This window comes from Ceratotherium simum, chromosome 5 (assembly GCF_057802395.1).
Source record: "Ceratotherium simum simum isolate JZ-2026a chromosome 5, ASM5780239v1, whole genome shotgun sequence".
NCBI lineage: Eukaryota > Metazoa > Chordata > Mammalia > Perissodactyla > Rhinocerotidae > Ceratotherium > Ceratotherium simum.
In genome coordinates this window covers 92218007-92361505 of record NC_141904.1, presented here as the reverse complement: position 1 = coordinate 92361505, position 143499 = coordinate 92218007, and positions in this window count along the sequence as shown.

The following is a 143499-nucleotide window of genomic DNA, read 5'->3' as shown; positions in this document are numbered from 1 at the left end:
CACTGAATTTATAGACTTCTTGGGGGGAGAACTGATCTCTTTGTGTCCAAGAATCTAGTATGTTTCTCTCCTTATTTAAATTTTCCTTTATGTAAAGTTTGATGGTTTCTTTCATATGGGTTGTGTTACATTTATTACTAACGATTTTCTGGTTCTTGTTTCTTGTGTGAATTGGATAGATTTTTCCCCCCAATATTTTCTAATTGGTCATGGCTATTGAGTTGGACTTATGTTGTGTCTGGCCATTTGCTGACCTCTCCTATCCGTTGTCATGGTTTCTCTAGGTGGGCCACTGTATCATCTGCAAACAATGACAGTTTATTATTTTTTTTCCAGAGACGCTTCTTTCTTGTTCTTATTGCAGGGTGTCTTAGGACCCAGCTTCGGGAATCCAAGAACATTCCTTCTGTTGGTCCCGACAAGCCACTGGGGCCAGCCCAGACCCAAGGTGTGGGGGACAAGACCTGGGAGAGCCTGTTGGTGCTGCATCCCTGGGACCACGGGAGGAGTTGGTGGAATAGTCGGCATGGAAGCGGGCATCCTTGCTTTGTTCCCAACTCTGATGAGAGTGCTCTCGAGTTCCGCTATTAAGTATCAAGTTTGCTAAAACGTTCTAATAGACAATGTTTATTAAATTACAGAATTTCCTTTCTGTATCTAGCTTACTAACGGCTTTACAAGCCAGAAATGAATGTCAGATTTTATCAAATGTTTCTTTGGGAGTATTCATGTAATTGGTCATATGTGTTTTCTGTTTTAATCTGTTAATATAGTGGATAATATTACATTCATAATGTTGAGCTGTCCTTCAGCTCCTGGATCACATCCTATTTGATCATGATCTGTTAATCTTTTGATTATAATATAGCTATAATTTATTAATATTTTATTTAGGTTTTGGAAAATTTTTCTATGTGATATGGGTTTACATATTTCCATTTTGTTAATATCTTTGCCTAGTTCTCCTAGAAGGAGGTGGAAACTTTTCCCTCTTCCTCTGTATTCTCAAACCTATATACATAATTGGAAAAATTTTTTAAACTTTCTTTCTCGAGTTAAAAGGTAAATCAAAACAAATAAAAAATTACATAAAAATGAACAATGAGAGAGTGATATATTAAAATTTGTGGGCTGTTGCTAAGTCAAAGCATATGTTTATTTAAAAACAAAAATGCATTTACAGTACTTGGAAACAAAAATGGCTGAAAATAACTAAAAGTTAGTTGAGAGTTCTCCAAGACACACTTTAAAGTAGAAGTAATGTTTTTAAATGACTATCTTTTTTTTTTTAAGATTTTCCCTGAGCTAACATCTATTGCCAATCTTCCCTCCAGCCTTTTTTTTCCCTCCCCAAAGCCTCAGTACATACTTGTACATTCAGTTGTAAGTCATTCTAGTTCTTGTACGTGAGCTGCTGCCACAGCGTGGCTACTGACAGACAAGTGGTGTGGCTCTACACCCAGGAACAGAATCCGGGCTGCCGAAGTGGAGTGCACCAAACTTTAACCACCAGGCCATCAGGGCTGGATCAGAAATAATTTTTTTAAACTCTAGGGATGAACATATATATATGTTTTTCTAATTTAAAAAACAGGACTGAAAAATACACTCCAAACTATTCATGGAGGTTAGCTCTAAGTAGGAGAATGAAGTTAGAGAGAATGACAATAATTACAGAGGAAAACTTTTTTTTAATGTTTGATTCTATAAACTTCTGTATTGATTAAATCTTTTATGCGAAGAATATGTTTTTGTATTGCTTTTGCTTTTTAAGATCAATTTTTTAAAAATTAAAAAGATCACGCTAGCCACATTTTCCGAATACAATGCAGATAAAACTGGAAATTAACAAGAGAATAACATCATCAAATCTATCCGCTTGGAAAACAAATCTAAATAATGTGAATTAAACCATAAATCAAAGCTGAATTAGCGACTATTTAGAAATGAACAGTAATAAAAGCACTACATATAAAAACCCACGGGACACCGCCCACGACGTGTGTTAGAGGAGAATGAATAGCTTTAAATGCAGTCATTAGAAAAGAGGAAAGATTGAAAAGATAAGGGAACTAAGCACTTACCTCACTAAACTAGGCAATGAACATCAAAATAAATCTAGAGAAAGCAGACAGAAGAAATTAATGAAGAAAAGGAGCAGAAATTAATGAAATAGAATAAAACAGTAGTAGACTTTAAGCTATAAAATGAAAAATAATTCTTTGAAAAAAATTGAGAAACTAGACAAAACTAGAAAGTCTGATAAAAAAACATATCAATAATCATAAAAATGAAGAAGGGCCATTACAGGTACACAACCTTGTTAAATTACAGGAAAATACAAATTTTTTTGCCAATAAATTTGACAATCTAAAGTAAAATGAACAACTTTTAGGAAAAAACATATATATACGAAGTGGCAAATGCTGCAACTTGGCTCCACCCCAATCCCTTCCAACGTGCCTCTCTCCACTCCAGAAGGGGCAAAGCTAAAAACTACATTTCCCATATGCCTTTGCAGCCTGAGTTGAGCATGTGACCTGGACCTAGCCAAGCAGATGTACCAAAGCAGGACTCCAGAGGTCAAAGTGTGATGGGGGGCAGGCTCCTGCAGTAATAAAACAAAACTGATCGGAGAAGAGGCAAGGGAAAAAAAAAAGAGAAGACCCATCCAAAAACAGAAGTGAAATGGTAATCTAATGCCAAAAGAAGGAGGAGGAGGAGGAGGAGAGGAAGAAGACACCAGATCCAGACAGTTTCATGGGAAAGTTCTACCAAACCTCTAAAGAACAGATAACTTCTGCGTTGGAAATCCTGATTTGTATGTTCAGTCTCCCAATTTTTATGTCGTTAATGAATTCAAGTTTACAAATGCCTCGCTGTCCAACGTGGTGTAGACTGAACAAAACAGGCTTCCGGACTGGATTTTGCTTGTGAGGGCCTGCAGTTTGCCCCTCCAGTGTGGTCCAGACCCTCATGGTAAAGAGGGAGAAAATGAGACTCAGAAGATGGGAATGGTTCACTCCTTTATTCACTGAGCACCCCCGCATGCCTGTGCTGTTCTAGGCATGGGGATGCAGCAGTGGGCAAAACAGACCCCTGCAGTCACAGAGAACTGGGAGAAGCTCTCTTGGCAGAGGGAATGGCCAGTGCAAAGGCCCTGAGGCAGAAGTGTGCCTGTCATGTTCCAGGAACAGCCAGGAGACCAAGGTGGCTGGAGTGAAGTGCCCAGGGGAGAGTTGGGGGAGATGAGTCAGAGAGCAGTGAGGTCAGAACAAAGCAGGTGTGGAAGGCCACTGAAGACTCCAGCTTTTCTTTGAAGTGCGCTGTCCAGGTGAGAGGCTTGGGCCATGGTAGTGGGAGAGGGAGTTTCACCCCAGTGTTTGGGCAGGGGGAGCGGGGCGGGGCTGCTCCACACAGCTCTCAACAACCACAGGGCCCAGGGCAGAAGGGGACAGTGTGTTGGGGAGGGGGAGAGGACGGGGAGGTGGCAGAACTGGGACCATTCCTGGCCCTGATCATGCCTCTAACTGCATTTCTAAGCACATTTTTCTTAATTCTCTTGCCCGGAAGTGCAATTTTGCTGCTATTGAAATACAGTGTGCCTTCTCTTTCCTCCATTTCTCTGCTTTAATTGTGTACCCCTGGCTCTGTGCCTCCGCGCTGGCCGGCTGGGAGATTCATAATTTCAGGCTGACACCATAGTAACCACTTAGTTTGATTCAAGATTCCAGTGTCATCCCTGGCTGCGCTTGAATAGGACAGGGGAGCGGCGGAGGGGGGGGCCATCTGCAGACGGCTCCTTATAGCAACAGCAATTATTTCTTCGTTTCCAAGGAAAATGTAAACAGAAGGTCAGCTGTGGCCAGGCCTCTTCATTTTCTTCCCTTTGTGGGGACAGGTTGATTTGGGGAAATTGGGTTTGTTTGTTATTTCTCTTCACGGCTTGCCAACCCCCCCCCGCCCCCCCGCCCCGGTGACAGAGGTAGTGGCAGCTGCCACGACAGAGATGGGCCGGGCACTGCTGGGGTAATGTGTGGCGATGGGAGACAGGTTCTTGTAGCAGCTGCAAATGCAGCCAGAGCCTGCCTAGCATCCCGAACAGCCGGGCCCATGCTGTCACCCCAGCCTGTGCCCAGCAGGGACCAATGCCAGCTCACATTCAGGGAGTGGCCTTGAGCTGGTCTCGCCTCCCCAGCTGCGCAGCAGAGGCCTGGAGCTGCCGCTTGAGCACCCCACATTCCAGCCCCTCCAGCCCCTGAGGTCTGCAGGTGAGACGCCCAAGTCCCCTGCCTTAAGCTCTACACCGAGCCAGCCACGTCCCCCAGCCCTCCCATCATGATGCTCTGCCCCTATGAGTGGCTCCCTGCCTCAGTTGCCCTGTCTGTTCCTCCAGACCTCCTGTGGGCTCTGACCTCCTTGCCTGGACCACGCTCCCCGGAGCCAGCCTCCGACTGAGTCCATCCTGTGAGCCCCTCCCAACCCCAACACCACCAAGGCTCTGATTCCGTCACCTGCCTGGACCTCGGTTTCCTCCTCTGTGCAGTGGAGACAGTAAAAGCGCCCTCCTCCCAGGGGTGTTGAGAAGGTTCCGAGGTGCTTGTGGCACTCAGAAAGGGCATCTCTCGACACAGCAGCAGCCTCTTCCTTCTGGAGCTCAAGTGGGTCGGCCTGCGTCCCCAGTGTGCCGTACTGAAGGTGGCAGGAGTGGTCACCACCCTGCACCTCCTCTCTCAGCATCCACTCCCTGAGCCCAGCTGTGGAAGCATGCAGCCCGGGTCCCAAGAAGAAGTCCGAGACAGCACTGCCAGCCACTTCGCTGCTGCAAGCGAGTCAGGGACGGGGCGGTGGCGGGGCCCCCGCGCCTCGACTCAGCCGCTCCACAGCCTGGGGTCTGGCTCTCTTGACATCCCCTTTCCAGGCATCAATACCTGCGTCACTGATGCCTCTTTTGGTTTCGAGTGGCAGAGGCAGGGAAGGCCAGGGGAAGTCCTTCAGGCACAGCCGGATCCAGGGCTCAGGGGATAACATCAGCTCTGCTCCTGTGAGTCTGGCTTTATCTCCCTCTAGCTGTTAGCTTCCTTCTGCGACTCTCTAAGGAGGGGGGCTGTGGCTGTTGGCTGTTCCAGATTTACTCCCTGCCAGTTTAGCAGAAAGAGAGCTTCTCTGCCTCCGCATTCATAGGTTAATCCCAGCGAGTGCTCTGAGTGGCCGTGGGTCCTGGACTCCCCAGCTGGCTCCCCCACGACTAGTCACTGTTTCCAGGGGGTAGTGATCTATGGTTGGCCCGTCCCAGGTGGCACACCTCCACCAGGGGCTGGGAGGTGCGTGCGCGCACGTATGCATGTGTGTGCATCTGTGTGTGCGTGCAAGTGTGTGCATGTGTGTGCAAGTGTGTGAGCACACCTGGACAGCTCCCCCAGTGCTGCAGGCAGAGGTAGAATTTTCCCCCAGGCCGGGAAGTGTTGTTACCAGAGGAAGGAGCGCAGACGTGTGCTGTCCGTGCTTCCACAGGGGCTGTTGTTGCTGGAGCCCTGTAGGCCGCTCCCTGCACCGGGCACCACCGCAAACTCCCTGAAACAAAGAGCCAGTGTGTCACTTGCTTGTCCCAAGTCTACCCGCGACTTCCCAGCTAGCCTGGCCCAGGAAGCTCCCCGGACAGGCCAGTGTTCCCCCGACACGCAGGCCGTCCCCATCCTCTCCTGGAGCTGCCTCTCCCTCCTCCTCTCCCATCCCGCCTTCTTTCCCTGTGCTTGCCTTCTTTCCAGCTTCAGCCAGTATTTGCTGAGCGCCTGCTGTGTGCGGGCACCCTGCCAGAGGCCTGGGCACACATCCAGAGCCCAGACCCGTCCCTGCGTTCTCGGCACTTCCGGCCTGGGGTGGGCGAGAGGCATGAATTGAATGAGCACACAATCACAGGATTACAAACTCTGGGAACTTCTAGGAAGAGGAAGGGCATTGGGAGAGCATCCATCGGGCCCCTGGTGTGGCCTGCGGTCAGGGAAGCTCCCAGGAGGAAGCACACTGAACTGAGGGCTCAAGAAGGAGTAAGAGGTGGCTCTGCAGGGATGGTAGGGATGGAGGACCATTCCAGGCAGTGGGAACAGTGTGGGCAGAGGTCCTGAGTTTGGGGGGCACACAGCCTGTGTGCCGGGAGACAGAAGGGGCGGCGGGGCCGAGGGTGGTGAGGCCGGACCAGGCCTCTGGTCAGCTACTCCTCCTTCAGGAGGCAGCCGAGGTTTTGCCTCCTCCAGCAAGCTCTCCATAACTCTGCATTTATGTGCAGAATTATGTCCCAGCATTTATGTGCTGAATTGCGTTTAGTTGTACACTCATCCATTTTGTTCTCTAGGCTTTGAGCTCTTCAAGGGAGGGGGCGGTCTGTTTTTTTTTTTTTTTAAGATTTTATTTATTTTATTTTTCCCCCCAAAGCCCCAGTGGATAGTTGTATGTCGTAGCTGCACATCCTTCTAGTTGCTGTATGCGGGACTTGGCCTCAGGATGAACGGAGAAGTGGTGCCTCGATGCGCACCCGGGATCCGAACCCGGGCCACCAGCATCGCAGCGCGCGCACTTAACCACCAAGCCACAGGGCCGGCCCGGGGGCGGTCTGTTTTTATCTCTGAGCCGCCAGCACCTGGTGTGAGTCCTAACTCATAGCAGGGGCTCAGGAAATGTTTGAGGGCATCTGGAGAGGTTTCGTTCAAATGGCAGCAGAGTCCTAGAGCTCAGCCAAAAAGACATGAATGCTGGCAATAGCCCTTCTGGTCCAAGGGTGTTTACATCCTCATCACTTCTAGAGGGTCAGGTCACGGGGGGCCCAGAGTTTTGTGTCTGGGCTGGGGAACTGAGAGCTGTGGTTTCATTGAAATGCTCAGGAAGATGCAACTCAAAACTGCTGTGCATCATTTGCCTCCAAACCCGATCTATTGTGTTGAGCTGATGAAGAATAACTAGGAAGCCATGACTTCCGTGTTTAGGTGTGGACACGTGGGAGCTCTGTTTCCGAATGCTGAAGGGGGGTGCTGTGGCTCCTCTGAGGAAAAGAGCCAGGTCCATTACCTCTGGATTCTATTAAATATTGACGTCCTCATTGGAGAACACTGGAAAACACTCAAAAGTAGAAAGGACGAGGAGGAAGGAGGGAGAGAGGGAGAGAGAGAGAGAGAGAGAGAGGGAGAGAGGGAGGGAGAAGGCGAGAGAGGGAGGGAGAAGGCGAGAGAGGGAGAGAGGGAGAGAGGGGGAGAGAAGGTGAGAGAGAGGGAGAGGGGAGAGAGGGAGAGGGGGAGAGAGGGAGAGGGGAGAGAGGGAGAGGGGGAGAGAGGGAGAGGGGGAGAGAGGGAGAGGGGAGAGAGGGAGAGAGGGAGAGGGGAGAGGGGAGAGGGAGAGAGGGGAGAGGGGAGAGAGAGGGGAGAGAGGGGCGAGAGAGGGGGAGAGAGGGGGAGAGGGGGAGAGAGGGAGAGAGGGAGAGGGAGAGAGGGGGAGAGAGGGAGAGAGGGAGAGAGGGGGAGAGAGGGGGAGAGAGGGGGAGAGGGAGAGAGGGAGAGAGAGAGGGAGAGGGAGAGAGGGCGAGAGGGCGAGAGAGAGGGGGAGAGAGGAGGAGAGAGGTCAGTTCTTATCTCTGCTGCTCATGGAGTTGAGCACCCTCTGGAATGGCTGCAGCATCGACTTTCCATTCCAGCTCCCTCACTGCCCGCTCCGGGCTTGGGGAGACCACCCCCTCTGAGCAGGTTTCCTCTCCGTGCAGGGGGTGCAGGGGTAGGCACGTGGACGGCGTGAGCGGGGAGCCTGGCTCAGGAAGGGTTGAGGCACCTTAGCTGTTGGTATTCAGCACTCTCCATGTTGCTAGAAACACTTTTTAACCACGTTTAAAAAAAACTTTCTGTTATGGAGATTTTGAGACCCCAGAATGAACCACATTCTACTGCTGCATTGAGGCCAGTGGAGCGGTTGTACCTTCAAGTAAGCTGGGCGCCTTCCAGCTCCCCGAACCCTCACTTCCTGGGGTGCCCAGCGAGCAGCAGCAGCAGTCCCGGGGTCTCAGACTGAGCTGCCAGCTCTCTGGGCCTCCTGCTCCCACCTCTGGAGGAGAAAGCAGGGCTCACCACAGACGGAGGGGTGGGGGAGGGGATGGTTGTGGCAGGATGCACTCAGCCCGTTTCCTAGGAAACCCAGCCTCAGAGGGAGGGAAGGCTGCTTGCTGCTCCTGGGACTCTCAGGGCACAGGAGGAGGCCTGCAGCTGGCCCCGAGCTGCTGCCTGCCTGCTGTGGTTCCAGCCCCCATACCTCCCTCTGGGTCTCCCTCTTACCACATGGTTAAGTGCATGAGTGTAGGATAGAAGGAGCCACGGGCTCCATGATTTCTAAATGCAGCGTGGGTTCTGCCTACCTGTGTTTCACGCCCAGTCCTGAGCCTGTCTGGGCACTGCCCCGCCATCTTCCTCCCTCCAGGCCAGCCCCTCACTCCAGCGGATTGGTTGGCCCTTGTTCCTAGTGGCTTGTCAGACCCAGCCCCCATCAACTCTTGCTACAGTTCTGCCCCAGCTAGGGCTCTTGCAGGTTCTGTGTCTGCTCAGGGCACCTTCCTTCCTCTCTGGGACACCCCCTGGGAGGTGAAGGGAAACCTTGTGCTGTGGTCAGCAATGGGGGGTCACATTCAATCGTGCTCATACTCTCCTACTTCACTTAGCCTGCTCCCCTTCCAGGAGCCCCTGGCACACAGGACCCTTCTCTGTCCGCTCCTTGGAAGAACAATATCGTAGGTACTATTTCCACGCTCCTGCTACCTGCCAGGTGCACCTCGTACATCATCTCTGACTTTCACAGCAACCCGGGGAGGAGGGCACGATGCCTCTGAAACTGAGGCTCAGAGAGACCAAGACTTTGCAGCTGGCAGAGCTGTGCCACATGTCAAGGTGCTTGCTTTTTGGACCAGACCAAACGGACACCGAGGTCAGTCCTCAAGAAGCAGGGCGCAGTGGGGCTGGGGCTTGTGCAGAGTCCAGCAGCAAAGCCCTTCCGCTTCCTAACCTTCAACTCGCTCTGTTCCCCGGAGACCACTAGGAGCGCCCGAGTCAGCTCTGGGAGAGAAATAAACCCCAGGTTGTCAGCCGCAATTACAGAAAGCTGCTGCCTTGCGCTCGTTGCTGTTTTTGGTGATCTCTGTGACCAGCTTCTGCAGAGAAGGCATTTTAAGTCTCTGTTTGAAGAAATTGTCATGACTTGTATAAATGTGCATTAACGAGCTATGTCCTGGCCAAGATACGGACTTTTCCTTAATGTTTAGCTGATTTGCAGGAAGCACCTATAAATTGGGAGCAGAGGGATCTATGGGGGCCTGGGTTCGGTTCACGCACAGCTGCTCCTGTTTCGGGTGGGAGGGAGGGGGAGTCTTGCCGTTCTGCACTGCCCTGGGCGCAGTCAAAGCCCGCCCTCGCTCCCAGTTCTCCGGTGCCTCTCCTAGGGGCACACCAGAGCGTGGGCAACGAGGGCTTGGCCAGAGCCAGGCTGCCTGGGTGTGGATTCCAGCTCTGCCACTTATGAGCTATGTGGCTGTGCACAAGCCACTTACCAGTTCTGTGACTCAGCTTCCTCATCTGTGAAATGGGAAAATAACAGTACCCACTTTAGAAATGGGACTGTTATGAAGATCAAGGAGTTAATATATGCAAAGGGTTTAGAACCGTGCCTGACACTATGAAAGGGTTTATAAAACAAAATCAATAAGCAGGTAGAGATGTGCCTGGCAGGCAGGACGCTCCAAGTGTGGGCCTTACCCACAGCCTCCTGCAGAGCTCTCCTGGGCTTTCTGATTAAGACAGCTGAGTCTTGTACCACAGAGTAGCCACCTGTCCTGGCACAGCTGACGGCACACCCGGGCTGAGTGTGAGCCCAGGGCCCCTGAGGTGAGGCGGCCACCTGGGCAGGTAACCCTGTTGGATGGATGGTGACTCACATAGGCAGAGGGGCAAGGAGCCCCACTCCCCCCGCCCCTGCCCCAGCCCCAGCCCCAGTGTGGGTGGGGGAGTGCTATCAGATTCTCAGGACGTTATAGCTTTTAAGCTGGCTATCATCCTCTCTCCCTGTCCCAGCCCTGGGGATTCTGGCATTTTCCCCGGGGAGTACTTTCCAGGATCCGCGCAAGAGGCCTGGAGTGCGTAGTTGGAGAAAAGCCCCTCAAGTTCTGATACATTTCCTCCCCTGTGGAGAGCTACTGACATGGAAACACTTGACGTTACAGAAAAAGCATTCGCAAAGACTTTTGATGCAAACATGGCCTGAAGTCTTAGTCCTGACAAGAGCCTCAAGCTCTGGAGGAAGGATGGGGGGGCGCGTGGGAGTTGGGGGGGCAGCCCTAGCAGGTGCCTACTTCCCAGGTCTGGCTTGGCAGCTCTGGCCACACCTGTTCCGGCAAAGGCGGGTGGACGCACGGCTTGTCACTCTCTCATCTCCTGGGCTCGGCTCAGCAGCAGGACTCGGGCGCCATCCCCCTGCTGCCCCTCAGCCCCAGGGTGTGATGCATGGCACCGCCGGTGGGCGCTGCTCTAGGTGTCTCCAGCGGCCCTGTTCTTGGTCTAGCTCCTCTCCCTTTAGCTTTCTGCCAGTTCCCCTTAGCTGCCGACTGAGCAGAACCTGAATCCCAGATGTTCTGTTCTGCCTGTCACCCAGCTAGTCTTAGGAGAATGCAGGAGAGGTCAGAAGGGCCTTGAATGCCGGGAGCATAGCCAGGAGGGCAGTGCGAGGCTAGATTTTGGGAAACGCCCTCCAGGCCAGTGTGGGGAGAGGTGTGAAGGTGGAGCCTGGAGGAGGGAGGCTGGGCTCATCTTGGCACAGGATGGTAACCCTCTTCTACAGTAGCTGCTACGTGTACCTGGGGAGGCTGGGGGGTTGATGGAGATCATCAGGGCTTTAAGTTTCCCCTCCAGGGGAGATACTTAACATATTTATAACTGGTGCAGCAGGGACCTAGAAGGGTTGTGGGCCTTTCCCTGCCAGGCATTAACCCGCTGGTGCCTCCTGGAGAGGCCAGGGTCCCGGGCTTCGGGGGCAGCGGGGTACCCGAGGGGTGCAGGGCAGCGGTCATTTGCCAACCAGCCGTGAAGCATTTCAGTAGTTTTAGCAACCGGTAGAGCCCTGCTGCTGTGCACTGCTGAGGACCAGCTCTGTCCCCCGGGCCCACACCGGGGGAGGCCCTGCAGGCAGGGAGCCCGGTGAGAGGATGTTCACACAATCAGTGAGAGATGGTGAGGCCTGAAAGAGGCGAGGCAGTGGGGCTGGAGAGCAGGGTCTGGGCCGAGAGCGATTTTGGGGCTGGTTACACCCGGCTTGGGAAGGACGTGGGTGAGTGTTTGTAGCGGGGGCAGATCATCAACCTGGGCTCCTGGGCCGTTCACTGAGGAGGGCGCAGAACTTCAGTTTCTGTGGCGCTACCCTCCTGCCAGCTGGTTGGGGCACAGCCCATCCGCACTGTACCATCTGGGTACCTTGCTTTCATCTAGAGAGAGGAGGGGTGGGGGCCCTGGGCAGGCAGCCCTCTTAGTCCTTCTCTTTATTCTTTATCCGTTCTCCCAACCCTAGCCCTGCTCCTGCAGGCCCTGGTGCTTCCCCCACCCCCACCTCACCCCAGCGCAGGGATCAGCCTCGACAGCGTTAGCTCCGCCCGAGTGCAGGGAATTTATCCGCTTGGCTGGGCCTGCTCCCAGCTCTGGAGGACCATGGCGCCTTCAATTACTCCAGGTGCAAACTCATCTCATCCAGATTCACAGGATGGCTGCGGAGGGCTGTGCTCCGGCTTTATTGCAAAATGCATTATTTTCCCTCCTCTCTCAAAAATATTTATCTATGCTAATTTAGCACGGGAGCCAGCTAAGTTCTGCATGGGGAATTGCCCTATTAATTCTGCCACCTGGAAATACTGTGCCCAGTTGCAGAGGCCTTTCCACTGCCTCTGGCTGGCGGGTGAGGCCGGGCAGCCTGCTTCCTCAGATTGGACCCCTAGGCTGGGATGGGAACAGGCTGCTTGGCTGGCATTTTGAGAGGTGCTGGGGGCCTGTGTCTCCCACATGGCTCCTTTACAGACTGAAGAAAAATAACCCTTTGCATTTGGGAGGCAAGGTGGGGAGGGCCCAGGCTTTCAACTTGACAGACATGGGTTCCATTCCGATGCAGGCGACACCATTTACCCTCTCAGTGACCTTGGGCAAATGCTGCAACCTCTCTGAGCCTCAGTTTCCGCATCTACAAAGTGAGACCGATGACCTTGCCGGGAGGCTTGAGGGGGAACCTCTCAGAGCCGCAGGCATGAAGCAGGTGCATCACAGAGGGGGCATTGATACTGCCAGTGGGCACAGCCACGCTGTCTGGAGACTGCCTTCACCGTTTGCCCACGAGTTAGGTGTCCTGTTTCCCATCTTACAGATGAGCAAACTGCAAATCTGATGCCCCAGGTGGACCTCTCAGTCCCCTGAGCAGACCCCTGAGGTGCAGCCCTGCTCCCACCCCAGTGATCAGTGATTGCTGCTGTGGGGGCAGTGAACCGCCCCCCGCCCCCCAGGGTCATGCTGGGCTCCCCCTGCCTCTCACCCTCTCCCACATCCAGCCAACCCCCAGGTCTGTGACCTGCAGCCACCAGGATCTTTCTTTTCACACCATCTCCTGCTTGGGAGCCCAGAGCCCACCAGAGTTTCATTTTTGCTGCCCTCCAGCCCATTTTCCACCCAGCTGTGATCCTCTCAAAATAAAACTGGATCGTGTCTTCCCGCATGCAAAGCCTTTCTGCGGCCTGCATGGCACTTCGGCCAAAAGCCGGCCCCTGGGGCTGCGTCTCGGGCACTCGCGCTCTGCACACTCAGTTCCTCAGTCGCCGCGAGGCCTTTTTCCTGACGCCTGGCCTTTGCCCCTCTCTTCTCTCTACTTGGAGCGCTTATCTTCAGCTCTTCGTGTGCTTGGACTCCCTCATTCGGGTCTGGGCTCCCAGGCCACCTCCTCTGAGAGCCCCCCCGGGCTGTCCGGTCTTTCGCGCACTGCTTTCCTCCTGCAGTGCGCCCCCGCCCCCACCCACCCCGGGCGTTTCTGTTTCCCAATTCATTTATTCCTGCCTCCTCCCATGTAGCAGCCGGCCCAAGACCGGACAGCGGCTTCTGCCCCTCCTTTCTTCCTAACGAGACCCCGGTTGGGTTGAAGTACCCACCCCCTGCGTGCTCCCAGGCCTGGGGAGCACTGACGGGTCCACATCGGTCACCATGGCCCCACCCTCTTGCACTGATTGCTTTAGAAACCGCAGGAGGCCCACGTCCAGCCAAGGAGACATGAGGCTGCTTCTGGGAAAGGTTGTACTGTTCTGATTTTTCCTTTCTTTCTTTTATCAAAGTATAACTTACACACAGTAAAATCACCCTTTTTAGTGGAAGTTTGGTGAGTTTTGGCCAACGCACACGGCCATGGAACCGCGACTAGAGAACCGTGCGTCACCCCCAAGCTTCCCTGCGCTCTCTGGGGTCAGGACCCCCTCCTGCTCCCGGCAACCACTGAGTTGACTTCTGGCCCAACAGTTTTGTGCCTTTTCTGAAAGCCATTTTACATTCCATTTATGCGGAATTACAGAGTGTGCAGCTTTGTGAGTCTGGCTTCTTTCACTTGCTGTTTCAGACGCAGCCGTGTCGCCGTGTCCGTCAGCAGCTCCTTCTTTGTCCCTGCCGAGGGGCGCACCGTCGTATGGGTGCACAGAGAGCGTTTGCTCATTTCCCACTGGGAGGACACTGGGCTGTCTCCAGTGTTTGGTGACTAGCAATGAAGCTTCCACAGACATTCCTGTGGAGTTCGTGTGGACATTTGTCAGCGAACGTAGGTCAGCGCGAGAGGGGAGCCTGCGGCGTCCTGTGGTCGAAGCAGGCCTGACTTTATAAAAAGTTGCAGCTTCCTCCGCGGGGCCGCCTGATGCTGCATGCCCAGCAATGTGTGCAGTCTGGCTGCTCCACATCCTCAAGAACACTTGTGTTGTTGTGAGTTTTTTTGTTTTTTTTAGCTTTTCTAATAGGTGTGTAGTGTAATCTTATTGTGGTTTTAATTTACATTTCCTTAATCACAAATGATCCTGAACATCTTTTCAGCTGTTATTTGCCGTCTGCATATCTTGTTTGTTGAAATGTCTGTTCAAATCTTGTGCCCATTTTAAAATTGGGGTTTTTTCTTATTATTGAGTTTTACGTATTCTTCATACATTCTAGACATAGGCTCTTTATCAGAGACACGATTTGCACATACTTTCTTTCAGTCTCTGCTCTCTCTTAAAGGTGTCTTTCCAAGAGCAGAAGTTCTTAATTTTGATCAAATCCAGTCCATCAGTTTTATCTTTTATGAAATGCATTGTGATTTTGGTATTGAATCTAAGGACTCTTTGCTCAAAAAAGAGGTCACAAAGATTTCTCGTATGTTTTTTCAGAAGTTCTGTTGTTTTAGGTTTGCGTTTAGGTGGACGTTCCATTTCGAGTTAATTTTTCACATGGTTCAAGATATGGATTGAAGATGTTGCCACTGTTCTTTCCTGGTTTTGCGTGTGATATGTAATTGTTCCAGCCCCGTTGGCTGAAAAGACTATTCTTTCTCCACTGAACTGCCTTTGCACCCTTGTCAAAAAGCAATTGGCCATAAGTGTGTGGGTCTATTTCTAGACTCTCTTCCGATCCGTTGATCTGTGTGTCCCTCCTGTCTCCAATACCGCACTTCTCGATGACGGCAGCTTTATAATAAGTCTTGAAATCAAGTAGCGCGTGTTCTCTAAATTTGTTCTTTTTAAAAATTATTTTAACTATTCTAGTTTCTTTGCCTTCCTGTATCAATTTTAGAATCAGGTTGCTGATTTCTAGAGAAATCCCACTGGAATTTTAATTGGAATGGCGTTGTATGCATAGATCACTTAAGAGAGAACTAGCATTTTAACAGTCCTGAATCCTCCAGTCCAGGAATATGGTATATCTTTCACTTTTTTTAGGTCTTTGATTTCTTTCATCAGTGTTTTTAGTTTTCAGCATGCAGAGTTTGAACATAGTTTGTAAGATTTATACCTAAGTATTTCATAATTTTTGATGCTGTTGTAAATGGTACTTTTTGATATCAATTTTGAAGTGTTCATTTCTAGTGTATAAAAATATAATGGATAGTTGTATATTGGCCTTGTGGCCTATAGTGTTGTTAAGCTCACTCATTAGTTCTAGTAATTCCCTTTTAGATTCTTTAGTATTTTCTACATAGATAATTATATCATCTGTAACTTTTCAATCTGTATGACTTTCATTTCTGTTTCTTGCTTTATTGCATTGGCTAGGACCTCTGGGACAATGTTGAATAGAAGCAGTGAGAGTGGATGTCCTTGTCTTAGTCATGATCTTAGGGGAAAGCATTCTGTCCTTCACCATTATGTATGATGTTAGCTGGAGGTTTTTTGTGGATGTCCTTTCTCAGGTTGAGGAAGTTTTTAATCATGCATGGATGTTTTCCTGTTCTTAAAAGGAGTCAGAAGGAAGACACTCCCTTTCTCTTCTGAACAATTTTTGTATCTGTTTATGATGCCTAGAACTGTGGCAGCCGTTTTGTGACTATGAGTAGAGCTAGTTTGAGGAGCAAAGCCAACCTATTGATGACAGAAGAGTGGAGAGATGGAGAGCATTTGGGTCCTTTCCATCACTGGCCCACTGAATTAACCAGTTCTGGATGCCCCCCCCCCACACGAAATTCTTTTTATGTAGGGAAATAGGAAATTAAATAGTTTTGTTGTGTAAGCCTTTGAGTGTGGGGGCTTTGTTCCTTGCAGCCAAGAGCCGCTACACTAGTAGGTACCAACGTTCGAAGGGAGGGCCTTTTTCTTCTCACTGCTAATGCCCCCGCCCAGAAGAGTACCTGGGATCTATCGGGCACTTGTGGGATGTGTGCTGCACGAAGGAGTGGAGGCCAGGGCCTGGGCCTTCTCCTTCCGAGAATCGTTTTTGCTTCAGTCTGGTGGGAAAGCCCGGGGAGAGAGCAAAGAGCACTTCGGAATATGGCCTGTGAACAGAGGCCTTGTGCCCTGAGGGCGAAGCAGACATCAGAGACTGGCGTAAGGGGGGAGCGGGTCTAGAATCAGGTCTCCGTCTGGAAGTGCGGAAGTGGGAAGAGAGGGGAGAGAAACGCACTGACCTGGGAGACGGGCGCCGCTCTGGGAGAGCCTCACTCAGAGGCCCAGGACCTGCCAGGGAAGGAGTGATATCTTTTCCCTTCTCAGAGCAGCACCTTGTTCTTTAGTCATGAGCTTATTTCAGAAGATGAGCTATGCAGATTGCAACAGGGAAAGAGAACACACAGCGCTCGCACGATTCCTGTGCGAAGTCGCTCTCAGCCTAGAATTATGCTCACTTGCAGTTTAATGTTTCAGTTACAGAACACCTCAGATGAGGTAATGGCGTTATGACTGGCTGTCACCTTGCCTGTCGTCTCGTCACTCCTGGCCCCAGGGAGGTAATAAATGTGGTCAGAACACCCCTCCCACGCCAGCGTGCAGTAGTTGCTGGCGGAGCCCACAGTGTGTGCTGGCATGGAAGTGGGCAGCCCCTCCTCTGTCAACACCCTCTGCCCCTACCCCCCAGGAGAGCAAGTAAGTCATGCCACCTTGGAATGTTCTGGACTACCCAGATTTATACGTTTGGTTATACAGGGTAGGGGTTAAAGGTGGGAACTCAAAGCAGAGTGTTTGGATTCAAATTCTCTCTGCCACGTACTGGCTGTGGAAAAATCATACGGCAAACCACTTAGCCTCTCTGTGCCTGTGTCCTCACCTGTGAGAAAGGGGAGTACTGTTCGTCCCTACCTTGGATGCCCATGTGGGGATCACCCTGCTGCACAGGACCCGGCACAGACCAACAATCAATGGGTATTAGCCACTGTTCTCCCTGGTGGAGGTGACAGGGGCCCAAGGACACTCACAGGGGAGGAGAGGGGGTGACTCCAGACAGGGGCCGGGAATGAGTCCCTCAGAGGGGCCAGAATCCAGGAAGCTCCAGCGTCTCAGCCGGGAGCCAGGGAAAGCTGTGGGAGGACAACCCCTTGGGGACTCTCGAGGGCTGATGGGGCTTCAGACAAATGTGGGTGGAGGGGCAGGGGTGTCCCAGACCATTGGCGATACCACACGTGGGCATTAACGTGTGAATCTCAAGGTGACACAGAGATTTCGGGGGGGAACAGGTAAGGTCTGTGCCCAGAGGTGACACGATGTCAGGGAGATTTATGAAATTAGGGGATTTGAAAGGCTGTAAAGGGGAGTCGGGCAGGACCACAGTGACCAGCTCCAGGCCTGGCCTCGATGTCGGCTGCGGGGGAATGGCCCTATGGGGACGGAGGCCAGCTGGGCTTATTCTGAGGGTGGGTACCTTCGCTAGCCCTGGGACGCTCTGCTGGGCGTCCCGCAGAGGGGGATGGAGGAGGTTAGGAATGCTACTGTCCAGGCCATAATGGAAAAGGACAGGAAAGGGAAAGGTGACAACTCTTCCAGCAGAGTTTTGGCCCTGTGTGTGGGCCAGAGAAGCAGGTTAAAGGCCTCACTGTGCAGCTGGGCCTGCCCATGAGGAGGGAGGGACAAGAGAGGAGATGGGACCCCAGGGCCTCGACCGGGGCTGAGGAGAGAGCTCACGGCGGAGAGTGGTGGTCCCCGCTCTCGAGAAGTTCTTGGGACACCCACGGGGGGAGGGTGATTCTCCAGCCAGGACGAATGGGTGGGGTGGGCTGTGGAGGAGGAGATCCAGAACCCACAGGCCCACGGCCGTCCTGACTGTGGGCCGGGACAGCAGCCCCACAGCCCAGAACAAGATGCCTTGGGGTCCTCCGGGGCTGTTGGCAAGTGGAGAGGTGCAGGACTGGGGCCAGGGCAGACCTGGGCCGGGCCAGGCCCGCCAGTGTCTGTCACGCTGGAGGGGCTCCTGCTCGCGAGGAGTAGAGCCCAGCTGGGCCGCACTGCAGGGCCACTTATCAAGAGCTCTCCTCCCCGAGCTCGTTAGTCCAGTTGCTGACAGGGACACCTCATGCGTGACAACTCAGCTACCGTCACAGCTATCCTGCGAGGTTATGAAGTAGACGTTGTTTTTATTGTATTTTTTAAATAACATGTTTGTTTTGGAATAGCTTTAGATTAGGGAAGGGCTGCAAAGGCAGTGCGGAGAGTTCCATGTCCCCCCTAGTGTCCCCACTGTCAGCGTGTGCCGTCAGTGTGGTGCATTTGTCACAGCGAGTGAACCGGGGCTGACACATTGTTATTAACTACGGTCCTCGGTTGATCCACATCTCCTCAGTTTCCACCTAATGTCCTTTTTCCATCCCAGGACCCCATTCAGGCCCCACGTGACAGGTAGTTGTCCCGTCTCCTCAGGCTCCTCTGGGTTGGGACGGTCTCCCAGACTGTCCCTGTGTCTGACGACCTTGACAGTTTTGAGGAGCGCTGGTCAGGTATATTGTAGGATGTCCCTCAGTTGAGGTTTGTTTGATGAGACTGGGGTTGTGGGTTTTGGGAGGAAGACCACAGAGGTGAAGTACCTTTCTCGTCCCGTCACACCCTATCACGGTGCAGCTGTCAACACGACTTATCACTGCTGGTGCAGCTGAGGGTGTGTTGTCAGCTCCCTTGTGTACAGCGTTACTCTTTCCCCCCTTTCCACCCTGCGCTCTGGAAGGCAGGTCAGTGTGTTTTTACCCTATTTCACAGAGGGGAGCCTGCAGCACAGGGGTGTGGAGCTTCTCGCCGGTGGTGGAGCTGGCGTTCAAATCAGTTTCCTTGAGTCTTTCTGAAAACTACCAACAGCACCGCCTTGTAAGGACACCCGAGAGTTAGGCAGAAGGGCTCTGAGGGGAGAAGGGGCCCCAGGAAGCCCTCGTTTCTCTGAGAAAGGAGTGCACACGGGCAGATTTTACCCACGAGAGGGATGCTCCCCAGGTGACTTCCTCGTGGATTCAGGCAATGCGGGTCCTTTTCGCCTACTTTGCATCACTTTTTCCTACTTTGGTAACAGTTCCTGATTTCCCTTTGGGGAGGAGTCGGCCGTGGGGGGACCTCAATCAACCTCCTGCTCCTCTGTCTCCAGTGGGGACTCAAGATTCCAGCCGGCCAGCTGTAGCCTCTGCTGAGTATTTAGGAGCACCATGTGCTGGGTGCGCCAGTCTCCTGCTCTGCTTTGCGCTGAGGGATGCATTCCAGGAGGAGAGGCAGAGCCTCCCTCTGGCTGTGGGGTCTCCTGCAGTGGCCCTGCCTCCACCTGGAGGCTCCTGCCAGGTGCTTTGGCTGGGGCTCTAGTTTGCTGGGCAGCCCCAGCCCCTCCTCTTGTCGTCACCTCTCTAGTCGCAGGAGTGGGGGCAGCTTCCACTGGGCTCAGCTCTGGGTTGTGTGGCTTCTCATGCTCCACCAGCTGCATAACCAATCCCCTGTATTAAATGCCGTCTATTTGAAAGACCCAGAGTAGTTGCTGTTTTCCAGACTGATGCGCGTGGAAGTGGGGTGGAGCGGAAGCTTCCAGGGACACACGCTGAAGACTGCCTGCCACTTCTTATGGCCTTAGTGTCCACTCTCCCGTGGCTCCAGGCCTTTCTGAGGATGTAGGCAATGGATCTACCCTAGAGATCCTCCTCATATTTCCTTCTAGTTGTGATTTCTGTTTCTGTTGCTTACAGCCAAAGGACTGTAACTTATATGAGGAGAGAATTTTTCCAGTTGGATCATGGTCTCTGAATAACCAGCAAAGAATGATGGTTTCCTGGTGAAAATAAAACCGTGAAGCTATTTTCTCTCTTGTCTGTCTTCTCTCTCCTGGCCTTTCCCAGAGTCACAGCATCACTTGTTCTGGAAACACTGCAGATAATACTGGATTGGTTCCAAAGATCACAGGTATGGGGCTGGAGCAGGGAACCTGTGAGCTGTCTGCATCTTTGGGAAAGTGGACACAGAGGTTGGAGGCTGGACTTCCTCACCTCCGAGGGGAACAGCTCTGTGAAGGTTTTGGATGAGGCTGGCTTGGGCAGTGTGCTCATCTTTGATCCAGACACCATGGCAGTGTGACAGGGTGGGGCCAGCTGCAGAGGAAGGGCAGTGCATGAGATGGTCCCAGGGAGCCAGCTGCTCTGTGTCTAGGCAGCAGTAGGGAGAAAGGCCCTTGGGACCATATTTGGCCAGGGCTGTGAGAGTTCTAACGATAAGGTGGTCTTGATTTCCATTTGCCACTGTTTCCCACATGTACATTTTCTCAGGGACGTAATTCCTTCCTCGAACATGAGAGCTGCTCAGTGTGGCATGGGGCGACCTGGGAGGTAGGGAGCCCTGTCACTATAGTTGGTCAGCCATCTTAGGCTTGCATGGCTGGCTCCCTCACTGGTGGCAAGCTGGCCTCCAAGACCTCTTTGAGGTCTCTCTGCAATCTCAGGTCCTCCACTTCTTTGGCAGTCTCCCTTCTTTTGCCGTACTGCCCAGGCAGCAAGTTCGTCAGGGAAGTGCCATTGTCATCTTGAGGGGACAAGATGAGCAGAGTTTCCAAGGCCCCCTCTAGACTTTGCTGCCTTCTCAGAGCTCTCTCTGGATCTCACTCCTGTGCCAGCCACCACCTTTTCCTGAGGACGGCCAGAACCTTGCTGAGCTTCCCCAGGAGTCTGGCTGGATCGCCCCGGGTGAGTAAGGCCGTAGAGGTGTGTGGTCCCTGCTTATGGCCCCACCTCTGTGCTCAGGCAGCCTGGGCTGAGAACGATGAGGACGACGGCATGAGGGCTTGGGCGTGAGGGCTGAGTGCCCTGTGCTGCCCGAGCACCCACCAGCCCTTTACCCACCTTTACCCAGACAACGGCCCACAAAGGCAGCCGCCAAGAGCGTCACCGTCGTCTTTCACGTGGAAGGATGTCAGATGGGGTGTGGGCTGTGGCTGCCTCACGATGACACTGCAGGGCAGAGACACGCCTTCTACCCCTTGCCCCTCCCCCGATAGAGATGGTTGGGTCCTTATTTCTTCAAGGAGGGGAGGTGTCTATAATGTATCAGTCAGGATCCTTCCGCCGGAACAGAAACTCCCTAGGTCTTCTGAACAGAGGGAACTTAATACAGGGACCTGGTTACGGAAGTGATGGAATTGCGAAGACGCCACACAGCGGCTGGCGAATCAAGCAAGCCAGAGATTAGCTACTGCCATCCCAAAGAGAGAAGACAGTTGTTGCCACAGCCCTGAAGCCAGGGCACCTGGTGGGATCTGGAGCCATAGTGGGGGCTGCCTAGTGGCAGTGCGGACCACGGGTGAAGATGACCACCCAGCCATCTCCATCGGGGGAGGGGCAAGGAGTAGAAGGCATGTCTCCGCCTCGCAGTGTCATCTTGAGGTAGCCACAGCCCACACCCAATCTGATATCCTTCCACATGATGGCTATGGAGGAAACACATCATTGCCAGAGATGCTGCCCACAGCCGACTGAGAGCAGGAGAAACATGCTGGCTGTTCTCCTCCCGTCCCCAGCCTTCATCAGTGCCTCCCATTGGATGAACCCACCAGGAAGCCAAGGGCAAGGGAGCCTGGGAAATGTAGACCCTGTGATGCCTAGTGGGGCAAGGGGGAGGGAAGGGGTCTGAGAGCAAGAAGGCAAACCTCAGACAGAGTATCCAACATCCTCATGGCCAGGCACAGTCCAGGTTCAGCCTGGGGTCAGAGTGCAGTGATTTTCCACACCTAATTGAGGCCATGCCCTGGCTCTGTTAGCTTTGAGTTACACTGCAGACAGAGATGAACAGGAAGAAGACTAGGGGTTTGCAAGGCCTAAGGGTTGGGAGAGAAAGCCCACAATGGGACTGAGAGGACACTACCCCTTTGCACGCTCACCTGGCTCCCTCATCCCTTCGCTGTGTGGCTCTGATGGTCATGGAGGTGGTCCAGCGTCTCTGTGAGCCTCAGTTGTTCCCCTCTCTTCAACGGGAATAGTATACCCTCGTGGACACATTATTGTGGGGACCAAATGAGACAAGACCCTGTGTGAAATGTCCTAGCACTGCCCTTCTCTTCCTTGGCCACTGGATACTCAAAGTGGTGACAGATCGTCTCTGTGGCTGTGGGCTCTGAGGAGCAGCGAGGACGTCTGGGCTCCACCTGGCCCGGGCTGCCAGCTGCAAGGCCTGTCCTGCTCTGGGGGAGGCCGAGGGGAAGGAGGTGAGCCAGGGAGGGGAGGAGACGACAGAGGCAAGAGCAAGATGAGGGAGCTGCGGGTGCTGGAGGGCGGCAGCCGGGCGGACTGACTTCTGGGAAGTTGGCTTTCCTTTGTCCCCCTCCCCCGGTCTGGGAATGTCCTGAGGCCACCTTTCACAGGCATTGAAATGGTCTGTAAAGAGGGCTGGAGACACCTGTCCCCAGAAATGAAGGGGCAGTACCACTGAGACAGGTTGTCTGAACAGCAGGAGGGGTGGGGGTTGCCAGGCAGGGTGGGAGGGAAGAGGAACTGGTGGAGTTGGGGTAAGAGTGTGACCCCACTCTCAGGCAAGCTTGGAGAGAGACTGGGGGAGAGTCACATTGAGTCTGTCCCCACCTTTTCCGGACGGGCAGGCTAGAGAGGCAAAGTGACTTTCCCAGGGGTCCTTGGGTCACTGGGGGCCAGCATCCAGAAGCACGGTGGCAGAGGATTGCTGCAAACTGCTCACCAGCCCTGCTGGGAAACAGAGCCACAAACTAGTCCCCAGCGCGGCTGCCTTTGCAAAGCCCGCAGCACCCACAGTGTCCTAGAGACCCCGGGCTGAGGCAGGGCTCATTAACCCAGTGCCCAGCTGCTGGACCCTGAGGCCCCACCCCTGCCCCACTGACCCACCGCTCCTGCAGAATCTCCGTCGCCATGGCAACCCGGGCCCTCTGCACCTGTCACACCCATGATGGGAGCACATAGGTCCCCGGCAGACCCCTCTCCCATCCCAGGCGCGGTTTTCAGATCCTTTCTCCAGCTGGGTTCTGGTGGGGGCGGCGGAGGACACTCCCTCATTCCTGCCTGGCTCCCTCCTCTTCGTCATCGGGACAGTCGCAGCCCATTTCCACCTGATCCCTTTGGCGGCGGGCCCCTGTGGGCGCCCTCCGACCCACCACCTGAGTGAGCTCACTAGTCACTGTCCTCCCTTGGGACTGGTCTGCCTCCTGCCTTTTGAAAGCGATTCTCTTGCAACTGTAGTCACCCCTTGGTCAGCGGAAGTTCCAGCCTGGGCCTCCCGGGGACCAGCCTCCTGCCCCCGCGGCATGCTGGACAGCTCCCAGGGTGCTCCCAGGCTCCAGACGCACCCGGCTTATGCACATGCTCCCTTTCCCTCCAGGAGCTGTTCTCCCCGCAGCCCCCCCACGGTGGACGCAGGGCCCTGCTCCAGTTGCTCAGGCCAGTTGCTTCAGTTGCAGTTCGTGGCCATCCTCCCCGCCCCACTGGACGACTGCTACAGCCCCCAGCCTCCCCCACCCCAGCTGCTCTTATCTAAGCAGCTGAGCGGCCCTGTACAGCGTAAGCAAAGCAGGCCTCTCCCTTCCTCAGAACCTCCCTGTGGCACCCACCTCACTCAGAATGGAGCCCACGGTCCTCACAGTCCTGTGCCCTGCGCGCCCCACCCCTCAGGCTGGTCCCCAAACCTGCATGGTTCGCTTGCTCCAATGTCGCCTTCTCAATTAGGTCCAATTGTAAGCCCCTGGGGTGCCCCCTCCGCCCTCCCCTGCTCTATTTATTCCAAAGCGCTCATTTATGAAGGCTGTTGTTTACCATCCATCCCCCCTACATGTGAGCTTCTCGAGGCTGGGGCTCTTGGCTGGTCAAGGCTCGGTAAGGCTGTGCTCAGTGGCTGAAGGTATGGAGGAATTCACCCAGGCATCCACTCGGTTGGGGCCTGGGGGAGCCAGCCAATATTCTTGGTCTAGGCCCGACAACCCAGTGTTCCCATTGACTTGAAAGTAGATGCCAACATTTAAGAAAATCAAGGTCTCTGACATAGAAACCTAGGTTTCTGAATTCTCTTGAAAAATGGGGTGATCTGGCCATGCTGTGCCCATGTCTCCACCTACAGGAGCTGGCTGGAGCAGGGCAGGGGCTGCCCCCTTAGGTGGGCCGCAGCCTGGGCAGTGCCGTTGCTCATGCCCGCCCCTTCACTCACCTCTTTAAGGGCTCGGCCCTCTGGGGTGCTGGATCTGACTCTCTGATTGCCCCAGTCATCTTTCTCACAGCTGGTGGGCCCCAGCTGCTCGGCGCCGGGCCCCAGGCTGGGCACAGGGGCCAGAGCGATGGGTCAGGCTTCGTCTCACTCTGGGCGGGAGAGAAATGAATGTGGTTCGGAAGTGGCTCCCATAACCTAGCAGGGCTGGTGGTCACGGAGGTGCCCTGGAGGAGGCCTGCCAGGGAGTGGGAGCTGGCCCATGGCAGAGGAGACTGTGCGGGGGAACCCGGGGCTCGTTGAGGAAGCTGCTGGCGATGGAGTGTGGTCAGAGGACCAGAGGGCGCTGGAAGCAGAGGGCAGGGGCCGGCCAGGCTAAGAGGATGAGAGGTCAGATGCCATGGGCTGTGAGGGCTGGCGTAGATGCTCAGCTGGATTCTGCCTCATGGGGAGCCATCAAAGGGAGGTGCGGCGCCCGGCTCCCCCTGCGCCCCAGCTGCAAGTGTGCAGTCAGCAGATGGCCTCCAGCTCAGCTGCAGAGAGGCCTCACCTGCGGCCACCCCCTTCCTGAGGGATGTGGGGGATAAGGGCCCCCCGTTCCCACCCCCTGGGGACACTGTGATGGGTAGCACTGGCTCCCAACACTCTGGGCTGGCCGACGTCCTCAGTTTCCCGCTGCAGTTCCTCTTCTCCCGGTGTTCAGTCCTGCTCCCTTCCCCTCTTGTCACAGCGTTGATCTCTGATAAGCCTCTTTTACCCTAAACTCATCTGACAGGTGGGGTGAGGCAGGCTGGACATGTCACCGAACCAGGTTCGTTTTGCCCGCCGCCCAGAAAGCCAATCACCAAGATGACAAGATTGCAGAGAGAGAGGGTTTAATCACAGGGCAACCACGTGAGGAGGCGGGAGAATGAGTCGCAAATCCACTTCCCCGAAAACAGGGACTCAGGGATATTTATCTGGAAGGGCGCAAGCTAGTCTATGTGGAGATAGACAATTGGAGGTGAGGAGAGGTGAGGTGATTGATGATCTGCGCAGGCGTAGTCAGACTTCATGCCTCTTCACAGGATGCATGTTCACAAAATGGCGGTGTTGGCATGACCAGAGGGTGGAGTTTTAAGCTTCTTGACATCAAAAGGTCACTTATCGGACATCTGCGTGCACCCAGGTGATGAGTGTGTGGTCTCACTGGCCTGAAGTGGACAAGGGGTTCTAATTCCTGAAAAACAGCTCAAACATCCATTACCATGGCGACCCAGGCTTCAAGGAGATGTTATCTATAGGAATCTAATGGGAGTCAGATAGCATATTGCCTACACAGCACAGTTAACAATGGGCAGGTAAAGAGCTAAAAGCTATAGCCAGTAATTGCAAAAAGGAAAAAAACTTTAGTGTTGAGTCTCTAGCTACTTAACCATCTATGGCCAACTTTTTGCTGGTTTCAGACACAGTGGAAGCCGGGAGACGAGCCAGGAGGCTCCCGCACCAGCTCCATCAGAGAGGAGGCCTGAGCCTGGCGGAGACCGTGGCATGGAGGCCGGAGATTTTTAGCAACGACAGGACAGCACAGTGGTTCAGCCCGCTGGTGGTGAGGTTGAACAGTCTTGGGTTCGAATCCTGCCTCCACACTTCCTGGTGACCCCGGGCAGGGTCCTCTGAGCTGCAGTGGTTGTGTCTTTAGACCGAGAGTGACAGTAATGCTGCCCCCAGGGCTGTGGTGAGGACGCAGTGACACAGTGCGCTTACAAAGCTCATCTCAGGCCTTGGGAGGAAGGACACACCTTTTATTTAAAGGCGGCGCTGCCGGGTTTGGGTTTGGTATCAACCCTAGAGCCAAGGGCTAAGATGCAGGTCTGGCCGGTGTGAGCCCCACCCCAGGGCGAGCCCTCGGGTTCAGAGAATTCCCACCGCAAGTGAAAAGCCCTCCTGTGGTCTTCTCCCACACGGTGGACGGGGCTCTGGAGGGTCGAGAGCTGTTGGGGATGCACATTACCGTGTGTCCTGGCTCCCTGCCTCCGCCGACGGGCATCACCGTGCCCAGGCTCGCTCGGCTTTGGGAAACTGCCTTCCCTGCAGCAGCAGGGTTTTGGGGTAGCTGTGGGCTCCATCGGACATGTGGCCAGGCACCAGGATGGCTGTGCCGGTTGTGAAACTGTTGAATTTCTTCCACACAGGGGAGAAAGAGCCATTGCCGTGAGCTCTTGGGCGTTCCCCGATCCCAGACCACCCCCCCACTCTCCCGCAGCTAGCCGAGGCCTGGCCCAGGGCCCTCTGATGGGCTGGCACTCCTGCCCCCTGGGCACTACCTCCCGTGTGGGGCTGCTCACCCACAGGTGACCTGCGGTACCGTCAGTGCAGCTGACTCCAAGAGGAGCGAGCCATGTTCCCACCCGTCCCTTCTGGGAATGTCCTGCCACTCTGTGCTGCCAGCCTGCCACCAGGAAGGGCCTGGCGGGGGCCCCTCGGCAAGCCCAGCTCTTCTGACGGATGAGGAGTGGCGCAGCGCAAGTCGGCGACTCTTCAGAACTCTGCAACAACTGAGGATGGGGAGGAGGTCCCGGAGGAAAACCAGGCTGCTGTTCTCAGGACAAGTGTCCCCGCCCACATTTACCAGGCGCTCACCTGGCGCTGGGCACTGGTCTGAGCACTGTCTGTGCTTGGCTCATCGAAGCTGCCCACTCACCGTAGGAGGTGGGGCCGGTCATTTTACTCACTTGCATCTTCCAGGGGAGTTGTGTGCTTCGCCCGGGACACACAGCTAGTGAGTGTGGAGTCAGGATCAAACCCAGGCGGCCTGTTTCCAGACACCATGCTCTTAGGAACATGTGACCTGCACGGCTGTGAGGGAGAGTGCCGGCCTGGCCGGCAAGGCCAGGGCTCCGGTACCCAGGGCAGGGCAGCCCTCCCCTCCTCCTCTAGGGACTGGTAACCAGACGTGGATGGCCCCACAGCCCCTCCGGCCTGGCCCCTGCCGCGTGGGAGCTGCCCGCTGTGCTTCCCAGCCCCTCCGGGCCTACCCAAGGCTTCCTGGGCCTCCCTTCCCTTCCCTGCACCTCCATCACCGCCTCTCGGGGATCCCGACAGTAGATGAAGTGACAAGTCTTTGTGCTTAATTAAGACACATTGTCCCACCAATTGGGAAGTGGGAAATGACTGGGCTGTTTTACAAATAGAAACAATTCTTGCTCGTTATCCCTTAATTGAGGCAACAAAGGGCTCTGGAAAACATCCATCAGACACACATTCATGTATATCATCAGCGAGGACTGGGTTTGGGGCCGCACAAAAGCAGCGGCGAACGTTCCCATCAGGAGTCAGACAGACAAAGGGAAACAAGGGCCCAGAAACACAAACACTGCAGAATTAGCTCAGTTGGTGTGGCGGGAACAAGTTTCCTGGCTTCTGGCCAGCTCTTCTCTTCACCTCTGTTTACCCCTTCCACTTCTCTGCTACCAGGTGGGGAGGAAACTCCCAGACCCTCTGTAAATATGGCTGTGGTCCCCAGAGTGGGGAAGGGGTGGGCTGACAGAGAATCTTGGGGGGCTGAAAGTTGTAATCTGAATTCCAAATGTGGCCTGCCTGTAACTGTCACCTCCCTCTATCTGGTCACTATGCCTCTTGTGATGCAACTTAACCCTGTAACTGCCACCTCCTTCTATCTGGTCACTATGCCTCTTGTGATGTGACCTAAGATGCGAAGGCAGCTCTGTCTCAGTGTTGGTTTTATGGTCAGCTTGTGGCTGGGTAAAGCCCCTGAACAGTTTTATATGATATTTTTTTCAGGCCAAGTCTTCCTCATCCTATATTTACACAACGGAGTTTGGGGGCCCAAGTTAGGAGTCTGCATTCATGCCCGTTGGTCCCAGTCTGTCTGTCCTGTCACTCTGTGGAGCTGAGTGCAAGGGGCCTGCTGAGACCACCACCCCAGCTGCTCCTGGAGGCGAGCCTGCTGGCCTCTCGCCTCCGTCGGGGGTGGAGAGAAAGGGAGACTTGGGCGCTGAAGACAGGAAGAGCTTTTCCTCCCTTTATTTTTATTTTCCTCACTGGTCAGGAAATGACTGGTCATTGTACAAACCTTGGAAATCACCAAAAAGTACAAACCCCAGCAGTAAATGAAGTGGTCCCACTCGACCCTGAGGCAGTCTCTGTGAACGATGTTGTCTGTCCCCTTTGTCTTCCGGGCACCCTTTCCCGTGCGGTCGGAAACATGCTGCATATGACCTCAGCGTTGTCACCTGTCTTTTCTTCCCAACACTTTTTCATGTGATGAAAAGCTCTTTCTCACATCTTTTTAGTGACTGCACACTCGTCCCTCACATGGACGTGCCACAGTTTACAGTCGTGTTTGTCGCTGCACACTGGGATTGTCTCCAGTCCCTCATTGCCACGAAGGATCTGCCGTGGGCATCTCTGTGCACAGAGCTCTCATATTTCAGACTGCTTCCTTAAGACAGACCCTAAAAGTGGAATTGCAGGGTCAAAAGTTCTGACTATGCTCAGGCCATTGCTGCGTACCGCCAAATTGCTTTCCAGAAAGGCGCACCAGCTCATCGTCTCACCAGCCGTGATACGGATTCTGTCCCACTGTTGTGTATGTACTTTGGGGAAAAAAAGTTTTTGTTTAGGAATTGGCAAAGTGTGTGTGTATGCATGTGCATGCATGTGTGTGTGCATGTATATTGTTGCCTGTGTGCGTGCACACGCGTGTGCGTGTGTATATGTGCATGTGCGGAAGCACACACGTGCCTATGTGTGTGTGAATGTGCCTGTGCGTGTGCACCTGCATGTGTGCACGTGGTGAAAGGAGCACTTGCCCCATATTCCGCACATTTCCCAGCTTTAGGAAGGGGGCAATCCCCCTGTGCCCTGTCCCCCCTGCGGGTGTGCACTCACAGCTCCGCCCAGGCTGGGTACTCAGGGTCCACCTGCGTCCCCGCCCCCAGCCCTCTGCACCCCTCAGCCATCTGGTTAACCTTGGCTCGCTTCCCCGGCCCTCCCCGCCGGGCGGCCCAGCCCCCCTCCTCCGGAATCTCTCTGTGCCCACCCCGAGGGCTGGGGCTCCTCTGCTGCACAACACCTCCCTCACCGGCTCAAATCCTGGCTCTCCCCGTGCCCCAACCTGTGTGACCTGGGTACGATATCTTACCTCCCTGTGCCTCAGCCTCCTCGTCTGTAAATGGGGGTAAAAACTGTGCTCATAGGGCTGTCTCATGAATTCATGAATTCATAGGGCCTTACATGGATTTGCTGTCTGTACAACACCCAGCTCTGAGCCTGGCACGCAGGAAGTGCCACGTTGTGTGGAAACCGTCTGCCTACATCGAGTAAACTTCCATCGATTTGATTAGAGGCTTGGGCCCCGCTGGGGAGCCTGTGGTCTCATCCGTCTCTTGGCTTTCCCCCACTGCTGTCTGCATTTCCAGCGGTGGAGCCACACCTTTCCACAGTGACTCAGCCCCCGATGTGCGGATGGAACGCCAGCCAGCTGCCTGTGACCTCCTGCCCTCTGAGCCAGGGTGGCCGCTTAGGCTGGCCCCAGGCTGCAGGCCGGCTGTGGGAGCCGAGGGGGAGAAGGGCTGGCAGGAGCACCCACCGCTGGATCTTCCCGTGAGGCTGCTGCCCGCCTCCTCCAGGCAGAGAGGAAACAGCCCAGCAGAGGCTCCTCTGTGGGCCTCCTGGCTAGGGCGCCGGCACTGTCTGCCCTCGCCGAGAGGCGCCCGGCAGTGGGGGCTGGGTGTGTCCAGGGGAACCAGGTCTCAGGGGACCGGGTGCTGAAGGGCAAGCAACCCCCAAACCTTTCAACTGCTCCAGCCCAAGGCCGCCCTCTCCCAACCCACGGTCGTCGTGTCTCCCGGAGGATCAGCCTCTCCCCGTCAAGGTCGCGGCCCCCTTCACTGTCTAGGCAGAAAGGACTTTGCACAGATGACTGAGTGACCGTGAACCTGCGGGCCAGGCAGGAGGCGCGGCTCTGCCGACCTCCAGGAGTGACCCTCAGCAGGGCCGTGCTCACCGCGGGAGGGACCCTGCAGAGGGAGGGGTCCGGACGCCACATCTGGAGGGTGGCTCTCAGAACCCGCTGGCTGCCACCAGAGCCCAGGCCCCCGAGGCCCCCCCGCAGCCTCCCCACCCCCGCAGAGCCCGGCCACAGCAGTGGGAGACGAGGGACACAGGAGAGGTCCTGCGTTTGCTGGGAGCAAGGGCACGGCGACACCGGGCTTCCTGCTGCAGCACAAGAGGAGCCCCGGGGCCGCCGCCTCCTCTGCGTCCGGAATCACACACGAGGGCGGGGCTACAGCAGAGCCACACGCAGAGCCCGAGCTGCGAGGGAGGGCGGCTGGGGAGGGCCGTGCGCACGCCCCCGATTCCAAGGACGCCTTTCCCCACCCACGCCACCCACCGAGGGCCGACTCCCACTGCGGCCTTGCTGTCGAGGGGCATCGCTGTGGCCGTCCCACCTTAGCTCAGTCTGTTGTGTGTGCAAATTCGCATTTGCTCACAGGGTGGGTGCGGCAGGGTGAGGCCCTGGGCAGGGTCCACACCAAGGCACGGTCTCCCTTGGTGAAGTCAGGAGAACATCTCTTTTTCTCAAGTAAAGCATTTTCCCCACAACCAGGTCCTTGGGACTCGACTCTTCAAGCAGCAATGCTTTTAAAAATATTTCTTCCAAATAAAGACAGTGCCATCCCCAAGAGAAACTCTGGTGATGAAAAGATTTTCCATCTCATTACAGGTGTAATTGCTCTTCTCGCCTTTTGTTTGCAAGTAATAAAAACTCACACAGGCTGATTTAAGCAAGGAAAGAAATTTATTGGCTCATAAAGCTAAAAAGTCCAATGTAGACTTCAGGCGTGGCTGGATCCAGGTGCTCCAATGACGTCATCAGCTCTCTCTCTTTTCTCTGTTTCTCTGCTTTCCTCTGCATTGCTCAGAAAAATATTTGTCATAGTTCAGGTTGCCATAACAAAAATACCATAGACTGGGTGACTTAAACGAGAAACATTGATTTCTCACAGTTCTGGAGGCTGGGAAGTTCAAGATCAAGGTGCTGGCTGATCTGGTGGCTGGTGAGGGCCCTCTTCTCACTGTGTGCTCAGGTGGCAGAGAGCAGGGGGAGGAGCAAGTCCTCGTGTCTCTTCTTAGAACAGCTAATCCCATCGTGCCGGCTCCACTCTCATAACCTAGTTACTCCCCGAAGGCCCATCTCCTAATGTCATTCATTCCACTGGGGGTTAGGATCTCCACATATGAATCTAGGGGACACAAACGGTCAGTCTGTGACAACTCCCCAGAGCAGCGGCAAATGGCCGCAATCAGCGCGTTTCCATCTCACTGGGGTGGTAGTGCCGCCAGAAGGGGGGCCTCCTTCCCAGGAGTTCTGAGCAGAGTCTCAGCGCTGACCCGTCTGGCCCGGCCTAGGGCAGTGCCCGATCACTCACTGACCAGCGCCCCCTCTGAAGGTACCCGCTCCGCAGTGGGCCCCATCGGAGCCACCCGCACCGAGGGTGACAGAGGATGCTGCTGCCACAGCGGCCACCCCACGTCGTCTCCCTGGCAACCCCCCATCCTGCTCCCTGCACCGAGGGGCCCGGGGGCGTCCTCAGGGATCTGCTCCTCCTCGACGTGCCAGGGGTGAGGGCACCTGCCGCACGGGCGGCTGTGGGCACCCAGTAGCCGTGGGGTGCGGCCCCCAGAGGGCCTTCATAGGCCTGGGTCCCAGCCCATGCCCTACTTTGGCCCCTCCTCAGTGTCGCCTCTCTGTTCTCCCCACAACAGCTACAGGGATGCGCAGTCACCACCTCGCAGCAGGAGCCTGGGGGCGGCCACACAGAGGCGTCACCTGCCGTGGCCTTGCACACACGTGGCTCCCTCTAACTATCTTTGGTTGTTGCCTGAATCAGTCACGGCAGCAAAGTGCTGGAAGTTACTGAAGACCTCCCCTTGCTTCCAGGTGGGAGCCTGGAAAAGAGCTTTCCTCACACCTTCAGCTTCTTCCTCTCCGCCCTTCACACTGCAGTCAGAATGCTCTTTCTAAAATGTGGCCGTGGCCTCATTCCAGGCTCAAAACTCTTTGGGTCTCCCCATTTCCGTGGTGCACCACAGGCAGCTCCTAGGCCTGAACTTCTGTTCTGAGCGCACTCCTGGGACACCAGCCACTTGCTGGAAATATAGCAAGTCAGGCCCTTCCTGCCTCCGGGCCTTTGCACGCCCTGCACCTTCACCAGGAAGCCCCTGGTAGAAGGCTGCTCCTCCTTTAAGGCCCAGCAGAGCCTGCCCTGTCTTCCCTCCCCCTTGGCCGCCCCTCGCCTGTTCTTGCTCAGCATTTGCTCCTGTTTCATTCTGGAATCACATTCTCCTTGTCTGTCTGTCCCTCTCTCTTGATGGTGGTATTCTGCTTACTGCTGCCAATGACAAAACACTCCCAAAATTAGTGGCTTAAGACAACAACAATCATTTTGTCTCTGGGGAATCCGGGCAGTTCTGGTTCAATGTTGAGGTCAGAGGGGGTCCAGGAGCAGCGCCTGGGGGGAGGCGGGGCCGCTGGGGGCCGGCTGGTCTCTGGGGGTGGTCTCCCCGCCTCTCCCTGTGTCTGCGCCTGGGTTGCTTGGGCTTCCTCTCGGCGTGGTGGCCTCGGGGCCTGGGTGCCGATCTGGTGGCTCAGGGCGCCCAGGGAGCGGACAGGGGCTGCAGCGCCCTGTATGATCTCGCCTTGGAAGCCCGTAACCTCACTTCTGCCGCATCTGTTGGTTAAAACAGCTGCAAAAACCCAAATCGCGGTCACTCGCAGGGAGAGCGCTCGGGACGGGGTCCTGCAGGGCGCGTCTGCGCAGGCGGAGGGCGGACGGCCGTCCCGGGGCCCCAGCAGCCCCGGCGCACGGTCAGGCAGCCAGGGGCAGGGATTCTCTTCTCCGCAGGAAATCACCACCTCGTAGCGTCTCAGGGTCAAAGGTGGAACCCTCCGGGGTCCCTGGCGTCCTCGGGGCTGGCCCTCCGCGGGTCTCCGCAGCGTCTCCCCGGCGTTGCCGGTGCGGCCCCAGGAGGCCCGAGCGCGGGCCGCGGGCGGTGGGAGCGCGCACGGCTCTCGGCCACCGCTCTGGAGCCGGGAGGGCAGCTCACGACTGAACCCAAGTCTGCATTTCTGCGCTTGCAAAACGAGGTGATGATCCTGCCTCTGAGAGCCGCGCCGATCTTGGAGGTCATCGGCGAGGAAGCGCTTGGCTGGGGAGAAAGTGCAGTGACGCGGGAGGAGTTCGTCCCTAGCACCCTCCCACTCCCCCCCGGATTTAATGAGCGCTGGCTGCTCCCCGGGGTCCTTGATTACTCGTCCCGGCCCCACAGCCCCAGCGCCAGCAGAGTAGACGCGGCCGCACGGGAAGTAGGCCGAGGGCCGCTTCGGCTGCACACGCCCGAAGGGGAGGATTTCTGCTGGTGAAACTGCCGACTGGGCGACTTGGGAGCAGCTGCGTCCCCGCTGCTCAGGGAGACCAGCCTCTGCACCTCAGCAGAATCAGGCAGCCAGAGGGTGCCCTGGCCCAATCCACTCACCCCGAGCTCCCAGGGGGGCCTGCTGCCCGCCAGCCCCTGGCCCAGGTGGGAGGACGCAGGTAGCCAGCTCCCTCCAGGTAGCCATGCAGGTAACCTCCAGATACCCTCCAGTACCCTCCAGGTACCCCCAAGTACTCTTCAGGTACTCATCCAGACACCATCCAGGGGCTGCCCCAGCACCCTGGCCCTTGTTCCTGAGGACAGAGGCCCCTCCACCTGCCGACCCCCACTTCCTGCTGCTTTGGGCCTTGGCACTCACGGGTCCCTCTCCCCGGAGCTCTCTCCTGGTGTCACAGCATGGTTGTGTCCTCTGCAGCCTCTGCCTCTCAACTTAACCCTCTTCACCCGGAGAGGCCCTCGCCTGCCCGTCCTGGCTGCCCCTCCACGCCTTGCCTGTTGCTTGGCCCCCAGCACTCTGATCCTGCCCCACAGCCCTCCGTGTGGGGGCGTGCCCTTCACCTGCTGCTGTGGGCCTTGTAGAGGTGTGGGGGTGGCCAGTCGGGAGCCCCCACAGAGCACGCAGGGGGCTCCTCAGGAGGCCCGGCCCAGGCTGCAGCAGGGAGGGAGGACAGGAGCAGACAGAGGGGGACGCCGCCCTGCTGGGCCCCCAGAGCTGTCCCGAGTTAGGGAGGTGGCCAGGCCTCAATGCACCTGCGTGGGCCCGGGGAGGGTGGGCCTGGGGTAGTGTCTGCATCTGGGGGTGACACTGAGGCGTCTGCAGACACCCCTGGCACCTGGAGCAGCACGTCCCTCCAGGAGGGGATCTGGGCACATCTCTCTGGTCACCACGGAAGGTAAGCCCTTGACCTCCCAGGAGGACACGTGCTTGTCACATGGTGGGAGCTGAGCGACTATCTGGTAAATAAACTACTGAGTAAGATCCAGTCCCTTTGAAGCACCAAGTTCTGAAACCTGTTTGTGGCCTGTGTCCGAGTCCCTGCTCTTCAGGAAGTGACCACTACCTCGTTGAGCCCGAGCCTGTGCCAGGAGCCACGTGCACCCTCTCGCTGCCCTCCTCACGGCCTTGCAGCGAGCCCATTGCTCCGTGATACAGACGAAGGGGTGAAATCAGGGGCCTGGGCGTGGTACTCCCGCCCTGCTGCCGGCTGCTGCTCCCCCGGGGCTGGGCCCACCTCCCCCTCACCGAGCTTGGGTTTGGACCCTGCTCGAGGTCTAGACCTCTCTGTCTGGCACCGGTGAACTGGGGGCTGGCATTCCTCCCTTTGCTCTGGCCTGCACTCAGGTGGCACACCTCTGGGGGGCCCTGTGTCCCCAGGACCCTTGGCCCTGTGCCTGTGTCAGATGCTGCATCTTTTGTATGTGCATCTTCAGTGACTGTACAAACCCCAGGAGCCACCACACCCGCCTGGGCCCCTGTCAGTCACTCGGAGAGATAATCACCGCAGCGGCGTCATCCGTTTATTGGGCGTGTGCCAGCTACACTTCCCGTGCGCCGCTGCACTCAGTCCCCACACCAGCCAGAGCCCGTCTTTACCAGTCACCCTGGAGCCACGACGCTGCCTGGTCCCTCATGCACAGCAGCAAACAGGGCCTGGGTGCTTCAGACCCCAGAATCTCCATCCTCAAAGCTCCCCCAGATTCTAGTCCCACACCCCTACATGGCCGTCCTGGAGCCACTGCTGTGACCAGTACTGGACCTCGAGCCATACAGGGTCCGTAGGCTGGGGTGTCACAGCCTTGTGCGGGGTGTCGAGCCTCAAGGAAAGCCTCCGGAGGGATGGAGTCTGAGCCGCCTCTCTAGGATAACTCTCCCGACAAGAGGGGAGGGAAAGGGGGGCTACGTGGAAGGTGCGGAGATGTGGGAGCTGCGGGTCAGGATGCCCTGGTGGGGGCGAGTCTCAGGGGGGGCAGCCAGGCTGCTGACAGGGCGCCTTCAATACGTGGGCCTGTGGAGCCAGGAGGGATGGGGGCAATGACCACCCGGGCCGGTCCTCCTTCCGAGCCTCCTGAATCCTAGTGGGTCTGAGGACATCACTCAAGTTGGCCTGGTCCCCTACCCCCGCCACAGCTCCTCCATGTTCTCTGTCCTGACACTCTGGCCTTCTCTCAGGTCCTCCTGGCCACAGCTGGGCCTTTGCACTTGTGTGTCCTCTGTCCGGAATGTCCTTCCTCCACTGCCCACACCCTACTCTCGTGTTTTGCCCAGTGAACTGCATCTCCTCCTTTGGGTTTGAGCTTCAGCCGCCCCTGCTCAGGGCAGCCTTCTCTACCCCAACTGCCACCCCTGCGCCGCACTCTCCCCACCCGCCTCTGGGGGATGGACGCATCCCTGTGTGCTCACTGCCACGCTCGAGAGGTCCTGGCACACAGCAGGTGCTCATGAATGGTTGTCACAGGAGTGAATGAGTGAGTGAGTGAATCACCGTTTGTGTAATGATTTGATTGGTACCTGAGTCCCAGGCCAGACTGTGAGGTCGTGAGAGCTGGACCTGGGCTGTTTTGCTCATCATTAAGTCCCCAGTACAGGTGTCTGGACTCTAGTACTCTCTCAGTAAACACGTGCTGAGACCATATTGTGATGGGTTGACAATTATTCTTGGGTCATCCTGATTCCTCTTTGACCTGTAGCTCTTCCCCTATTAGAACTCAATCATAAGGCATCTGTCCTGCATGGAGAGAAGTTACTGCAGGTGAACAGGAGTTAGATCCTTGGCTATTTCATTTCAGGAGCCAATGCTTTTAATTTGTAGGAGCCTGGTATGCCACCTGTCAAAAGCCCTAAGGGTTCTGAAGCTTCTCGATAGATTTGAAAGAGGCATGATGAGCCAGTAACAGAGGAAATGGTTTTCCTGGGCTGGAGAAGGCAGAGAGAGGGTGTATCAGTTAACTTTTGCTGCATAACAAACCACCCCAAAACTCAGTGGCATACAACTTATTATTTCCCATTGATCCGTGGGTTGGCTGGATGGTTCTTCTGGTCTTTGCTGGCCCAGCTGGGATTCGGTCATCTACAATAGCCTCACCCGCGCGTCTGGGCCTCTGCTGAGAAGCCTGGGAGGGCCGGGGTCTCTCGTCCAGCCAGCCGGCTTCCTCCCACAGTGGGCTCGTGACAGCGAGCCGGGCAAGTGCTTTCCAGCCTCTCCGTGCATCATGTTTGCTAGTGTTCCCTCGGCCAAAGCAGGTCACACCATGCCCAGTATCAAGGGCAGAGAGAGGGACTACTTGCTCCCGATGAGAGGGACACAAAATCACATTGCAGGGGATGAGCACCCTGGGATGAAAGGCATTTTGTGACCAATTCTTTTTGCCATTTTCCACAGGAGGGGGAGAAGAAATTGATGAGGTGTTCCTGTGTCCTTGAGAAGGACTCTATGTCCTGCCACCATCTTTTGGGCTGAGGTGGGGGAGCAGGAATGATAGAAGTCACAGAAGGCTTGGGGGGATCTGGAGAGATGGCCATCCCTGCAGACTACCCCAGAAGACAGCATGATTCCAGGGTGGCAGAGAAGGGGGTGTCCAGGAAGAGGTCCCATGCCCATGGGAGCAAGGATATGGTGAGGGGCCTGGACCATGGGGTGCTGAGGAGGACGCACAGCCATCTGGACCAAAGCGTGGAGACAGCCTGGTAGACCCCCGCGTGGGCAAATGAGGATGCAGGACCAGACACTTCCCATGCCCCCAGGGCCTTGGCACTCGAGGGGCAGGAATCCTGAGCAGACGGGGCCCAGCTCTGTGGCTGAATGACTGAACACTCAGTACGAAGGACTCGACAGCCTGCGGCAGTGCTTGGTCCCGGGCATCTTCTCTTTTTTTATTGATATGCTGCTGGCTGTTTAAACAATTAAATAGTCCTGGAGCTCTAGTTCCATAGTGCAGAGGAGTAATTCAGAGATGTTTCCTCTCAGAGACAAAGTTAGCTTCTTCGTCTCCACGGGAATCTTTTCCCAATTTGAGGGAAGCCCTGCTATATTAGGGTCCAGCCTCACAAGCACTGTCAGAACACTTTTATGGATATGGAATTCACATACTGTGAAATTCGCCTTTTTATAGTATATAATCAGTGGTTTGTTGCAACCACCACCAATATCCAGTCGCAGAAAATTTGGTTGCCCCCAAACCCTGCACCTATCAGCAGTCATTTCCCATGCCTCCTCTCTCCCAGCCCCTGGAAGCCACCAATCTGTTTTCCACCTCCGGGTTGGATTCACTGTTCTGGACATTTCGTATGAATGGAATTCATTTCATACAATTTGCAGGCCCCTGGGACAGGCTTCCTTCACCAAACATACTGTTTTCCAGCTTCATCCACATAGGAGTGTGTATCGTGTATCGGCACTTCATTCTTTTTTGGGGCTCAGTGATATTCCGCAGTGTGGATGTGCCACATTGGATCTACCCATTCATCAGTGGGTGGACATTTGTGTCATTTCCACTGTTTCCACTTGTGTCTTTACAAGCTTTTTTTTTTTTCTGTGAGGAAGATCAGCACTGTGCTAACATCTGCCAATCCTCCTCTTTTTTTGCTGAGGAAGACTGGCCCTGAGCTAACATTCATGCCCCTCTTCCTCCACTTTATATAGGATGCTGCCACAGCATGGCTTGCCAAGCGGTGCGTCAGTGCACACCCAGGATCCGAACTGGCGAACCTTGGGCCGCCACAGTGGAGCGCGGGCACTTCACTGCTTGCACCACCGGGCTGGCCCCTTTACAAGCTTTTTAATGAATCCTTGCCTAGGCATTTTTTTTTCCTAATGCTTCACATTGAAACGCTACAATGTATATATATTCTATATATATAGATACTTACGTATGTAGATATGTGCTCTCTTTATAGGTACCTAGAATATATATCTATATAGAATATCTATAGGTCTATATACCTATATAGAGAATATCTGTGTATTGTTATCTATCTATCTAATCTGTTATTTTTTATTTGCCTTTTCCACAAGCTCCTCAGGTCCCATGAGTGCACACTTAGTGAGGAACCATTGCTACAGGATCCACCCAGGATTTGCCACCAGGGGTGGTACTCAAAGGACCAGAGGAGGGGGTGCTGAGCAGCCAACTAGCCTTCTTCTCCAACAGTGCTCGCCCCCTTGGTCTCATAAGTTCTGCGGGTCTGGGTCATGGTGGCCCACGTGCAGCACGTGCCAGCCGCCGCTGTGAAGAGGAGGGAGAGGACAGTGAGGGGAGAGGTTCATCTGGGGGCACCTCCACCCCTTCGGTGGGGCCTTCAGGGCGGCACTGTATTGGCACTTCCAGCATACCTGAGGCACAGGAATGCTGATGCCCATTGTGTGGACAGGGAAATGGAGACCATGGCGGGTCCAGAGCTAGCAAGAGGCCGAGCTGAGATGCACCTCCTGCAAAGCCCCACAGCCTCGTAGGCAGGTTATAAAATGGACCCTCGCCTTGAAGGAGGATCGGCTAATTAACATCCCTCTTCTCTTCTCTACCTCCCCTCAATAAGGAAGAAAACTTCTAGTTAGTCTTCAGACAAAGACAACTTAACTGCAGGCTAATAAAGAGCATTTAGCTTACAAAGCAAAACTGCTCAGGGTCCGCTTGCTGGGGCTCCAATCTGCTTTCCCACTTCACCCCTCCTCTGTGGTCTGGACAGGCCGTGGGGCTGCGTGTGCAGGGGGCTGGGAGTGGGGTCAAATCACTGGCCTCACGATGACTTACGAGCGAGACCTGTATGTCACTTGGACCAGACAGATGAGAGCAGATGTGTGCACACCATCACACCACCACCAGCACCACCACCACCAGCACCACCACCACCAGCACCACCACCAGCACCACCACCAGCACCATCACCCCCACCATCACCACCACCATCACCACCATCATCACCACGACCACCACCATCATCACCACCACCACCATCACCACCACCATCACCACCACCATCACCACCACCACCATCATCACCACCACCACCATCACCACCACCACCATCACCACCATCACCACCACCACCATCACCACCACCACCACCACCACCTTCATCAACATCATCATAATTCCACAGGTATCCTGCACTGTGGAGTGTACCTGAATCTCTCTGACAAGTCCAGAAAACAGACATTATAATCCCCATTCACAGATGAGTAAGCTGAGCCTTAGATGTAAGTCACCTCTTTGTTAGAGCATGGGTGTTGAAGGTAGGGGTGTCTCACTGGTCTTCACGCGTCCCATGCCCAGCACAGGCCTGCACCTGGGAGGGGTTGCACCAACCTCCTTAGTGCATGCGTGAAAGAACGAATCAAAGAATGAATGCATGAAAGTTCATCGAGGGCCCGGGACTAGGACTCGGGCCCTAGACTCCCAGGCCAGTGCTCAAGAGAGCAGACAGAATGGTCTCAGCTAGAGCCAGCTCAGCACTTAACAAGACCAAGGAGTCCTGTTCCTGGGGAGTCAGGCAGGTGGACCACAAGACCGAGCATCTTAGGTCATGAAAAGTGCAGTGAGAGCGGATTGCCCCTCGTCAGAGCCAGGGAGGGAGGGGGTGTGTTGAGGACACTCTGCCCCCAGCCCCACTCCCCTGCCCAGACTAGGCTAGGGAGGACAGTCCTGAGGAAGGACCGGCCACAAGACAAAACCCTCCCCTGAGGCTCGTCTGAATGTTAGGCTCTTGGGCTTTGTCAAAGGTCATTTGAAAACTGGTCATATGGAAAACGTCTTCATGCTTTCTATAACACAGCATTAAAGGCACTATTCCTTCTGTGTTCCACATGAGAAATGGCTTTTAATTTGCTGACAGGAAAAATAATATCACTGCCAACGAGATTTTATGCCATCTTCTTTTCAGTTAGCAAGGACTGTGTTGCTTAATAAAGAATCGAATGAATAAGTGTATCCATTCACCAAATGTTGACTGAAGAGCAGCCTGGGTTGGGTTGGGCCCAGCGCTGAGAATACGGGGATGGGCCACTCACGGCCTCTGACCTCCAGCAGTTACAGCCTCATTTCGCTCTTCACTCTGGCCGCTAGGCTGCAACTCTCTAACCCTCATGATTGAAGTATTTGCCCCTCTTCCTTTTGTCACTCCTTATTGTCTGCTTCTATTTTAGTCTTATCCCATACATATCCTTTGTTATCAGCTGTTGTAACATATTTCTAATATGGGGATAAAAAAGGAAAAGCTACAGATGGCAGTTTAGCATGTGTCCCCCCCACCTCCTCCTGCTCTGAATCCCTAGAACTGACAGAAGAGATCTCCCTCTTTCTCTCTCATGAATCTAGAACAGCTCTAGAAAATGAGAACAAAGTGTCATAAGTGAAGCAGAGATTTTGAGAGGTTCCTGAGAATCGGAGTGCAGAGGGGGTTGGATTGATGGAGAACCCCAAACCTGTGTTGCCCAAGGTGGAAGGGGCCCTGGGGTCTCCTACACTCAGGGTGACTGACACAGGAGTGGGGCTGAGGGCGTGGTGAGGGGCCTGGCTGCAGAACTCGGCTCTGAGTAATCGGGTCCGGAAGGAGGGTCGCCTCGGGCGGCAGCAGTGCAGCGGCCTTCTGAGAGCGCTCAGATGACGGGGAGGGGGGCGGTGCCAGAGGAACGGAGGACAAGCCATTCGGGAGCCCAGCAGGCCACCCTGCCCCGCACGCCGATGGCCACGGTCGGCAGAAGCAGCATATACCAGCCGAGCACATCGGGTATCTCGTATCCAAATATGAGCATCCGTCCAAGAATCTCCAAAGCCGGGGAAACTCACCACAGCAGGGAGCACAGCTTCCGCAGCCGGAGAACAAACACCCAGGAGACGCGCTGAATGGGGCCAAGAGGGCAGAGCTTAAGACGGTGGGATTCCTGTCTTCAGAGGCTAAGCACGGCATCACACGATCTGGGAGACACCGTCATGGAGATTAAAGCTCAGCAGATGGGCCGACTGGCGAGTGGATGCCTGTGAAGGTAACACCATGAACAGGCGGAGGGAACCGGAGCATACTCCCACGGCGGGCCTGCAGAGGTGGCGGGGAGGAAGGACAAGCTGCTGGACCTTCCCCTTGCTAGGTGCTTAGTGAGCACGCTGGGCACGCCGTGTGGAGGGGTTCAATTCCTGACGGGCGCAGCTGGTTGGACTGCGGAGTCACGTCTGAGCATGCTGGAGGATGGCGTATCGCTCAGAGACCCGGGCTTTGCGGCGACAGGCCACACCGGCATGTGACCCTGGGTTGCCTCCCTCTGGGAGAGGACGTATTCTGGGTTTATGGGATGGAAGCGTCGTTGGAGCAAGGAAGAGCTGGGCGTTTCAGTGTGGCGAGGAGCACGTGCTTCCCTTCTGAGCGGCCAGCGCTGGGCTGCAGGGGCTGCTGCAGCTCCGTGTCCCGTCCTCTCAGGAGGCCTGCCGCCTCTCTTGACGGGTGATTACAGCACCTCTGCTCTTGGGAACTCTTCCCCCGTTCCACATGGTCCCCAGGAACCTGCCAATCCAGGTCCACCCCTCCCCGCACCTGCCACACAGCCACCGGGATGGTCACATGATCCAGGCTGGCCTGCTCGTGACAACCTGTGGCTTGGTGGTGCTCAACCGCCCAGCCATTGGACTGCAGTCCAGAGTGGACTGCCCACAACCCTCTCTGGAAACAATATGTGAAGATGACAAGAGAGAAGCACTTTTTCTGCTGGGACTGAATGCCTGGGGCTGCCAATGGGCATTTTTTCCCATGCTTATAAAATTCCCTTCTGGAGAATGGACCAGACAGAGACAGGCAGAGATACAGATGGAGAGAAAAATAAAAAGGTGTTTTGGTATCATTGGAGGCCCTGGAGCTAGCAGTGCAGAAGACAGAACCATCCACAGGGTGTCTAGTTAATGAGAAAAAAACCCCAAAACCACAACAGCTCCTTTGCTTTAAGCCATTTTGAGTTGGGTGATTCTTGTGACTGGTGTCATCCTGACTATATGGGATCTTTGGAAATCATGTTATATTTTTACATTAATATCATATCTGAATATCTTTCTGAATTCTTCTCTTGAATTTTCTAGGTAGATATTTATATCAGCTGCCAAGGCTGGTAGTTTTATCTTTTTCTTTCCAATATTTATACCTCATGTCTTTTTCCATGCCTTGTCTATAATCCCCAGGACGATGTTGAATAATAATGTTGTTAGTGGGCATCTTTGATTTGTTTCTGTTGTTCATTTACTCATTATTTATTCAACATAAGCTGTGTGGCAGAAATCGCTCTGAGCCCCGGAAATGCAGATGTGACCAAGAGGACAAAGTCCATCAGAAGGTCCCGAAGAGACAGATGGAGCAGTGAGAGTGTGTATCAAAGAAACGGGACTCAGCTCTATCCTAGAAAACAAGAACTTCCCAAATAAAACACCCTTTGTCTTTCATCATGAAATATGATCTTTGCTATTTGGTTTCTGATAAATATACTATCAAAGAAAAAGCAAGTTTCCTTTTATACTTCATTTATTGAAAGCTTTTTTTAAAAAAAATCAGGAATGGATGTTGAATATTATTAAGTTCCTTTTTAGTACCCATGCACATAACCAAAGCTTCTCTCTTTTAGCCTATGAATGTTGTGAACACCACCATTAGGTCTACGAACATTGAACTAGCCTTGTAGTCCTTTATTCTTGCATTGCATTGGCACATTATTCTCTTGCTGGCCTACTGGATTCATTCTGCTAGTATTTTATTCAGGGTTTTTACATCTTTTTATAAGTAAAAATTAGTTTCATGTGTATGTTTTGTCAAGCGTTACCGAATGAGGTTAGAAAAGTCCCCTTGCTGTGCACACTCTGAAATAGGTTAGGTGACACAGGTGTGGGCCAGTTCCCTCCCAAAGTCTCTGGAGCAGGTGTGTGCGTTCCCCTGCTTCACTCCCATCCCTGCGCTTCTGGCGCAACTGAAGTGGCTCCGTTTTCAGACAGTCTCTCTCACCCACATGGGCTGCCTCTGCTCTGCTTCTGGTTGCTTCTGACTTACGACACATTCTCTTTTCAGTGCACCAGGCAGATGGGTATGTGACAAAATTGGCTGAAGATTTGAGAAGATTGAGGAGGGATATGTCACAACATCGCCCAGCAAATAACCCAAAAGGAAACAAGCAATATCCCCTGTCCTCAAGACTCCTTGGGCCTCCCCTCAAAGGGCCTCCACGATGTGGCTCACACTCTCCCTCCCCCCAGACTGGCTGCAATCCAGGACTGCCCCCCTCAGGGGCCCCCAACTTCTTTCTTCCACATTAGGCAGGCAGATTTAGCTCCCTCTCTTCTCAGCACAGATCCACTTTTGCATACTCAGAGACCCATCGTGTGTTATGCTAGACAGGAGCCACCTGCTCCAGACCCTCATCCTTTACAAATTTTTCCATCAAAGGGAGGGCACAAAATAAAATATTTATTTCCTCGCCATTTTGGATTGTGCCACATAACTTGGAAAGCAGAAGTGGCTGCAGTCACTTTTGATTGTAAATGACTCTTCCCTTCTCTCTAGGAGACACTGTACCCATCAGGGTTTATCAGCTTCTCCAACTCCTGGACTAGTTCACCCCATGGGTGAAGTCGGAGGCTGGGAGGTGGTGAGAGACCAACACAGGGTGGTCTTCCTGTGGTTTCCTGCTTGTCTGGGCTTCCCCATTTCACGTCCACCTGTTCTAACTTACTGTGCGTCAGTGAGTCTCTTGTTGTTGGTTCTCACAGATAACACTGCTGTGAACATACACTTCTTACATACTTCTTTTGGGGAACATATGGATGCCTTTCAATCTGGTATGTACCCGGGAAAGGAGTTACTTGGCCATAGGAAGGGGATGTGTTCAGTTTTAACAGAAACTGCAAATCTATCTTCCAAAGTGGTCGTACCAGTCCACCTCCCCAGCAGTAGCGTAAGAGTGTTCCAGTATTTTCCACACACGGTATGTTTCTGTCAATTTCACTATAGCCACTCTGAAAGGTGTATGGTGGTAACTCATTGGAGTTTTAGTTTGCATTTCTCTGATGACTAATGCAGACTAATGGTGCTGAATTGCCCTGAGCATGACATTAACCTCCTGATTCTTCACCTGTGAAAGGGCACTCGTGGTGTGGGACCAGGGCGGCAGGTACCGAACGGGACCGGGCGATCTGTGACGGGCCCAGTCTGAGGGGCAGGGAATGGTTCATGATTGAAAATCCCTCCGTGTTGCTCTCTCTGCTTGAAAACCCTCCCGGGATTTCCCAGGGCTCCCAGATCCCTCACTTGGCCCACAGGCTCCACATGGCCTGCCCCCCGCCTGCCAACCCCGTGTCCTTTCTGTGCTCCAGCCTCAGGGGGCTCCTCTTGGTTCCTGAGCTGCTGTCCTTCTCCCCACTTGAGAGCTTCTCCCCTTTTGCTCTCCTCGGCCAACTCCTACCCATCTTTTGGGTGGAAGAGATTTCCTCAAAGAGGCCTTTTCTCCACTTACATGAGGCCCCCATTATCATTTCTCAGAGCACCACAGTATCAGAACCACAGTAGCTGAGCAAGATAAAGGTTTCTTTCTCTCTTTTGTAAACAAAGTCTAGAAGCAGGCAGTTCTGGCCTTCTGTGGTGGCTCCACAATCCTCAGGAACTTAGGCTTCTTCTATCTTGCTCCATGGATCTCAACATGTGGCATAGCCCTCATAGACCAAGAAGGCTGCTCCAGATCCAGTCATCACACTCCCACTCCAATGAGAAGGGGGGAGGCAGAGCAAGGAAAGGCTCACCTCTCCAACCACAAGACACTTCTGAGGAAGTCACACACTTCACTCTGCCCACATTCCCATTGACAAGAAGCTGTGGCCACACATAGCTGCAGACAGGGCTGGGAAATGTATCCAGCTGAAAAGGAAGGGTAACATATATTGCGGATCAAAAACAATGTGTGCCAAGGTCCTGTTCCTTTCCTGCACAGTCTGTAGTCACGTGCACATTTAGTGGTGATTGATGAACGCATACCTTCTCCCCCAAGAGGAAGGCTTCGGGAGAGCAGGGAGCCCCCTGCCTTGCTCACCTTCGGACCCCCGTGTCTAGCACGGTGTCTGGCAGAGTCAGTAGCGCACAGGAAAGATCTGTTGAACAGGTGAAGAACACTCACCACAGACTCCCTCCTTTTGCTCTCCTTTGTTGAAGCCTTTGTGATGGAAAGCGCCTTCTCCACATTCTGCATCTATTACCGTCTGCTGAGGCCTCTGGGGCTTTCTCTCCAGGGCTTCATGGATCCCGGTGCTGGGGATCCAGCACGGAGGCCCAGCCCCTCAGTCCTCACCACCGTACAGGGTTTTGTACAGAGTTTGGTGTGCAGGTGCCGGCGTCGGGGAGGGCAGGCCCGGATCGGAGCTGACAGATTGCGCGTGGAGGCGCGGGCCGGCGCGGAGCAGCGGCAGCCTAATTGGCAGTGCTGTGCATCAGCGGCTCAAGTGCGGTTCGGCCGGCGAATCACCTGGGAACTTGTTAAAAATACAAAGCTTCTGAGTCAGTAGGTTTTGGGTGGTATACTTAGTTGCAAGTGACGGAAAGTCGGCTAGCTTGGGCAAAAGGGGAATTGGCTGTGAGGGCGCGGGGGCTTCTCGGGTAGCTGCGGGAAGGCTGGCAGCGGCGCTGCGGCGGACCCCGAGCTCTCGGGGCTGCGGCGCCCCCTCTCCCCGCCGTGGGGGCCGGGAGCAGCGCCCACGCCGGCGCCCCGGTCTGGCCCCGCGGGGAGCGACTCGCTGTCCACGGTTCCAGCACGACCGTCCCGGGGCGGGGCCGGGCTCCCTGGCTGGGGCGGGGCGGGGCGGGGCGCGCAGGGCCCGCCGAGGACCAGGCGGTTCCGGGGGGCGCTGCTGGGGCCGGCTGGCACCTCCCACACAGAAGCTCCGGGAGCCCGAGCAAACCCCTCCCAACCGTCTCAAGGGCGGCCCTGGCTGCTCCCGTGGGAGAAGCCCCTGCTTGTTGGGGTCTCAGTGTTAGTGGGCTGGGGGGGCGCCAGCAGTCCAGAGGGAGGAGACCTGTGGAAACCTGTGATGGCGGTTCCTGCGAGTCCTGGCTGTGAGTCACCAAGAACAGAGGTCAAGACATCTTCCTCAGATTCAGCAGCACGGGGACCAGGGGCTGCGGGGTTCTTGAAGGCCAGCAATGGGGGGGACCAGGGCTCTGGCGGGGGCACCCGGCAGCTGCTCAGGTCTGGCAGAACACCAGCATCGCCCCTGCCTAGTGCTTCCCTGTGGGGTCTGCCGGACGCTTATTAGAATCCCCTGGGATGCTTCTTAAAAGGCACATTTTGGGCCCACGCAGACCCTCCAAATCAGACTCTCCAGGGCTGGGCCCCAGGAGGCTGCACTTGAATCAAATTCCTCAGGGTAACCACCCCTTACAAGGTGAGAGCCATGGTCTTTGACCCTCCCCTTCACGGAGCCCACACACGGTCCTGAACCCCAGTCTCTGGGGGGGGGGCTACCCTTGTCTGCTGCTCCAAGGAACTGGCACTAGGGACAGCCCTGGGGTGCTTTATTTGGTCCCGCGGAGCACTCCACTGATGGAATTGGTGGCCAGTTTGTAAAACTCAAAGGTTTGGGATTAAAAAATCCATATTTTCAGTTCCTTTTGAAGACTTGGCTGAGTTTGGATGCTGGTGGTGGATGCCGTGGTAGATGGACCCCTGAGCTCCCCGGTCGCGCCTCCACTGCAGTCCCACCTCGCTCCTCATGCTCCCTGCTGCTGGCCACAGCCGGCATCTGAGTGTGTGAACCCGAGCCGGGCCTCCAGCTGTGTCTCTGCCAGGAAGCTGTGACTTATCATCACCGTTGTCGTCGCCATCGCCCTTCTAATCAGAGCTCACTGCACACACACTCTCAACGCCGCACACGCCATCACTCTGGGCTACTTACCTGTCCCATAGTTGAGGAAACTGAGGCTAAGCAACTTGCCCACGGTGGCCTGGCTGGTGGCAGAGCCGGTGTTTGGATCTAGATTGTCTGTCGTGCTCCCTTCGAGGGGGACCCCAGCTTGCTCTTGCACTCTGCCCCCTGACTTCTGACCTCAGCATCTTTACTCTCTAGTCCCTTCTCCTGGCCTTCTAGCTGACAGCCCGCCTGTGGTCGAATCACACCAGACGTTGAGAGCCAAGGGGTCTCGGGCTTGGGACAGGTGAGATGCAGGGGCTGAGCAGAGATGAGGGATTAGGTGCGGGGTCAGGGGCAGACCTGCCGGCTGATGCCCCCTCCCTCCCTCCCCACGTGGCTGCTGTGTGGGCCCATGCACTGACCCCGATCCTTAGCCCTAAGGAGGAATTTCCGGGGCCCTCCTCAGAGTTCCCCCTGTGTAGACGGGGCCCTCCACCATGCCCTTGGAGAGGTGCCTCTGGGACTGTCTTCTCCATTGTCTGCCAGGGTGCCCAGAATTCCACCATTAGCACCTATAGCAAAGTCCTCACTTTCAGGAAGGCGTAATGGGGCCAAGGAGGGACGGGTAGCCATGGGGTCGGACATGCCCCCTCCCGGGCCCCAGGCCAGGGGCAGAGGGTGTGTGCGCCGCCAGGTCGAGGTGAGGAACTGATCAAGAGGAAAAGCCTGAACAGGGGAGAGGCAGAGAGGAGTGGAGGAGGGCAAGCACGGCAGGCAGGGCATGCAGGGGCCCCTCGGAGGCCAGGCTGCTGTGCTCAGGACCAGGCACTGGCTCCTCTCTCTGCCTCCTCCACTCTCCTCCAAGCTCCATCTCCTCCAGTCTCCGTGGCCGCCTTCTCTCTCTCCTTCCACTCCCCCACCCACACCAGCCCTGCATCTCTGTCTCTCTTTTCTGCCTCCTTTTCATCTCACTGTGTGTCTGTCTTTTCTCTCTGACTCTCTGGATCAGTCTCTTCCTACATCTGTCTCTCTCTGTCTGTCACTCTGAGTGTCTGTCTGTCTGTCTCTGTCTCTGTGTCATTCTGCCTGTACGTTCTGGCATCTCTGGTCCCCGTGTCCCTGTCTTCCTGGGTGTCTTTGTCTCTTTGTGTCGGGTTTTTCTCCTTGTCTCTCTCTGTCTCTGTTTCTCTCTGTCCATCTCTGTCTCTCTGTGTCTGTATCTTCCCTGGGTGCCTGTCTGTCTGTCTGTCCGTCCGTCTCAGGCAACTGAAAACACCTTCCGTGTCCCATTTGATGTGCAGTTGTGAGATTCTCTTTGAATGTTGCAGGAGCGACTTGATGGTTGCCAAGGGAACAGGTCAGGAGAAATGAGGGGATCAAGGGGGGACCAGGAGCCAGGCGGGGGGTGCGAGTATGCTTTTCTGTTTTCATCTTCTTTGGCGCTTTCCTTTTCCAAAGCGTAAAAAAAAAAGGCGACAATTTAAAATGATTTTTCAAGAATCAACACGACAGAAATAATGGGTCCTAATTGTGTTGGACTAAAAGGCAGGCAGGGGGTGCTGCTCCCCTCCTGTGCCCAGAGGGAGTTAATGGCCAGATTCTAGTGGGCGATTAGAGGCCTGCAGCCGTTTGCCAGGCGCTGGGGGCTGGCACCGCCCACAGCTGGCTCCGGCTGCTCAGCCTTTGGGGAGATTTCAGGAACCCCTTGGCCTACAGCATCACAGCCAGGCACAAGACAAGCCTTTGTGGCCACACACAGGGGCATCAGGCCACCCGCAAGCCTTTTAGCCGGGGCCAGGGGCAAGACGTGGACAGAAGAAGCCAAGCTCGGGCCTTCAAGACCCGGCACACAGCCCAGCTATCCCCGGGCAGCTTTGCAAAAGCATGCCTCCACTCTCCTCTCCCAGCCCGGATGTGGTTGTCATGGGAATTAACAGAAATGCTGCCTGCACAGCGCCCAGCATACCAGCCCCTGCTGTCCTGTAGCCAGGCCGAGAATCCTGTGAGTTTGGACTGGACTTGACCATCTGCTACTGGGGTCATCATTGTCCTCGTGCCAACATTTACTTACTCGTACACCATGAGCAAGACTCAGGCTTGTGCATGGACACGGATGAGCAATCAGCAATAATAGTGATTACTTATTAGCTATCATAACAAGCAGGCATTATTAACTAATGTTTACCCAGAGTTTCCTATGCATCAGGCACGTCTCTAAGCTCGTTGTGTGCCCCTATCCATTTAGTCTGCACAGCAAACCTTTGAGGGAGGTCCTATTGCTAATCCCATTTTACAGATGAGGATATTGAGGAATTCAGCAACTACAATACAGAGACGGAACTGCAATGACGGGGGAGAACATGGGAAGCTGGGGGCACAGAAACAGAAGCCCCCTCCCACAATGTTGGGACTGGGAAAGCGAGCAGGGAAGGTTCTCCGGCTGACATCTGAGCTGAGCAGGCATTCATGGGGGGTTGGTGAGCAACTGGGCTTGGAGGGGAGGGCATGCCAGGCTGCAGACTGGAGTAGAGGCGGGAGTGAGGCAGCCCTGGGACAGATGTGGGCAGGCGCCTCCTGGGAGGTTTAAGCAGGGAGGGCCTTGAGCACTTACCTCCCTCCACCCACCAGTTGAAGAGCTCACCACGCTGGAGATTTCTGGCTCAGCCCCAGCCACTTGATTCCACAAAGGCTGCAGGGGAGCCAGCTCAGTGCAGGAGCCCAAGTGGGTGTTTACAAATGTCTTCTCCCATCAGTCATCCCAACCTCCCTCCTCCTCTGGGCACCATGAGGCCTGTCCTTGGCCCCTCTTTCCCTTTGCCCTGACCCTGTTTCTCCCTGACATCCTGCCCACGCTCGGCCCCTGGTGGCCCAGTGCAGGGAGGTGCGGGGTGGGGGAGGCCTGGATGGTGGGACAGTGTCGGGGCCGTGTCTGGAGTCCTCGTCTGGCCCTGTGTGGTCTCTCCTCCCTGAGATGGCAGCGTCTCTCCTCTTATCAAGCCCTGGCCCCCAGCAGTTCCAAGTGCCAGCTGAAGCTGCCAGGGGGCCTGGGCTTGTTTCCCACATCACGCAAGGCTGGTCAGTGGAGGCCGGTCGCTGCGGAGCTGGTCTAAAGGAGATGTGGTCATAGCCCTGACGAGCTCTCTGTCCAGTGGGAGGGAATCGGGGCTGGAGACAAGAGCGGGAGAAAGACGCGGTCCAGAGGCCGAGCCCGCCGTGGAGGCTGCAGCCGGGAGGGAGGGAGAGGGCGGTGTGGGCCGCGGGGTCAGGGGGCTCCACTCAAGGGGTGCATGGGCCATGCGGAGGCCTTGGAAAGGTGGACAGGAAGGAGCTGACCACTTCCTGAGGCCCTTCAGCAGCTAGGACATGGGGCCGCCGGTTCCTGGAAGAATGTGAATCAGGACTGACGCTGTTAGTGACTTTTCCGGGCACCTGGCAGCCCCTTCCCAGGCACTGGTGTAAACAGATCTTTCTGGCAGCCCCTTCCCAGGCACTAGTGTAAACAGATCTTTTGCAGAGATTTGTGTGTTCCAGAGTGGGAGCAACTCTAAGTCTCCCTCCACCGTGACCAGGCCTTTCCACCCTGAGCCAGCACCAGCCTGTCATAGCCACACTGTCTAGTTTCTGTGTCGGAGTTTCTGTCCTCCGGGCCTCGCTGACCCCAGAAGGACTGCCCTTGCCGGGGTTAGCCAACCCCAGACAGAAGAAAAGACTCTGCTGCCAACACACCTATTACATGCGAACCAACCCAACCAGAGACCCCTGCTACCCCCTCTACGGAGCTTTCACACTCGGGCCACCGTCCCCTGCCCTAATCACCCCAGGGGGAGGTACCAGACAGCCCTACACCCCAGAGCTGCTGAAATTACTCAAACCAGCCAGTCCTAAGCCTGCTCACCCTGCCTCACTGTTCCTTCTGGAGGAAACCACAGTCAAGGCCCCTGCGTTCCCACCCCCCAATCATGACCACCCTGGGGCTCCCCCACATGGCGCTGCGTGGCGTGCCTGGCCTCCTGTTCCCAGGGATCTGTAAGTGTAGCCAACCGTCTTGCCTATGAGGTCGTCTCCTGGTCTGTTGGCCTCCTCGGACCTGCGTTGTAAAACCTAGCCCCATGAGGTGGTATGCTGGGCCTTCTCCGGGGGTGCCTGCAGACCCGCTGCTGTCCTTCGCCTGCTCTGTGCTGGGGGCCTGTCCTTGTGGACAGGTGGAGGCACCAGCAGGAGACTAAAGGAGACTGAAGGCACTTTCTTCTCTGTCTCCCCCACTGCTGGGCGGTGGGTTCTCTGACTTCCTCTGCAGAGGCCACAGCTCCTACTGGGCGCCCCTCTCCCACACAGGTCCTTTCTCTGGATTCCGGAATTTGCTTTCCCTGCTTGCCCCTCAGGCCTAGGCATGGTAAGGGCTTCTCACCATCATTCCCTGCTGACTCTGCCCGCACTTTGTCAAGGGTCCCTTGTGAAACGCGCCTCCGGGCCCCATCAGGGCTGCTCTGGTGTCCTGTGGGCTCTGAATGATGCGGGTGACGAAGGCAGGGCCTGGGGAGGGGCTGGTCAGAAGTCAACATGTCTCTGCCTTCCTCCCTAGAGGCTCTTTCACTGATATGTCAATTCAACTATCCCAGGACAAAGCACAAAAATGCAAAATTATATAGATCAGATGGGAGGAAACAGCCCCGTTCACCTTCTTCAGCTAGTTTTTTCTTTTTAGAGAGATATAATTGGGACTAAGTGTTTCTCAAAATGTATTCATTCTTATCCCACCTCCACAATTTCTGCCGTTATCTGCATACCACTTGTATGATTATTTATCTAATAATTTTCTTTCACTCAGCTTACTTTCTGAAAAAGTCAGGTGTATATAATTTACATAATTGGAGACAGAATTTACATACAGTACAATTTACCCCTTTTAACCACGAAGCTCGGTGAGTTTTGACAAACGCATGCAGTCGTGTAACTACCAACTCGATCAGGAGACAGAACAGCGCCGTCACCCCAGAAACGCCCCTCGCCCTCTGCCGTCAGTCCTGTCGCCACCCTCAGCCCCTGGCAGCCGCTAATTGATTCCTCTTCCTACAACTTCGCCTTTTCGAGAATGTCATATGAATGGAATCACACAGCACGGCCTTTTGTTTTTGACGTCTTCCACTTAGTATACTATTACCTTCTTTTTTTTAAATCAAGCTTAAACTAAAACCCAAAATTTATTCACTTTACTGTCCAACATTCATGTATTTACATATTGTGTTTGCGTGTAGTAATTCAACAAATCATTGGCCTCAGTCTTATTTCAGTGTTTTTTAAAAAGTCAAGTTTATTGAAGTTTAATTTCCATACAGTAAATTCACCCTTTTGAGTGTGTGGTTCCAGGAGTTTTGACAAAGGCGCACATTTGTGTAACCAGCATCGCAATCACGATACAGAGCAGTGCCATCACCCCAGAAACTTCCCCTGTGCCTCTTTCTAGATGATCACTTCCCTGCCCCAGCCCTGCAGCCACTGAGCTGACTTACATCTCATAGCTTTGCCTTTTCCCGAATTCCATATAAACGGACTCATACAGTGTAAGCTTTGGAGTCTGGTGTCTTTCACTGAGCACGCTTTTGAGATTCATCCACAGTGTTGCACGTGCTAATATTTGGTTCCTTTTTATTGCTGAGCAGTATTCTATTGCATGGATGTGCCAGTTTCTTAATCCAGTCACCAGTCGATGGACTCTTGGGCTGTTTCCAGTGTGGCCCTGTTATAAATAAAGCTGCTATAAATATTTACACACAGGTCTTTGGCCATATGTGTTCATTTCTCACCCAGGAGTGGAATTGCTGGGTAGTATGGTAAATGTGTGTGTGACTTCATAAGAAGCTGCCAAACTCTTTTCCAGTGAGGCTGTGCTGTTTCGCATTCCCACCAGCAACATGTGAGAGTTCTGGTTGCTCTGTGTCTTTGTCAGCACTTGGTATTGTGAGCTTTTAAATTTTAGCCAATCTAGTAGGTATACAGTGGTAGCTCATTGTGGTTTTAATTTGCATTTCCCTAATGTCTAATGATGTTGTGTATCCTTTCAGATGCTTATCTGCCATCTGTATCCTTTCTTTGGTGACGTATCTGTTTATATCTTTTGCCCATTTTGGGGGATTGATTCGTCTTATTATTGAGTTGGAAGAGTTCATTTTATATTCTAGATATCAGCCTTTTGTCAGATATATGGTCAACAAATATTTTTTTTCTCAGTCTTTGGCTGCTTTTTCATTCTCTTAACAGTGCCTTTCAAAGAGTAGGAGTATTTCATTTTGATGAAGTCCTCAACTCACTTTTAAAACTTAAAAATGTCTTACAGCTTTAAATGAAAAACACATATTACTTGCCATAAATTGATCTACACGCACGTGCTGCATAACAACGTTTTTGTCAACGACAGATCGCATATATGATGGTGGTCCCATAATATTAGCACCACGTAGCCTACGTGTGCAGTAGGCTATACTATCTAGGTTTGTGTAAGTACACTCTATGATGTTCGCACAATGATGAAATCACCTAATAATGCATTTCTCAGAACGTAGCCCTGTGGTTAAGCAATGTATGACTATATTAGAAATGCTTTTGGTGGAAAGTAACAGGAAACCTTACTTTCAGGGGCTTCAGGGGTTATCTTAATAACCATGTGATTATCCCACAGAACAAGAGCCTTGGAAAGGCAGCTCTCCAAGATCCCAAGCTCTGCCCAGCTTTGTAGCATGGTAACCTTTGCCCTCAATCTTGTTGCCTCGCATCACCAGAGAGTTGCCTGGTTCTGGGCATCACACCTGGGTGTCAGAGCAGGAAGAAGAGCAACAGCTGGACAGAACGGGGCTGGGACTAGGGTGAGGCAGGAGAGGCGCTCACATTCCAGGAGGCATTTGCTCTCAGATGCTGCATATGCCCTTGTGGGGCCCTGAGAACCAGCGCCTCCTTAAATCTGCACTATGGGCACTGTCTTGCCTCACTCAATCCCAAACCTGGCGCAGACCTGGAAACTCTCCTGCCCTTCGTTCATCACATTCCATAACATCTGTCCCAGAATCTCCCCCAGCAGACTCCTGCTTATGTCTCAGGATTGGAACACAGACCTGTCTCATGGCCATTCCTGATGGCGAGGGAGGCTGGGACAGGGGTACTCATGTGTGTTGCAAGGGAAAGTGAAGAAAGCATACTTTTATTTGAAAGTGAAGAACATTCCTATGTGTTTAGGATGCAGACAAGCTGTGTGTGTCACAAGAACATGACCCGGGGTGCCACATTGAAACCAGCCAGTTTTGCTTACTTGCCACACCTGTTCAGCCCTGGATGCATAAAGTTTGTGAACTTTATTAAAAGCCACGCACATTATGGTATTACAAAGCACACAGAATAGCCAAAACAATCTTGGAAAAGAACAACGTTGGAGGACTGCAATTCTCAATTTCATAGCTTGCTGCAAAGCTACAGTAATCAAGACTGTATACTGGCATAGGGCTAACACACAGACCAATGGACTAGAATTGACAGTCCAGAAATAACTTACAGTCGGTTGATTTTCAACAAGGGTGCCAAGACGACTGACTCAATGCAGAAAGAATAGTCTTTTCCAATAATGGTGCTGGGCAACTGAATAGCAACACACAAAAGAATGAATCTGGACCCCTACCTCACACCATATACAAAACTGAACTCAAAATGGATCAAAGATCTAAATGTAAGAGCGAAAACTATAAAATTCTTAGAAAAAAACATCGGGAAAAATCTGTATAACCTTGAATTAGGCAATAATTTCTTAGATATGACACCAAAAGCACAAGCAATCAAAGATAAAAATAAATAAATTGTACTTCATCAAAAGTAAAAACTTTTGTGCATCAAAAGACACTATCAAGAAAGTGAAAAAGCCCACAGAATAGAGAAAATAATTTCAAATCATATGTCTGATAAGGGTCTAATATTCAGAATATATACAGAACTCTTACAACTCAACAATAAAAAGATGAATAACCTAATTAAAAAATGGACAAAGAATTTGAATAGACATTTCTCCAGATAAGTTATACAAATGACAAATAAGCACATGAAAAGATACTCAACATCATTAGTCACTACGGAAATGCAAATCAAAACCACAACGAGACCTGACACCCATCAGGAGGGCTACAATAAGAAAAAACGAAAGGGAAATAACAAATGTTGCCAAAGATATGGAGAAATTAGAACCTTGGTACATCCTGGTGTGAACGTAAAATGGTGCAGCCACTGTGGAAAACAGTTTGGCGGTTCCTCAAAAAGTTAAACACAGAATTAGCATTTGCCCAGCAATTCCATTCCTTGGTGTATACCCCAGAGAATTGAAACTATGTTCACACAAAGACCTGTTCACAGCAGCATTATCCATAATAGACAAAAAGTGGAAACAACCCAGATGTCCGTCAGATGATGAATGGATGAACACAGTGTGGCATATCCATACAATGGAATATTATGCTGCCTTAAAAAGGAATGAAGTACAGGTTCACGCTACAACATGGGCAAACCTTGAAAACGTGATGCTAAGTGAAAGGAGCCAGTCACAAAAGACCACATATTATAGGATTCCATTTATATGAAATTCCCAGAATAGGCAAATCCACAGAGACAGAAGTAAAATAGAGGTGACTAGGTGACAGAGGGAGAGAGGACATTGGGACTGGCTGCTAACAGGTACGGGGTTTCTTTTGGGGGTGCTGAAGATGTCTGGAATTAGACAGTAGCCATGGCGGCACACTGTGAATATATCAAGTGAAACACTCAGAACCACTGCAGTGTCCATTTGTAAATGGTGAGTTTTATGTCATGTGAATTATATCTCAATTAAAAAGATAATAAAAGAAAGAGTCACGCGCCTGCAGAGGCTCCCGAGGGACAGCTGAGAAGGGCAGCTCGTCCACCTGAGAGGGTAGCATCTTCTTCCCGGGTGGAGGAGCCCATGGTGGTGCAGGGCCTGAAGGGAACAGAGATAGAGGCAGCTCCTGAGCCTGGGAGGCGGGCGCCTGCTGCCTTCAGAACGCGGCAGAGGCCTGCTCTGGCCACGGAAAGCTCTGAGAGTCTCGGGCTCAGGGCGGGGATCCCTGGCCACCAAGACAAATATCACCTGGGGAGGTTCCGAACCAGCTTGGCGCAGGCTGCTCTCGAAACATGTGCACGGAGCCTCGGAGACACCTGGGGTGCCAACTTCGGAGACAGCCTGCCATCTTCCTCCGTCTGTTTGCACAGCCTGGCTTCATTAGTGGGGAGGTGATGATCTAATTCCCTCCAAACAAATGTTTGGGACGTGGAGTTTTCCCTCAACAATGAGCAGTGGCAGACGGTGCGAAATCTGCTTGCACCTTCTGGGGGTGGGGTGGGGGAGCCACCCTGGCACGCCTGCCAGCATGGAGAGCTCTGTCTGCCATGGCCAAGGGCTTCCCGACATCCTGGGCTGGGACACGACTGGCTGGAGACACACCAAAGACGAGGATGCTGGCCCGTCTGCATTGGGGTGGACATATGGCAGTCAGACTGGTGGGGGCTCCTCAAATGGCCCCCCACCAGCTTGGAGGGAGAGAGCCCTGGATTCCTGCACCCTGTGGGTGGCTTGGGCAAGGCACTTAACCCACTCTGTCTCAACATCAGAGCTCAGTGAGCAGGATGTCCGTCAAGGAGGGCTCTGGGGTCAATGCAGGGAGGGAAGAAGCAGGAGCAGACAGAGGGGGATGCCAAACTGAGTGTAGGTGCCATGACAGCCTGGGTGAGACCATGATGCCCAGAGCTGGAGTGGCTTCCAGAGCTGTCCCTTATCCGGGAGATGGCCAGGCCTTGATGCACCTGGGTGGGTGCTCCTCCTGGGGTGGCAGCACCTGCAGTAGGGGTGACCCCTGAGGAGGCTGACAGCTGAGGCCTTTCTGCCCACAGCACTGCCCGCAGCTGAGGAGTTTGCCCTTCCTTCCTGAAGGGGGGTCTGGGCAGCGCATCACAGTGCCCACCCCATCTCTACAATCAGGTATGGCGCTTGGGAGACCGCAGGGAGGAGCTCAAGACGCCTGGCATTTCTCATCCGCTGCCCTGGGCGCGCAGGGCCGGGAGAGGCTGAGGGGCGCCCCCCGCAGGGCTGCGCAGGCCTCGCGCTCGGCCTCTGCACTCGTGCTCGCGGCGCGGGGCTGAGTGGTCTCCGCGGGCGGCCCTGAGACGGCGCAGGAACCGGAGAGAGGTCCCCAGGTCGGCTGGTCTCTGTGCCCGTCCCCGGAGGGGGCGCAGCCCGCCCTCTGCCCGGCCGCCTCGCGCTCACGCCCTTCCTGCCCCCCAGGAGCCCTCCGCCGGCCGGGGGCGCCCACCCGGTCCTTAGGTCTGCTGTCCTAAAGCCCACATTGCCTTTTCCGAACGAAGCCAACGAACAAAGAGATTTTTGTCTTAGCGGAAGCTGATAGTTCAAGGTGTATTAGCAGCGACACGATGATGTCGTCGGCCTCGGCGAGGACGCGCCCGGCTCCTCTGACGCGCGCTGGGCTCCGTGCGCCGTGTTGACCGGCTGCCCCGGCGCCCAGGCCGGTGCGCGGGAGGCCGAGGGCCGGGCCCGCCCGCTCTGCCGCCTGCGGACGGCCCGGCGCACGGGAGGAGCCGCGCGTCCTCCCAGACTGTGAACCGGCCCGGCGGACCCACTTGGTGGTCCCCGCGGGCAGAGGCAGGGCCGGGGCGGGACGCGGCTCTACACCCCAAGGGCAGCCCCCGCCGCGCCTCCACACCCGGAGCGCGTTGGGGGAAGGGGGGCGGTTGGGGTTCCGGAGCTGCTGCTTCCGCACCCCTGAACACTGCCCGGCTCCCACACATCCTCCTCCCAGCTCCTGTCTGCCCCCTCTCCGCCCTTCTGAGCCAGGGGCATCTCTGCGGTTTCTCTTTGGAGGAGCTTAGAGGTGGCGAGGGGTGAGGTGGTGGGGGCTTATGGGACTTGCCTTCTTAATTTAACTCGTATGTTTACTTGAGGAGACTGTCGGGAGGATGCTGGAGATTATGGGAAGGAGAGCTAAAACATTCACAGACCTTGGTGCCACCAAGGCAAACTTCTAGAAAGAGCTTCTACATTCACCATAGAATTCCATCTATCACTCTTCAACCCATTTAAGCCTGGATTCCACCCCACCGCATCCCTCACATTGCTGTCTCTAGGGCCACCAGCAGTCTCTATGTTGCTGATACCAGTGCCTCTTAAGTTCTTGTCTTAACCGACCTCTCAGAAGCTTTTGTTTCAGCACCAAGTAGCAAAACCCCAAAGTAATATGGGCTGAAGACAATGGAAGTTTAGTTTCCTATGCACGCAGGCAGTTCAGGGCTGACACGACAGCTCCATGATCAACACCAATTCAGACTCCTTTCATGCCATTGCTCCTCCATTTCAATGTGCAGCTTTTTACCTTGAGGTCTAAAGTGGCTGCTGCAGCTCCAGTCATTGCACCCACATCCCAGCCAGTGGGAAGGAGAAAGAGGACAGAGGTCTGTCGCTGCCTGCAAGGACTCTTCCAGCAAGTTGCACACACTACTTCTGCCTACATCCCATTGGTTAAAACTTTGTCATGTGGGCACATCCAGCGGCAAGGCAGGCTGGGAAATGTTTTTATTCTGGGCAGCCATGTTCTCCACTAAAGATGAGGGGTTCTAGTGCTATGGTTACTGCATGGTGACTAGCTACCTCTGCCACCCTTGACTTCTATGACATCAACCCTCCCGGTCTTCATTTGCTTCTCTCTTTGGTCAGCGTCAACTCTTCTGCTGGCCCATCATGCGCTGGGGTCCACAGGCTCTGTCCCAGACCCTGTTCTGTTCCATCCGGGGCCACCGGCTTCTGAGCCTCCATCTCCAGCCCGGCTTTCACTCCTGAACCCCAGATGTCTTCTCTAAGTGCCTGCTCACAGGCCCCTCAAACTCAGTCCTAGGTGTGCACCTCTCCCTACTCCTGTGCCACACACACGCCCCTCCCGCCATTGCAGGGAATGCCCCCCCCTAAGTTCCTCCACATGGAGTCCAGGGTCTCAGCCCTGATTGTAGGCTCTCCTTCCCTTCCAGATTTAATCCAGATGTCTCTGAACCCTGGGCCCCCTCCTGCCATTACCACTGCCCCAGTGCTAACCGAGGCCACCATCTTCTTTCCCTGGATCACTGCGCAGCCTCCAGATGGCCTCCCTGCCTCCGTCCTCGCTCCACTCCCATCCGCTCTCCACACTCGCGCTGGAAGCCTTGTGACAACGCCAGGTGAGCATTTCCCTCTCTGGGCGGTGGACCCACGTTGCTGTCCTCATGATTCTCCATCCCTACCTCTCGCTCCCTACTCCTTGCTCTGGAGGCATCGTGCTGTATCTTAAGAAGCCCTGCAGTTTCCTGGAGGACGAGGCGCACGTCAGCCCCGTTCACGCGCTGCTGTGTCACCGGAGCCAGTGTCCGGCACGGAGGAGGGCTCAGGGAGGGTTTGCTGTGAGTCCGAGACTGGCCCGGGGGCGCTGGAGGGAAAGAACCGAACGAGAGCAAGATGCAGTGGCGGGGCAGACAGGCACCTGCAGACAGGCCCAGGTGCACGTGGGCGTTCAATGAGGACGAGGTGGCCTTTCAAACCAGGGGGAAAAGATGGGTTAAAAAAAACACGTTAGGACAATTTGGGCCCGCGTTTTAGCCTAGAATGAGTGGGTTTAGGCAGGCGCTGTTCGAGACCCGGGGCCACAGTGACAACCGAACAGAGTGCGTGGAGGCTAACGGGAAACAGAGGCCAACAGCAGGAACGGGACTGAGGGCTGCGAGTGCTGGGCGGGCAGGTGAGCCAGGGCCAGGGCAGCGCTGGCCGCTGTGTGGGTAGGGGACGGGGTGAGGTCTCTCCGAGGAGGCGGCATGGGAGCAGAGCCTGACCAGAGTGCGGAAGAGGCACGCAAACAGCGGGAGGGACAGATGCCCAGGGGGAGGGAACAGACAGGCAGAGCCCTGGGCCGGGGATCTCGGTGGGCTTGAGGACCAGGAAGGCAAGTCTGGCTGGAGTGAAGGGGCGGGGAGGTGAGAGGGGGGTGAGGTTGTGCAGGGAGCCCGGCCACGCAGGGACTTGGAGTCTTCTTCTGAGAGTGATGGGCATCTTTGGAGGGGGTGACTGGATACGGTTCTAGCCCTCCTGGAGATTACATTAGGGAGAAGGTGATAGTGAGCCACCAAGCAAATCAAGAAAGAAACTCATTAAAGTTGTGACAGATGCTATCAAGAAAGTAACAGGGTGTTTGGGGAGAGAATGAGGGGTAGACGAGCCTGTTGTGATCAGGGAAGACATCCTGGAGGAGGTGGGATTAAAGGAAAGTCAGCCACGGGAAGGGCTGGAGTCAGGGTATGCCAGGCAGAGGGAGGAGTAGCTGAGGTGCTGGAGCTGGCCGTGCTCTGGGATTGCAGGAGGCTGTTGGGACTGTGCGATAGGGAGTAACGGGGAGCACGGAGGAAGGGGGCCAGAGTGGTGCCAGAGGGCCAGGGTGCTGGGGCCAGACAAAACCATGGGGCCGCGGTGCCCCAGCGTTTTCTCTCCTGACAATGTCAGCCGTGCGTTTCCTCACGCCAGTGCGGGCATCCCCAGCCTTTCCGATGGCTGCATGTTACTCCACACACCCCAGTACTGCGGAATAACAGTGATGTGCTTACCAGAGCAGATTCTCCAATTTCCTCGTCACATTTGACATTGGATTTTTTTTTTTTTGCAAATTTTAGTATTGCAAGCAAAGTTTCAATGGACGCTTTTGTACGTGCATCTTTGAGTAAGTGTGAGTGTAAGATATATCCTTAGAATTTGAATTGCCAGGTAAAAAGATTTGACAGTTACAATTATATTAGTTGTCACCAAATGACCCTCCAGAAAAGTGGTCTGAGCCTACTCTCCCATCACCACTGAACTCCTTACCAGCGATGGGTGGTCGATCTCTTTCCTTTCTTTCAATAGAAGAGGTGAATATAATATCATATTCTTGATTGACTTTGCATTTCTCTCATTAATAGTGAAATTGGACTTCTTTTCATATGTCTTTTTTTTATGGGGAGGGGAAACATTTGGACTTCTTCTTTGATAAACTGTCTACTCATCTACTTTGCCCATTTCTCTATTGTATTGTAATTTTTCCTCAGTGATTTGTGAGAGTGTTTTTCACATTAGAGAAATCTGACCTTTGTCTAGCTTCCGGATGGCAAATAATTGTTCCCAGCTGGCTTTTATCCTTTTACATGGGTATTTTGCGGAGCAGAAGTCTTACACTTTTATATAGTCAAATCTGTCAGTCTTTTCCATTCTGGCTTCTGGGTTTTATGTCACGCTTAGAAAGATGTTTCCCACACACAAAAAACATAAAAAACATGACATAAAAAAATTCACCCACGTTTTCTTTTATTATGTTTTTAGATTTATTTTTGACATTTGAATTTTGATGCTTTTGGATATTTTTTTTTAGTATAGGAAATAAAGTAGAGATTCAGCTTTATTTTTTCCAAATGGTTAAACATTTATCCCAATACCATTTATTAAACAAGCCATCATTTCCTCAATTTTCATGCCATCTTTATCAGCTACTAAACACTCATATATTCATGGGTCTATTTCTGGATTCTCTATTCTCTTCCATTGATGTATCTGCTCATATTTTGAACACTTTTGTCAAGTTCAATTGAGATTTTTTGTCAAAAATTCAATTAGAATTTTGGTTTAGAGAGGATTGACATCTTTACAACTTTCAGTCTTCCTATTTAATAAAAAGGTATGACTCTCCAATTATCCTATCTTATTCTGTGTCTTTTAGTCAAGCTTTATAGTTTTCTTCATGTAAGTCCTTCACCTTTCTTAATTTTTTTAGGCATTTCATATTTTCAGTTGCCATTGAGAATGAGCTCTTTTCTTTCATATTTTTAGCTGTTTACATTTTATGTAAAAGAAAGGTCTTGCTTTTGATATGTTCATTTTATAACTAACTACACTGTGAATTTCCTTCCTGTGTCTAATATTTTTGTATTGCTAGTTGATCACACCATACTACCATTTCCAATGATAAATTTTCTCCTCCTTTCCAATTTGTATGCCCCTTATTTTGTTCACTTATAATTGCACCAACTGTTCAGAAGAATGGTAAGTAAGTGACTGTTTGCTCTAAGGGACTGTTAACTTGAACCAGCCCTTAGCACTGAACTTCTGTCTCCTTGCTCCAGGGGGTGGGTGGGAGGCAGGCCCGAGGGCTTTCTTGGCAGTGAGGGAAATGGGCTTCAGGGCCACTGTTCTCTGCACTTTTCTCCTCTCTCCTTTCGGCTACAGTTTTGGTTTATTGCCTGACATACTTAGTTCCAGAATTGCAGTGTCCAATAGGGTAGCTATTAGCCACACATGGCTATCTGAATTTAAATTTAAGTTAATTACAGTAAAATAAAAGTTAAAATTCAGTTCCTCGGTTGTTGGCCACTTTTCAAGGGCGCAGTAGCCGTGTGTGGCTCGTGGCTCCTGCACTGGACAGGGCAGCTGTGGGGCATTTCTCTCGTGGCAGAATGTTCTCCTGGAGAGCACGCTGCAGACAGCTGTCTACCCCCAAACAACACACTCTGCCTCGAGGGGTGCCCACAATGCCTCCAGGTTCTCCATACAGTTTATCTGGGCTAGGGGAGAAGGAGTCTCAAAGTTCTTAAAAATGTATTCCCCCACGTCATCTCCCCCCAGAACTGCCTTCACCTTCAACTATCAAACTGGAAAGTATGGGTGAGTCGTTTGCTTCTGTTTCTCAGCGTCCTTTCCCTCACCATTGCCCGGTTCTCCTCTCTGTCCTGGGGAAAGGCAGTGTGGCCACCAGAGCACTTCTCGTCCCTTGTGTTCCTTCAGAAACTTGCCACTGTCCCGTCAAGGGGTGGGACCTGATTGGCCTCCTCTTGTGACTGGCTTGTAACCAGCAGGGTGTGGTTGAAGGGACCCTGCAGGACTGCAGGCCAGGTCTGAGAAGGCCGTGCGGCGTCTGCCTCGGGCAGGAGCGTTTCTCCTGGAGCCCGAGCCCCTGTGCCGGCCCGGGGACTGCCCCGAGGCAGCCGCGTTGGGAGGCCCACCGGGGGAGACCGCGTGAGGAGGCCTGAGCTCCTCGTGGGGGTAGAGATGCCCAGCCGGCCACCGACTGCAGCGGTAGCAGAGGCTCCAAACCGGAGCCCGCCGGCCAAGCCCTTCCTGACCCGCAGAAGGGTGAGGGAGTAAAACGGCGGCTGTTGTTTCGAGCCAGCAAACGCTGGGCACTGGAGCAGAAGGGGGATGGGTGTGTGTGCCCGGGCGCTGGGGGAGCTGGGGCCGGCTCCCGAGGGCTCCAGCCGTCCCGCCCGGGACACGCTGCCGGGCGTGCGGTGCAGCTGAGACTGGGCTGCCTTCCTCACTTCCCACGCTGTCAGCGGGACTCTGGTCCTGTCCCGGTACAACGACGGCCTCGGCGCTCTCGTGTGGAGGAGCATTGGGCTCCTCTCTGCGCCTGGCGCTCGGCTCCCACCTGCGGCCATGGCAGCCGTGATTGGGACCCTGCCGCCATGCAGGAACCCAGGCCGCTCCACGTAGACTCCTCTCATCCCCGAGATCGCGCCTCGTCTTCCTATCCTCAGCTGTTAGAATTCGGAGGTCTTCTCCGTTCCTTTTATGATTTCCAGAAGAAAAGCTCTTCGGGGCTGGCCCTGTGGCTTAGCAGTTAAGTGCGCGCGCTCCGCTACTGGTGGCCCGGGTTCGGATCCCGGGTGCGCACCGACGCACCGCTTCTCCAGCCATGCTGAGACCGTGTCCCACATACAGCAACTAGAAGGATGTGCAGCTATGACACACAACTATCTACTGGGGCTTTGGGGAAGAAAAAAAAGCAGGAGGATTGGCAATAGATGTTAGCTCAGAGCCAGTCTTCCTCAGCAAAAAGAGGAGGATTAGCATGGATGTTAGCTCAGGGCTGATCTTCCTCACACAAAAATAAATAAATAAATAAAACTGTTCAATAAAAAAAAAAAAGAAAGAAAGAAAAGCTCTTCATTCTTTTGCCTGGACTATTTGGATTGATAACAAAATCTCATTTGATTTGAATTTAGCTGCCAAGTCTCTCAGTTTTGTTGAGGTTAATACCCCTTCTCTGCAGCTTCCTTCAGAGGCGTGGTTTTGCACCTTGGTCCCCCCCAGCTGCCAAGGGTCTCCTCGGGGAGGGCAGGGAGAGAAAGCAGCCTCCTCCTGGGAGTTTTCTGTCGCTCAGCACTGGTGTGCCCCTGACCGGGACTCTGGCAGTGGTGGACGTGGAGGCAGGAGAGGAAGGCCATCCTAGGAGGGCTCAGAAAAGGCTGGGGAGATAACAGAGAAGGCAGGATTGGAAATAGGCCAGGCGTGGGAATGTGAACTGGTGTAGCCACTATGGAACACAGTATGGAGTTCCTCAAAAAGTTAAGAATAGAACTCCCATATGATCCAACCATCCCACTTCTGGGTATTTATCTGAAGGAAATGAAATCACTATTTTGAAAAGATTTCTGCACCTCCATGTTCATAGCAGCATTGTTCACAATGTCCAAGACATGGAAACAGCCAAGTGCCCATCAACGGATGAATGGATACAGAAGATGTGGTGTGTGTATATAATGAAATACTAGTCAGCCTTAACAAAGAAGGAAATCCTGCCATTTGTGACGACGTGGATGGACTTTGAGGGCATTATGCTAATGAATACATCAGATGGAGAAAGATACTGTATGATCTCATTTCTGTGGAATTAAAAAAAAAATGAACTCAGAGATGGAGAACACTTTGGTGGTGGCCAAAGGTGGGGGGTTGGGAGTGAGTGAAATGAGTAAAGGATTTAATAAAAAAAGGAAATAGGCCAGACAGAGAGCAAGCCTGAGCCAAGGAGAGGATGGGCCAGGGAGCAAGAAGCCGGGACAGCGTGGGGGCGGGGACAACCGTCCATCCAATCATCTGTTGATCAATTGATCGACTGATCCATCACCCTTCCTTCATTTATTCATTCCATACATATTTGTTGAGCACCTATTGTGTGCAAGGCTCTTTTCTAGGTGCTGGGAGATAGGAGACAAACCCCTGTTCTCAGGGAACTTGTAGTCTCATGAGGCAATTAGTAAAAACAGCCACATAGAAATGGGAGTGCAGAGGGGGGTCAGGTGGGCCTTACCGGGAAGGTGACGCCTGACGATGCAGAGGCGGCGAGACAGACGGGACAGCAAGTGCGAAGGTCACGAGTGGGGCATGCCCACCTTCTTCAAGAAATAGCTAGGGAGCCAGCGAACGTGGCAGAGAGAAGTAGCAGGAGGTGAGGCCAGAGTGGTCGGGGCCAGACTTGGGCTTTTGTGGAGAGCGAGATGGGAGAGCAGGAGAGCAGCACGAAGGGACAGGGGTTTCCAGCTGGGTGGCCCCCGTGTTCCCTCCACTTCCGAGAAGGCCCCCAGCGTTTGCTGGAGAAGGCTCTGGGGAGTCTGCGTTTGCAGAGTGCATGCCGTGGCTGCCCACCCACACCCAGACGGACGAGCCCACCACTCGCCTGGGCAAACGAGCCCACTGTGGCCAGCAGCCTGTAGGGCCCTATGGACCAGCTCTCTTTGAGGCCAAAAAGCTGGGCAGAGAAAGTCCCTCAGGGGCACTGTTGTGGGAATCCTAACAGGAGATCCCTTCACACAAGATGACGAGGACCACAGGGAGGGCACCAAGGCCACTATAGCCCCTCATGTGCACATCTGGACAGATGTGCAACCAGCTGCAGCCCTTGGTGTTGGGCAGGAGACCATGGGGGAGACAGAGACAGACAGACGAAGAGGTAGAGACACGGAGAAAGAGATAAAAACAGAGACAGAGAGACAGAGACAAGAGAGAGAGCTAGAGAGAGAGCGGTCAAGGGCCGTGGGGGACAGCCCTGTGCTCCTGCAGGACTGCTGGAGTGGTGCGCGTCTTCCCTGACACCCAGCCCCCGCCGTGCTCCTCTCCTTTGGGCCCGTCTGCTTTCTCTGACCTGGCTGGCAGTGCAGGGGGTGCCATGGAGTTCTCCACGGCTTTCCCCGGAGGCTTGCCCTTCCCAAGACGAGGGTAACCTTGGGGCGTTTTGGTCATGTGGCTCAGATCCAGGAAGGCCCCACACACTTTCCAGCCTGGTAGGGGACAGGTGCCACGCAGCCTTCTCAGTGACAGTATCCTCTCGGCTCTTAGGTGGTCCACCAAGTCCAGCTCCCCAGAGGACCGCTCCCGGCCTCCCCTGCAGCCACAGGGGCTCAGCAAGCACAGGAGGGCTGGGGCCACAGCCAAGGCCCTGAGGAGGGTGAGAGAGGGCTGGGGGTGTAGGCGGAGAGAGGGGTACCCTCTGAGGGAGGGAGGTCACTGCCCACGCCCTGTGCCCAGAGACGAGTGGCACAGATTGGACTCCCACAGAGGGAGTGTTGGGGACCCTGGCTGGGTAGGATTATCCACCCAGGACAGGGGCACCAGAGACCTGCTCCAGGCCTGCCCCACTGTCAGAAGCCCCCTGGACCTCACAGTGTGAGTCAGGAGCAGGGAACCCGGGCCCCTGACAGATGAGGCTGCTTCTGCTGGCAACTTCCTCCTGTAAGGAGAGCCTCACACTGGCGGGGTGAAAGGGGGAAGTCCAGCTTTGGGGTGGCTGGGTTCCTCTCCCCGCCCCACCACTGACTCGTCGTGCCAGCTCGAGCACCACCCTGGGCCTCAGTGTCCTCATCTTGGAGATGGAGCTGAGGGGCCACCTCACAGGGTTGTCCTTCCCTCACCGGCACATGGCAGGAGCCGGGTGGCCTTTCGATCTGCTCGGAGCACAGCCTCGCTCCGAGCGGACACGACACCTGCCCCTCCCCTTTGATGACCTGACTTTGATTTTTTATTCCGTGGTCTCTCTTTGGTCTAACCAGACTGCATGGTCACCCATTGATTTTTAAACCTTCTGTATCATTTTGTTTTAGATGTTTTTACTTAAAAATAGCGTTATCTTTGGATTTTATTTTTGACCCTTATCTTTTCATGGGGGCTTTAGGCTACCCGTGTTAACCAGTGAGACCACGTGGTCTGACAGCTGGGACTTTCTGGCTTCCTCCCTCTGCTGCCTGTCTTCTCACCACTTACCTTCCCGTTCTTTGATTTTCCCTCTGATGACTGGGAAGGTCTATGTCTTATGTTCAGTTTTGCTAGATTATCTTTATTTTTAAATGGACGTATGTTGTAAAAATGAGCATCAAGAATAAATATATAACTACTGCTTCGCCTCTGTGTAGAAAAAAATTAGTGGATTTCGCCTTCTTCCTCCCGACAGTTTTTATAGGTACAATCTAGGATTTTAGATCCAATTTTCATTTTTCATCTGTTCATTTATCTTATCATTATGCATCTTCTTTTTCCAGAATAATTGTCGATACTTAGAGTCCCTTTCTTTTCTAACTTTGATTAGGGCGAGTGTTTTCATCCGCTGAGTTTTCAGGAAGGTCGTGACCTATGAACTCTGCACACCTGGGACGATCTTTCTTTTCTATTGCTCTCATGCATATGAACAGTAACTTGACTGGACATTGATTTATTTTTTAAAATTTACCTTTAGTTTTTTAAATCAAAATTCTGAGTCTACATAGTTTAGAGTCACAGGTCATTTTTGCTGTGAGAAGCAGCAGCCCTCCTTCCACCTCTCCTCACTTCCTGCTTCCAGGGGAAAACACTTCCAACCCTTGTCTCGGGTCCTTTTGGAATTTGTCTGCTCACCTCTGCAGGACAAGCTTATGTTGCCTTTTTTGACTTTATGTTCTGTTCCAGGCCCCGTGTGCTGACCTGCCGTGGACAACGAGGGTTTGGCGCTCTTGCGCACAGACGCGGTGCCTTCCCCCTCCGTGAGGACGTGCACATCCCGCCCCTGTCCGTGCCGTGTGGCTTAGGTCCACACTGAGACTTCACACAGCGCTAAGCCGTAACCTATGGTTATTTTCCTTTCCTGCACAACTTTTTATTCCCTGGCATTAATAATTGTCTTTGCTTAATTTTCTATAATCTATTGATAATCTAGTCTATCAATTTCCTATTCACTGTCATGGATCCATATCCAAACGGTCCCCAGCTGAGCCATCTCCTCTCAGTATCTTTAAGTCGTCAGCTTTTCTACCCTGCATCCCTAGCTCGCGGTCCCAGGCCTGAGCGCCCGCCACAGCCCCTGGCCCCTTCCCCACCCCTCCCGTCAGCACCTCCTTCCCCTGGGGTCATTCCTCTGTTTTCAAGGCATTGAATACTAGAACAAGTTTTACTGTCCCTCATTCTTACGCGGCCGATATGGGATTCTAGGTGGGAAATGAGATTCTCGGAGTGGTGAAGACGCTGCTGCCCTGGGTCCTGGGGTCCCAAGCTCTTTCAGAAGGGCTTGCAACACGATCCTTGACTCTGTGCGTGATTTTTATATTCGTTTGGTTTTGCTACGCTCACCCCCTCCAGAAGTTTTCGGTGCCTTCTCTTTGTCTTCTGTGCTCTGAAGTTTCACATCGTGTCTTGATGAAGGTCCATACCCCTCTGGTTTGCGGCTCTGTCCGGTCTAGCATCTCCAGACCCCCCATTCTGGGACCTTCCCTGGGTTGTTTTCCCTTTGGTAATTCTTCTCTGTTCTCTCTGGAACTCCTGTTATTCAGATAGCCGGTTTCCTGAACTGGTCCTCTAACTTTCCGATCCTTTTTCTTCTTTTCCCTCTCTTTGCTCTCCTTTACGGCTTTCCTCAACAGTATCCTCCAAACTCTTCTTCCAAGCTTTTCATTTCTGCTATCACATTTTTAATTTTCAAGAGCTCTTTCTTACTGGGTTCCTTTTGTTTAATAATACACATAATTACCATTTCTTTTTTTGTGGTGAGAACGTTTAAAATCTACTCTCCCGCAACCTTCAAGTATAACACAATATTATTAGCTATAATCACCATGCTGTACGTTAGCTCCCCAGAACTGGATAATCTTATAGCTGGAAGTTTGCACCCTTTGACCGACATCTCCCCATTTCCCCCGGCCCCTGGTCACCACCACTCTACTCCGCTTCTCTGAGTTCAGGATTTTTAGATTCCACAGATAAGTGAGAACATACAGTATTTGTCTTTGTCTGACCTATTTCACTTAGCACAATGCTCTCAAGGTCCATCCAAGTTGTCACAAATGACACGCTTTTCTTCTTTCTCATGGCTGAGTAATATTCCATTTAACACAATATATGTTTAAAACTTGACTCACTTGTGTCACTGGGATATTGAGGAAGTGAAATTCAAAGGGTGTGATCGTGAACATGTGTGCTGTGCCACACCTTCGCTGCTTGGCCTTCGGTGGCTTAAAAAGTGTCCCATGATGGCTTTACGTCACATTCCAGCACGAGTGCCCAGGCCCAGGTAATAATAACAACCTTTCCCCTCCGCACAGGGTGCCTCTGTGGTTGAGGGACAGCAGAGTCCTCCTTTGGGTGACATTTCTCTCTTCTTCCCCCCATTTGGGGTGGAGGGGACGTAGGGTGACAGGTGCTGTCGGGAGATGGCATCATCACACTGCCTGGGCTGGCCGGCCTTGAAAGGTGGCTCTTGCCCAATGGGGCCTTTTATGGTTCTTGACAGGCCCTCTCCCTTGGCGGGCATCCTCCTCTCAGGACGGACCTTCTCACTCCTGTCGGGCAGGACTGGAAACAGCTTCTGGCTGTTTCTCTCTCCCCGAGGCCCACGTCTGGTCCACGAGAAGCACTCTCTCACCCTTGAGCCCTCTTTGTTCCCAGCGTGGCTACTGCCCCTTCAAAGATATCACTTGCACAGGCCCCGCGACCCAGGAGGGGCCCAGCAAGGTGCTCCCCTGGGAGCCTGACTCCCTCTCCCTAAAGAGGGTCTCCCAAGGTGTGTGAGCCTCCCGCTCCACAGGACCCAGACAGCCCTTGTTCTTGGTGTGGGTCTTTTCCTCTTTGCCCTGAGGCCTGTGGCCACAGCTGCCTGCCTTCCCACTCCACAGACACGTGTCACAGACCAGTCCCCATGTCCCCCAAGCTCAGAGACATGCACTGAGCTCTCCGGAAGCTTCTCCCTGAAGCCCAGTTCACTAAGTAAGAGGCGAAGGGCGCACTCATTCCCATCAACGCCCCTTGTCACCTCCTGGCATACAAGCCACTCTGTCCTCAACATCCCTCTTCAGAAATCATCTCTCTCCATTCTCTTGACCCTTTAAACTTGACTCTGACTTATTTGGGTCACCTCCTTTGTGAATTCTGCCTGCAGCCACTCGTCACCTTTGGGGAGCAGCACCTATTGGATTGGGACGCCTCCACTGAAATTTCCAATTTAGCATCCAGTGGCACTTAAATTTATTTTAAACAGAAACATTACTTCATAGATTGCTTGAGATAGATATATTTTAGTTGCACATACCTGAAAATAAATACACTAGACTATTACAATAGAAAACAAGACTATTTGAATTTAAAATGCTCGTCCACATACCGCTGAAGATCACTGCTGGTGTCATCAATGGTGATGGCATCGTCCTTTGGGAACCGCTGGGTTAGCAGGTGACCCAGGTGAGCCTTTGTGTAAAAGTACACGCTGGTTGTGCCTGATTGGCCGGGAGGGAGACAGCCTCATTTCTCAGCAGAATTAAGCAAGAAAATGTTGAGACTTCTCTGGCAGACCAGGAAGGAGTGGCAGGGGGCAGGGAGGGCACCCAGAACGGAGAGAAGCTGGGGTAAGTGAGAGGGGGTGGGAGAGAGGAAGGGCTGAGCAGGGACAGGGATGTCTAATGAGTAGTGTTAACCTACTTGCTGTGGTGCTGTGTACCCTTCCCCTGCATTTCTTGTCACCCAGCCTTCAGGATGGGGGCTAGAGCCTAGCCTCAGCCCAGGGTTCTCAGGCTCTGTCCAGACTCTCTGGTTTCGGGGAGGGGAGCACATCATTGGAACAACCTAAGAGAGTCCTTGCCGTCTCCCCTGGCTCCTCTAAGGGGAGGTAGCCATACTCTCATGTATTAGTTAGCTGTTGCTGAGTAACAAATCATACCATAACCTGGGGCCTTGAAACAACAAACATTATTTCTTACAAGTCTATGGGCTGGCGATTCTGCTGATCTTGGGTGGGCTCACTGATGCCTCTGGGGCCAGTGAGGGTCAGGGAGGCAGCTCTGTTGATCTAGGTGGGGGTGTCTCCCATGTTGGACGGTTGGCTGCATGAAGCTGGTCTAGGATGCCTAGGGCCTCTCTTCTGGGTCCTCCAGCAGGTCAGCCCGAGCTTGTTCACAGAGCAGGTGTTAAAGGTTCCAAAATATCGAGTGGAAGCTGCAAGACTTCTTGAGGCCCAGGCTCAGAACTGGCACAATGTCACCTTCACTCCACTCTATTGGCCAAAGCAGGTCCCAGTCTAGCCCAGAAGGGGTGGGGAAATGGGCTCCACGCCTTGACGGGAAGAGCTACAAAGCCACATTGCAAAGGCACGGACACAGGGAGGAGGAACTGGGACCAGCTTTGCATCCATCTACCAGATCTTGCAACCCATCGACAGAAGGGCCTGTGAACACTTCCAGCGGCCACTGGTCAGGGCCAGAGGCCATTGCTTCTTCGCCGTCCGTGGGGCCCCCCTCAGTGCAGCCTCCTGGGTGAGTGGCACATGTCACCTCAGGAGGAGAGCAGGACTGACGTGACTGACGCTGTGAAGGAGCCGCAGAGCTGAGGAATCAAGGGTGCAGCAGCCCTGAAGGCGACCTCTCCCAACAGGACAGCGGGGGCAGGGGCAGGAGCCCCGCGCCTTCTGATGGGTGGCGGAGAACCATCCAAAATATGGCAGAGACCCTGCCAGACTCGCAAGCCCTCACCAACACCGGCAGCCGGGGGAAACAAGCGTGCCAGAAGAAACCGGGAATTCATCTCCTGGCCTCGACATGCCCTGGGCAGGGAACTGGAGGACGCAGGCCCAGATGGTGTTTTATCTTGTATTCCAGTTGGCGGCGAAGGCTTGGGAAGAGAAAGGAACATATGGGAACTGAACAGCTGGCTAAGTAGAGGCAATCGAAGAACAAGATTTGGTTTTCTGGACCGTGGCTTAAGATGGGTTCTTGGCTAGGACCTAATATTACCATCTTGCTGTCGTGCATCTGTACAGGACTTAACTGTTTAGAAATCACTTCAGTCAGCACGCTGTTTCATTCTCACGTTAACTGGGGTTGACAGCGGGCAGATTTTTACTCCATTTCACAGGTGGAGTCAGATAGGAGAGGTCCCCTACCCCGGATCTTGTGGCTGCTGAGGGTCAGGCAGGCCTGAAATCTAAAATCACGCTCTTGACCCTTCCACATGCTTCTAGTGAGAATGGTTTGCAGCAATGCTTTTCCTTTCTTTGTGACCCACAGAAAAAAAATTCACAGCAAGACTCAGGATATATATGTGTATTGTGTGTGTGTGGGTGTGGGTGGCGATTGTGAAAAAGACAAGCGGGAGATGGGATGTGCCCTAATTCCCAGAAGGAAGTTACAGGAAGGACGGTCCCCCACGTGCCTGGGATGCCTCTGCATAAGGACGGAGGCCGAGGAGGTAGGTGTCCACTGTATTCCCAGGCCCTGCCACGCGCCCAGCCTGCTGCCCCGCCCCAGGCGACAGAGAAGCCCACATTCCCAGCCATGGTTCCTGTTTCCTCTCCACCGCCTTCCTGCTCTCTGGTCACTGGTCGTAGGGTCCCTGGCCTGCCCACTCACGTGGGATGTCATCCTCTAGCCATTGAGGGGTGGCAGCTGTCATCGCCTTCTCACCATCCCTTCCCTCCGCTGCAACTCGCTCGTTGGTTTCACGACCCAACAATGGGTTGAGGTCTGCGGTTCCGGCAGCGAGAACAGCCCCGTCTCACCTGCTGGGCCTGCCTTCCTCATGGTTCTGCCTTCCCCATCGGGGAGGTGGGGACGTGACCCAGTCTGGCTAACCAGAGTGTCTGATTCCCCTGGGCAGAGCTGGACCCTCCGAAGCTGGGCGACTCCCACCAAATCTGACCTCTGGATATACGCTCTTGTCTGTGCCCACCAGAATCTGACGTGAGGGTCTCTGACTTGTGTGCTGCAGTGCTTCCGGACACCCAATATCATGTGGCCACTGACCGACTGGCTCCACAAGGAGGAGAAAGTACAGGCATCTAAGGAGCAGGGCACTGCCCAGCAGCTCTCCAGCGAAGTCCCTGCCCGTCCCTGCAGGAGGGAGCACCAATGTTTAGCATTGGTGGTTCCACCGGCTGTTCAGGGGTTATCACTTTTGACTCCTCCAACTGGCTTCCAGCTGGTCCTGGCCAGCCACAGCTGGGTGGGCACGTCGGGCCCCCTGCCATGCAGCTGCAGAGCGAGCGCTAGGCTGGATGGTGTCAAGGTGGGAGGAGGCTGGGGGGGCTCTGTCAGTCACATCTTCCCTAAGGGGCCCTTCCACGACCGCCCTGGCCATCCCAGGGTGTGCGGAGGGAGCTGTGACAGGTGCCTACAGCACTGCATCTCCCCGCACCCTCCCAGCACTCTGATGGAGACCGTGGACCGTCTTTGACAGATAAGGAAACTGAGGCCGTGTAACCTGCCCCAGGCCTCAGCTCATCAGCTGAGCACAGCTCCCTCTGATGCTGGGCTGAGGCTGTTCCACGTCCCTGGTGTCCCCCAAAGCGTGGTGGCACTCAAGAGACCCGCTGAAGAGAACCGTGAGCCCAGCATCGAATGCTATCAAATTCCACGGTGAGAAAGTTATTTCCCTACAAATTATCTTTCAAGTCTTCTAATGGCTTCAAGCGGAATGCCCCGATTTGGTGCTAGGATGTTTTAACACCTTTACGATACTCGCTAATCTCTCTTCTTTTAACAAAGGGGAGTGGGCCTCGGGCTGAGAGACTTGCCAGGCAGCGGTATCAAATTAGGGCTGAATAACATTATTTTGACTTCGTTGTGTTTTCTTGTACACATATTATGGAAGATGAGACTCCTTTCCGTTTATGAAGCGATATAAAGTTCCTTGTTAGGTATAGACTAAATCTAAATAAAAGAAATAGAAAAATAAAAGAAAATTTAGGTACAAATTAAAATTAACTACTGTTTGAGAAAAGACAAATTTGAGAAAGTCTGAAATGAGAGTGAAAGGAATAGTTGAAGGAGGATTTGGCAGGGGTGTCAAAATCCAGAGGACTTGGGCGACCGCAGGCCAGCACGCTGCCCTTCACACCAGCAGGAGAGCGTGTGGTGTCCTGGGACCGTGCCCAGGCACCAACCAGCCCACCATGGCTGGTCTTCAAGGCTTCTCAACCCACCCCTTCCCTGCCACCGCAGGGACACACCTCAGCTGGAGGGTCGAGATGGCTGTTGGTTTCTGGGACCTCTAAGCTGCATCCATGATTGAGAGTTGAGGGCCAAGGAAAGTATCCGCATCATCCACCTGCCATGGCCTGGGAATGGATGGGCCAAAGGCTCGACTCTGGGGAACTGTCCGTTTTCTCTGAATCTCAGGATGCTGGCTGTGGTCCTGGCAGCCTGCCCAGCTCTCACCCAGCCCAGTCCCTCAGTCAGAATCTTGATAATTATGGAGGAGAATTGCCCATCACACTCCTAAATACAGACTCTGTCCAGACTCCCCCACTGTGTGCCCGCCTTCCCCCATGCCTGGGTTAATCAGGACTCTTTTGGGTGCTGAGACAGAGGTAGTGGGCTGGCTGATCTAACCAGGGTGGAGTGAACCTGTTGGTTACTCAACCAAAGCCATCTCTTCCAGCCACTGCTCCCCGCCTCCCCTGTTGTGTTCTGTGTTGTTAGAGCCCCAGACTTGCCTGGATGTCCACTCTCCTCCATGAAGCCCTGGGGAGAGGTGGGTCTTAATTAGTTTAAGCCAATCATAGTAATTCCATTTACCTAGCCAGTGATTGGCTTAGGAAGAAACAGGTGGCCTGATTCTGGCCACTGAAATGTGAGGTTGCATGTGTGATGTCTGGAATCTTGGCAGCCCTCTTAGGCTCACGAGAAACATTAGCCTGAGGGAAATGTGCTGAGAATGACAAAGAAGAAAGATGGAAGTCTCTGGGTCCTAGGGCTTCTTATTGAGTGGGATGAAGTCTTGTATCTAAGCCACTTTGTAGTTGGGTTTTCTGCTACTCGCAGCCAAAAAGCAGCCCAACTAACATACACAGAGAGGGTGGGGAGTAGTGACCTCAGGGACCAGGCGCCAACACCCTGGTTCTCTGTCTGCAGCTCTCGTCCTCGGCTCTTTCCCCGTCTGTTTCACTGCCCTTCTCCTGTGAGAAGGCTGGTGTTTTCTTCTATCCTCTTTGCTGTAGCCTGAGGGCGGGAGGCTGGGTTTAGGAAGCTTATCTGGTAGGGGAGGCCTGGGATCTATCCTCTCCTGGATTCTGGCCCTGACTGTGGCCCCAGTGGTCCCAGGCTCCGGCTCCTTCCTGCACACAGCGCAGCCTGGAAGCTTCAGCACCCCCACTCCCCGTCCCCTGTGCGGGCCCCTCCCCTGTGCCTTCTCCAGCACGGGGCAAGGTCAGGATGCCCAGACCAGAACATTCACTTTTATCGTCACCATTTTTAAAAGTGGTTTTATGGCACAAGGTTTTGCTATTTCCTTGTAGCTTACTGCTCATCAATTTTTAACTGTTTTTCTAAAAAGTTTTTCCCCTTTGCTTTACTATTTTTCATTTGTTTCACTAGGTATTGGGGTAGGAGATCCAGTGATCCTGCTTCATTTTACCATCTTTATCCCAATTTCAGCCTGGCTGGCCTCTGTGGCCCCCCTGAGCAAGCCACCCTGTCACAAACTCCCTCAGGAACAGTGCCTGGCTCAGGCAGAGCAGAGGTACACATCGCCATCCCTTTGCGGCTTCGCCTCTCAAAGGTGAGCAATCCAGAGGCTGCAGGGTCTTTGCCAGCACCAGCCGGCTACAGGGGACAAAGGGGACGTGTCATCCATCGTACCTAGACCACCTGCCACGTTCCCTGTGCCCAGGGACCTCTGGCTCTGGGTTATGGGACACTTTTCTAGATATTCTTGCTCATTGTGAAACAAAGTAGGACTCCGTGAGTATAGCTCAGCATAAGCTTTTCCTGTATTAAAAAAAAATGAAGCCTATTTATGGAAAACAGTTGAGTGCCGTGGGTGAGGTCCCATCGAGGTTTTCAGAGTTAGGCAGATGCGGGGGTGAATTCTGGCTGTGTGTCTATAGCTGTGTCTGCAAGTGGTCAGTAGGTTCTTATGTAACTAAGGGAGAGAACACAGGCAAGTTATGTCGTCTCTCCAAGTCTAGGGCTCTTTCTCTGTGGAATGTGGGTGATGATAATAGTGTTCCTCCTGCTGTTTTAAGAGGATTAAAGAGATGGCACATGTAAGGTGCCCGACCCAAGGCTTGGCCTGTGTCCAAGTCAGCAATTGTTGTCACTATCTAGAACAAGATGTAAAGAAACGCAACCCTCAGGCACCCTTACGCGCACAATGCATTAATTTACAATGTGTGTCAATAATCATTGCTGGATTCAACCCCAGTTTTCTCACAGACCTGAGCAAAATGAACACAACAAGCTGCGGGAAAGCCCCCAGGCCTGGGCCAGAGTCTGAGAGGCTCCTCGCACCCAGCGCTGGGCAAGCAACTGCAGACCTCTTCACCTCCAGCAGGGTGTGCTCAAAACTGAGTTTACTCTCACCCTCGCCCCAGGGCCCCTTTCCAACTGCCCTGTCCTGTTAGTGTTACCCTCATTTCCCACCTAGAAGATGCACTGTAGACCTTCCTCTTCCTCTCCTGCATCTGCTGTAATGCCCACACCCAATCCCCACAGCCTGACGGGGGGTCTCACCAACCCCATAGAGGTTGGAGAACAGGGTCCACGTCTTTTCCCTCCAGCCCAGGGCTGGACACGCTGTAGGTGACTAACAAATGCCTAGTGGCTGAGCCTACTGCAGGGTCCCATGACCACCTCATCTGAAAGTGTCCCCCCTTCGCTCCCCATCCTCTCATTTGTTTTATTCTCCGCAGTGCTCATCACCAGCTGATGGGAAAGTTTTACCGTCCATTTACCGTCCATTGCCTGTTTGGGTCCAAGGGAACGTAAGCACCATGAGGGCAGCTGCACCACCTGTTTGGTGCTCTGCTCTACCCCCACCACCTGCAAGTTCCGCCCGGCACATGGTAGGTCTTCAGTGCATATGCTTGAGATGAACAAAGTCCCCAGACAGAGTTCAGCACTGTGGACTTTGGTTACTCAGTGCAGACTGGACTCCTACAGGGAGTCACAGTTGTGCACACACTTGATTAAATGGGAGAAAGTGTGGGGCCAGCAGAAAGAGGGAGCGAGGAGAAAGAGAAAGACGGAGAGAGATGGAGAACACACACACACACAGCATTGTACCGATTAATTGTACCTAGTGACAAGTCACCAGGAGCCGGCTCAATACCTTTTTACCTGTCTGATGGCCTGATCAAAGTCTGCCTTCCTTAATCCTGCTCACCATCCCTCACATTGATCCCAGACCAGAGAGGAGAGACGGGCACACGCCCGGGGGCAAAGAGAATGCAATCAACAGCCAGTGGCTTCATTTCAAAGCTGTCACCCAGCAGTTTGCCCTAACATTGCAGATTTTTTTCCTCTGGGCTATTTCTCTTCTCACCTTTCCTGTCTGCGATTCATGTTTTGAACAGTAAGCAGGCCGAGAACTTATAAAAAGAAACTATGGGATTGTACCAGGGATTCCCAAACTTTTGGAAGTCATGGAACCTTGGTTTAAAAAAAAGTCATTGGTGGGGCCGGCTGGTGGCACAGTAGTTAAGTTCACACGCTCTGCTTCAGCAGCCCGGGGTTTGCGGTTTCAGATCCTGGGCACGGACCTGCATACTGATCAAGCCATGCCGTGGCGGCATCCCACATACAAAATAGAGGAAGATGGGCACGGATGTTAGCTCAGGGACAGTCTTCCTCACACACACGCACACACACAAAGTCATTCGTGGCAAATGGAGACTTTACAGTTATGCTTAGAGGTAGCAAATATTCATTCAGCACTTTCCATTCACAATAATCCTGTCAGACTCAGAAAGTTAAAGCCAGTTGCTAAAGGTCACACGGGTAAGCAGTGGAGCTGGGATTTGAACCCAAGTCCTGGCTCCCGGCACAGGGCTCAGGCCTCTCACGTCCAGGACTGCTGCCCAGGCCGTGGGAACGTGTGCGAGGCCCCAGTGCTCTCACGTGTATCAACCCAGGACTCCTGGGGTATGGTGGCAGAGACAGGGCAGGCAGGGCTTCCAGACCCAGGCATCCTTCCTGGCCATTCCAGAGGGATCCTGCCCGTCCCATTCAGATCTGACCCCAGGGTCAGGCCTTAGCCGTGGAGTGGCTGTTGCAGCTTGTGTCCAGAGAGGCTGAGGGGTAGCACTTGCTGTTCCCTCGCTGGCTGGACTCTCCGACTCCCATCCAAATTCCACAGCTGGTCTGGGTGGGGCAAGGGGCTAGGGATTGGTGCGTGGATGGCAGAGAATGGAGCCTAGCGTGATCCCAGATGCTTTAGTAAATGGGATGGGGGATACAGGAAAAGGGGGTGGAGTGAAGTGGAGCTCAAAATCCAGGCAGGTGGCCCAGCTGAGACGGACGGTGGGGAGGGCACGAGGACCTGGTATGGAGGCTTTAGAGAAGCCAGCAGCGTGGCGGCCCTCGCTGGCCCTGCATTTTGGGCTTCTCCGGTGGCTGCCGCCGACAGCCCAGGACGAACTCCAGGGCTGGTTGGGGGGTTCCCCCAGCTGCAGTTCAGTCCAGGTCCTTCTGGAGCAGCAGCTGGCCGGGACGATGCTGCAGGGGGGCCCTCCAGTCCTGCATGTCCAGCCCCCCAAATGGAGGGCTGGGATTCAGCCTGGTATGGGGTGCACCAGGCATAGCAGGAGCAGGAGATGGGGTGCACAAGCATGACAGAGGAATGCTGGGGTCACAAGGCCATGGCATCGAGGACCGCCATCACGAGAAGGGTCCCTCCGTTGCTCTGGAGAGGTCTCTGGCCTTCAGCCTGGGAGAGTTTGTGTATGTGTGTGGGAAGAGCAGGATGGAGGCCCCTCCAGCATCTGTTGCAAAGACCTTGTGTGGGGTCTGTGTCATTCTTTAATTTCTCGCCCCCTCCCACCCGGGAGTATCCCTGTGGGTCTTTCTCAGTGGTCTATAGCTCTGATGGGTCAGCCCATCAGAAAGCTGTGGCACTGGGGACAGGCAGGATGCAGGGAGATTGCAGAGGTGAAGCCGCAGAGGCCATCGGCGGGCACGCTCTGGACCCACAGGTGTGCAAGTTGTGTGCTCGCCCGGCTGGCGAGGGATGCAGACCAACACCGTGGGCGGGGACCACAGCGGCAGGCATTGGCTGAACAAATACCGCAATCTTTCCCTCCTGCCCAGAGCCCCGCCTCTGCCACGTGCCTTTGAGGCTTGGTCTGCGGGGGTGGCTGCCAGGGCAAAAAAGGATGTGGACTGAAGGGCTCTGGGGGTCCTATGAAAACGGGAGTCTCTGGGGCCGTGAGAGGACAGTCCAGTGGAGAGTGGTAGACGCAGAGGAGGTCCTGGCGGAGTACAGGGACAAGGACGAGGGGGGAGAACCTCCCTTTCCCCCCAGGACAGCGTCCCAACATCATCTGCTAATTACACAAGAAATAGACCAATACACTCTGTTTTAAAACAATAAAAAGATTCCAGATAAACGCAAAGTCCCCTGTGACCAACCTCTTACGCTTGTGTCCCCCGCAAAGTACTCCTAAGAAGTTGCCGGTTTCCCTCCAGACGGTTCCCAACGCTCTTCTGCGCTGACCCACGTAGGTCCAGGCCCAGTTTCCAGTTGTCGTGCAGTACTCTATTGCAGGTTACGGAGCATCTTAGCGTTCCCCCTTGTTGGTGGAACAACACCGGCGTGGAGCGGCCTGGACGCGCCTCCTCACGCACTGGCGGGGCTTCTCTGGGGCCCGCGCCCACCCCCAGAAGTGGAGTGCTGCGTCCTGAGGCATCCGCTTTTTCACAGGGCAGGAAGGTAACCCATTCCCTTCAACCGCAACAGCACGCGATATTATCAAACCCATTTTTGCCCATTATGTGGGTGGATAAGACGACATCTCGTGCATGATTTAATATGCATTTCACTGATTACTGGTAAGGTTTCGCATCTCTTCTTCCATCGGTTGACCTGTCTGTTTCCTCTTCAGTGAATTCGTGTCCTTTGGGCATTTTCCTGTTTGGTAGCTTATCTTCTCTTGTTAGTGTGATGTGCTGTTTATCTGTTCTAGACCCTCCAGGATCGTCTCTCTGTGCAGAGCAGCATGTTGGGGGCCTGTCAGAACAGCTAGCAGGACTGCTGTGGGGCCGCAGGCTCGTCTCTACCTGGAGCCTCTGTGGTGTTTTTCGTGGACAGCTGCACTTTCCCCACCGAGAAATGGGCACGGTGCAAGTTATGGTCGTGGTGGAGGCAGGACTGTAGTAAGTCCTTACTGGAGGCACAGGTATCTCCTGCTCTGAATCCACCTGTAAATGGATTTCCTATGGGGAGAACAGCAATTCTTGGGCAGCCCCAGTAAGCGGCTGGTTCTGTGAGTGGGGAATGTAGCACGAACACCCAGAACACGTCAGGCAGGGGACACAGTATCAGTCTTCATACTGGGGAGAGGGGCATCCACACCCCAGCTCCGAAATGTGTGCTGAGTGGAGTGGAGGCGGTGCAGCGGGGGAACGCCAAGAGCCAATCGCAGGCCCTCTCTGCAATCACAGAGGTGCCGCCACCCATCGTGGAAGGAAGCTCCAGCAAGCAGGGAGGAGCCTCCCTGATTTGGCTGGGGCATTTCACTCCTGCATTGCCCAGGGAAGGCGGGGCCTTGGCAGAGGCAGCGCCTGGAGACAGCTCAGCTGTGAGTCCTCAGCAGCCAGCTCTCCCAACAGCTGGGGACTGAGAGCCTGGGAGCTGGGGTCCCAAAGGGGGCTGCACTCCAGTGCTCCCAGCCCACTCAGAGCAGCCCCGAGTCTTAGTACGTGGTCCTGGAGCCACTGGATCAGCGCTGCCGCCTCTCTGGCCTCTGCGCCTCGGCTTTCCTCTCTCTTTCCCCCGTTGCTCTATCTGAGCGGCGCCCCGCCATTCTTGGACTGTGCCAAGCATCCTCCTGCCTCGGGCTCTGAGGGCGTGCCTCCCCACGAGGGCGTGGCTCCATCCCTCGCCTTTTCCATCCCTTGGGAGTTGGACTATCTCCTTCTCAGAGGACGTACTCTGACCACCCTGTTGAAAATGGAAACCATCCCCCAAGTACCCCTGTCCTCCAAACCCCGCCTTGTGATTGTCCCCATGTTTACCACCACCAGACACATCTCATCATTTTGCAGATTCTCCCTCCCTGGAGGACAGAAGCTGGCTGAGGGCAGGCATCTTTGTCTCCCTTGCTCGCCACTGGGTCCCGTGCCTAGGACGGCCTGGCTCATAGCAGCTGCTCCGTGGTGCTTGCTGACGAATGGACGATCAGACGAACACTCGGAGGGCACAGCAGGCAGAGAACAGACTCAGATTCTTCCGTGGTCGAGGAATTCGCTGCCTGAGGAACCCCCAGTGCAAACATAGCCATGCCGTGAGGAGGCAGGGCTCCTGGGACAGGGATTCATGAAGGACACAGTCACGTCCCTTCAGTGTTGGCCCCAGAATGAGGACAGGACCCAGCCATTTGGTATACCTGGAGTAAAATTCCCACTAACAGAAAGTTAGACTTGGAGACTGCGCACGGGCCCAACAGCCACACCAGGTGTCCACAAGGCCATGTACAGACGAAGTCCTTCAGCTGGCGTGTCGGGGGAGGAAGGTGGGGCTGACCACACTCCCGGGTCCCTCCTTCATGCCGCTGCTGACAAAACCCGAGAAGAAGATTCTTACCTCATCCAGATGAACGGCAAGGCCACCTACAGAAGACTCGCCTTTATTATCTGAGGGGGAAACCAGCTGTGGCACACCCTCTCAGATCTAGTACCCAGTTATTCAGTCAAACACTCTTCTAGGTGTTGCTGTGGAGGTATTTTGTAGATGTAGTTAACATCTACAGTCAGTTACTTTAAATAAAGGACATTATCCTGGATGAAAGCCCTTAAGAACAGAACTGAGGTTCCCCTGAGGAACAAAAAAGTTTCCAGCCTGCCTTTCCTAAAGGCCTGCCCTAAAATTTCAGATTTGCCTAGCTGGCCCCCACAGCCATCTGAGTCAATTGGTTGCAATAAACCCCTCTGTCTCTGTGTGTGTGTCTCTCTCTATATATGTATATGTATGCTGGTTCCACTTCTCTGGTTGAACCCTGACTGAAACAGAAGAGTAATCAGAAAAAATTTAACTTGTGGAGGGGACTATGAGCAGATTTTGCTCCAGTCGGTGTAGAGAATTTTCTAAGACATGTCTCAGATGTCTGGTGGTCAGGACACAATCATAAGGGCCGGATTGGGGTAGACCTAGATATCTAGATATCTGTGGCTTGGCCAAGGATGGCCAAGGTCATGGATCTAGATGGCACAATCAGTATAACAGTTGTCCAGAGCACAGGTGACCAGCACATGATGATCAAGGACACAGTGTAGAAGATAAGATGAAGATGGACAATTGTCCTGGACACGGCGGGCCAAGAAAACAGTCACAAAGGAAATGGTCATTATCCACAGCTTCCCAGGACCTGGGTGGGCAGTCTGTATCATGAGGACAAAGCCAGAGAGGATTTGCTGTCCAAGACACCATGGCCAAGGACATAGTCCTTGAGGGAAAGCTAGGGAAGACAGTGTAGACAGGAGATCACTGGCCAGGAACACACAGCCAATGCCAACAGTGTAGACAGCTGTGCAGGACATTCACGGCCATCATATCCTTGGGAGAAGTTTGTCCTTGAGATAAGCACCGTGTGTACTTGTGCTAGAGGTAGGATGTGGTTTATTTTTCTTGTTTATCCAAGAAGCTATTTTTATTCATTAAAACCTAGTTACTCGCTGTATCTAGCCAGGATCCTGGAGTGCTCGCTTGGTTAATTTAAGCAAGCAGAGCTTTGACAAAGTAATTTTATTGTCCTCTGGGACTGGCCAGCTTATGCCAAGCCTCACTCTTTCTGTTGAAATGGAGTTAATTTTCGCTGAAATTGCTTCTTAGCAGACAAACACATTCCCCATCACTGAGGGCTTATGCTTCTGCAGCTCTATTATTCCTTAATTTACACGCCCGGGCAGCACAGGATCCATGCCCAAGACAGACAGAGACTCCCTGCAGGGTGGAGGGAGGCAGAGGAGGAGGTGGCAGCACCTGCTCAGCCCCACAGACCTGGTTAGAATCAGCCATTAGATATTAGTCATTACTCGCCCAGTAGTCTGCACAGCCGGAGCACCTGTGTGCCCAGCTCTGTGGTGATCACTGTCTTCAAAAAACTCAGTTTATCTGGGGAGGTGAGACTTACACACGAGGCTCAGAAATGACAAAATAAACTCAGGCTTTGGCTCTGGTCCAGGATGTGGGAGAATGGACCCACCTTCTGCTGGGTTGTGAAGAGTGGGGCAACCTGAAAAAGGAAGAGAATGGGCCTCCTGCTTCTGTTGGAAGAGCCCTGAAGCTTCTGGTAAACTTCAGGGAGGGACTGCAAGAGTGGGCAGCAGTGGGATGGACTGGGTGAAGAGGTCCAGAGGGGCACAGAGACACTCAGTGTACTTCAGAAAGGTGGTCAAACCAGGCGCAAAAGCCAGGGATAGGGTCAAGGCCATATTGATTAAGCCAGCGTTTGAGTCCTGAAGAGGGTCAAAGATAAGATCAAGGCTGGAGGGAGGGTCGGCTTGGGCCCACAACCTGTCCTGTGTCCAGCACCATGGAGAGCTCCAGCGGGCCTGGCGCAGGGAGCTTCCACAGCCAGCGTGCATCAATATTCAGATCCCAGTTGTGCAAACCGAGATGTATAAGCCCATATTCTTTAATTCAGCCTTGGCTAGAAAGTGTAACGGAAGCAGAAGCTATGGGCTTTGCCTAGCAGTTAATGAAGGACTTTGAAAAAAACGGGAATCTGTTGACACAGATGCTTTGAGAAGTCAAGCAATGAGCTAGCCATTACATCTTGTTAGATGGATTAGGAGAACGCTGGGGAATATTTGCATGCCAATTACCATAAAATTTAAGTTCAATCTATACTTATTTTATGTCTTGCCTTCAGAAAGTTGAGTTTTTGTCTACATCTGTTTGCTAAGAAGATCCATTTTCCTGTAATATTGAAAATTTTGTCATAATAGTTTCAAAAAGTGTTGACTTATAACATTGAGATTAAAATATTTATTAGAAAAAAATTACATTTTAAAAAATGTTTGTAGAAGGAAAGCATTCATGCAAAGTTATGTATTTACCCTGATGATCGTTAACCCACTATTTCCCTCACTAATCTAGCCAACTGTGGTCAACTCAAGGTGTACCAGACAGTGCCACGTGCACTACTACTGGGAACACAGCAAGATGCACATTTCCATGTAAAGAGTATTTGCAAGTACAACAAAATGACTTTAACAGATTAACTTTTTTTTTTTTTTTTTTTTGTGAGGAGATCAGCCCTGTGCTAACATCCGCCAATCCTCCTCTTTTTTTGCTGAGGAAGACGGCCCTGGGCTAACATCTGTGCCCATCTTCCTCCACTTTATATGGGACGCCTCCACAGCATGGCTTGCCAAGCAGTGCATCGGTGCGCGCCCGGGATCCGAACCAGCGAACCCCGGGCCGCCGCAGCGGAGCACGTGCACTTAACCACTTGCGCCACCGGGCCGGCCCCCAACAGATTAACTTTTAAACCCAAAGCATAATCTTTGTTCACGGAGGGGTACAGGTACCTGGTTCCAGGCTCAGGGATCACAAGCTGGATCCTGCCCCAGACAGAGGCTGCAGTCTCTCACTGTCTGGGACCATGTGTAGGCATTAAGCCCCCATCCCTAGAGCCCTGGCCCTCTGTGGGCTGTGCAGTTTTAATTTTACTCACTTGCACTGAGTTGTCTCTCCATCTACCACCTGAAAGTTTCAGGTTTTGCTTTAAAGCTTAGCTAGGTTCTTAAAGCTTAAGAAATATTTGAGCACCTCTACACTTTTGGGGTGCATATGGGGGGGGTCTGCCATTTGACTTTAACCTACAAGTCCTATTTTTAAGTCCTGGCTGAGTAACTACTTGGTTACTAGTCAAGACTGTGAGCCTTCACGATGCCCAGCACAAAATAAGACTTACTAGTCATTTGACGAATCGGTGAACAAATAGATGAATGAAGGAATGAATGAATGAACGAATGAATGAGAGTGAAAAAAATGAAAAAGCAGTTAAGTTTGGACTTTATGCTTCTTAGCAGAGCAAAATGTCTAAAATTCAAGAGATGAGTCACGGCATCAAGGGGCAGAAGGAAGGCAATGTGTTGGGTACTGATTTAACCAAAATCATATGCAGCCTCACCCGGCCCCAGAGGCCGCCTAACATGCAACACAGCCCAAACCTGGATGATGTGACCAGAGAAGGGGGGGGTTTTCCAGCTGACTCTGGGGTCTCCACTTGTTCTCGAGGGAAGGAGAGGCAGCCTCGACCTAGATTCTCTCGAGATGGGGATCTAAAATGAGACCAGTGGGAGTGTGCATCTCGGCATTGCTCTACGAGCTGTGTGGTCTTGGGTGGTTTTCTTCACCCTGACAGTCTCCGTTTCCTCAGCTGTGAAGTAGAGATCAACGAAAGAGCAGCCGCATCAGGGCGCAAAAATTATTAGACATTTTGCATTGTATTCAGCACTGAGAAGGCGCTGACGTAACCATTAGTATTGTTGAGCAAGTAACACCCCACCAGAAGCTGGGGTGCTGGGCTGTCAATCCACGGCACGGTTTGCAGGTGTCAGGATTGCTAATGAAGACACAAAGGCACTAAATGGAACAACGTTTTACTCAGAGAAGAGACAGTGCAAGACCAGCTTCAGTAATGGGCATCGGTCCCCCACAGCCAGCAGGTCTTGCCCCACAGCCAACGTAGGGCGATGGTCTGCACGCACCCCTTTTGTGCTGCAAACGGGGGACCCGGCTCCCTCCACTTTGGGAACAGATACAGCAGTGGGGTTGGCCAGGGGCCATAAGAGGCACGTGCTTAAGCGGAACAAAGAAGTACACATCAAGCCCAGAACAGGGAAAGACACTCCCAAACTAAGGGAGGTGCCTAGCACAGGCTGTGAGGGCTCCCTCTTTCCGTGGAAGGCGATGTTCCAGTTCCGAGGCACAACCTTATGCCACAGGGCAAGGGTCGAGCAACCTGTGCATGGCTGCCTTTCCCAGCAAGTATCAACAGTGTTATTGAGACCATGGTGGGCATTTTTCCTTGACCCTGTCTTCTTCCCACCTGCTTTGTTAGGAAAGTCTCTCGCTGTGAAAGCTGAGTCCCAGCCCTCAGCTCCAGAGGTGGGCCCAGCCACCTTGGGGCTTCCTTCATCTCTTTTGCTTGTTTTCTTTTTCAGTTGGTATTATTTTCTGATTACAGAATTAATATATGTTCATGGTAAATAAAAAGAAAACAGAAAAAATCCCTGAACATACAGAAAAGTGGAAAGAACAGAATTAAAATCATTCATAAGCCCATCACTGCTGCTAATATTTTGGAGTATTTCCTTGCAGCCTTTTTTTCTACATATAAATACTATAAACAATCTTGTAATTACATTATTTATAAAGTTTTTAATATACAGTTTTACTTAACATTCCCTGAACACCTTACCACCTATTCTTTGAAAGCACATTTTTAACGCCTAACTGATATTTTACTCTACAGGTGTGACAGTCTTTATCACTCTAGTGATGTGATTCTAGTAGATGCGATATTGTTGAGTTTCCTGCTCAGGGAGACAAACAATTGTAGCATTTTGCATTTATCTATTTCTCTACTTAATTCCACTCACGCCCCCTTCTTCAGATGGCAGTAACTTTGATATAGTCATTTCCAGGGAAATTCAGTCTCTTGAGATTTAAAATCAGATCATTTCCACTCCTTCTGTTTTCTTTCTTCTCCTACTTTGTCATCTAAGTCCCATTCTTTGCTGTTTCTCAAAAGCAAACCCTAAAAGCCTCAGGAGATGAAGCCAATGCCGCAAACCACAGCCAGCTCCCCACAGCCAGGTAGGAGAAAGTTCTGTAACGGCACAGAAACGGCGGGGATGACATTCCCTAGGAGGGGCCTGCATGGTGCTTCTCCCCGGCTGCTGGCAGAGTCACCGGAGGGGGCTTTCAAAATCCCTGAAGCCAGGCCACTCCCCGACCAATGACATCAGACTCTTTGGGCTGGCTCTTGGCTTCAGTACCTTTTTTTAAAATTATTTTATTGAGGTCACATTTGTTTATAACATTGTGTAAATTTCAGGTGTACATCCTTATATCTTGGCTTCTGTATAGACTGCATCGTGTTCAGCACCAAAAATCTAGTTTCCATCCATCACCATATGTATATGTGCCCCTTCACCCCTTTCACCCTGTCCCCACCCCTTCCCTTCTGGTAACCACCATCTGTTCTCCTTATCTATGTGTTTGTTTATCTTCCACATATGAGTGAAATCATATGGTAATTGTCTATCTCCCTCTCACTTAGCATAATACCCTCAAGGTCCATCCCTGTTGTCACAAATGGCACAATTTTGTCTTTTTTTATGGCTGAGTAGTATTCCATTGTCTGTGTGTGCGTGTGTGTGTATACCACATCTTCTACTTTTTAGATCTCCCCAGATGAGCTTGAGAACCAGTGCTATGGACCCTTTGCTATGCAAAGTGTGGCCCAAGGCAATGAGCGTGACCTAGGAGCTGCTAAAATGTAGAATCTCAGAATCTCCACTTTAACAAGACTCCTAGGTGGTTTAAATGCACATTGAAGTGTGAGAAGTTTATAGGGAAAGTGATACAAGTGGTAAGAACCATTTATATGGCTGTTATTCCCATGTATATTTTGATGGTAGAAGAGGGACAATAATTGGTTTTTGAAAAATACGTTGAATGAGATTGCTTGGGAGAGATCTGTGCTGAGTCCCACCTTGCCCACGGGTAGGGCAGGGGACTATTGTGTGGTCTAAGAAAGGGCCTTGACGAGGGCCGGCTGGCCCCAGAGGACAGCAGGGACAAGTGAAAGGGGACCTGGAGCCGCTAAGCTGGGGAGTCGCTTTGGAAAGTCACCCCCCAGGGCCCGCCTCCTGGCTGCCTGGAGGCGGGAGGCCACGCTACAGAGGGAAGCTGGAGATGGATCCCCCTAAGCCCAGGGCTGCAGCCTCCCTGAGGGGGCTTCTCTGAGAAGCCCATGAAAGCACCTGTAAGAGGAAGTGTCAGCTTCAAACACCTGTCAAGTTCCAGAAATCAGAGAACAGCCACATCCCAGTCAAGGAAAAACCTTTCTGCTTCCCTTCTCCGCTCAGCCCTGCAGCTGGCGAAGGTGGACGGGAGGAGGAGGAGCAGGAGAGTGAGGCCCGAGAGGGGGAGAGCTGAGCACACCGCCCTTCCTGACTGCAGCAGGCCCTGGCGGGAGAGACGGGGTCGGCTCTGATAGGTCTGGTTGTTTCCTGAGAGTGGACATTCGGATCCTGGGATGGAAACGGCGGACGTGGTTTTGAGCGGCTGGAGGACACTGTGCTGCCATCGCAACTACTGTAACCACCGCTACCCTGTCGTGCGCCAGGCCCGGGCGGGTGCGGGGCCTCCCAGGGGCAGGGGAGACGTGAGCTGGTGGGAGAAGAGCGCGCGTGGAGTGACATCTCTGGCCCCGACACTCGCAGGCGGGGCGGTTGGGGGTGGAATTCCCGGGGTTTGGGAACCGGAAGAGGAGAAACCCTAGTGCCTGCGTTCCAGCCGGGGCCTGGGAGGCCGCGAGCTGCCCAGCGCTCCTCCCGCTCCACGTCTGGGAGGCAGGAGAGGAGCCAGTCCAGGCGAGGCCTGGCTTCCCCGAAATGCCCCGCCCGGCGGTGCACGGAGGCGAAGGAAGTGGCTTCCAAAAACGCAGCAGAGTGACCCTGCTGTGCGGTACAGGAGATAATGTGAAAAGGGATATATAGCGGCGTTATCTAAATATTCATATGTGACATCTGGAAAACTTTACATTAAAATGTTAATAATTTTGGGTTATGGAATTGTGGGTAATTTTTATTTTAATTATGCGTATGTTATAATTTTTACATAGAATATGTATTACTTTGATAAAAACTATAAAACTTCTTTTAGAAGCCCCTTTCCATAGCGGCATAAGGTAAATTATTGTTTTTATTTACTTCTACTTCTTTTATAGGCTCGCCTTGTTTGTTGAAATCTTTAATGCATCTATAATTTACTTCAGTGCAAGTTGAGGGTCTGTCTCTATTTTTTCAAACTATGTAGCCAGCATCCCAGTAGCATTTACTGAAAAATCCAGCCTTTATCTCTGACGTCTTAGCTTTTCTTTCTATTTCCCTTGTTCCTCAATTTCATGTCACCTATACCACATATGAAAGGACCATACCTGTGAGGGTCAGCTTCTGGGAGGCCCCCTTTCCGCTTATCTGCTCGCTCTTCAGTGGCGGTGTCGCCTCATTTTATTATGCCTTTTAATGCTTTGTTATCCGGGAGCACAAAATCAACCTCGTCATTGCTCTACACGCATTCTTCCACATAAACTTTGGAGCTCTCTCTCAAAAGAAAGTAAGAGGAAGGAAATAATAGCATTAAAAGCAGAATTAAAGAAACAGAAAACCAGAAGAATTGAGGAATAAATGCAAGAGCCAGTGGTTTCGTCTCCAGCTGTGACAGCAGATCAGTGTGTTTCTTTGTTCGGTCCTACCAGTTTCTGCCCCCCCCCCCCATAACATAGCATAAACATTTAGGATTGATAATGTTTTCTTGGAGAATTGACTCCTTTATCTTGCAGAATGTCCCATTTTCTACTAATAATATTCCTTTTTTGTTTTCTTGAAGCCTAGGCTGTCTTATGTTAAATCTAGTCACTCCAGCTTTTGATTAGCATTTTCATGGTGTTTCTTTTCCATCCTTTTGCTTTTTTCCTTCCTATGTCTTTATATTTAATGCAGATTTCTCACAGACAGAATTTAGTTGGGCAAGACCTAGTTATTTAAATATACCAGAAAAATATTTCAAACCTGTGGCCAAACCAATCAAAGTGAAGCAAAACAAAATTTAAAAGAAATCGACAAAAGAATGCCATTGTGCAGTTTGAGAAAACTTGATTTTAGGAAGAGTTCCCTCCCTCCTGATAGGTGGAAAGAGGGTAGAGCCTAGAGACTTACAGGTTCACAATGACAAAATTATTTCTCCTGCAAGAATTTTAGTAATAATGGTATTTTTAAAATAGGTGTGAGTGGGCAGTTATAAATCTGGCTATCGCTGATAAAGTTATTTCTTAGATGATTTTTGCTCAAAAATTATATCCTTCTTCCTTCTGCCCTCACCACCTCCTATCATAGAACATAAACTCTTACACACTGTCATCTCATTTTGTCGCTCATTCTCATGATTTTTTAAGTTTTAAATCGTATTTGAATTTGATTTCAGTAGGCACTCACACACAGCAGCCACATCGCCCTCATCCACTCTACGTCATCTGAAGATTTCCTGTCTTTCTAAACCACACCTTCTAAAATTTCAACATCTCCCTACCAAGATGTACCTGCTTTATCTTGTCTTTGTCATACTCAGCATACTCTATGTTTTTACTTGCATCTCTCGTTTATAGCCTGTCTCCCCCACATCAGAACATAAGCTCCATGAAAGCAAGGCTTCTTATTGGTTTTGCTCACTGGTGTATTCCCAGTGTCTAGAACCAGGCCTGGTATGTAGTAGATGCTCAATAAATACTTGTTAATGATGAGTAAGTGAGTTGCTTAGGATGAGAAGGTAAGTTGTGGTGTAATAAATATATCTGGTCTTTATCCCAGTTCCTGGCCCAGAGCTTCAAAAACTCTTGCAATTTCCTGAGTGACGGGAGTGTCTTTGTTATGCTAAAGAGGTGATTCAAGGTGGCCCCTAGATAGCTTCTAGGATGGGAGCTAGTCACCAGAAAGATCAAGCATGTGGTTGGAGGGTTGGAACTTTTAGCTGCTCAAGCTCTGGTGAGGGGAAAGGGGCCTGGAGATGGAGTTCAGTTGTGTGCCAATGATTTAATCAACCATGCCCACATAACGAAAGCCTGATACAAACTCTGGACACCCAGGCGCGATGGGTCTTCCAGGTTGATGAGCGCATTGGTGTGCTGGGAGGGTGACGCGCCAGATTCCACGAGGAAAGGGCACAGGAGCTCCGTGTCCCCCAGTCCCCCCGCCTTGCCCTATGTGCTTCTTCATGCGGCTGTTCCTGATCTGTCTCTTATACAAGAAAGCTGTGATCCTAGGAATACTACTTTCAATGAGTTAGTGAGTCGTTCTGACAGAATACCGAACCTGAGGGGTCATGGGCACCCCTAAATTTGTAGATGATTGGCCGGAAGTGCAGGTGGTGTGTGAAGTCGGCCGTCTTATGGAGGACTCTGCCCTTAACCTGTGGCGTCTGACCCTAACTCGGGGTGGTTAGTTTTAGGACTGTATTGCAGTACACCCACTTGGGGTAGAAATGGAGCATAAGTTCAAAAGATTTTTTTAAGTTAAAAAAATTGTAAGTTGATTTAAAGAAAAATATTGAGTAGTAATGGCAGATGGTGAGGGGTCAAAGAAACACTGATGGAGGTGGCATGCAAGTGACAGTTCATGGAATGACCCCCGTGAGACCCCTGATCAGACAATGAAAGTGGAGGTCCCTAATGTACTGACTGTGGCCCCTTAGCAGCACAGGAAATTAAGTCATGGGAGAAAGAAATTTATATAACATTGGAATGAGAAAGGCATTATTTCTACCGACAGAGGAAATATATGTGTTAGAAACACATACCACGCTAAACTCTATGTTGATAGATTTGAAACCTTGAAAAACTGGAAGATTTTATTTAAAAAAATACAAATGATCAACACTGACTCAAGAAAAGGCAGAAAGATGGAATACAGCAGGAACCAAGAAAGAAGGTGATAAATTCATATGAAAGAAAAAATGACCTTCAATGACAGCTCTCAAGTTTTGATGGGTAGGTTTTTTTTTCAAGCTTTGAGAGAGTGGTCAATTCTCAGCTGGATAAATGTCCAGTGCACTCTCTCACTGAGCGTGGCTATAGGAAGTATTCTTTCCCTGTTTAGTCTGGATTTATCATCTTTTCTTGCCCAGACTATTGATGTTCTCGGTGTCCCAGGCAAGGCTGTTGGGCTGGTTACGCCTCGCCAGTGCGGCCTTGTTCTTCAACGGAGAGGAGATCAGTGGTGCCCCAACCCCGGCTCAGAGCACAAACATTTCATAATAGAATCCTTATAAACCAATTTCTCTTAAAAATGTGTAAATACACAAGGAATGTGTTATCATTATGAGAAAATAAGGGGAAAATAGATATTACGAAAGCCCCTGGTTCTGGAGATCTGCTGTAAGGCACTGTGCCTGTAGTTAACAAGACTGTATTGTGCACTTAAACATTTGTTAAGAGGGTAGATCTCATATTAAGTGTTCTTACCACAATAATAAAAAAGGATATTAAAGTTCATGAAAACATTACAAAAATGTTTTAAAACCTTTATTGAATTCATATACTCAAGGAAATAACTTTATTTTGAGAAAATGTTTTTACTTCTAGAAAATAAAAGATACGTGCCTAGAAATAAAAATAAAGCTTGATTTTTTTAAAAAATAAAAAAAAGAGAGAGAGAAAGTGCCCGGAGACAAGCTTCTTCCTTCTGAGCAATGTCCCCTCTCGTGGGAAGCAGGTGGAATTAATAGGTGGGGACCTTGTTCTTTAACAGGGTCATCCAGACCACATGCTTTCTGTGGTGAAGAAGTGGTCTGCAGAGACCAAAGTCCCTTTGTGCACTGAGGTGATATTTTTGTTTTATAATCATGCTATATCTCAACAGTATCTCATTTTTCTCGCTTTTCCTTTTGATGTATACATAAAGTTATGGGAAATTTTGTTTATTGGTATCTGAACTAAGGTAAAGAATATTTTGATTAGATGTTAGCTTGGGTCTTTATTTTATGTCTCAAGAGAAAACATAAAAAGGAACAGAACATCGCAACACACCCCACCCCCCTCAGCCGCTGGTGGAGCTCACGACGTCTTGGCTTGGACCCTAGAAAAGACCTCAGCTGTCTCCTACCCACCCGAGTGAGCTGCACGAGCTCAGGTCTTTGCAGAATCCCACCTTTCAGAGGCAGGCTGAGACTGGGGAAAGATGTATCTGCACGGTATTGAAACACGACGTGAAAACGGGGCTTTCCCTGGCGTCTCCGTGTTGGCTGAGGGCCCAAGCCCGAGGCCACGGTGCCAGGAGGACATTCTTAGGCCAGGTGCTCGGCCATCTGTGGCAAAGCACAGCGCCCCTTCCTGAGCTCCATTCTCCTTTCTCCCCACTCTATCTGGAGTGGAGACGGGACCAGCTCTAAAAACATCTCCCAGTGCTCCCTGCAGTGCAGCGGTCACGCAACACAACGCAACATAAGGGAGAGGAAGGAGGCTGATGCCGCTAGCCTGCCCCTTCCCTCCTTTTCCTGCTTGAAATACAGATACGAGGCTAGGCTTCCGGCAGCCATCCTCAGGACATGAGAACGTGGGTCAGACCTTAAGACAGGCCGGGTGGGAACCTATGTAGGCACCAGGCCAGCACCGGAATGCCTATCCTCAGGCTTCTTTTAGGTGAGAGCAAAATAACCTTGTAATTCCATCAGGCCACTGTCTGGGGGAGAAACACAGATAAAGCACAATTCCTAAGAAATACAACAGCCACACTGGACCTGTAAAGGCGTAGAAGGGAGAGCTCAGAATTGACTTGGGGATAAGAGACTGGAGAGCGGAGCGTGCGAGGACTCTGCTGCTTTCTCTCCCGTCGCCAAGTGAGGGGCCGCAAGGGGACAACTCTGAGAGGTTGGCAATCACCGCTCCCTGAACGGGGTGACATGGGCCTGAGCTGACTCACCTTCGAGCTGTCTCCGGGAGGGAAGCAGGACGGGCTGGCTGCCCCGGAGGCAGAGCGAGATGTGGCCCCACAGCTACATGGGACTGAGCCTTCTCCCACCTCCAGCGCGCCCTGCAGGCCAGATGAGGGCCCACGGGGAGAAGCCAGACTGGGTCGCCTGGAGAGAGATTCTCCCCAAAGGACCTCCTGCAGAGGGAGGTGGCCTGACAGTTTGAGAGGGGGGCATGGCCAGGAGGGAGGAGCTGCAGAGGGAGGACGGGGAGACAGGCTCGCTCGAGCGGGAGGCTGCGCGTGGAGGCCCCTGGGGAAGATTCTAAAGAAGCTGCAGAAGCTCCCGGAGAGAAAGAGCCCACAGGAGGGCGTGCGGCACGGGGAGCCCTGGCGCCCTCCTGGGCCGCAGGGGACCTCTGGAGACACAGGCTCTGGCACGCAAAGAGGAGAAGAGAGCAGAGTAACCAGCCTTCCTTCCCCACCGAAGGCCTAATGAGACGAGAGCTGGAGGAGCACAAGTTTAAATTAGACAAGAACCTGGCGTTTGTTTGTTTGTTTGTTTGTTTTTGGTGAGGAAGATTTTAGCCCTGAGCTAACATCCATTGCCAATCCTCCTCTCTTTGCTGAGGGAGATTGGCCCTGGGCTAACATCTGTGCCCGTCTTCCTCCACTTTATATATGGGACGCCGCCACAGCACGGCTTGACAAGTGGTGTGCCAGTCCGTGCCCTGGATCTGAACCTGCAAACCCCGGGCCGCCAAAGTGGAACACACAAACTTAACCGCTAGGCCACCGGGCTGTCCCCAGGAACCTGGAGTTTTGATATCAGACCAGACCAGACTTTCTCGTCTTTGTTAGGGACCAGAAAGCCTATGGAGCCTGCCCGAGATTCCATGGAGGAGAGGGGAAAGGCGGTGGTGTGAAAGAATGAAGCTGCTTTCTCCCTGCCCCTTGCTGAGTCAAGTGAGCTTGCTCAGTGACACGGTCCACTGTGTCGAAGGGAGCAGCAGGGAGGGCGCTCCTCTGGCCCCCTCTGCCTCTGGGTGACCCGCGATTTCTGTTTCATTGCGAGCGGAAGACTCAGAGTCCTCTGCTGTCACAGAGGGAAGGTTTTCCAGTTGTGGCAGACCACCAGATAAGAGATAAGCATAAAGAATAAAATGAGTCGCCTGTGTTCTGCTTCTCAGAGATACCGTCTTTGTGTGTGGTCTTTCCGATTTGATTACAGGATCGTGATGACACTTTCTGCGTCTCGGAGAAGTGCTCCCGTATTTGAAAGACTGGTGCGAGACACATCCACGCAGGATTTAATAGCAGCCAAACAGGATCCATCGTTGTCCTCCACCTCCTCCAGCTCGTATCTGTGGCTAGCGGGTCAGTAGAGTAAAGAGTGATTTGCAGGAAATGCGTAGACCTAGAGGGCATGTCATTATTTGGCCCTTCACTCTCCATAGTCAAAGAGGGCGCATCCCTCCTTCAGGCCAGGCATGAGGGGGCCCCAAGAGAGTCACTATAAAAATTGGGGTGTTGTGCCATAGGGGACACCAGGTCTTCCTCCGCGGCTGGATGCTGGCCTGGCCGGGGAACCTGCACTGCTCTTGGATTGAAGCATCAGATGGTTCCTGGGTGCCCGACTCTCCCCAGGAGGCTGGCTGGCGATGCTCCCAATGGCTGGCAGGGGCAGGGGACCATGAAAGCAGGCTGCAGGTGCAGCTTGTCAGGGCAAGGATGTTTGACGTCTCCTCTGTCAGTGGGCACCAGGAAGTAGATCCAGTCATGAGCCTCCTCAGAAGGACCCCACTCCAGAAGACTCCTGCCAGGCAGACATGTCCCCCAACAAAGGGACTGTGGGCATATCCCTGGAGGACAGGAGCGGAGAGCAGAGGTGAGGCCAGTAGGATGCGCACTGCCCATGTCAGGGAATGATGCAATGGCGAGGTCCCTATGGGGGTGTCTCTGAAGACCCCAGAGGGAACTGTCTATGAGAGTCAAGAGAGAATCACAAGCAGCACAAGCAAATGGAAAGGTCTTTGCTCCCTTTCCACTCATCCTAGAGGATCCAGAAACACAGAGAGGGTGATGGAGCAAGGGGCTGAAAGCAGACTGTGCTCTCCCTTGGCCCCATCACACGTCCTTGGGCTTGATGCCCAAGGGGGTGGGGAAGGAAGCAGTTTAAGTTGTATTTGAGACTAAGTTTTGATTTAGACTGGCTGGATTTTTTCATACTTGAAGATGAGACGTTTCTCATTCCTGAAAGTGACCAGATGTGGCCAAGGGGTGGGAGAGGGAGCCCTGAGGATCGTGTGACCAGGTAGTGGTGGGAGAGGAATAAAGCTGACCCCCGACTGTTGCTGCTGGAGTGCAGACCCACAGTGTACCAGGCGTGCGAGTCACTTCTGCTCATGTACTCAGGTCGCTCTCCATATAGTGTTCTGGACCTTGCATTAGAACTAACAATATATCATGAACATTTTTCCATAGAAAACTTCTGCAACTTCTTTGTCAAGGCCCAATTGAGTAATGTATTTCATTCCCCAAGAGAAATTAGGTATTTGGAAGGATTCTTTTTTATCTAGTCTTAGAAACTCAATCTCAAATCAGCAGCCATCACACTAAAGTCTAATAGAAATTAGGAATAAAATCTGGTTATTGGTTTCCATCATTTTTATTTAACATTTTCCTGCAGTTTCTAACCACTCCAATTACATATGAACCATAAATAAGAGGTATGATTCTTACACATGAAGAAACAAAATTGTAATTATTGCCAATGATATGTTTATATACCTATGTTTCCAAAAGTATAAAAAAAAAATGGAATAAATTAAGATGCTTCAGTATAAATAAAGATAACTATTCGAGTGAATGGATTTTGTATATAATGTAAGTAACCAGTTAGACAGTAGCATCAAAAGAGACCCCATTCATGATATGGACAGAAAATATTCAAATGTTTGAAAATAACATTTACCAAAAAATTGAAGAATGTTATAAAAATTATTTTTGTATTTTGCTGGAAAAAACCGATGGAGAACTTTATTTCTAGATAAGAACACCTCATATACTTTTTAAATGTCATGACAACTAAGCATATGAAAAGATGCTCAACACCATTTTTCATTTGGGCATTGTAAATTAAAACGAGATAGCACTACACACCTATTAGAGTGGCTGAAACCCGGAACACTGACACCACCAAATGCTGACAAGAACGTGGGGCAACAGGCACTCTCATTCACTGCTGATGCAAAATGGTACAGCCACTTCAGAAGACAGTTCGGCCATTTCCGACAAAGCTAAACATAGTTGTTACTATATGGTCCAGCAATCCCACTCCTAGGTATGTACCCAAATTATCTGAAAACTTATGTCTACACAGAAACTTGTTCATGAATGTTTATAGCAGCTTTATTCATAATTGACCAATTCTGGAAACAAACAAGACGTCCTTCAATTGGTGAATAAATGAATAAACTGTGGTAGCTCCACACAATCGGATATTATTCAGCCGTGAGAAGAAAACAGCTATCAAACCATGAAAAGACGTGAAGGAGTGTCTTAAATGCTTATTGCTAAGTGAAAGATGCCAGTCTGAAAGCTACATACTGTATGATTCCAACTAGATGACATTCTGGAAAAGGCAAAATTATGGCAATAGTGAAAACAGAAGTGGTTTCCAGGGGTTGGGGGAGGAGGGATGAATAGTAGAGCACAGGAGATCTTTAGGGCAGTGAAATCATTCTCTATGATACTACAAGGGTGGATACATGACATTATACATTTGTTAAAATCCACAGAATGTATGATACAAAGAGTGAACCCTAATGGAAACGATGGGCTTTAGTTAATTATAATGTATCACTCTTCATTCATCAATTATAAAAAATGTACCACACTAAAGCAGTTAATAATGGGAAAAAATGTAGGGGTATGGGAAAGCAGTATTTAGGAACTCCGTACTCTCTGCCCAATTTTTCTGTGAGCCTAAAACCGCTCTCAATAATAAAGTCTATTAATTAAAAGGGAAAAAAAGAGCTATCAAGCCACAAAAATGCACGGAAGAACTTTAAATGCATATTGCTAAATGGAAGAAGCTAGGCTGAAAAAGCTACATACTGTACGATTGACTTATGTGACATTCCAAAAAAAGGCAAACTATAAAGACAATTAAAATATCAGGATTGAGAGCTGGTTGAATAGGTGAAGCACAGGAGACTTTTAGCATGGTGAACTGATTCTGCAGGATACTGTAACACTTCACATTTGTTAAAACCCATAGAACCTTATAGCACAAAGAATGACCCTAATGTACTCAAATTTTAAAGTCACTTAGGAGATAGAGAGATCCCAACATGCAATGCAGAATTTGACAAAACAATTTAACTGTATTACAAATGCATGAAACAACCTCATTGAAGGGTGTGGAGAAAAAGGTACTGTCCTAAGTAACTCTGGAAATGAGTGGACACTGAAAAAGTAAAGGCAAAAAAAAAGGTCACACTAGCACTATACTCTGGGTGATAAAGTTGTTTCCCGTGGGGGTATAGGGTAACAATTCTAACACTGCCATACCTGTGTACTGGGATTCCACAATTAGGTCCATGGACTGTGGATGGTGGGAGCCAATTTCCTTCTCCCTGTTGGAGTGGGAGGTTACAGAGAAGCAAAGGGAGGGGACCAGAATGATCCATGTGGTGATAGACTAGAGTTGGAGACATCAGTGTGAACTCATGTTTAGCTTGATATAGATATAGAACGCTAGACATAGAAATATAGGTAAACAGATGGTAGATGAGATGGATAGATGATGGATAGGTGTATGCACACAGGCTGGTATACATACATCCATTTCCTAGCTCTCAGCTGAGTGGGTAACTGTCAGCTGAAGCAATGACATCCCATTAAGCAACAAGCACACCCAGAGTCCAGATCTTGGTTTCTAATACAATTCAACAATAAAAGGAACCAGGACTCACTGGAGAAATGGCTGATTCTAGGACTGAGGCAGGAAACATAGAAGATGAGCCCAGACCATGTAGTGCCAGGAAGTAAGGAGATGCTCAAAACCAAAAGCCTGCAACGACAATGATGGGAGTATTGTAAAAGCACACAGGAGCCAACCGAAAGAGCTCCCAGCGGCCAAAGCTGGAATGTTTGAGAATCAGAATAAATAAGGTAGCATTGGGTTATAACCCAAATTACCAAATACACATTCATGAGTCCACACCCTATAAATAAATGACTGGCTGAATAAATACATGGGGGAGAAGAGACAATCTCCTGTGCAGAAGATCCCCAGATAACGCATGCAGATACTCAGCCCTCCGGGAGCTGGAGCACAACTCCCCACCCTGGAAGTGTGGGCTGTGCTCAGTGACTCCTTCCAAGGAGGACAGTGTGAAAAAGGGGGGAAAGAGTAACTTCACATGGAGAAGCCTGACAAACACGCCCTCAGCCAGGGGACCAAGGCCAACCCCAAGAGTGACACGTCGTGGTGACAGCACGCACCCGTGATATGGTGTAATGGGAATGGCACTTCACCTCTGTGGTCTTCCTCACAAAAACACACAATCCCGGTTTAATCATGAGGAAAACCTCAGCCAAATCTCAATCGAGGGACATTCTGTACAATCATTGACCAGTGCTCCTGAAAACGTTCCAGGTCATCAAAACCAAGGGAAGTGTGAGAGACTGTCCCAGCCAAGAGGAGGCTGAGGAGCCCGGACGACTAAACGTAACATGGTGCCTGGGACAGAAAAACGCTGTCACATGAAAACCAAGGACATTGGAATCAAGTATGGACATAGTTAATAACAATGTATCAGTATTGGTTCACTCGTTGAGACGAATGTACAACAACTGTGACTAAGGTCAGACGTGAGTTATGGGGGAGCTGGTGTGAGGTGTAGGGAACTCTCTGTATTATCTTTGTAATTTTCCTGTACGTCTAAAACCATTCTAAAGTAAAAAGTTTATTTAAAAATATATATCAACTCTTCCCTAGCCAATTTGCTAATTTTAATGTAATTCAAAATCCCCAGTAGGATTTTTTTCCAAAATGAAAAATTGATCACAAAAGTAACGTGGATGAAACTGCAGGAATAGCTAAGTAAATATTGGACAAGATGAGCAGAAGGGTGAATTTCTATAACTGATATTCAAACACATAAAGCCACAACCTTAAAACAATGTGGTTCTGACACAAAAACAGATTGATGAAATGGAATGCTTGATCCAGAAACAGACTCGAGAGTATATAAAAATTTAACCCCTATAAACTTGGCCATTCTGATGGACTGGAGGAGGAAAGGATTGCCATATTTGCCTGTTTGTGCCAGGCATACAGTTGTACAAAAAGCACCCTGTTTTATTTAATTTTTAAAATTTGACCTCAGGTGCAGAAGGCTAAGTTGGTCACGATCCTAAGATCCCAGCTCACTCGCATCATCACTCCATGCAGGCTCCGTCTGGGGTCGTTTTCTCTCCCTTCATCCGGGATGACTTCTCCCACCTTCTCTCTCCAAGTGGCACCAAATCCAATGTTTGATTTACACGTTTAGAAAGGCAAGCACTTTTGACAAATAGGTAGTACTGCTTTACATATGTGTTTTCAGCTTACATAAACGGCAATGTCCAACAGGTCTGATTGTATGTCTTCCCTTTTTCACCCAACAGTATGTCTGTTAAGATCTGTCCACGTTGCTGTCCATACTTCTAGCCCGGTGCTTTGGATTGCTGCATGGGGGTCCAGAGTACACACCACCATGTTTATTTATCCATTTCCCTCAAGAGGAGTGTACAGGTTGCCTCAACCTTCCCAGCCCCTTAAATACTACTGTGAAGAAAGAACCTTCTCATTCCTGTTCCTCATTCATGCTTGACTTTAACTAAGTTAATAGTCAGAGGGCGGGTTGCACTGGGCTATTCACACTTAATTTTACTAAGTACTACCAGCGTGCTCTCCCAAATAACCACACAAGTTCACACCCCAGCTAGCAGTGCATGTGGGCTTCCTACATCCTCTCCAACGTTTGTACTATCTAATTTTCTCATCGTTGTGGTCTAGTGGGTGTACAGTCACATCTCACTGATGTGATGTTTTAATTTCATAACTGGAGAGGCTGAGCCTTGCTCTTTCTGTTCTGGATTCCCCTTCCCCTTCAACGGCTGCCCCACGTGTCTTTTGCTCACTGTTCTCTTGGATTTCCTGCCTTTTTCTTGTTGATTTGCAGGAGTCCCGTGTGTATTCTAGATGAGCCCCTTTGGCTGAGTGCTGTCTTTGTGCCTTACTGTAAGGATCAGCAGGCTGTGGTTTATTCGAGACACAGTACACCCCCTCACCTCTCTCCACGCAGGGGGACAGCCCTCTTTGACTGGGGACTGCCACTGCCCAATCCCCCGCCACTCGCCAGGATGAACCACAGTCAGGAGCCCTGGGGGTTCTCACTGTTTTCAGGGTTGGTTTGACAAATCCATCGACCTCCCTCTGGCTTTGCTGGCATCTCCAAGACTATTTTGGGGAGCAGTGGCCCCATGCTAATTTGATATCTTTCTAGAGCCAGAAGACAGCGTGCCACATGCCAATTTTACAAGGAAAAAAATTGGGAGAAAAACATTTAAGTACTCTTTATATATGTGTATTGAAAGTATATTAAAGTGTTTTTCTAGGGAAAACATATAATTATTGTGTTTGCCACATCTAGCAGCTGAAAGCTGCTCTTCTTGTTTTCTCCAAGTCCTTATCATTTTCTTGGTTGGTGGCAGACCAAATTACTACTCAGCAGCCCTTCACGATGCCTGTAACATTAAACAGAACCCCGTGTCACAGCAACAACTCAAATGTATTTGCACTGCGGGCTGTGGAAGTGATAGATTTAAATATGAACGGTTAGGGAATAACCCAGTCTCCCGTGTCTTGATCGTCCTGGGGCTCATTATTTTTGTGAAGACATCTACCATAGGAAGTGAGGCTTGAGTCTTCCTGTGAGGGTTTTCCACGGCCGTGCTCCACCTGGATCTCCGGGGTGAGACCCAGGCATCAGTGTTTCTGAAAACTCTTGGCCTGATTTCAAGGACAGCCAAGGTCGAGGATCAGCGCCAACTCAGACGACTGGTTCTTATACCTGGCTGCGCATTGCATCTCCTGAGAAGTGACAAAAGATGGTCTCCTGGGTCGCACACCCAGAGGTGCTGATTCTGTCGGTGTGGAACGCAGCCTGGGCACCAGGAGTTTTAAATGCTTCTCAAGTGACTCGAACGCGCAGCAAAGTTTCAGGACCACTGCTTTTGCTCCTTCCACCCCTCAATCTGCTGCGTCATTGTGCTTATTAGTTTAATTCCATCTGATTTGTCAATGCCCCCACTCCAATAGTCATTATTTTTTTGTACCGAAGGCTTACTTGGATTTTTCATATGTTCATCAATTATTTATTCATCATTGCTTCTTGTATCTCACAGCTTCCTTTGGAATTCCTTTTTTTTTTAATGAGAGTATCCTTTAAAACTTCTTTTAGCAAGAGTCTGGATGTAGCTATAAATTGTCTACATTTTTTTTCTTAAAAATTCTTTATTTTAGCTTCTCTACGGATGGCTTGGCTGGATCCAGAACTCTGAGGTGATGTTGTATTCTGTCAGCACTCTGCAGGTGTCATTACGTTGCCTTCTTTTCTCCACTGCTGCCAATAAGACGTCTTTGTCAGTCTATTAGCAGTTTCTAGATCATACGTTTCCTCTTTTTCGGTCTGGTTGCTTTTATGCTTTTTCTCTTTGCCTTTTGTTTTTGGTGGTTTCACTCACATAATGTTTGGGTGTAAATTTATTTTGTTTATCCTGCTTGTAATTTCTGATTCTTCCCTCTGAGCATTCGAGTCTTACCTCCATTCCAGAGAATTTTCAGTTATGCTCTCTGTGCGTATTGCCTCTTCTCCCTCCTCTTAGGTGTATGTTGATGCTTTCTGCCCCCTCCATGTCTCTGCACCTCCCTCTCATGTTTTCCATCTCTTCGCCTCTCCATCTGCAGTATGTTTGAATTCTTTACCTTTAAAGTGTGTCATATTCACTTAATTCTAAATTTCAATGACTAGACTTCTTTCTAGAAGTTGCATTTGCTTCATTTTGAAATCTACATGTTTTTGTTTGCTTTCATATTTCCCTGTTTTTGCTTATGCTTTCTATTCCTACTTCATCTCGTTAATAATTTTAACCACATTTACTTTATACTTCAGACTGATTTGTTATTTCAATCTCTTGATATGCTAGTCCTTCCTATTTTTTTTTCAGCTGACTCTCCCACTCGGAGACTCACTTCACTATGTTTTAGATAGGAGTCCTTATCTTTTTGAGATATATATGGAAATATGTATGATTGAAATGGCATGATGGTTTCTTAGATAGACAATATCATTTGAATATGCTAATAAGAATAATAATTAATATTGTTTGCTTACAAACAACATTATCCATTATTGTTCCATTATTTCAAGTTATCCTCAGAAAAATCTCTGTAGCGTGGATACCATTACTAACCTCTATTGTGCAGATGGACAAATTAAGGCTTAGAGTATTTAGACGTCTTGCCCAAGATCATATACAAGGAGTGGTAGGGTTGGAATTGCAACCCAAGCATAACCACTCTAAGGTCTGCACAGTTAACCCCTACCGTATAGCACCGCCTCAAATGATGGATACGTTTGCCTTAAAAAAAGGCAAACGTGTGTGTTATTGAAGGGGCTAAATGTTCCAGAATAATCTTCCAGTGCAAACCTCTTGTGGGATAGAAAGTTGGTCCACACCCAGCATCCACGTACTCCTCCACACCACTGGAGTTGGCCAATGCAAGGGGAGTGGGAGAGACGTGGAGGCCATACGTTTCTCAGGCGGGAAGGCCACCCAACTCCCATTGACCTTCACATGAGAAGTAAACCTTGACTAGATAAAACCACTGGGATTTGGGGAGGGGGCTCTGCTGTGGCAGCTCGTGCTAGTTACCCTGACTAGGATATTTCTTTCCCACCACTTCCCTCAGTTTCAGCAACGCTTTCTCCTGCTACATGGCAGAGAAAATAGAAACCACTAGATGACGACTCCAGTGACAAACACACACACTCACCTCAATCTCAGATTCTACTTATTTCATGTCTCTCGTATATTCCATCCCATTCTCTTAACAATTTTCTTCTCTTTTATTTAGACATCCTCATCATGGTTATGTTTTATAAAAGAGCCCTTACCTTTTAGAGATACATAATGAAATATTTATGGTTAAATAGCATCGTGCCTGGGATTTACTTCAAAATAACCCAGGCTTGAGGGGGTGGGGGGTAGAGATGGAGTGGGTAGAGGCTGGCCACATGTCAGTAACTGTAGAAGCCGGGTCCGGGTACACGGCGGAGTTGTCGTACTCTTCCACTGACTTTTCTGTAGATATATCTGAAATTTTTCATAATTCACAATTTTCCTTAAAATGGCACACAAAAATTAATAGAAGAAGAAAAACTTATGAAATTATTTCTCAAAAACTAGAGAAGAAAATGTGTTTAATACAACCTATGAACGACACGTACCTCCAATGCCTCTTCATTTCACCCTCTCCCCAGGTAATCAGCACTGGGGACTCTGAGAGTATTTTTGCTACGCTGCTGGCTTTGAAGGTAGAGAGAGTGGCCATGAGCCACAGAAAGCAGGCGGCCTCTAGCAGCTGGAAAAGGCGAGGAACCAGATTCTCCCCTGGAGCCTCCCGAAGGAACCAGCCCTGACACCTTGACTTTAGCCCAGTGGGACCTACTTTGGACTTCTGACCTCCGGTACTTTTTTTCATCATTTATCGATTTATAGAGCACCCATCAATGATCGAGTGCTTTACAACACAGTAAACATCACAACAGAACTCATATAGTTAAATACAATCACCAAATTACAGAACTAAAAAAACTGGAATGAAGCACCAACAGGTCAAACTTCAAAGATGCTGAGAAGTAGCAGGATAGAAAAGGTAATTCCACCAGCTGGAGAGCAGACAGACAGGCAAAGATACACAGGCACCACAGCCCCGAGTGGGCAGAGTTGTAGAGGGTGAGTGAGCATACAAAATAAAATTTCACAACAGTACAAAGACAATAAATTTGTGTTAAGTCGCTAAGTTGTAGTAATTTGTTACAGCAGCAACAGAAACTAACATGCACATTTTCCAACTGAATCAAAATATGACCTTGGTCTGATATTAATTTCCCTTATGATGTCAGCAATACAGTGGAGAGGTTAAGACCTCAGGCTCTTGAACAGAGAGTCAGGTTCGAATCCTGGTCTACCCCCAGTAGACAAGCTACTTAACTGTCCTGTGTCTCAATTTCTTCACGTGTAGAATGAGACCTACGTGTGAAAACATGAGAAGTCCTGGGAGCGACGCCCGTGTGTGGTGGGCTCTCAGTAATGTTAGTTATCGTCGTTAGCGTTTATGTTTTTCTCATCGATTTTCATCCACTAATTCGCCTGTTCCTTTGCCAATACCACAGTATTTTGAGCGGTGGGAAAGGTTTAACTTACTATTGTTCTTTTTGATGGCTTTTTTACCTGATCTTAATACTCCATATAAAATTTAAAACCATTTCATCCAGTGTCATGAAAGAAAAAACAAACAGCATTGATTTCAACAAATGGTGTTGGAACAAACTGGATAGTCATATGTAAATATATAAAACTTAACCTTTATCTCACACCTTACACAAACATGAACACAAATGGGCCATTGACCTAAAGACAAAAGCTAAAACTATAAAACTGCTAGAAGAAAATACAGGAAAAATTTTTCATGACCTTGGAGTAGGCAAAGATTTCTCAGATGGGACACAAAAAACCTAAGTCATACAAGAGAATATTGACAAATTTTATGCGGTGGGCACTGTGATTTGCCACCCAGACTCTTTGTTGGAAATAAACGATTTATGACCCCAGCTACTAGAATTGTCACTGGCAGACAGATCTCAGCCCCCTCAGACAGTTGTGGGGTTCTACGAGTCAGCAGAGGCATAACATTGAGACTGCCCAGTCCCGCCTCCTTCCTTCTCACACCCCTAAAAGTCACCCCTCATAAACCTACTGCACTCAAATTTCCATCTCTGATCTGGCTTCCTAGAATCTCAATCTGAGACATTGGGTTTCATTAAAATTAAAATATTCTGTTCTTTGGTAGATACTGTTAAGAAATAGACTGCAAGCCACAGACTGGGAGAATATATTCACAATACATATATCCACTAGAGGACTTGCAACCATAATATACAATGAACTCTTATAACTCAGTAATAGAACGTCAACTCAAAAATAAAAGGGTAAAATTTTTGAAGAGGTACTTCACAAAAGTATTTATAGGTATGGTCAGTAGGCACATAAAAACCCAATAAGGACAGGGAACACACAAGAGGAGCATGGAACATCTTGTGGCGCAAGAAAGTAAGGAGGGGCTCAGAAACAAAACACAAGGCCACGATGACAAGGGTGCACGTCAGAAGGACGCAGGAGCCGACTCCGAGAGCTCCCGACGGCCAGAGCTGGAGCCTTTGAGTAACAAAACAATTACCGTAGTATTGGAGTATAACCCAAAGTATAAAATAAATATCCATGAGTCCATACCACTATAAATAAATGATTGAATAAACAATGCATGAGGGAGAATAGACAAATCACCCATACAGAGGAATTTCAAGTAATTTATGTAGACACTGCCCTGCCCCAAGGAAATGAAGTATAGCTCTCCTCTCCTTAAGCGTAGGCTGTGCACAGTGACCTCCTTGCAAAGAAGAGAGTGTGAAAAGGGGAAAGAGCAACTTCACGTGGAGAAACCTGACAAACGCCCTCAGCCGGGTGGGCAAGGTCAACACCAACAAGCCACGTTGACAGTACGTACCTTGGTGTGATGTGATGAGAACAGCACTTTACCTCTGTGGTCTTCCTCCCAGTAATACACAATCCCAGTCTAATCGTGAGAAAAACATTAAACAAATTCCCACAGAGGACATCCTTCAATATACTTGACCAGCACGCCACAAAATTGTCAAAGCCATCAAAAACAGGGAAAGTGTGAGAGACTGCCACCGCCAAGTGGAGCCGTGACTAACTGCAACGTGTATCCTGGAAGCGATTCTTGAATTAAAAAAGGACGTAAGGTCGGGGCCAGCCCGGTGGCATAGCTCTTGTTTGCGCGCTCTACTTCCGCGGCCCGGGGTTTGCAGGTTCGGATTTGGGTGCAGACCTACGCACCACTTGTCAAGCCGTGCTGCGGCGGTGTCCCACATAGAGCACTAGAAGGATGTACAACTATGACATACAACTATCTACTGGGGCTTTGGGGAGAAAAAGGAGGAAGATTGGCAACAGATGTTAGCTCAGGGCCAGTCTTCCTCAAAAAAAAAAAAAAAGAAAATATTTTAAAAAAGGTACATAAGGTAAAAACTAAGGAAATTTGAATCAAATATGGACTTTAGTTAATAATGTCTCAATATTGGTCCATTAATTGTGACAAATGTGCCATGCTAATAGAAGATGTTAATAACAGGGGAAACAGTGTGAGGTGTATGGGAACACTGTATCACCTTCACAACTTTTCTGTAGGGTTAAATTATTCTAAAGTAAAAATGTTTACTTTTTAAAAAAATAAGCACGTCATTAGTCATCAAGGAAATGCAAATTAGAGCTACAATGAGACACCACTCCACAGACACTAAAATAGCTAAAATTAAAAAGACTGACAATACAAAGTGTTGACAAAGATGTGGAACAACTAGAACCCTCGTACACTGCTGGAGGGAATGTAAAATGGTACCACTACTTTAGAAAACAGTTGGATAATTTTTATAAAGTTAAACAAACACTTGATATTTAACACAGAAATTCTACTTCTAGGTATTTACCCAAGTAAAATGAAAACATATGTCCACCCAAAGACTTGCACATGAATGTTCACAGCAGCTTTATTCATAATATCCCCAAACTGGAAACAACTCACATGTCCATTGGTTAGTGAGTGGATAGACACGTGGTATACTCGTGTGATGGAGCATACGCAGCAATAACAAGGAATAGATTACCCATACATCCTACAACATGGATGAACCACAACAACATTATTGTGAGCAAAAGAAACCACACATAAAAGAGCACATACTGTATGATTCCATTTATATGATATTCCAGAAGAGGCAAAAATAATCTGTAGTGATAGAAAGCGGATCAGCAGTTGCCTGGGGCAGGTGGGGGGATTAACGGATTAACTGCAAAGGAGCCTGAGGGAACTTTCTGAGGTGATGAAAATGTTCCATATCTTAATTGTGCTGGTGGTTACCCAAGTGTATGCGTTTAAAATAGATGTGTTCTATTGTGTGTAAATTATACCTCAATAAAGTTAATTTTTTAAAAAGAGAAAAGAAACAAAAAATAACATTGGGAGTCAGTGGAATTGCAGTATTTATACACTGATTTTAGGAGATTTTCTAAACAACATTGTGGTTCCCATCCCGTGTCCTGGCGTGTCTCTATGCTCCCTTCTTGGACCATCGTTTTCATACCCATAGCTTTAAACGCCAATGACGTGTGTCTCACGCACAGATCTCCAGCCTCCACCTCTTCTCTGAGCTCCAGACCCAAAATTGCCACTGGACATTCTCACACTTGGTTGTTTCAAATGTCCTTTAACCCACCGTGTGCAAACCCAGCTCATGATGCTCCCGCTCAGAGAGGTTCCTGGTACATCTTCTGTCTTAAGAAGGGCACTACCACTTTGCGGTCTCCTTCCCATCCAAGGCCTGTGCAGACCATCACAACTTGGCTTCTTTCCTTGTCAGTTTCTCTCTCACGCTGGGACGTTCCCTTCTCCACCGCCTACTGGCCTCGTCTGATGAGACAGGGGACTGCGGGAGCCGTGCCCCTCCGGATTTCATCTGGGCGCCTGCCGTTTGCTCTCCATTCCGTGGCCAGGCTGACCTTTTATCCCCGCATCTCCCTCTGCCAGGAACCCTGCCATGGTTTTCCATCGCCCTTAGAACAAGACCAGACGCTGCATGGTCTCCGCACCTCATCTCACATGCCTCCCTCAGTCTGGCCCCCGCTTCCTCTGCATTCCTGGAATGGCTGGGCTCCCTTCTACCTCGTGCCTAGGCACGGGCTCATCCCTCCCCTTCCTCCCCTCCCTGCCTCTCCCAACCTGGTTCACGTCTACTAATCCTATAGATCTCAGCCCAAATATCCCCTCTTCTAGACCTAATCAAATGCTCCTATAAGTCATTCTCGTGGCATCGCACCTCCCTTTCACTGGCACTTAACACAATCGTAATTACGCATGTTTTCTGCGATGATCAGATCAATCAAGCAAGCATGCGTGTCTATGAACGGGTTTTGTCGTGCAGGGCCCATTCAGCTGGCAGAAAACAGTCGCCAAACAAACTCCGTCCACGTCAAGCCGCCGCCCATCCTGGCTCCACCTACTCCCGGCTTCTGTCCAGTTACGGGCCAGGGGGATCCGGCAGCTTTAAAAAGGGGCCTGGGGTAGGCGAAGAGCAGTGGGCTTCCTGAAGGGCTTCTAGGAGAACCGAGCCTGCCCCGAGCTTCATCCTGCCTGCCTGGTGGGAGGCACGTCTGAAGGCTGACTCGAGGGCACCTCCAGACCCCCAACACTCAGGCCTCTCTTCCTAGGAGGGTCTCCTGGAAGTGGCCCCGAATCTCCGGACTTCCAGAGCCAGCTGCAAAGAAGTCGACAGCAGGGAGAGCAGGTATCAGTCTGGGTGTCCCTGGGGGATGGGTAGATTTTATATTGTTCAGTTGGGGACAGAATCTCTAGTGCCCTAGAAGGGAAGGGCCAGGGACAACTCCCTGATTCTCCCCTACCTTCCCACCTCTGCTCTCCAGCTTTATTCTCCCTCCCCACCGTCCTTCTGTCTTCCTATTAGGGAGGGATAATTCCTTCACTTGGCCATAGTTCATCTCATTTCTCCCACTTTTGCCTGGAGGATTTGGGATAAATTAGTGAACCCCCCTCTAGGCCAATCCCTACTGGCTCTTCCTTGACAACAGTTTAACATAAGGAAGTCTCCCCCCAACCCCAAACTCCCCCCTCCACGCTGCGTCCCCCGGAGCTGCCAGCCCAGCGTGCTCCTTGCCTGGGCAGCAGGCGTTTCAAAGGCACGACGGGTGCTGGGGCAGCAGTGCCCACCAGGAGCGATGCTGGGGAAGCTGGGTTGCTACTTGGTGCTTGGGAAATGAGGGTGTGGTCTGAGCCCCGAGACTGACTCCTTGTCATCTCTCCGGCAGATTCCTCATGGAGGAGCAAAGACCTCCCAAACGCCTGCGCTCAGTGGCCCCCTATCAAGGTACTGTCAAATGCCTGTCACTTTCTATTGGAATTTTTCCTGACCTTTACTGTACTTTTGGTTTTTATGTAATTATATAACTTACAGATTCAAATGAGGCATATTACGAGAAACAGCAGCCCCTGCCCCTTCTCAGTTTCCACGGCGTTCACACAACCATTTTCGTCCGTCGAGATGGTTCCTTTCAGCATTTACTTCCTGTCCTCTAAATGCCATGCCTACTCTACTCCTAATTTTTTTTCCATTTTGGACTTTTTGTAGGCCTTCCCTCTCCGGCAGGGGGTATTTAGCTCTAGTTCACACGTTCCCCCATCATCACCACCACCAGTCAGCGTAGCCCCTGATGCCCTCCAGCCCATCCCGGTGGAATTCCACTCTTTAGAATGGAGCCTTCTAGGATCCAGGATTACTTTCCCCTCTGGCATAACTTTTGAATTTTCTGGGACTTAACACCTGGGCTATTATTTGCTTATTTACCACTAATTCCTTCTCAACTCTTCCCCAATTGTGCAAATTCAAAGACAGTCAAGGATTCTACCAATGTCACCTTCTCTGGGCGTTACTGTCACACCCTTCTAACCCGCCCAACTAGACTGGCTGTTCTGAGCCAACTTCCCAGCCATCACTCTGGGAGCTCCCTTCGCCATCATGGGGAATTCCTTTCCCCTTCTGAATTTTATCCCCTGTGTCCTCTATCTGGCGTCTTTTTCTTTCTTGGTTTATTCTTTCTCTTTGGTGGAGCAAGTCCTCTAGTAGCCTCCCAATAAAACATGCATCAAAAAGAAATTATTTGAGACTTTGCATGTTAAAAAATATCTTTAGTCCACTCTCCTTGATTCTAAGTGATAGTTCGAAGACACCTTTCTATTGTCTTCTAGATTCTAACATTGCTTTAGACGTGTCTGATTTTTGAGACATTCTGATTTCTGACCCTTTTCATATGACCTTGTTCTCTCTCTCTCTCTAGAAGCTTTTAGGACCTTCTCTTTGTCCGCAGCACTCTGAAATTTTATGATAATAAGCTTTGGTGATACTACGCCTCTAATTTTCTTATATTTTATCCCCCTTATTTTTCATCACTTTGAATTTTTGTCCTCTATTCTGGGAGATTTCCTCAACTTTATCTTCCAAAACTTCCATGGAGATTTTCACTTCTGCTCTCATAATTTTGATTTCAAAGAGCTATTTTTTTTTTTCTGAATGTTCCTTTTAAAAAGTACCCTGTAATGGATTGATGGGTATAATTTTTTCTCTTATCTCTCTGAGGATATTAACGGTAGATTTTCTGAAAGATTCATCTATGGCATAAACTGTTTCCTCCCATTGCTTTTCTGTTTGATTGTCTCTCATGGTAGAGTCTTTCCTCTGATGTTTGGTGACCTCCTTTGGCTGCCCCTATTGGGAAATGGGCCCTGAAGAGGTGAATGGCAGCCCTGAGCCTGTGGGTAGGGCTTGTTGACTATGGGTTCCACAAAATTTATGTGGCTGGGCTGTCCGATTGGGGAACCCCCCGTGTGTCGGTTTCTTAGACTTTTCTCTTAGGCTGCACGGGCTTCCCAGGGAAGACTTTTCAGATGATCTTCAACGCCAGCTCTGTCATGGGTCAAATTACCATAGATGTGCATCTAGTCCGGGCTTCCTGTTGTGTCCGTTGCTCAGGCATTTATCTCCGTTCAAACACTGTCTTCATTCCTACAGCTGCGTGCTACTTCATGCTCTATGATAAAACAAGTACCTCCGCCTTGTTCTTTTTCTGGAAGGCATTAAAATTTGGTAGCTATTGTCAAATTGTCTGCCAAAACATTTCCTGCTGTACACCGAGTGTCCTAAATCTTTTGGTCTTTGCTGGTTTGATAGATGCATAACAATGTCCCAATCTTTTCTTTAATTTGAATTGCTTTTTATATGTGAGGTTTAGTATCTTAGATGCATATGGACCATTCACTTTTCTTCTTTTATGGATTCCCTATGACTGCTTTTTGCTATTTTCCTGTTTGGTTGTTTATCTTATTGATTTTTAAGTGTTCTTTGCATTTCTGGGGTTTGTCAATTCAGACTTTCTTCAATTTAGGATCTCTCACCTCTCCCCGCACCACCACTTCTCCTGGGGTTGCATTTAGGTCAAGAAAGGGGAAGGTTGGGGCCAGCTCAGTGGTGCAAGTTGTTAAGTGCACACGCTCCGCTGCCGCGGCCCGGGGTTCGCCAGTTTGGATCCCGGGTGTGCACTGATGCACCACTTGTCAAGCCATGCTGTGGCGGCGTCCCATAATGTAGAGGAAGATGGGCATGGATGTTAGCCCAGGGCCAGTCTTCCTCACAAAAAAAAAAAGAAAGAAAGAAAGAAAGGGGAAGGTGGCTTACGCACTGTCGTGTGATCGGAAAGCGTGCTCTGGCCCTTGGTCCGTGAAGCCATCCCTCGCTTCTGTTTGCACCCGTGTCTGGTCATCAGTCCTTCAGGTCACTGTGAGCCCTCCAGGCCCTCCCTGCAAGGCCCCCGCCAGCCCACCAGCTCTCCTGTAGCTCACCAGGCCATTCTTGGCTGCTCCTGAAGCCTGAGCTTGGGAGAGCAGATGTAAATGACTCTGAAGGGCCACGTAAGTCACATAGGACTGTTAAATAAAGCACAGGCTTTATAAGCCCTGGATCACACAGGACTCGGATTTTTGATGCTCAAAAACCCCAAACTCAGACGTTTTTATTATATTCGTCATCAGTTCCAAAACTCTCCTTGACGCAATATGGGCAATGACTAGTGTCCCTTTCCTTCTGATTTGTCCCCTGATTGCAGAGAAGGCAGGGTCAAAGAAACCACCGACAGGACTGTCAATGTGTCACAAAACATGAAGCCACCATAGAGTGTGCGGTGAGAGCACACAAGTCTCAATCCTCCGCTCCGGTGCTGTTGGGACTCTGACCTTTTTGTAGATTGATTTAAGGTATTATTGTGAGTTTGAGGTTTCCTAGCCAAGAACTGGGAAAAGAATTTACCCATGAGATGATCTGAGCCTGGCTTATTATTTCTTTTTTTAATGATGATTGTGGAGAAAGAGAGCACTCATTAAAACATTCTCAATTTGTTCCACTGCAGTGGGTCTACTGGAGTTGCTGTTTATTCCTGAGCCCATTTGCCCCAGTCCTGTCTCCACACTGTTCCACCGCCCTGGTAGAAGCCCGCCCGCTGTGTCTCCTCCCTGCCACTGTCATTCACCCGCCACCTCCCCACCACACACAGCTGACACCTGCCCCAACACCGCCCTGAAGCGCCCTCACCAACTCCAGGAACAGCCTCCTGTGACCAACCCGAGGGGCCCTACCCCCAGCCTGCTCTGTCCACTCAGCCAGCAATGTTGGCAGCTCACCCTTCCTGATCTATTCTCTCCACCTTGGGTCTGGGTGCGCCCTCCTGATTTTCCTCCGTATCGGTGGCCCTGGAATGTGCTTTTTCTCTACCTTTCCTTTAAAGGTAGGTAGTGGACCTTAGGGATCTAAGGGAGGCCTCTGCTCCTGCATTCTCTTGGGCTGATCTCGTCAGCACCCATGGTGGTGATAACCAAGTCTGTGTGGCTGACCCTAAATCCAGCTCCAGCCCAGCCCTCCACTGAGCCCCAGACCCACATCTGTTTTCTCACGTCTCCACCGGGATAACGCACACCTTATCGTCATTGGGCACAAGACTGAACACATTGTTTGTCACCCAAAACGGCATCTTCTCCCTAGAGCTCTACCTCGAGAAAGGCTTCATCCCCCTCCCTGCTGGGGGCAGGAGGATGGGGGGGCACTTAAGAGATGGTCAGGAGAGTGCCCTGCAGACAGATAGGGCTGGATATCCCCTTTCACCCAGTCACCACCAGCCACATCAGCGCTGCTGCTCCTCTGCTGCCTTTCCTTACTCCTTCCAAACTCCCTGGAGGAAGCTCCACCCTTCCTAACACTCCTGCCTCCAGGCATGCCCTGCCCTCCCATCCCCGCCTTCACTCTCCAAGTCCAGATGTGATGCTGTTGCTCCCTGCCTCTAAATCTTTCAACGGCTCTCCTTTGATCTCAGGATAAACTAAAACTGGGCTTAGCTTAAAGAAGTCTTTATGAGCTTCTCCCTCCTGCTGTGCTACCCTCCAGCTAGTCCAGGCTTCTTTCAGTTCTGGAAGCCCTGCTGCCAGCCTCTCTGTCCCACCTGGAATCCTCTCCCTCCCTGCTCCTCTCTTGCCTTGCTACATCTCGCTCATCCCCGAGGTCCTGGTTTACAGGTTTATGTTAAGTCCTCTTGCGGAGTTAGGCGCTAATCTAAGCAGTTGCCTGTAGTAACTCGGTCCTCATAACACCCCAGGGGTGGGTACATTTTGTCAATTTGTGACAAAGGAAACTGAAGCCCAGGTAAGTTAAGACAAAATCCCAGGCATTCTGGATTCAGAACCACCTCCCTTGTGGTACCCTAACTCTCTTACTTGCTGACTTGTCACCCATCAGTGTCATTGCATTTTCTTGTTTTGTTCTGTTTGTCTCTCCTATTGAAGTTCAAGCTCAGCGAGGGCAAGGACTGTCATTTTTATTCAAATTGAATCTCTCTAGTGAACTCCAGACTCAACTTACGCATCAGTAAAATCGGGAACGTAATACCTAGCTGACCAGGTGGTTGTGAGGGCTACGTGAAATGACTGGGGGGCGGGCATGGAAAAGGCCCCTGCTGTCGGGGCTCTCCAGGGTCGTCCCTTAATGTCCCCCATCCTCCTGCCCCCCAGGCCTCCTGGACAAGCCCTGCCCTCCTCTTCTCACTCTCTGTGTCTCTATTTTGCCTCAGATGGGCATCCTCGAGAGACAGGCCACTCTGGTGTGGAAGGTGAGGGACCCAGGGAAGCAGATGGCCCTGCGGAGCCAGGCCATCCCTCGAAACCCTTTGCTTACGTGAAACCCATGAGACGTGAGACCCCCGCTTTCACAGAATCTGCTCGTCTTGCAGAGAGAGGCCGAGGCCGCCAGCAGGGCAGAAGCCGGAGGACAGAAAGAGGCCGCCGCAGGCGGGCCGGCCTCCACCGGGACCCCGGCCTCCAGGCAGGGCCGGGACACTTGCCGGGACCAGATCTGCACGCAGAGTTCGACCACGGTGAAGAGCCCGCCCACCACGTGGAGCCCGACGCCAGGCAGACCCCGTCCTTCCCTTTCACTGGCGCAGCGACGGTGCCCGGATATGCACTGCAGGGCCGCAGCCCCCACACGGCCTCGCTTGGGGTGGGCCTCCAGGGGCTGCCCGGCGCCTCTGGGTACTGGGTGCTCGTGGCTTCAGCCGTCTGTCCCCACATCGGGTTCAGACCCTCGGCCGGCTCAGCGTTGTTCTTCATGCCGACCTCCTCCGGCACCTACGTGTGTGGGGTCCCGGCCTTCTTCACCCACACTGCCCGCTGACCCTCCATAACCTGCCGCCAGCCCCCCTTTCTCTAACCCGGGCCTTTGCTAAATACTCCTTTTTCCCCAGTCCAAACCTGAGTCCGCATTTCTGTCCCTGCTGTCTCCTCCCACCCAGAGCAGAGCTCCCCTTGTGTTGTCCGGATCAGCCTGCAAGCCTCTGCCCAGGGTCCCGGCAGGGTCCCCCGCCCCTGTCAATTTTTATCAAAGGTGCACATGCATTTAGTCCCTCGGTGCTTGCTAAAAGAAGTCAGCAGTCTGCCCCCGTGCTCCCCGTCTCCCTCTGTTCAGGCTGCTGTAACAAAGCTCCACAGACCTGCGGCTTAGAAACAACAGACAGTGATTCTCAGAGTTCTGGAGGCTGGGGGTCCTGGGTCTGGCAGGATCCCACTTCCTGCTCTGTAGACAGCTGTCTTCCCGCTGGGTCCTCACATGGCTGGAGAGGTGAGAGAGCTCTCTGGGGTCCGAGGGTCCTTTCTAAGAGCACTGACCCCATTCTGAGTCTGCACTCTCACAACCCAACCGCCTCCCAAAGGCCCCTTCTCCATCACACTGGCCGTGAGGATTTCAACAGGAATTTTGGGGGACGCAAGCATTCAATCTGTAGCATCCCCCACCACCATTTTTTCATTTTGGTGTATAACCATCAACTTTAAGAAAAGAGGACACAAGGAAAGAGTGAAAAAAGGAAAAAGTTACATCCAAGAAAATGGAACCAATAAAACATTCAGAAAAAGACTTTTAAAGAATATAATTAATATGCTCAGAGAGATACAGGGTGAAATGACATCCCTGACACAACAGTGTGTACTTACATGCGAAGCCAATTAAAGATGCTTGAGATGAAAAATAAGGTTGTTTGAACAAAATTATGTTGTGATTTGCATCGCAGAATGGGTGGGACTGAGGAAGAACTCAGTAAACTAGATGTTTGCGCAGAGGGAGGCCCCAGAATAGGGCAAAAGAGAGGTGGAAGGTTTGAAAGGTGGTCCACACAGCCCAGCTCCAGCAGCTGGGATCTCCCACAAAGGAGGTCCCAGGAGGAGCAGAACATTTGGATGAGAGCAACAGAGGAAATTTGGCTAATTTCCCCACACTGAAGAAAGACATGAATCCCGAGCAGGACATGAGAATAACAGACACTTGAATAAAGTATGGTGAAGAGAAAGTCCCAAAAACAACCGGAGAGATGAGCCCTACAAGGAAAGCAGATGTAGCGTGACATCAGACTTCTCTCCGCGGCAACAGCGAATCCGAGGAAGCAACGGGACGGCATCCTCAAGGCCTGGAGGGGAAACAACCCGAGTCTAGAATTCCATAACCAGTCAGAGATGCTCGTGTGCTCCAGACCAGGTGGGGCACAAACAGAAGGTTCTGGAACTCCTGCAGCCCTTTTACCCGGTATGGGAGGGGGTGAGTCGGGTGGGGGTGGGGGAAGTGTAGACAAGGAGCAGAAAAAGAGCCTGAATCCTAATCAAACTCAACCTGAAGCATGAGTTGAGCTGAATGTCGTTACCTGCAGTGAAAGCGCAGGTGTTCCTCAGCCAGGAAAGAAAGAATTGGGAGGAACAGGTGGGATGCGAGGAGGACCAGTGAGCGAGGAAAACAGCAAACTGTATTATGAAGTCTAAGTAAGTATGACTCTGGAAGAAAGATGCATAACCTGGCATTAAAACTCCAGAAGACGCTGACATGGTGATGTGGGGGAAGGAGAGCTCGGAAGCAGCTAAAAATTACCAACATTCTTGTCTAGTTCCTGGAGATGTTATAGATGCTGAATATGAGGGAGCAGTGGAGCTGTAGACATTTTTAAGCATGTGTCCCCATCGGTAACCACTAAATGAACTGACATCGAATGTAAAATTTAAAACAGGTTAGGAAAAAGTGGATCAAAGAAAATTTGATGAATCAAACAAAAGGCATAGGGGGTTAATGAACAAGCAGAAAGCAGGACATTCAAGATCTGAATAAGGAATAAGTAACCCGATGGCAGCCTGCTCCCGGTTCCTGGCTTCAATGGGAATATTTTAACTGTGTTGCCGTTAAGCAGGGCGTTTCCTGTAGGTTTCTCACAGATAGGCTTCATCAAATTGAGATCATTCCCATCTTCTCAGAATTTGGTAAAAGGTTTATTATGAGTTGGATTTGGTTTTTTATTAAGTAAGCTTTGACTGGCTGATTTTAAGATTCATCTGTAAGAGAAAATGAAGAGAATTTTTCCCATGAAAGATTTTTTTCTTGTATACTCAACTATCCTCTTAAACCCTTCTCTTTGGCTTTTATTGTAGTACAATTCTTTGATTAAAATTTTACAGTTTTCATCTTGCCAATGTAAGATGAGTTTATCATAACCAGAAAAAGAAACATACAAGGAGACAAAGAAAAAATGTGTGCTCCCCTCCTCTCCTTTCCTGTTGTTCCTTCCCGGTAATCATACGAGCCTAAACACACGTGTCCATTAAAGGTATTGTTTGTGGCTGGATTGTACAAAAACGGGGCATACTCTCCGCCCAGGGTCTCTCGAAGTCACTACAGGGTCCAGTCAGGTAACAGCGGTGAGGCAGGTGTGGTGGGGACTGGCTCCTCGGGGGAGCCCATGCTCCATCGGACGTGGGCGAGGAGACTTGCTGTGGGAGCGCTGCGCCGACCACCACGAGCACGTCCGCGGTGGGAGCTGCTTCTCGCCTGGCCGTTGGGGTGTCTCCTATGTGACCGGCCAGCTTTCACGCTGGGGCACCTTCTGGTCAACCCACGCACCGCCACCTCCCTGGCGGCTGCTTATCGCTCCGCGAGATGCGCACAATTCAGGTTACGCGGCTGTTTCCAGGGTATTGCTACCACCAAAACACCTCACTAAACATCTGTACATGCAATCTTAAGTAGTGGTTCTTTCAATTTTATTAAATAAATTCTCAAAGTGAGATTCCTCTGTCAAACGGTATGGCCATGTTTTATTTTAACAGCTATTAAGAAATTATATTCAAACTAGGTTGCATGGATGTCAATTCCCGCCAGCAGTCTAGGAGGGCACCGATTTCCCCACAGTCTTCCCAGCAATAAATGTCGGGACTCTATAATTTTTGCCGATCTCTTGAGTAAAAATATGTCATTATTGTTCTAATTTGAATTGTCTTGACTACTAAAAAGGTTTAGTACATTTTCATGCATTTATTGGCCATTTTTACTTCTTTCTCTGTTAATAGGCGACATCTGTCCTTTGCACAATTTTCTCTTGGGTTTTAAATCTTTTCCTTATCAGTTTGTAGGAACTTCTTGTGTGTTAGCCGTCAGGGTAGTTTTCGTGCGCGCTGCAGGCGGTGGCCCGGGGCCAGCAGTTCTCTTGCGCCTCGTGAGGCTGTCTGGTGCCTGCGGTGCGTCCGGCCTCAGCGCGCAGCCCACCCTTCCCCGTGCTGAGCCCTCTGGGCGCAGCCCACCCTTCCTCGTGCTGAGCCCTGCGGGCGCAGCCCACCCTTCCTCGTGCCGAGCCCTCAGGCTGCTCCTCCAGTTCCTGCAGGGGCTCTGCCCCCTCCCCCAGGGCCAGAGGGTCTCACCTGGCAGGGCCGCTGGCCCACCTTGCAGCGTGAGGACAGTGTTTTCTGAGGCAGTGCCAGATCACCCTCCGCGCACGGTCTAATCAGAGCGCAGGGCGCCATGGCCGGCTCAGGGCTCCCCCCGCCAGCGCGGCGCCCAGCCTCCGGCTCAGGGCTGTACCCGCCCTCCTGGAAGACTCGCCAGGCAGCAGGAGGCTTTTTTTTTCCCTCACATTTTTATGTCCCTTTAATTTCTTTTGTTTAATAATATACATATTAGAGTGGTGACTAATTCATACTGAGAGACATATTCGGCTTTTATTAATGGGATATTTATCCTAAAACTTGAAGACCACTGGTCTCTCTCTCTGTTTTATATGTATGTCTTTACTTAGGAAGGAGAAATGTTTCCAATAACAAGTCTGCATCAAGTATTAAAATCTCCCTGCTGCTCATGACCACCAGACCATATGTGTCTTTACACCTTCATGTTCAACAAGGAATCAAAAAGCCTATTTCGCACCTTCAAGTCATCTGAGGATGGGGACGGCTTCCAGGACCCGGAAGCACACTTGTTAAAGGACTGGCATCAGATGCTGTGAGGGACCCTGGCAGACGCTGGCGGTCCGGGCCCATGGCTGTGGGAGCTTTCTCCCGCCGACTCCCGTCACTGGGTCGCCTGATCTCCCTCCAGATGGTGAAGTCTGCACAGGAGACACGGGATTTCCCTTGTGTCTCTGCCCTCAGGCGGCTGGGGGAACCCACTCACACTTGCCTCGGGCCCCTGTGCCCAGATGTTCCCTGAACCCATTTTAACGCCACTATCTACTCAAAGATGGCAGGAGTTCGCATTTCCTGCTTTTCTCTGATCTGTCCTTTCCCTCCAGCCCCACCTGCCTCCGGCTGCGGAGGGACAAGTCCCCCCACAGCCAACTGTCCTCCCCACCTCCCTCCCTCCTCCTGCTCATAGGAGCTCATCTTGCTCTGCAGGGTGGGGAAAGTGGTCCAGAATGGTCAAAGATTCTTTTATGCCTCTTCTTTGTAGCAAAACTTTCTCCCCAGCATGCTTTGGGGCACTGGATTTTGATCATCAAAAATTAGGATTTTAGGACTCAATATTTTTTTCTCAACTATGGATTTCAAGAGTGTATTTTGAAAGTTTAAAAAAAGAAATGATGCACATTCAAGCAGCACAGAACTATTTCATTATTTTTGTATTTGAAACAGTGTAGCAGCCCTGCCCCACTGATGGACTGTGAGTGTAGAATGCCATTAATGGGTCCAGAATGTTGGGCAAATGACTAGGGTAACAAGTAGGATCAGATTTAGCGGCTCATAACTCTGGCTGAAACAAGTAACACTGGCTGAAACAGAATGGAAGCCTATTTCTCTCTCACATAAAAGAAGCTGAGAGCTATGCAGACCAGATCTTAAATGACAGCTTCAGAGTTCTTATTCTAGTGTCACCTCACAATCCAAAATGGCTGCTGGAGTGCCAGACATCACATCCTAGTTCCAATAAGTAGCAAGTGGGAAAAACCAAAAAAGCAACCTCTGAGTCAGCTCCCTTAAATCAGCCTTCTTGGAAGTCCAGCCCAGACTCGTTCCTTTATATCTCATTAGCCTGAACTTTGTGACATGGTCACACCTGGTTTCAAGGGAGGAAAGGAAATAGAACCTTTTAGCTGAGCCTGTGGTTATTCCAAATAATATCAGGGTCTGTCTTAAAGAAGAAGGGGAAGGGGGCTGGGAGGTGGCAGATAGCAGTCCCCAATATAACAGAAAAATAAATTGCAGAGAAAATAAACATCTGTTAATACAGATGTAAAAAGTATCCCACCACAAACCATTTTGTCAGGTCCCCAAAACTGTCATTGATATTTTGAGTGGAAGTGAGTTTTTTGAATGGCTAATTTAAGAAAAGCACATTTTCACAATGTTGAGTCTTTCTGTCCAATAAGTGACGTATCCAGAAATGCATGTCTCCATCTACTCACTTCTGTAGAAATGTGGGCTGACTCACTTTTGGAGGGAGGGTTAGTTCTTCAACAACGTCCTCAGTTTTATTGTGATTGGGCACATCGTTATCAGTCTATTTGACTTTCTGTTTCTTCCTGAGTCAAGCCTGTCCCCAGTGCCGATTCCTGGCCGTGGCCCCTCCCTGACCTGGTGGAGTGGGTCTCAGCTTTGGTGACCCGTTGGAATCACCGGGGGAGCTGAGAGGTGGAAAATGGCCAATCTGCTTTAAATCGTCTCACAGGTGCTGATTTAATCAGGCTGGCCTGTGGCCTGGGCAATAGGGGGTTCAAAACCTCTCCAGGTGACTCGCATGTGTGGCCAAGGTTGAGAACCACAGCTCTAGCTTAAAAACCTACTCCTGTACCACAGAAAAGAAGTTCGTTGTGAAAGCATAGGCAGTCGGGGACCAGAGAAGCAGAATTTGTCAAGGCATGTCCAGCAAACCCAGGGCTTCGAGGCCCTGGGCAACTAGGACAGTCTTCTGTGTCCTTGTAGGAAGAGCCACTCTAACAGACCTGGTGCGTCAGGAGAAAAGGTCACGGTGCTGTCAGCCCTCACCCTGCCACGGCCACCCAGCCACTTTGTAAACTGTACTTCCGTTTCACTTGCAGCTTTCTTCCAGAAAGAGGAGTCCACTGATTGAAATAAATATCCTAGGTGCATGATACTTGAGTTTCAAATCATAAATTAATAAATTGACATTTTACTTAAAAAAAAAAGAGTGGCCCCTCGAGGCTCATATCCCAGCCCTCCCGCACTGTCATCACCCACTTGCTTCCCAGGCATCACCCACCGCATTTTCCGTGTTCTCACCGTCCCTCAGTCCTCCTCTCCAGCCCACGTCTTCCCCCCATTGGCTGACCCGTCTCCACTTGCTCTCCCCCAGCCCTGACTCCTCCACCCACCACACGGCAGGTCCCGCCTGCTCCATTGTTCCATTAAAGCTCCCGCACGGAGCAAGCGTGGACTTCCCCGAGGAAAACCCAGCGGGTCCCCGCAGGTCCTTCTGTGATTTGACCCCTCAGCATCCTGGACACGGTGACCATTTCTGCTGCCTGGAGGATTTTTCTTCTCATGGAATCTGGAGTTCATATTCCTCTGCTTTCTCTTTTTTTTTAATTGAAATATATTTTACATATAATTTTGTGTGAATCTAAGGTGTACAACATATTGGGTTGATACATTTATATGTTGCGATATGATTGCTATTGTAGCCAAAGTCAGCACTTCTATCACGTCACATAACTCGCTTTTTAGCGGCTGGAATAGGTAAGATTTAGTCTCTTAGCACGTTTGATGATTATAACACAGTCTTGTTGTCTGTATTCGCTACACTGGGCACTGGAGTTCCGGGACTTATTTACTACCTGCTGCAAGTTTGTCCCCTTAAACAAATGACATCTCTCCTGTCCCCTCATTGCCCTGGTAACCACCATTCTACTTCCTGTTTTTGAGTTTGTCTTTAGATTCCACATATGGGTGGAATCATACAGTACTTGTCTTTCTCTGTCCGACTTATCTCACTTAGCACAAGCTCCTCAAGGTCCATCCACATTGTTGCAAGTGGCAGGATATCCTTCTTTGTATGGCTGGACAATCTTCCCTTGTCTATGTACACCACATCATGCATTCATCCATTTCATTTCTAAAGCTGCCGCTCCACATCTGCCTCGTAGCTGCTCCTTTATGCAGTTTCCCGAGGTGTCGGTGTGCACCGGGATTCTGTCTGTTCTTCCCTCTAACCACTCCCAGCCTCCCTTGGCGCCTCGTCCATATATGTGGCTTCAGTTTCTCTCTCTGTAGACAGAACCAGGCACTGGCTCCGTGATGACCCCACGTCAGACCTGTTCCAGGACCCTGAGCCCTGGCACGCCGGGGCAAACTCCACACCTGCCCTTGGACCTCCTGCAGGCGCCTCAGCTTTCCGCCCATCTGCATCCCCGCCCTTGTGTTCAAGCACGAATGGCTGCACTGCTCAGCTGGCCACTGCAGAGCAAGCCCGGCTCGTCTCTTCCCCAGTCTTCCAACCCCCACAGCCATCTCCAGCTTCTCGCGTTTTTACCTCCTAAATAGACTTAAAACTTCACAGCTGGTTCCCCTAGCGGGCCAGCCTCACGGCCCCTCCCATGAGAGATGTCTGGCTCCCTGAGGGACCTCCCTCCAGTCTTTCCCACGTGCCCTCTGTTGTGTACACCCCAACCGAGAGGTCCCGCTAGATGCGGAATTCAGTCACGTCATTTGCTACTAAAACCCATCATTATTTTCTCTCTGCTTCAGGATTTGCACCATTGCCACCTCACCTGCCTCTTCTCTTATCACAGCCCCACCCCCCGGCTCTCCTCCAGCTCTTGGGAGCTCCTTGGGTCCCCCCAAGTAGCACTTTTCTCGGGGGCTTTGCTCACGCTGTGCCCTCTGCCCTGCTGACCTCTCCTGGCCCTCACTTGGGCGACACCCCTCCAGCACGACTACAGTGACCCCACATCCATGTGGGTAGGCAGGCAGTGACCCCAGGTCCAAGTGAGTAGACAGGCGGTGACCCCACGTCCAGGTGGGTAGGCAGGCGGTGACCCCACGTCCAGGTGGGTAGGCAGGCGGTGATCCCACGTCCAGGTGGGCAAGCAGGCGGCCCTCCTGCGTGTCCCTTAGCAGCTCCTCTCACCCTCCCACTCTGGGTCACTACTTCCTTAAGCTCAGCAGGAGTCGCGGCCACATCTGTGTGGCTCACAGCTGTACCCCAGCACCTGGCACTCAGTACACACTCAGTGAGCTCCTGCCTAATATGCTGGTGAGCCTCTCTGAGCCTCGCTTTCTCACTCAGGTACGCAGGGTGACAAACCTAGCTATAGGGCTAGGTGTTGAGGATTCAGAGAGATGAGTAACTGAAAATGCAGAGCACAGAATGCAATTATCTTTGGCCTGCTGACATCACAGCGCAGCCTGCTTTTTCTCCGAGTCCTGCCACATCTCCCGACCCTCCTTAGGCGTCACAGGCTCTCCTGATGCATCCCGTGAGCCCCCATGTCCCCACCCTCCAACCCTTGGCTAAACAAGCCCCTGCTCCTTTGCCTTTTCCCACCCTCTGCTTCTCCCTTAGAAATTCTGGTGTGTTTTTGGAGCCGGCTGTCTCATACCATGCTGAAAAACCAACTCGTTGAGTGGAGCCAGGTGGCCTCGGGCTACGGGCTCCTAGGCTGAAGCAGACCTCGGTGTAGGACCCGTCCTCCGGGTAGAGCCAGGTGCTTCCACGGCAGCAGAACACGTTGTGGAATCAGGCCGCCCAGTCTCCCCATCCTCGGGAACTGGATGATCTCCTGCTTCTGCCCCTGGGTAGACACCAACCCACAGCCAGCCTGGCCTCTGGGTCCAATAAGGGACCCTTACGGCGCACGGTGTTACCTCACAGGACGCCTCTGCAAGTCTTGCTGGGACACCTGCCCTGGGAGGGGCACAGACCCTGGCTTCTGTGTTCCCCAGATGGGACCTCCTCCCCCAGCTGCCTCAGGCCTGGGAAACTGCCAGCAAGGAAAGAGAATTAGTGGAAGTGAGAGGAGGTGTGCGCTCCGGCGTTAAGAAGCACATTTCGGGCGTGCATTCGTTGTCTGCTCCCCAGCGCTGCTGATAGATGGCTCCCTAGGTTTCTTGGCCATCTGGGTAATTCTCCGATACAGCATCTGTTCAGTCTTTTGCCCACTTTTCTATTAGCTGGCCTTCTGATTCTTTTATAATTTTATTTTCAATTTTTAGTCATTCTTGTGCAGTTGTGTTTCGGTCTTGGGCACGTTTCACATCGTTTTCATGTCCCCAGAAACAATGCATAGTCTCATCTCTAGTGTTTTTAAGTTTTACGTAAACGGTATCACACTTCCTATATCCTTTGGCATCTTGCTGTTTCACTCACCATTCTGTCTCTGGTATTAATTCATGCTGACAAATTCCGCTGTATGAATTAAACAAGGTGTAAGTGTCCACAGCCTTGTTTACGAACAGCAACACTTTTCCTTTTTTTCTTTTTTTTAAAATTACAGTGTGGCAACAAACATCATCTCACATTGTATCCCCTCACATGTATCCTTCTTGGCATACGTGAATGAGAATTTCTCTGGGGTGGATGCCTAGAAGTGGAATTTCTGACAGCAATGTAAGTGCATCTTCAACTTTTCTAAGCACATCCAAACTATCCTTCTGGGTGGGGGTCCCCTGACCTCCCCACCAGCACCATCTAACACCTTTCCCACAGCTTTCAACACTTGGTGTTGCCAGCCTTAGATGATTTATTTTGCATTTCCCTGATGACTAGTGATATTGGGCATCTATTTCCTTTCCTGTTCCTTCTTAAATTCCCATCCTCACACTTTGCCCACAATACCACCCTCCATAAAGTGACAATAATGCTAATACCTCCCTCATAGGGATTATTAACTAGATGAGGCCATACGTCCTACATGTATATACATTGTATCAAGGCTTTACTTGCATTATTTATATGTTCTATATCCTTAACTAATTTCTTAACTTATTCTACTTAGTTACTGAGAGACATACACTATATTCTCCCACTATGATTAGGGATTTATTCCTTTTTTCTTACACTTTTGCCAATTTTTGCTTTTTTAGCAATTTAGAAGATGGTTATTGAGGCATACAAGTTCAGATTTTTTATATCTTTCTGGAAAATTCATGGTGAATTTTTCCTTTTATCATTATGTATTTACTATCTTTATACCAATAATACTTTTCCACTGAGTCTATTTTGACTTATATTAATATAGCTACATCAATGTTCAAAATTTATTAATAATTGCTTAGTTTATCTCTTTTCCCATCCTTTTACTTCCAAGTTTGGGTCAATTTGTTATGGATATGGTTCTTCTAATTAGCAGGTTAAAAAACCAATTTACCTAATCTGAGAGTTTGTCTTTTAATTCAAGGGTTTCGTCTTCAGGTTATTTCTATCCTCTTTTTCTGGGGGCATTTATGGTTTTCTTAGCTTCTCTCCTCGACTGTCTTTCCTGACCTCCTTTGGTAGGATGGAGTTTTCTCCATCTTACCTTTGTTCATTTGGAAGTGATACAGTGTATTAGGTTGAACCATATGAAATTGCCATTATGTTGGTCAAAACTGGTCAGTTATCAGCAGTTTCATAGGGTTCAATCCAATCTATTCACTTGATGGTTACTCTTAATTCTAGCATGCATACTTGACTTAACAAAGTCAAAACTCAGTTGATCTCTACCCTTCCCTTGAATCCCATTATGACCTTCAAATATGTTTATTCTGATCACTACTGTTTGCACATTATATGGCATTATTGTCCAGTATTTTAGTTCCATTTTGTCATCACCAAAATAATCATTATTGATACAATTAATGATTACTGTCAATACTTATTTTACGATATTTCCACATGTCCCCAATCCATTTGATGTTTTTCCATGCATTCCTCCTTTGTCTGGAGTTCAGTTTCCTTCTTCCTAAGGTCCCTCTGTACAGATACTCTGTGAAGGGCATTAGCAGTGAGCTTTCTCAGCCCGTCTGAAAATGTCTGCTTCATTCTCACTCCTTTTCTGTGTGTGTGTGAGGAAGATTGGCCCTGAGCTAACCTCTGTTGCCAATCCTCCTCTTTTTGCTGAGGAAGACTGGCCCTGGGCTAACATCCATGCCCATCTTCCTCTACTTTATATGGGATGTGGGCACAGCATGGCTTGATAACTGGTGGGTAGGTCCGCACCCGGGATCCAAACCTGTGAACCCTGGGCGGCCAAAGCGGAGTGTGTGAACTTAACCACTACACCACCAGGCTGGCCCCGTCACGCTCACTCTTGAATAATAGTTTAGCTGGATATAAAATTCTAGTTTGACGCCTGTTTTCTCTCAGTGCTTTGAAGACATTTTTCTGCTGTTTTGGACCACTCTTGTTGCTGTTGAGAAGCGTCCTGCTAATCCAAACATTGTTCTCAAGGAGTACACTTCTGTTCTCTGGGTCCTGTCACAAGTTCCTGTTTGTGTTTAGTCTCCTGAAGTTTCTCCAGATGTCCACATACAAAAGCTTCAAAAATCTTTCTCTAGATTCATTGAGAGTCTTCTGAGAATATATTTAATAAAAAACAGAAAAAAATTAAATTTAATGGGACATTCTAAGCTCTTATCCCTTTCATTTTCTCTTTTCTCCTCCCAGAACCCTTTGTAGATAGATGTATATTGGGTCATGTCGTTCGAATCTGTGTCTCTTAACTGTGCTAGATTCTGTACTATCTTCCGGTTGATGTCCTCAGATCTATTTTCTGCTTTACTAGTTTTTCTGCTATCTTTAATTGGCTCTTTAATTTTGATTTGATTCTTAATAATCCATTTTGTTCTTTTCTAAATCTACTGTGAGAGTGGTTATTTGTTCTTTATTTCTGATTTTTATAATGCTTATTTTATTTCTTTAATCATTTTGAACACTGTTGTTTTATAATTTCTCTCAGATTTTTTAATTAACTAAAGTTTTCATAGAACAAGTCTTCCTGGGTTTTTTCTTTTTTTACCAGCAAAATTTCGCTCATGGTGGAATCGCCTCTTTTTGAGTGTCCTATGTGTGTGGGCATATTTAGCTGATCCCAAGCAAGGTTCCTGTTTACTGTGGAAACTTTATGGCACCTGGATTGTTACAGCACCCTGTCATGGCGGCTTATTTTGGTTTATGCCAGGTGTTGGGGTGGAGTGGGTGTCCCATCACCCTAGGAACAGATTCTCTGTTAGTTTCTTGGCTTCTGGTCCCCATACCAGGAGGCAAAGTTTAAAGCCACGCCCCAGGTCCTCGGGAAGGGAAAGCCCAGGACCTTGGTTTATCATTGAGGATTATACCCCACACACAATCACAGTAGAGGCAGGCAGCCTCCTCCTGAGCAAGTGTGCAAACTTGATTCATTTTTCCCCACTGGGGTTGTAGGAGTCCCAGTTTTTCAGAGGCATCTCAGCTTCAATTCTTTACCTGCTATGGGCCAAATGCCTCATCCCCTTTCCTTGTGTGTACACGACACTCCAGCCTCTAATCCGTGGGGTCCAGAGCTGCTGGTGCATGAGCCTGCATGCCTCCACTCCACAATCACTTCCCTCTTGGCCCTGGCACCTGGGCATCTTCCTTTCTTTCTTGCCATCTATATCATGCAGGGGTCTGCATGGGCAGCACAGAAGAAAAGCTAAAGGCACAGCCTCCGGGGCCAGACTCTTGGGTTCCAGTCCTGGCTTCACCACTGACAAGCTGTGTAACCACAGACAAGTTCTTCGCTCTCTCTGCTCTCAGCTTTCCCAGTGACCACATGGGCATAAGAGAGTACCAGCCTCACGCCACTATCAAATCAGTTACTGACGTTTAGGTGTTTGGAATTGTGCCTAGAACATGATGAACACCCAATAGATATTACCGGCTATTATTTCAAAAATGGGGCAAGGTGGTTCTATTTTATTCAGCATGCTCCGTGCTGCTTAGTGCTTCCTGACGTGCACCACTTAATCTTTTATGCTTGTTGTTTATGGAGTAAACTGTATCCTCCAAGGTTTTCAGGGCTCTGGCTTTGTTTTTGTGAGGCGGGGTACCAAATTACTCTCTTGGAAGGAATGGCACAGTCTCACACTTTGACTTATTTTTTACTTGCTTTTAATCGTCTTTTGATTTACAGATGTTCTTAATCATACCAGTCTTTTGCTTTTATGTTAGCACATTTTGTACTTTAAGAAATCCCTCCCTACCTTGAAATCAGAAATTCTCACCTATATTTTCTTCTAAAAATTTTAAAATTTTGCTTGAGACATTTGCTTTGACACAGTTCTTAATACACCTGGAATGGATTTTACCATATCATTTAATTTTTTCCATATAGGTAACCAGATACATTCACTGAAAAGGCACTCCTTTCCCCGCTGGTTTGCCGTGTCACCTGCGTCATACGTAGAAGTTCCAGAGTGCACGGGTCTGTTCGGGTGCGTTCTATTTGTTCCATTTGTCAGCTTGTTTCGCCTGCACTAGCACCACACAGCGTCCCCTGGCAGAGCAAGCCTACCTTCCTTTTCTAGAACCGTCTTAGCTGTTCTTGGCCTTTTGTTCTTCCATTTTAATTTTAGAAGCAAATTGTCAAATTCTACAAAGGATCCTATTAAGTTTTTATTGGAGTTGTATTAAACCATTGGATAAGTTGGGGAAGGTTATATTATGACATTATATCTTCCACTTCATAGCCACAGGAAGTCTCTTCCTTTATTCAGGTCTTCCTTCATCCTTCAGGAAAACTTCACAAATTTCTGCGTACAAGTCTTTACAACTTTTGTTAGATTCATTTCCAGTTATGTTTGTAGTTTTTGTTGCTACATAAATGGTAGCTACCTTTTAAAGTTTCCCAATGATGTATAGAAATGCAGTTGACATCTGTATATGCAATCTGCATATGGATCCTACCTTCAGCTACATGGCTAAAATTCCCTTATTAATACTAATAGTTTTTCTCCAGATTCTTTTTGACTTTCTGAATAGAAAATCATATCATCTGCCAAAAAAAAAGAGACTGATTTATTTTCTCCCTTTCCAATCCCCATCTTCAACTTCTTGTTCTTGTCTTATTTCACTGTCTAAGATCTTTAATATAATGTGGAATCCAAGTGCTGGCTCTGGGCATTATCTTTTGTCTGATTTTAAAGAGAATGCATAAACAGAGTTCTCTTCACCATCTATACATTTTCCCTTGGTGATCTTCAACAAGGACAACTCCTCAGCCACTTTCATCCCAGCTCTCCCCCGGCCCCAGAGCCAGCTGGCCACGCAAGACCCCCCGGGACATCAGGCCCCAGAGCAAGCTGGCCACGCAAGAGCCCCGGACATCAGGCCCCAGAGCGAGCTGGCCACGCAAGACCCCTGGGACATCAGGCCCCAGAGCGAGCTGGCCACGCAAGACCCCCCAGACATCAGGCCCCAGAGCGAGCTGGCCATGCAAGACCCCTGGACATCACACAGGAGCTCTTCGCTCGCCATGTTCAAAGATGCACACGTGATCGTTCCGACAAAGCTTTTTCTCATGCAGCATTCTCCGTCCATCAATGCCTCCCCCGTCCACCCAGGAACCTTGACATCATCACCTCCTTTCCCTCTCTCTAGTCACCAACACCCATTACATTCTACCTCCAAGAAAATCTTACATCTGCCCACTTCCCTCCCTTCCAACTGCTCATCCACCAAGTGTTTCCTAACTCAGGTTACCATCTCCTCTCTCCCAACTGCAGCTCCAGCCCTCCAATTTGTCTTCTTTACCGCTGCTGTGCCCTCTTCCAGTCTTCCCCATCTTTTAGGTGAAGTATACTGTCTAAAATATATAGAATATCAAATTGCTACTCTGCTTAAAAGCCTTTGATGGTTTCCCATCAAAGGAAATGGTTGCTGTTCTTGAAGTAACTGTGAAGGAACCTCCACGAGCTGGCCTCTGCCGGCTCCTCCAGCCTCACTTCCCACCTTGTTCCCCTGCCTGGAGCGCTCCGGCTCTGCCGCTTTCCAAGACCTTACAGCTCTGGTCCGTTATTTAACCCCTGACTTGTGCCCGTGTATTACCATCTCATGTGCCACAAGTGGTGGCTCTGCCCTTTGGAAAAGGCTGACAGAAGATGCGTGTGGAGGGCTAAGCATCCTGTCTGGCATCCGTAAATATTGGCTACTTCCACTCACAGGAATGCTGAGTGGGGTTATCCTTTTTTCAGATGCCCAAACTGAGGCCAGCGGGATGCAGGGAGCAACTTAGGGGGAGCAGGGGTGAGGAGGGGGAGGTGGCTTCCTCTGTGGCAGGTGAAACCTCAAGTGTGGGAAAGCAGAAAGGGCATCAGCCTCTCTGACCATGGGGGGACTTGGAGAGGGGCCTGGGAGTCAGTTAAAGACCTCTCACTGACCCCTACTCAGGGCCAGGGTTCCCTGTCCCTCTCCCAACACATGGGCTATCCTTCTCCCCTCCCACCTCCCTTTCTAATTGCCAATATTGTGATGGAATGGGCGTGGCATTCAAGGCCCTGCAGACCTGGGCACAAACCTGGCCTGGGTTAGCCACGCACACGTGAGCACGTTACCGAATCCAGCGATCCCCGGGCTCCCTGATCCGCTCGGAGAGCCGCTGTGGTGGCTGATGGTCGCCACGCTGGGGGACGAGCAGCTTGACTGCGTCTCCATCCAGGACCTGGCCCTGGCCCTCTGGAAGTAAGTGTCCTCTTCCCTACACAGGTCCCATATCTGCCTCCTCCCTGTGCGGTCTCCCAGACACGGACATTACCTCTTCCTCCCACCCCGCCCCCACTCTCCTGCTTCCTCTCATGTCCTCCTGGCCGGTGGGCAGCGCCTTCCTGCACTGTGCAGCTGGTCTGATCCTCCATCCGCTCGGTGAAGTGGGCAGGTGGGGGTTATTAATGTTAACAGTAATAACTAGCATTGATAGAGCACTTATGATGTACTAGGCACTGCGCTGAGCATCTTAGATGCATGATCTCACTGGATCCCCACCGTGCAGCTCCGTTTTTTTTTTGTGAGGAAGATCAGCCCTGAGCTAACATCCGATGCCAATCCTCCTCTTTTTTTTGCTGAGGAAGACTGGCCCTGGGCTAACATCCGTGCCCATCTTCCTCCTGTGCAGCTCCCTTAGCACTTGTTTTCTCGTAAGATTCTTTGGAATTCACAAGACTCTGGTTTTTACACTTGAGCAAACTGGACTCCAGAAACGGAATTCTGCCTGCCCAAGGTCACCTGGCAACCCAGTGGTGAGCAAGGTTCCATCATCTGTGCAGGGGCCCAGACACCTGGACAGGGGGCACAGGGGGCGGGGCCTCGGCCTCCTGATGGCCTGCCCCTGCTCCTCCTGCCAGTGCCCTCAACCTGCCCCGGGCCTCTGAGCAGAAGGGTTGCTGCCTGAACCGGGGTATGGTTCAGTCCGGGGCCAGGGATGGCCATCAAGGCCTGCCTGGTGTTAGGGGCTGGTGTGGTCAGTTAAACGGTCAGTGTGGGCTGGGGTCAAGGGTCAGAGCATGGCTGCCAGAGGCCAGTGTATGGCTGGGGTCAAAGTCAGGGTGTAATTAGGGTATGCGTCTGGGTTCAGGAGTCACTGTGGGTCTGGGTCAAGGGTCCATGTGGGGCAGGGGTGAGTGGGTGGCCAGCTCCCCTCAGGAGGCTGAGCCACTTCCTGGGAGAACCAGACCCTCTCCCCGGCGCTATCAGGTCAGCACACTCTTCCCTGTGGCCCCAGCCTGAAGAAACGTTCTGGAAGGAGCATAGGACAAAGGGAAAGAGAGACTAGTGTGATGGGAAGCACCTCCAGGGGAAGCTGGCTTGCAGGGAGGAAAAGGGGTCCCAAGAGTCACCCCCCGCTGCCCCTCCTCTCTGTGCGCCTGGCCCTCGCACCCCCACCCACAGCAGCCACCATGACCTCTCCAGGCGCAGCAGCACAGCTCACTCTGTTCCGGCTCCATCAGTAGGGCCCTTCCAGGTGTGGCTGCACTTCCTGCAGAGCTGCAGCCCTCCCCCCTCCCCCCACCAAATGCAGCCTTCCAGGGCCGAGAGCCCCTCCAGGCTCCGAGGAGGGCCTCAGCTTTCCTACCCCTGACACCTTCACTTACATGGTTCCCTCCCGAGAGATGCTTCCTGGCCCCTAGCTTGGAAATCCTCTCCATTTTTTGAAGCCCACCTCTGACACCTTCCAAGCCCTGCCCAATTCCCGGCCAGAATTATCACTTCCGGGGCCCTCAACACACACAGCGCCTTGTCTCATTCCTGTGGGTTGCAAGCCCCTGGGGAGACCAGGCAGAGAGAGGAGGCTCGTGGCTTCTGCTCTGAGTGACAGTGACTCTCTGTGGGAGAGGGTGGTTTCTCGTCACCTCTGGGAGAAGGGCTCAGGGGGCCGCTGCCGTGTCCACCACCTTCCTAACACTTGTGAGTCACCCTTTACAAGGGAGAGAGAGAAAATCTCAGGGCAAAGCAGAGGAAGGGGCCTTGGACTGCACCCAGCTCCAAGGTCTGGAGGCTGGGAGAGGGCGGACGTCAGCCGTGCTGCCTGCTGGCCCCCAAACCACACACGCCGGGACGCCGGAGCCCGGAACTTGGCTTTGTCATGATACTCGCGTTGTGTGTGGGCCCCTCACCCGTGGCGGTGGACACTGCTCTTCCGTGAACAATGGTCATGTGAAGTTTCCTCTTGAAACGCCCGGAGAGGCAGCAGTGAGTGCAGGCCCACGGGTGCTGGCCCCTTCTCCGGAGTCCCCAGCGGTCCCCCTTTCCTGCGGCTGCAGGACCCCCGCCCAGGCCTCATAGCCTGCGGGAGAGTTGGACTCATTAAAAATAATTGCCTGGCCGGAGTCATTAGCTTCCCCTGGCAGAGCCCGTTGCCGGCTTCCTCGGCAGGCCGTGCTGCCTTTGCCGCCGCTGCTGCTGCGAATCAGAACCCTGGGGCCCCGGGGGTCCCTCCACCCGGAGGAGAGGTGAGACCGGAGATCAGAGCCGCTGGATAACGAGGGGAAGAGCTGGCACTCATAGCCCCGAGCACCCTGCAGGCACAACTCAGAGCCCGTGGCTCAGTTCTGTGGGGCTGATGCAGCTGTTCCCCATTTTCCTGGAGAGATCGGGGCTCAGACAGGCAGAGCACCTGGCAGATGCCCGGCCAGCCAGCAGTGCGCAGTTGTGTCTGGGAGCTGGCTGTCGGAGCAGGGCCGGGTGGGCCACCATCTAGGCAGGGGAGAGGGCTCAGGGCCAGGTGTGCTGGCTGGAGAGGCATGGCCACCTGGAGCCTGATCAGGCCTGAGGGGGGTCAGGGCTTTGAGGTCATCACACCTGGGCAGGGGGAGGAAGAGGGCCATGGCCAGAAGCAGGTCATCGCCGACCTGGAAGGTAGGCAGGGACACCCAGGCAGACCTAGTGCAGGTGGACAGCCAGGGCTCCCAGATGTCAAACGGCTGTTAGGCAACCACACCCAGCAGGTGATGACGCCCTGCCTGCCCTGGCCAGCCTGGCCCTGGGCGGGGGCACCGGGCTCACTGACCCAACACTGGAGCTGCGTGTGGCGAGTGCCACAGGCCCTGAAACTTCCCGCCTGTCCCAGGAACCCGGAACTTCCTCAGCACCTGGGAGGGCGGGCTCACGCGCCACACCAGGGGTGACAGAGAAGTGCCAGACAGGCCTTCCTGCTCTGAGACACACAGCGTGCGCCCACGCTGCTATGGACTGCTTGTCCACGTCCCCTAAGTTCATATGTGGATGCCCTAACCCCCAGCGGGCATTTGGATACGAGGCCTCTGAGGAAGTAATCAAGGCCTCATGGGGTCATCAGGGTGGGGCCCTGCTCCTGACAAGACGGGACATCAGAGAGCCCTGCTCTCTCTCCACGTGTGCACAAGGAAGAGGGCACGTGAGGACGCAGCAGGAAGGCGCCGGTTGTCTGCAACCCACAGGGAGAGCTCTCACCAGAACTCCACCATGTTGGCCCCTCGCTCTGGGACTTCCGGCCTCCAGACCTGTGAGAGAATAAACGTCTGTGGTATTTTGTTGTGCAGCCGGAGCAGACTAATACCACACACCCGGAGTTCGTTCCTTTGTCTCGCTGCCTGGGTCTCCCCTCTGGAGATGTTCATGGTGAACAGGCTGGGAGGACCCCACCAGATCTGGAGGGGCTGGAGCCTAACTCAGAGGCGGCACTCCCTCGAGAGGCTGGGGAGGGGCTTTGAACGACTTACCTTTCAGGGTCTCAATTTCCTTATCTATAAAAGAGGGACCCTCCCTACCTCTGAAGGTGAGAGGGGTGTGAGTGAGGCTTTCAGAATGCTCGGCCCAGAGCACGTGCCCAGTGAAGATTGCTATTTATCAATAATATGAAGGTCCTGGTGTGATGGGAGGGGTGGAAAAGCAAAGATAAGAAGTGATGTGTAGATAGGAAGGGGCTACATGCATGGAGAAAGTCCATCCTAGTGTGGAGACAGAACTTGTAACAGAGGAGGGGAGAGAGGAGGGACAACACTGGGGGCTGGAAATGGTGTGGGAGAGAAGGTGGGGTGGAAGAGGGAAGGGCCCTCGGACTGATGCACGTTCATCAGAAGACTCACAATGCAGTGCTCAGCTGGGCCTGGGGGGGCGCCGCCCAGCGACCTCCCGCTGCACCCTGGAGTCACCTGGGAGCCATAAGAACTGTGAGGCCTGAGTCCCACCCCTAGAATCTGATCCGATGTATGACTATCTTCACGTCAATCAAAACAGACTTTAGGCCAACAGAATAGTATGAGGGTTAGTGAGGGTCGGTACATGTTAAGAAAAGGAACAATTCACTGAAAAGATATCCTCAACTTGTGTGCACCGAATAACAGAAAAACATAATCCCTAGACAAATGATGACATGTTCCACCTCACTAATAATTGTAAAAATCAAATGGAAAGAGGGTTGGTCTAACGTTTTCACCGATTAGGTGTGCAAAGTCCCAAAACAGGTGTGGATATATGCACATTCAGTGGACATCAGTCGCTACAAGCTTTGGGGAAGCCAGATCTATCAAAACAAAACTTGCAAACCCTTTGCCCCAGCATTTCCTCTTCTGTGTTCAAGATGCTGTATTCAGTAGGACGAGCAGGAGTGTGGAGCTTCTGTACAAGTGGATTCTGTGGGGGGCACATGCGGGGGTTGTCTCCCTGGGTGCGGATCCCCAGGAGCGACAAAGCAGGCGAGTCTGGATCCCAGCAGCCCTCAGTCCCTGGCTCCAGTCTAGCCAAGGAAGTCACCTCTAGAGGGTGGGGATGGGGCAGGCTGAGGGGGGAGGACTCTCCAGAGAGACACCAGGTGATGCTTTCAAGCTGCTGGCTGCGAGCAGGAGAGTAATGCCTGGAGGTTAAGGAGAAGGGGATGGAGGCTGGATGGTTTTCCCAAGGAAAGGCCTGGGGAGTGTTTCTACTGCTGGGAAGAAGCCAACAGGAGCAGGCAGGAGAGGGAAGGAGTTATTCACTCATTCCACATCCTAATAGCGAGAGGGAAGAGAGCAGGAGAAGCTTTGCCTGGAGGAGGACCACTTTCCCATGAGAACGAGAAAGGGAGGAGGACCCGTCCTGGCTGGATCTCCTGGAGGCGCAGACTGGGGCCCGGCTGCTTCCCATGCCTGGCTGCCCCATACTCCAGGAACTTCACGAAGTTCCTCTCCTGCTAAGTCTGCCGGAGCTGGCTTCTGCTGTACGCCAGCAAGCCCCCTGACCAGTCCAGAGCTCAGACCAGAAGCAGAAGATGGATGCTGTTGACCGGGCATGAGGCTGGAGCACAGCACGGGCCTTTCCCAGGACCCTGGCGTCTGTCCTGCTGCCACGGACGAATTTGCTCTCCAGTGCCCTCTACTCTGCTGTGCAGCCCATGGGTGAACCCTTTCTTTTTTCAATAACCATATTTTTTTTTTTATTTCCAAAATCCCTAATTAGTTCTTTTTCATAACTGGTAATTCTTTTTTGTGTGTGTGTGAAGAAGATTAGGCCTGAGCTAACATCTGTGACCATCTTTCTCTATTTTGTACATGGGACACCTCCACAGCATGGCTTGATGAGCGGTACGTAGATCCGCACCTGGGATGTGGACCTGCAAACCCCGGGCTGGTTTGCTGCTGAAGCAGAACCCAGGAACTTAACCACTATGCCACCGGGCCAGCCCCGATAATTCTTATTTTTACAGTGCTATCCTTCCTTACCTCTGAGGATATTCATTTTCCAATATCATAAAATAATACCTGTTCTGATTGTTCTGCTAAATCGGGCTCTTCAGGTCAAGTTCTCACGTTAGTTCAGTCTGCTGTTTCCCTCTGTGGTGACGGCTCTCCGCGAGTGAGCACGTCTTCATCACGCGATGTTCAGGCCACACCCACCTGCAGGCTGCTTCCGTCTTCAGCCTGATGCAGTCTTTGTCTTGCTTTCAGGGAATCAGCACGTTTTCTGGCTCACCAAGTGTTCTTGTTTTGGAGTGTGGCTCTGTTAGATCATTTTCATACATATTTTAAATCAGTTTGTGGATTTAGTGGGCAAAGGGAGAGGGCGACAAGTTCTCAGCCCATCATGCATAACGAGAAGCGGCTCCCCGGCCTCTGACGTCACTCGTAATGATCTGTACCATTTTCACATTATATTTTCTACAGCAAATGTAAATGTGGTCTTCAAAGATAGCATCTAACTGGCGATCTATCTTCTATAGGAAAGCTATTGATTTTGATTATTTCTATTGTCTTCAGCCACTTAACCAAGGACCTTCAATTAATTATAAGTAGCTTTTCACCTGATTCTCTGGATCAGGACTGGAGCAGGCGGCGCCTAGACAGACACAGGGTGAGACTAAGCGCATGGCGGTGCTCTCCACACCTCACCACGCCCCTCCAGCTCACCTGTCACCCTTACTGGGGTGGGGCCCTGGTCTTCGTAGTCCACGGGTCCACGGTGGGCAGCTCCAGCCATCAAGCGTGTTCCAGACTGCAGGACGGAGGAGGAAGTCAAGGGGTATGTCTTTAAGGAAGGTCCTTGGAAGCTGCCACTGGATGAGGCTGCTTAGGTCATTGTGCTAGCCCTATGCAGCCACACCCGCCGCGAGGCAGGCGGAAAGTCTGGCCGCTCCCCTAGGTGGCCATGTGCCCAGCCACAAATGCAAGGTCTGAGGACCATGAAAGGAGAAGACGTGTTAGGAGACAGTTAGCTGCTCTGCCGTATCACTGACAAATAATAATGACTTTATCTCTTCCTTTTATGTTATAATATTAATATTTATATTATAGTCATCATGCTTGCTGGATGGAAATGAGAGACAAATGTCAGATATGCTTTTGGAGGAGATTCAAGGAGACCAGCTGTTGGATTGGACATGGGGGTGGCGGGGAGGCCCAAGGTTGACTCTGGACCTGGCGTGCACAGCCGTGGGACGACGGAGGAGCAGCAGGGACTGGGGAGGATTCTGAGTTCAGCTTTCACAGGCTGAGTCTGAGATACTCTTCAGAAAAGAGCCTTCACCGCAGTCCCTAACTGGACCAGGAGGCGGAGCAGGGCCAGTCCCCCGGGGAGACAGGCCCTCACTCCTCCTCCTGCCCATCCCCATGAGACCGGGTCCCAGAGACGAGCCCCTCCTGTCCTCCCCTCCCAGCCCAGAACCTGCACACAGCAGGCGCTCAGGCAGAGCGGGGGTCTGAACACACAGGAAGTAGGGAGAAGAGGAAAAGGGTGCTGAACACGGATAGACCCAAAGACCCACAGATCCCCCCGTCCCCACAGGTCTCACAGAGCAACAATAACAGGAACAATATGTAACTTTTATTGAGTGTCTAGGACCCGATAAGTGCTTGCTAAGAGCCCTGTGGGGTATCCTGGAGTGGCCGGGCTCTATCACCACAGAGATGAATGAACCTGGGCCCTGGCCCCAGGGGGTCATGGACATACAGTCGCCCAGGTGAAAGGCGACTCCATTTCACCTTCAAACCAGCATCTCTGGTCAGCCCCCCACGCCCTGCCAAGAAAGCGCCACTGTCGGGATGAGCAGTCACCAAGGCTCAGATTCAGCTGCCCCAGGGGTTTCTCCCAGGGCCCAACTGAATGAGCCCTGGATGAGTCTTGTAGCCTCTATTTTAACTCGGGCCTTCCTAAATACGCCCTCTGAATCTGGTGAAAATCCACCCAGCCACTTGGTGTAAGGTAATAGACGAGCTCATAAACAATATGAGCTTTCTCTTCCTTGGATCTCTCACCTAATCCGGGGAGACTCAGAGGGGCGTCATTATTCAGAACAAAATGTTGAGGCTCCATGTGATCAATAAGAGGTGGACACGAGGCCTCTCAGCCAGTCAGGGAGAGATGAGGGAGGTTTCCTAGAGGAAAGTCCTAAGTGGATTCTAGAAGGCCAGATAGGCCAGATGTGGTAGGGATGGGAAAGGCATTCCAAGTAGATGGACCAGCATGTGCAAAGGCCTGGAAGCAAGAGAGAAAAGTCCCCCTTTGACTTCTACATGTCTTCCTTCCCTCTTCCTAGCGGTGGTGACCCCAGGACTTCATGGACCCAGTGCTTGTCTCCGTCAGAACTCTTGGGGACTCTCCTTGGATCTTCACCAGAACCCCCATCCTTGAATACTGGTGGGGACATGCCTGGGGACTTCATTAACCCCAAAGAGTCAATGGCAAGCTTTGCAGGGAGGGCAGGGGGCAGGCCTGCTGCTGGAGTCCAAGCTGGGGGATGCAGTACAGGTATGAGCTCTGGGCTAGAGGGAGTTGTCTGATGCCAGACTACTGAGTTCAGGGACTGGGTGTGTGACGGGGAGGGAATTTTACACTGGGATAAATTACCCAGAGGTTGGCCTCCTTGAAGTTCCAGGGGCCTGAGCTGGTTGGAGCCTGGACACCCATCCAGGGAGAAAGGCTGGGATTCTCCCACATGGTGTGTGAGCAGGTGGAGGCACCTGGACGTGAAAGTCCCACACGGGAAGGAAATAAGCCAGAGGGATTCCTTGTTGCAGCCCTAAAGACCTAAGGGCTGACGCCTGGGCAGCCCCCCTGAAAGCCCAAGGATGGGGGCAGGGCGGCTGGAGCAGGACCAGAGGCCTGCGTCTTCACGGTGCCTGGCTTCGCCGGAAGTCAGGAGCCCTGTGGAGAGCTGGCTCTGTGCGCCAACTGGTGCCAGACTGAAACGAGGCTCCGCCAACGGCATTTCCACTCAGAAAACACACCTCATTCAGCTTTCTGTGGTGGAGACAGAGGGCGAAAAAATGAGGACGACATGGGCCGGCTCAGGGAAGGGCACTCAGGTGGCCAGGAGAGCCCTGGTCATTCTGAGGGGGGGTCTGGAACCTTCTACTACACCCTGCGGTCAGCAGGGAGAGGAGGAGGGCAGCGTTCTGGGAGCACCTCAGCTTATGTAAGTTGTCTAGGCTTCTATGAGTGTATTAGTGTTACTGTGCCAAAATGACAGGCGAGGAAACTGAGGCTTGGAAAGACTCACTAGGCAGTGAGGAAGAGCAGGAGATGAGGCAGGGGGTCCAAGGGTGAGGGGGGAGTGGGGAGAGGAGGAGATGAGGCAGGGGGTCCAAGGGTGAGGGGGAGTGGGGAGAGGAGGAGATGAGGCAGGGGGAAGGGAGTGGGGTAGAGGGAAGGGGGAGTGGGAGGAGATGAGGCGGGGGTCCAAAGGTGAGGGGGAGTGGGGGAGAGGAGGTAATGAGGCAGGGGGTCCAAGGGTGAGGGGGAGTGGGGAGTGGAGGAGATGAGGCTGGGGGACCAAGGGTGAGGGGGAGTGGGGGAGAGGAGGAGATGAGGCTGGGGGTCCAAGGGTGAGGGGGAGTGGGGGAGAGGAGGAGATGAGGCTGGGGGTCCAAGGGTGAGGGGGAGTGGGGAGAGGAGGAGATGAGGCGGGGGTCCAAGGGTGAGGGGGAGTGGGGAGAGGAGGAGATGAGGCGGGGGTCCAAGGGTGAGGGGGAGTGGGGAGAGGAGGAGATGAGGCAGGGGGAAGGGAGTGGGGTAGAGGGAAGGGGGAGTGGGAGGAGATGGGGCGGCAGAGGGGTAGGGGGCAGGGTTTGCCAAGTGAGTATGAGGAAGAAGCCAGGGGACAGAAGCTGCTGCCAAGGAGCAATGAATCTGCGCAGGGAAGGAGGGAGGTGAGCATGGAGATGGAAGGGGACGGAGAAGGCTGGGGGTGGACAGATGAAGACCCCAGGTGGCTGGAAGAAGTATTGGGATCCACGGGCTAAAGAGAGCGATCCGGAAAGACAGGCAGTGGGGGCAGGGGTTGAACTTGAAGGGATGGGTGGTGGTGAGACGCAGTCCTGGGCCTGACCGGGGACAGTGGCTGCTGGGAGGGGCAGGGCCAGCAGGACGAGGGACACGGTCCAGGGCTCGGAGGACGAGCATGGGAAGGACGTCGGCAGGGTGTGGGCTGGGAAACCCCAAATGGCCAAGCCCTCTAAGCTCCCACTCCCGCAGCACGGGGCAGAGGGTAGAAATCCAGTTCAGGAACCAGGGACAGAATCACCCTCTCACATCTGCGTGTCTGAGAGGTGAACCGCTGCAGGTTCAGAACTCAGTGGGACGGGTCTTCCTGCAAAACTATCCAGAGACAGACAATCTGAAAAGTAGAAGCGTGCACACGGTAGGAAGGCTCTCCTGGCCATATCACCAAGGGCAGAGACCACTAAAGGTAAACTGATGTGATGACAAAAAAATTTAAAAACATCTCTATGCCGAATAATAATAATAATAAATCAAAGGAAAACCAGAAACAGAAAAGCAAAAGAAAAACCAAAGCTGTGTAGAGCCCAGTCACAGGGGAAGACTTGGGAAGGCCAGTAAGCACACGAGAATCCTGTCACCTTCGAGAGTAATCAGAGAAACAAAGTCAAGGTAAGACTGCGATGTAGTTTTCCTTGGTCTGACTGTCCAATCAAGAATGTAACAGTGGGCTCTGAGGTGTGGAGAAACCCATTCACGTGCGTAGTCGGGGGCAGGAACCGGGTACAACCTTCAGGGAGAGCAATTCGGAAACTACTCGCAAATGTAAGACGTCTGTTCCCTTTGGCCCAGCTATTCTGCCCCCACGTCCAAGATGAACTGTTAACTGAAAAGGCAATTCTGACTCCAGTGGGAGGCTCCTTGGTGATGGAAGTCGGTCCGTCCGTGGAGATCCATTAGGGCAGAAGAGAGCGGACGGGTGGGCTGCAAACCAGCCCCCAGGGCCCCTGCGTTCCATGTGGGGACAACCAAGGTCCCGAGCAGACTCCGTGCGTAGCAGGGACTTGGCTCTGAGGAGAGCGCTGGGCCGGCACCAAGCGGGACAGCGCAGGGAGGACCAAGGGGCGGCGAATGGGATGTTCAAATGCCCCCAGAAGAGAGCTATGGTGGGGAGAGGTGAGGAGTAAAGGGGGCTGGATTAGGCAGAAGCGGTGCTAGCTCACCTTGGGTGAGGCAGCTGGACGGGCCTCTGCACAGGAGGTCCCGCCCCCAGGGACAAAGGGAGGAGGGGAGAGGAGGAGACAGGCTGGCGGAAGCCGACCTGAGGTGAAGGTGACATTGGTGGGCAGCCCTGTGACCCTATGCCCAAGGCAGGGGGCCATCCCAGCCACACACCCATTGTGAGAGCTGAGACCCTGACCCGGAGCCAGGGCTGGGCTGAGGGCACCAGTTCCAAGAGAAGGAAAAAGGCAGGGGGCTGGAAGCTGCCTCAGAATTGACTCCTGAGGGCAGAAGGAAGCCAGTGAAGGCACTTCAGCCCAAGGGGACAGGTGATTTTGCATTTCAAAAACATTACCTGGGCTAAGGAGAGGGAACTAGGGCAGGAGTAACAGCAGAGTCTAAGGGCCCATTAGAGGGAAACTACCAACAGGAATTGGGACTAGTCTGGACAAGCAGACAGGGAGCAAGGATGGCCAGATCTACAGGGAGATGGGGGGGCTCCACCTTTGACCCGGGGAGGCAGCGACGTCGTGGGCAGCTGTGAAAAGGCATGAGGTCAGGGGTACAACTGAGATTTGGGGCAAGAATCCACTTGTCTAGGGAAAGGGTGTAGAGACACCAGGACAGGGGCTGGGAAGCCTCGTTATCATAAAATTAATCCTCTCCAAATCAATAAATGCATTTCATACCATTCCATTTGGAAACTCAACGTTGTCTGTTTCAGGATCTGAAGGAAATGGTTTTAAAGTTTACATAAAGTAAAAACACACACCCACAGAACAATGAGATACACACAAAGAGGATCTTCCTTGGGCATATTAGAAGCATTGCCCTTGGGGAGAGGAGGAGAGA